Source organism: Thunnus albacares, chromosome 23, assembly GCF_914725855.1.
Source record: "Thunnus albacares chromosome 23, fThuAlb1.1, whole genome shotgun sequence".
In the NCBI taxonomy this organism is placed as follows: domain Eukaryota; kingdom Metazoa; phylum Chordata; class Actinopteri; order Scombriformes; family Scombridae; genus Thunnus; species Thunnus albacares.
In genome coordinates, this window is record NC_058128.1 from 16541827 (window position 1) to 16686005 (window position 144179).

General features: G+C 40.0%; 4 protein-coding genes, 1 long non-coding RNA gene and 1 other non-coding gene across 12 annotated transcripts; 4 read left to right on the plus strand and 2 right to left on the minus strand.

Moving 5' to 3' along the window:
• Positions 1-9192: 9192 nt before the first annotated feature.
• creld2 (cysteine-rich with EGF-like domains 2) lies at positions 9193-14705 on the minus strand. Its single transcript, XM_044344013.1, has 10 exons — positions 14306-14705; positions 14084-14166; positions 13436-13546; positions 13176-13267; positions 12896-13072; positions 12691-12789; positions 11356-11439; positions 10996-11091; positions 9877-10017; positions 9193-9565 (listed from the first exon to the last, which is right to left on the minus strand). The coding sequence occupies exons 1-10, from the start codon at positions 14450-14452 to the stop codon at positions 9507-9509; spliced, it is 1089 nt and encodes a 362-aa protein (XP_044199948.1). The 5' UTR covers positions 14453-14705; the 3' UTR covers positions 9193-9506.
• A 135-nt stretch (positions 14706-14840) lies between these two features.
• Positions 14841-18638, plus strand: alg12 (ALG12 alpha-1,6-mannosyltransferase). The gene is made up of 9 exons (XM_044344012.1): positions 14841-15112; positions 15813-15945; positions 16059-16232; positions 16348-16542; positions 16633-16736; positions 16870-17093; positions 17274-17443; positions 17785-17860; positions 17955-18638. Exons 1-9 carry the CDS (start codon positions 14954-14956, stop codon positions 18211-18213), a joined length of 1494 nt encoding a protein of 497 aa, XP_044199947.1. The 5' UTR covers positions 14841-14953; the 3' UTR covers positions 18214-18638.
• A 69-nt stretch (positions 18639-18707) lies between these two features.
• Positions 18708-28752, minus strand: zbed4 (zinc finger, BED-type containing 4). Of its 4 annotated transcripts, none has more exons than XM_044344010.1 (2): positions 28667-28752; positions 18708-23519 (listed from the first exon to the last, which is right to left on the minus strand). In XM_044344010.1, the coding sequence occupies exon 2, from the start codon at positions 23324-23326 to the stop codon at positions 19547-19549; it is 3780 nt and encodes a 1259-aa protein (XP_044199945.1). In that variant the 5' UTR covers positions 23327-23519; positions 28667-28752; the 3' UTR covers positions 18708-19546. The 4 variants fall into 4 exon arrangements, with proteins under 4 accessions (XP_044199945.1, XP_044199943.1, XP_044199944.1 ...); XM_044344008.1 differs by lacking the exon at positions 28667-28752 and adding an exon at positions 26391-26588; XM_044344009.1 differs by lacking the exon at positions 28667-28752 and adding an exon at positions 26267-26349.
• A 216-nt stretch (positions 28753-28968) lies between these two features.
• brd1a (bromodomain containing 1a) lies at positions 28969-40520 on the plus strand. Of its 3 annotated transcripts, none has more exons than XM_044344004.1 (13): positions 28969-29057; positions 30045-31464; positions 31858-32026; positions 32249-32380; positions 32510-32638; positions 33947-34259; positions 34383-34706; positions 35952-36536; positions 36953-37094; positions 37341-37474; positions 38257-38366; positions 38814-38968; positions 39830-40520. In XM_044344004.1, exons 2-13 carry the CDS (start codon positions 30062-30064, stop codon positions 40011-40013), a joined length of 3780 nt encoding a protein of 1259 aa, XP_044199939.1. In that variant the 5' UTR covers positions 28969-29057; positions 30045-30061; the 3' UTR covers positions 40014-40520. The 3 variants fall into 3 exon arrangements, with proteins under 3 accessions (XP_044199939.1, XP_044199942.1, XP_044199940.1); XM_044344007.1 differs by having other exon boundaries at positions 31858-32014; XM_044344005.1 differs by lacking the exon at positions 28969-29057 and adding an exon at positions 29112-29516.
• Positions 33559-33631, plus strand: trnak-cuu. Its single transcript has one exon. It is a non-coding gene; the product is annotated as a tRNA-Lys (tRNA).
• A 2518-nt stretch (positions 40521-43038) lies between the features above and the next one.
• On the plus strand, positions 43039-102258 carry LOC122975089. 2 transcript variants are annotated; one of them, XR_006400564.1, is made up of 6 exons: positions 43039-43149; positions 43871-44085; positions 85098-85145; positions 87212-87232; positions 88193-88322; positions 101965-102258. It is a non-coding gene; the product is annotated as an uncharacterized LOC122975089 (long non-coding RNA). The 2 variants fall into 2 exon arrangements; XR_006400565.1 differs by lacking the exon at positions 101965-102258 and adding an exon at positions 94531-94894.
• The last annotated feature ends 41921 nt before the right edge of the window (positions 102259-144179 follow it).

Consider the following 144179-nt stretch of genomic DNA (forward strand, 5'->3'; position numbering starts at 1 on the left):
CAAAAAACAAATACCACAAATTAGACCTGAGTGAGTGAAGTTATATATACATATGTAGTTATTTGCAACCCACTCATCAGCCAGTCTTCCACTTCTGCCCCCAGAACAGCATACCAGTCTGTCACAGTCTCCAGGCAGGGTTGCAGTCTCACATACATTTAAAAAAAAAAATATATATATCCCTAATGTACAGTTCCTTCCATTTTTGGACCAATGATTGAACAACATGCAGTATTTTTTTTGTAACATTATTTATTTATTTTGTTCCAACATTTATAGTATTTTTTTCCAGTTTTCTCCAAACTTGGAACGTCAAATTCCCAATGCAGCACTGTCTGTCTCTGCTAACACTCCAGCATCACTGCCACCCACCTCATTCAGATTCATCATGCACTATATGCCCCAACTATCAAGCTGGTGCAGCAACAGGGACGAGAAGTCACGTTTTTGTTCAGTTTTTCTCGATTTAGATCAGATAAGGGTTGATTTAATCAGATAAGGGGCCAGGCACTGCCAGCTGTGACTGGACTGCATCAGTGTCCACTCCATAGTCTTAAAATGTTAAACACACATTGAAATTCAACATTATATTTTGATAATCCACCAACATTTAACATTATGATCCATGTTATCATAAAGCTGCACTAAGCTGCATTATTTATATTAACAATGGATCAAACGACTATGTGTAATGTGAAAGGGGTCACTTGTAGATGCAAACCAAGGGAGAATTATTAGCTGTGATTCCCCTGAGCGTTTTAGTGTCTTTCAGCACATTGTTTTCATTTTAAAGCCTGCAGCACTTACTGTTTTGATTCAGTCTCATTGCTCTCATCAGTCCCAGTTTCAGAGCCAGCAGGAAGCATTTTGAGCTTTGATAAAAACCACTGTACACAACTTGTCAAGCACCAAATTGCAGACAGACAAAGTTAGCTAAAGATCCAGATACTCTCCACAGCAGTTGACCATGTGGCCAGAAACACAACTCCAAATGAATGTTAATGTTGCTCTGTGTCTATACATGTAGGCAATTGTAATTTTTTTTAAAGAGCTGTGATTGTAGCTTCAGTAGAAAGAATCACAATGTGTCTTCATGTTGTCATTTGTCAGTCGAATGAGAAAAAACGTACCAGACAGCAATAAATCTGTTTTTTGACAGTGTTTGAATGTGGATTTAACGGAATTAGTATGCGGCTTACTATAACCAAGTCAGTGAGGATATACACAGAATCAAACCTGTGACCCATCCAGTCTCACTAAACGCTAATCCACCCTGCCGCCTAGACTGTGTTGTCTGTCTGAGCCTGTGTATGACCTCCTCTATTCCCTGAACACCACCACCTTGTTCCCTCTCCTCCACGTCTATTTACACCCTCCAGTGTCAACACCGCCGGAGCGCCATGGCAACACACACCGCTACGAGAAGAAGCTAACACGGGGCCTCTGCATCCACCAAAGGTTTTACAACTGGTTTTAGAGAAAAGGTTGGGAAAATACTTTGAAGTTGTGTCCAACAGTGAGAGAGAAATATGCCTTTGATGTGGGGAGCCAGCTAAGTGTTTTATGTTCCTGCAGGTGTTAAAATAGGTCAACAATACAAAATATGGCCTATTCATACCAAAAAAAAAAAAAATCTGTTTTACAACCCCAGTGTGAAATAGGTCATAACTGCACCATGACTGATACTGATACATATTTTATTTCAGTTTTAAACCTTAAAAATATAAATAGACTCATGAAGAAAGTGCTGACATGGTATAGAGCCCCTGTTCGGGGTCCTAACAGGGTTTATCAAACCAGGTGTTGAACATCTGCTTGTCAGGGTAGCTGTATGACTTCACTCATTTTTTGTGAGGCTCTTGAGACACTTTGTTATGAAGACAAATCTTCTGGATGTTGGCATTAAGATTTCAAAGTTCATTGCCTTCAATCACCTCTGAATCTCCTGAGCATCAACATCTGGTTAGTTATGGTCCTACAAATGAAAGACCACAAGCTTGATCCCTACATTCAATATGTGTCTTTACAGCTGGAAGTATATTACAAATGAAATCACATTTGGCATGGTGGAGAACATGGTGGATTTATGGCAACCAAAAAGAGCTAATGCTGGCCAGTCACAACAGTTTTAATAAAAGTGAACAAAAAGAGGGAGCTGTGGTGCAGAGTCCTTGTGTCTCCCAAATAAAGGTATTGTTAGGGTTGACAGCCTACCCAGGTCTTCATTGTTGGCTGCATTTTTATTTTCTGAACAGAACAAGACAAAATAACATTAGAATCAAGCCAAATCATCTTGTGATCAACCCACAAAACAATAAGGCTCAACATCAAAATGTAAGGTTATAAAGTTTGTAACTGTGGGTGGCGAAGCCTGTTGCTGTTGATCCTCTTCTACTTCTGTGTCGAAGCAAGATTTCCAAAGAGGTCATTGGGCGATGATTCAAACGTTCATCTAAAGCCGTTTAAAACTGACAATATAGCTGAGTCACTGCCACTTCTGCTGTTGTATTTTCTTGTTTTGTGGTGTGCTTGCTTCAAACTTTTTCCAACAGTTGACAGTCATCCTGTATCCCTATTCCAACATGCACCCGCACAACTTTTAAAAAAATGTCACCATGGTGGCGCTTTCTCTCGTTCAAGTACTTGAGGATGTCATATTCTTTCCTTGAAGTCCCCCTCCACTCAAAAATGTGTTTTTTTTCTTTTTGTTCCTTCAGTTGGATGTTTGCAGAATGATGAATGTGCAGAGTTTGACACTAGAAGGTTGATGATGAAGACCTCCTCCACAAAGGGAACTTTCCCGAAAAGAAAATTACATTCCTTGATTACAGAAAACCAGTTTTTTGTTTATATGTGTAATTAACCAGGTTACCGGAGAAAGCTGATTGTAACTTTGTTACTTAATGTAAACACAGAGTGAGTGAACTGGTGTTTGCATGAAGCGCTGTGTTTGTCAGCAGTTGGAAAACATTAAGAGCCTCTAATTGTAAGGCTGTCATTTAAATCAGTGCAATACAGAAGAGAAACAATGCACAGCAGCAGCATCTTTCCTTAGCATCTGAGAAACCAGAGATTTTTAGGAAGGAGGACTGCAGCATCTCTTTAAAAAAATCCCTGTGAGATCAAAGTCACCCTGTCTGTCTCCTCTCATTCCTGATGGGTGAAAGAGATCAGAGGCCAGACGGTACAGTCACACTGTAGAGCTGCACACACACACACCCATACACACACACACACACACATACACACACGCCAGATCTCATCATACTGTCATGCAGGCACGCACACACAAGTGGATGCCTGCACGTGCAAACAGAGACACACACTCACACACACACACACACACAGACATGGGCGCTGGCTTTAAGATCAAACAAAGGTGGGTAACATCAATCCATCCTACCTGTCTGCAAAATCTGTGTGCAGCAGAGAGCGTGCCAGCTATCACCACGCCACTCCCTGTCTCATACCCCCTCCCCCTCCTCCTCTTCCTCCCTGATGAAATACACCTCTGAAAAACAATTTAGTGGAAGCATTGTTCTATAGGAGGCTGTGCTGAAACTACCATCTTATTTTGAATAAAACAAAACAGCAAAGAAATGCAAAAGTCTTTTATTTGGATATGTTCTTCTATAGAACATGTTAATAGAGAAACTAATGGTGTTGCATTCACTCCTTAATATACTTAATAGCACTTCTATGTGTATAAAGTATATTTCCAGTAAAATGTGAGCCTTTCATGGCCACATCGACTCACAGGATACCAGCTAATAAAGAAAAAGGTATCATATTTTTTCCTCCAACTTTTCATTTCTAGCACAATTAACCAATAGGGCCAAATAACATGCTGAATAATTAAAAATGTTTGGATTGGTTCTACACTATTATTGAACAGAATTGTCCCAGGTAGAATATCATTTTTACACATGAAAGAAAAACGCGAGTGTTATTGGGTGTTTTGCTAATCTATGATTTCTATGCTCCTTCAGATGGAGGCACACCTTACTGTGTTGTGAAAAAAAAGTATGATCCCATGACGTAAATAATTCAGATTTACATTATGTTTCTCTGTTTGCTACCAACAAAAATCAATTGGATATCCTGTAGACAGACATTTTCATCAATCCAAAACACAGCCAGTAAATGCAGAGTCTGCAGTACAGCTCGATTCCAGTAAAGAGAATTGCCCTAATCTTCTTTTTAAACATTAACTTTGATAGCTGGCAGCAAAAACAACAGGAGTTACACAGCAGGAACAACATACCTGCTTTTGGATATAGCTGAAATATTAAAACATAACATTTTGAATGAAAGTGCATCAAATGTGCTTAAATTTTGCTTAAATCAAAAGCATTTAAACTAGAAATATACACTGTATTTAGCTGTAACTAATAAACACTAGGAAAAACACTATTTAATATACCCTCCAACCTCATTTAATTCAATTGGCAATTCATCCAGATTAAACTTAAAGCTGCACTAGTGAATATTTTTATATTAACGATGCATCAAATGAATACATGTAAAGTGAGGGGGGCAAGGCACTTAGTGACAAACCCACAGATAATCACCCAACTCTGCAGTGCCCCTTAGTTCTACTGCTTTATAGTTTTAGGATCTTTCAGCTCATTGTTTTGGTTTTTTGGCCCGCAACTTCAGTGTTTTGGTTCACTCTCACTGTTTTATCAACTTCTTGAAGCAGGAAGTGGTTTGCAGCGAAAAAAAAAAAAAGCTCTGATAAACTGAATGTACGCTACCTATCCAGCACCAAACAACAGAGACAAAATTAGCAACTAGCTGGTGAACACAGTGGCGTATTTAGCAGCTAAGCAGCCAGAAATTAGCGGAGAGCAAAACAGCTAAAATACAAGTGTATAGGTGTATACACTTATATTTTACATGTATATAAGTATATAAGTGAATAAATTCATCAGGTGGACTCATACACAACTCTAAATGAATGCTAATGTTGCTTTCATATCTCCTTTATGTATAAATAGGTAATTGGTTGCTAACACTTATATCAAGCTGTAAAGTGATTATATGTCCATATTGTATTTAGATCTTCTTGTGCTTCCCCAAGTGGCCAAACAATCTATTAATGTAGATTTAACAATATAAACAGGTAATAATGAGCAGCTGGACCTGAAGAAACTGCATCTGTGGTGCAGTCCACCACTTGGGTTCATCTATGTTTCAGGGGTCACACAGGTTGAAAGTCAGTGTGTTTTATCTCTTTCGCACACAACACAAATTTCCAATTTCCCTTCCTAAACCTCAGGCAGGCAGCTACAGCTACACATGCAGCCCCAGCTGCTCCTCTGTCCTCCATCTAATGCTTCTACTTCCCGCCAAAGTCTGCATTCTATAAAGCATCTTGGAGCAGGAGAACTGGTCTCAGTTCATTCATTGAAGCTGCTTGCACTTCCTTCTCAGTGCTCTGAAAGGCAAAACAGATTCCCAAACAGCACCTTGAGAAGTTCTATATTTGAGCTCTAGTTGGGTTTGCTATGCAGAGTTTTCAATTTGTCAGGCTTAATCGCTTGAGGTTGAGCTTCCAGCGGGTGAAAGAAAGGCAGGCCCAACCGCATCAGAGAGGGCAGCAAGTTTAAGGAGTGCCTGACATCAGAGGCGGTGTAGGCCACTGTCAGCTGAACAAAAGCACATGGTGCCACATCTGGCTTCTAGTTTTGAAGGCAGCACATACACGTACCTCAGCACTATGATTATCTCTGTCCCACTGCCTTACAATGGAACAAAGAGGATTGTTGTCTAAGGATAGCTTTGGGAAACAGCAGCCTTGAGATTTAGCTGCTGATGAATGAGGATGAAGATGAGAATCAGAGTCACAATTTAATGCCAGGGAATAGAGGGCAAAGTGTCCTGCTAACTCAAATAAAAAAGCATTTCTAAGTGGAGGAGATTACAGTGCTAACAGCTCACTATCAGGGTACTCTCTAGCCCAGCATGCTCCTGGGTTTCCTCAATAACCCTGTCAGTGTCCTCATAGTCACCCTGCTACAGCTGGACCATGTGCTCCACAGCTGAGGTTTACTGGCAGAAGAAAACCACCACAAAGTCAAGAGAAAAGAGCATGGTGCCCCTCCAACCACAGCGCATGCACGCTCATGCGCATGCTACTCCAGTGTGTATAAACACCCGGGCAGTGGTGTGCATGTGCCAACACAAAAACACCATCTTTCTTGATGTGCATTTTGTGGAATCTGACCAGGGATTCACTACGCCGCACGAAAGGGGAGGTTAGCATGCAGCATAAACAATACTCTAATTTCAACAGCGGGCAAGCCTAGTGGTTAGAGGAGCTGTCTTAGAGAGGTTACAAGTTCAATGTGAAAGGCTATGAAAATTTTAATTTAATTTAATTTAATTTAATTTAATTTTGAATACCTACCTACCTGATCATTAAGTATCGCTCATCTAAAATGTAATTTTTATTTTGTAAGTTCTGGGTAAGGAGGTCATGCTAATTTTGCACTCACCACTGTTGTAGAGGTCAAGCAACGTCAGATTGCAACATCAAGCACCGTCATTGTGACAAGCAGTGTGAGCCTCCTAAAAACCTTCCAGATAAACTTCCAATTTACATGAATAATTTTAAACTTTTCTCTGAGACAGAATGAAAGTAAACACAGATCATAGCCACTCTAATTAGCTATTGAAGCTAAGAGGTCATGCTAACTTTGCACTTGCACCTCCAATTTCGAGATTCTGGAAATGCAAACTCCAGCAAAGCAGGTGTATCAGGGCAAGCAGCGCAAGCTTTCCAGATAAACTTCAATGCACATAACTAATTTCAAACGCTTGTCTCTGAGACAGTGAGAGTAAACACAGAAAGTAAAAGCCACCTGAATTTTCTACTATAGCTCACTGCATAGGGATCTACTTGGTCTTGTGGGGCAATTTGCCCTAGTTTCCCAAATTTCTATAACTGAGGTGACGAGTGCAAGTTAGCAAGTGAGAATGGACACAATTATGAGAATAAGACCCAGGTTGACAAATACTATAATTTTCCTTTAAGTTTTAAATCAATACCTTTATTTTAAAAGGTCAAAAAAGTCTAACCAACTCCAAGTCTGGGCAAAAAGAGTGAATGTGTGTCACAGATAGATGAAATGAAACACTCTTTTTGGAGCTCCACTTTGCGGTTTGGGCTGATAAGAGGGATGGACTATATTATCTTACTCCAGCTTGAATCACAAAATCTTTTCTTCTGCACTTGTTTGTGTGTAGCAAATAAGTAAAGCCTTTGTAAGAAGAAAAAAGCCAGGTGCAACTATTACTCATCATACCAGTTACTCACCATCAGCTTGCTGTGAAATGATCACATACCTTCCTGGTTGAGCTGTGCTATCAACGAGGTGGTGAAAGTTGAGAGTCTATCCTGTTTCCAAACAATGATGCATCATATCCAATATGTGTCACAGCTCTATTAAAGGCTAGACAAGCTAAAATCACCTAGATGGATGTCATAGCATAACAGGTACACTGACACATGTATTAGTCAGTATGCTGACACGTTTTCGCCATTTCTTTCTCTGTTTGGGTACTCATCTTGCTTATCCCTGCTCCTAAAGACAAACACTTCCTCCCCATCTTTAGTAACTGAGGATACATGAATTTTACGAGTGACTTAAGAGCGTTTTTTGTTATTTGCTGCTATGGAACTACTGCTCTGTGCAACCTCATTATATTATTGTTTTTAGAAAAATGGTTGGACATTTTAGGAAATACACTTACTTTTTACTTAAACTTACTGCTTTCTTTTCAAGAGTTAGATTACCACTCTCATATTCATACAGTACAGCCAGCAACTGGTTAGCTTAGCTTAAAGGACACAGTTAGCCTCACTCTATCCATCTACAAGCACTAACACCTAAAACTTACTAATAAATTAATGTTATATTGTTTATTTACTCCATACAGAACCTGAAATGATACAATGTGTTAATTAGTGAGCTGTAAAGCAGCTAGTCGGCAGATTTTGTTACAGTTGGACAACCTGGCTAGCTGTTTCCCCATTGCCGTCTTTGTGCTAAGCTAACATAACCAGCTGTTGGTGACAGCTTCATATTCATCACACACAATGGTATCAATATCTAACACTTAGCAAGAAAGCTAATTAGCATAGTTCTCAAAATGTTAACTATCTCTATCTCTATTTAGGTGTGGTGCTAAAGACAAAATCTGCCTTGCACTTTTGTAAAGTAATTTTGGACACATTTTCATGTTTTTTTGTCACATGGTTGATAAGAATAATTCTATATATCTCTTCCAAAAATTGCTTTATATCAGTGTAGCATTACTTCATGTACATTTGGAAATGAAACGTTTTCGATCTTTTCCTGAACCTTTCCATATAGGAGTTAACATCTAGGGGTGAAAATTGGAGGGGTAGCACTGTGTATTTGAAGGATGATGGGTGGGGTGGGGGCCTGTGGTATGATTGAATCTCTGCTGCCTCACTACCAGCTCAGACAGGTCTCAACTGGCTGTTCCTCCACCTTGGCAGGCTTGTTGAGTCAAAACAGCTGACATCATCCTGTAGGAAGCCAGGAAGCCTTTTTGCAAGGTGAGACTTGGGTTAGAAAAATATGCTTTGATCCAAACGAGGCCAGAGGAAGGTCTTTCCAAAAAGCATCCTAACACCAGAGTGATGACGGTACTTTCGGAAGACCAAGGGATGTCAGCGATAGGTGATTAGTGAAGTCTGGGCCAAGTGGCCACAGTGGATAAATGTTGTGATTGGAGATACCCAAAGAATGAAAATATAGAATATGTGCATATGAAGATGTAGAATATGATTCCATGTGCTAAAACACCAAAAAGAAAACCCAAAACAAAACCAAAAAAAACCCAAAAACAAAACATAAGATGGTAGGAGATACAATATGAAGATAAGAGGGTATTTTAAAAACAAAACTAAAACTGAGACACTGTCTGGATTTTACTACTTCAATTAAAGTAATGCACACATCACTACAGACTCAGTATGGAGCATCTGTATTTCATATGGCTAGAGTGCCACCCTGTGGTCATCTATAATCACTGCAACACAATATCTACTATGATCATCACTCCAACTTCATAATAACACCTCACTGCACTATACTTGCTCAGGAAAAAAGAAGACCATAATTGTACAAGAAAATATACACATTTGGTTGACATATGTATCTTTGACTGTATTCACTTTATTTGAAACACCTTTAATTTCCTTAAAACCATACAACAAATAAAGACAATGAGTGGTAGTTTGAGCACACCAGAGAAAAGCAACGACAGCACACTGAGAGCATAAAATGTCTCTTTTGTCCTTGAATCCATGATCCACTGGTAGAAAACACTGTCTTGACGGCTTTTGTTGGTTCTGAGTGCAGCTGGGACACTAAGTGCATGTACTCAATAATTTTAAAACAAGTGGCTTCAGATGTTCTGAAATTCCAACAGTTCTTCCTGATTTGTTCCTATTGATGCCAGTTTTTACATCAAAGTTCCCCCCGTGGACTTGTGGTTGTCTCGGATGCTTCTGGTTCCTCCTCTTTTTCTGATAACAAAGGAAGAATGAAAAAAGCAATGTTTATATATAAAAGTTTAGATATTTAGTATAGTATAATGATTAGATCAACATAAATTCACTTTCATTCTGGAATTTCAAAATCAATTTTATAGTGAAAATTATAAAATTGGTTGTAACATAAAACTTTATAGCGGATAATGTCAACACACAGTTCAAGAGACTCTAGTATCTTATCAACTACTGATAACACTGAACTTGAACAGAGCTTGCTCAGAGTTTCAGATTAAGCAGAGCATGAACAGTATGAAACCACTCCTTAAATAAACAGTGATCCTCACCTGGCTGCGGTGTTTGGACACACTCGCCATCTTGCTCCTCATAGCCGCTCGAGCAGATGCACTTGTAACTGCCTTTTGTGTTGACACACTCCTGGTGCTCCTTAGCGCATACCAACTCCTGCTGGGAACACTCATCAATATCTGGCAAAAACACATATTTGTCCTCTGTTAAAGTCATTCCAGATAGATTGCTCTCAGCTATTAAAGGACCAGTGTATAGGATTTAGTGGCATCTAGTGGTGAGGTTGCAGATTGCAACCAAATGAATACCCCTACACTTCCCCTCCCCTTCCAAGCATGTAGGAAAACCTACAGTGGCCACTACACTGGTCCTTTAAGTAGCAACACATAAAGGACTCCTATTCCTTCCTGTGACCACAAACACTAGAAAACATAATTCAGTAAGGAGAAGGAGGACCAAATAAATGGATAAAAACAACAGAAACGATTTACATTTTTCTGTTGGAAGCATGAACGTGCACATAATTAGTCAGTGTGTTATGACATAATTGTGACTTCAATGCTAAGGTGAAATAACACTGTAAACACTATGATCTTAAATAGTTGAAATCTAGAGTTAACTAGATGACAACTGTTGGCACTCATGTAAGTAATTTAATTAGTGTTCTGAAAAGGATGAAACAATAAAAGGAAGAAACATAACTAAACATGCATGACTATCATTTAATATCAAAGTGGATGGTGCTGATGTTTTGTAGTGTGTTCAGTGTTTAGTATTGTATTTATAGTGACCTATAAAATAGAAAAATAAAAACAAATTTCAGGAGAAGAATAACTTTTACATTACAAATTAAATTGCTCACAACAAAATAACATTTTCCAAACTTTTAACAAGAAAGTTTTATTCTTAAAAGCACCATTTCAGACATGCCTGTTAATGAGGTTTGTGTTTTGGTGCTAAATCTTTCAAAAAAACAATCATTATCAATCTAAAAATGTATTGTTTTCCCCATCCTGTGCAAAATAGTTTTGTACCAAGTTAGAGCACTGAATCGTTTTTTTGAAATACTGAACCTTGACTAACAAATTCCACCAGAAGGGAAACACAGCACTTATAAATGAAACCCTTCAAATTGTGAATTGTTTCATTCATCATACCTGTGCAGGTGCCCTCTGTGACCTGGTACCCGCTGGCACAAGCCTGGCAGTTATCAGGACCGGCTCCAGTGCAGCCGGAGCAAACTTTATCACAGGCTGTGAAGGACAAACACACAAAAAACTTTCTATTAGATGAATGTTACTGAAAAGTCTTTGTTGAATAATTTTTCCAGTTTGACAGCTAGACATTTGTGAAAGATCATAATGCATTTTCAGTTGATGTTCCCAATTTTGTTAGACTTTCTCAGCACAACAAGGATATATATCTTTTTTTCCACTAAAGTAAGACTTTTTAAAAACATTGGAAATGGTCCGTGTCCACAATGTTGAGCACACACCAATGGCATTATGTCCTCTTACCTTTGCAGGAGTAGGAGCCTTCCGTGTTCAGGCAATATTGATCTTCTTCACATGGGGAAGGGTCTTTGGAGCACTCATTTACATCTGTTAACACATCAGATTGATTGCAGTGAGGTAAACTGGTGCACACAGAGCATAATCTACTATAGGGCTGCAACTAATGATTATTTTCATAATTTCATTATCGATTAATCAGTTGATTATTTTCCCAATGAATCAATTAGTTATTAGTTTTAGTTACATCTATAAAATGTCAGAAGATGGTGAAACATGTGATCACCTTTTTTTAACCCAAAGATTTAAAAATTCACTGTCATGGAGGACTAAAGAAACCAGAAAATATTCACATTTGAGAAGCTGGAATTGGAGAATTAGGACATTTCTTTCTTAAAAAAAATGACTCCAAATGATTAATAAATTATAAATAGTCTGTGATTAATAGCTGACAACTAATCAAATAACTGACTAATCATTGCAGCACTAATCTACTGTACATTCTTCATGCCATTTACCACATCAGAATGAAATATACCACTATGAAATGTAGCAGTCAGAAAAGGGACCAAACATGATTTAATCACACAGTACTTAAAGTTCTTTGATATTGAGATGTGTGTGTATGTGTGTGTGGTCTCTCATAGGCTACTTCTGGGGACAAATTTCAGACTTATGACCAGTTAATTGGGGACGGCTTGTCCAATTGGGAAAAAGCTGATTTTTGGGTCAGTGGTTAAAGTTAGGGTTAGGCAAGTAGTGGTAATGGTTTGAGTTAGGGTAAGTCTCCAGGAAATGAATGTAAATCTGTGTAATGTCCTCAAAAATGACCATGGTCTGATATGCGTGTGTGTGTGTGTGTGTGTGTGTGTGTGTGTGTGTGTGTGTGTGTGTGTGTGTGTGGAGACTTGCAGGCAGAGTTATGGGTGCCACTATGATTTTCCATTAGGGTGCTACATCAAATTAAGTGCTCCATATTCAGAAGTTAACTGACAAATCATACAGTTTATTATGAAGACATTGTGAATAACTGCTCTCTGCTTCCCAAATAGCTACAAGCTAGATAGATTGGCAACCTGTGATAGCAATATACAATTACAGCTTTTTCTATGTTTTATTGAAATTGTCATTATTGTTCATTATTAAATCTTGCTGTGCTGGCATAATTATTGAGTTTTAAGTACATTCAGCTCTAAGAAGCTCTAAGACAGTGAATTGCATTGATTTCAAATGACAAAAGACTTTCTGTGATTCAAACATTTATACATTTTAGGCTACTTTTAGCTGTTACTTTCTCTGTAGCATAGTCACCACATGGAGACTTATTACTGCTCATCTTACCGACACAAGCTTCCTGGTCATCTTCCTCCCAGCCGTCCTTGCACTCATCACAGTCCTGATGGGTTGCTCCAGTGCAGGTCTTGCAGGAAGAGTGGCATTCTGTAACAGCAGATTTACTAATCATTCCTCTTCTTGTGCGTATAAAAAGATAACTGACGTGTCACAGATAAAGCTGTTTATATTCAGTTGTATTTGTGAACTGTACCTGTGCACAAGGAGAAGGTGTCGTTCCTCACTTCATTGAAGTAGCCGTCAATGCAGTCCAGGCAGAACTCCCCTTTATAACCTTGGTCACAGCTGCACTTTCCGTTGCCCCCACGACTGCCATCGCCGTCGCACATTCCATTTCCGTGACAAGGTCTTTCAGAGCCCCCAACACAGGCTTTATAAAAAATAGTCAGAAAGACAGACAAACACAATAATAGTTAAATAATTTTAGTATGTGCCAAGTGCTGCCCTCTGGTTTACTATAGAAATTTTCTCACCATTGCAGTCAGGTCCAAACGTTCCTTTGGGACAGCACACTTTGATGGTTTCAATGCAGAACCATTTATGCAAATCAGGATGTTTTGTTTTCCTGCATTGCAACAGGAAACAAAACAGGAACAGATGAGGTTTAACACATAAGATTTGTTGAAATACACAAATGACGTTGGCTAAAGATTATACTTCTCTTTATTTGCCTAATTGTACTGGCAAGGAATCACTGATTTGTGTACTTGCCACTATAAAGCTGACTACCCACCTCTTGAACCACCAAGTCTCAAAATGCTCCTCATGCTCTTCTACCATGCGGTTGCACTCAAAGCTGCTGCTGTCACACAGCCCCTCCACGATCTCCACCAGACGAATCTCACTGTAACAAGCAGCATGGGGTAAGTACACGGTGTAACAAGGACGAAAGACAAGGAAGAAACAGAAATAATTATCTGCCAAGACAAAATCTTGATGATAAAAACAAAAAAAGTGTTGCTTTGAATTTAGTCTGAGATGTGTGGAAATGCAGGAAAGCAAACCACAGTGAGATATTAACACCAGACATCTGCCAAATGCAACACTTTTGTCCACACCACCAGCCACTTGATTTGGATTTAAATGCATGTTTCTTATCTAAAAATGTGATACACTTCTTGTGCCAAGTGCAACAGACCGTAGCTCTGGGTGTGAAGCAAACACAGCTCTGATGACGAGTGTTTCGCTGTATTTGGTGACCCATCAGATTCTGTGACCTGCAGTGTTGGTGAGGTTTAGGCATGAGGAGTGAGATAGTTAGGATTAGGGTAAGAATATCAGGGCAGGTCACAGAATCTGATGGGTCACCAAATACAGGATAACACCGGCACCTGTGGCAGGGTGACCTGGAGTTTGGACAGAGCAGGATGCACAGCCTCACCTTGTCTCATATTTGGACAGTTTCCTCTCCTCCCAGGCTGTGTTGCCTCCGCCAAAGTTCTGCTTTGCTGTTCTGTCAAAGCCCTGAAATACAGACCCAGTCAATGTTTAGTGCAGGAGGAAACAAAGAGAAAATACAGACAAGAAAGGCACTTCACATTCATAATATAAGACGTCCATATCACTTCAGTAGAAGAGAGGAGGTTTAGACTTGTTCTCTGACCTTGTTGAAGTTGTCAGTGATTTGCTGGCAGGTGATACAGGCGGCTTTTAAATCCCTCTTGGCGTCGGTGGCTTGAAAAAGTAAAACAAGAGTTAAACAAGACAATAGCCGCCGCAGAAGCCGCAGCTCTGTACCGGTGGACAGCATCTCAGCCGATCAGTCCACACACGGTTTCATATCAGGACACACGCTTTCACTCGCCAACGAGCTTGCTACTAATACTACTAGCGTGCTGCTCAGCTCGGTCACATCTAAATGAGCTGCGCTTAACATTAAATATGAGTTAGCGTTATCTATGCAAAAGAGCAACAAAGTAGTATTTACATGCCGGTTGAATGAAAAAAACGATGCGTTTTTAGTTTTCCGCGTCAGCCTCTCTGTCGAATTGTGGCTTGTGATAATTGGCTCTGAGCACCTGTCAATCAAGCGTTCGTCCAATGACAAGGCGCCACGCGCGGGACAAAAACGGAAAGAGAGGTTGTGTGTAGTATTAAAAACAAATTATTTTTTAATTGAATGATAAAATTTCTCAACAACACCTTAATCCCACCAATATAAAAATAACGTTTATATTTTAGCGATATGAAAACATATTGTGTAGCTTACTTCCTGTCTTGACCGGACGTGATGACACATCTTTGAGCTGTCATGGCTGAAAAAAGGAAGGTTTTAGGGCTCCCACTGCTGTTTTTGTTCATTTCTGTGTCTCTCTTGCATTTATTCGTGTGTCCGTTCACTAAAGTTGAGGAGAGCTTTAACTTACAAGCGGCGCACGACATCCTGTATCACAGATTTGACTTTGACAAGGTAAGCAGGTCTTTTGGATGCTAACAAAAAATACTTACAACACTCACATGAACAGGTACCAGGTATGTTAAAGGTTTACAGTTTTTTTTTTAAATATATATATATATAGCTATCTGCTTTATCCTTCCTTTTTAAAAACTATATTTGTATACTTTAGGAATAAATTAATTAGTAAGAAATGAATATAAGATGCAAAACAGTTGCAAAGAGGATTAACAAAACGTTTAAGTAATTTCAGACTTAATGCAGTGCATAGCAATAAGTAAGATAAACGTAAGCATGCCTGTCATGACCATATTAGGTGAAAAAAGTAATTAAAAAAATCTCTCTAACGTTTTTTGAGTAGCCCCACATCATTTTTATTTTTTACAAAGCCTTATATTACAATATAGTTTACATTGTATACATATTATTTTTTTTTCTAAATGAAGTGGGTATTATCATTGTTATCTACACAGTACCAAAGGAACTGAGAAAACTGTTGATAAAATAATATCATGTAGAGGTCCATTTTAATAGCTGTTCTGGAGCTTTTCATCATATCACATGATCTTCATCAGTAGATGGGAGTTTGCCCAGTTGTCCTGGAAACGTAGATGTTGATATTTACCATTTTTTTTGTCTCAATAAGTCTTGTGGATGAAGTTATAGATGTGTTAGTGTTGTTGAGAGCCTGAAAAGTGCCTGTTGTGTCTTTCAGTATGACCATCATGAGTTCCCCGGCGTTGTGCCAAGAACTTTCATCGGCCCGCTGTTTCTCTCCGCACTCTGCTCCCCTGTTGTATTTCTGTCTTCTCTGCTGGATGCACCGAAATTCTACACACAGCTGATGGGTAAAACATCTCACTAAATGTCATTTTCTAACCAAGTTATATGTTAATAATCCCAAAGCTCTTTGGTTTTAAACAGTTCTAACTGATGCTGTTTCTTGATGTGTTCTGTGCAGTCAGAGCTTCCCTAGGACTTTGTGTAGTCGGTGCATTATGGCACATGCAGAGAGAGGTGAGGAGGCAGTTTGGCTCCACAGTTGCAGGGCTCTTCTGTCTGATGTGTGCTTCACAGTTTCACCTGATGTTCTACAGCACCAGGACACTCCCTAATGTGTTTGCATTGCCAATAGGTAAGATGCTCCAGTCATCATAATCTCAAGCTTTCCATCTTTCTCTTTTCCTAAATCATTTTTGGAACAAACAGAATCCACAAACGACACGATGACACTAAATTTGTCTTCCCAGTTCTCGTGGCGTTCACGTCTTGGATGGCTCAGAGATACGGGAGATTCATCAGCCTCTCTGCTTTAGTCATCATTGTGTTCCGGTCGGAGCTCTGCATCTTCCTGGGTCTCATGTTATTTATATCGCTGCTGAGCAGGAAGCTGGGACTGTTGGAATTGTTTTACTACGCTGTACCTGCTGGGATCTTGTCACTGGGTGAGTGGTGAATTCACAGTTAACAAACAGTATGCAGTATGCTCAATAAATGAGAGGTAGGTTTTAATACTTTGTCTCTGTATTTTGCAGCTCTGACTGTGGCTGTTGACTCTTTCTTTTGGAAGAAGCTTTTATGGCCTGAGGGACAGGTTTTGTGGTACAACACTATTCTCAACAAGAGTTCCAACTGGGGAATATCCTTTCATTTCATAATCACTATCACTTCATTTACCTTACCTTTTTGTGAATTTACTATAATTGAAAATCATTAAGATTTGAATATCATCTCCACCCTCCAGTTCTCCTTGACTCTCTCCTCCCCAGTAAACCTCCCCTTTCCTCTGGTATTTCTACTCTGCGGTGCCCCGAGCCCTGGGCTGCACACTGCTCTTCGTCCCCCTCGGCCTCCTTGACAGACGGATGAGGCTGCTCCTGCTCCCTACGGTGGGCTTCATCCTCATCTACTCGCTGCTGCCACACAAGGAGCTGCGCTTCATCATATACACTTTCCCCGTACTCAGTTTGGTGGCCGCCCGAGGCTGCTCTTTTATGTAAGTTGAGATATAACACACCGATGTTAACGGTGAAAAACACAGGGCAAAAAATTTACATTTTATCTGTCATCAAGTGTTAGGTGGATTCCAGCACATACCAATTTTTTCACTTTACCAGCCATATTGAAAAAGTGTGGGTGTGTAATCTTACTTTTTTTTTTCCCCCGTGCGCTTTAGTTTGTGCAACTACCAGAAATCCTGGATGTATAAACTGGGCTCTGCAGTTGTGGTTGGCCAGCTGTTGACCAACGTGCTGTACTCTAGTATTTGTCTCTATGTTTCCCACCACAACTACCCAGGAGGCCAAGGGATGCTGGAACTACACAGGCTGTTGCCATCCACAGCAGGTTATAATTACTTCTAGTTCATTTTGACTTACAGGGAGGTCACCATACATAATATCAGAAACTACTGATCCTTACAAGCTTTAAATAGAGAAAAAGTGAAATCTAAATGTAGTTAATTCCTTTGAACATGTGTACCAAACCATAATAACGATATTGATTATGCAGGAGACCTAAGAGTCCTGGCTTTTCCATTTGATTTCAGTAATCAAATAACATACTATCTATCTATCTATATCTATATCTATATCTATATATATATATATATATATATATATATATAGATAAGATTTGTTCAGAGTATACTGTACAGACATCATCACACATTGGTTTTGTCTTTTCAGATGTCTTTGTTCATATTGACACCTATGCTGCTGAAACTGGAGTATCTCGCTTCTTGGAGCAGAACAGAAACTGGAGGTAGGTGTTTTTCATGGATTTGGACTAATTCCAGTAAAATGGCAGCAGTAGTAATAGTAGCAGTTTGTTCACATTTCTTCTTCCTTTTCAACAGATATGACAAGCGAGAGGACATGAACCCCACAAATCCAGAGATCAAAATGTACTCACACCTACTAATGGAAGCTAACGTCACCAAGATACGGCTACTCCAGGACACTCATCAGCCTCTGGCTTTCATAGAAGGTTACAGCAACACTGCCTTCAATGTGTTTCACTTCCCTCCTGTCAGTGTGCGATTAGAAAGAAAAACTGTGCTGATGGAGAGAAGGACTGAATCCTGGCAACAGAAAGACCACATTCAGCAGGAGTGAGGAGTCGTGTTTTCTTATTGACCAAAGGTGACATTTAATGTGTAAAACCAGTGTTCTCACAGGTTGTAATGGGATATGGGTACATTATGGGCATATCTCCGGGTTTTACAGGAACTACACAGGAGTAATATCTGTCACATTCTACTGACATGTGCTACCCAAGCAGATAAACATGTTGGATTGAACTAATCATGTTTAAAATGTTATTCCAGTGCAGATGGTTCTCTTTTCTCATGCTAAGAAACATACTGGAGTTATTATGCATTGTATTTCATGACTAGCAAGGAAAAATGTGTTTTCTACAGACAAGGAAACTCTTGTATCTTCTACAGACAGCGTTGTATTCTTTACCTCAGGCTGTAATTTTTATGTTGTGTAGATAAGATTTTTATAGATGAATAAAGTTGAAAATGAGTGGAACCAGATTTGTTGATTGGATTTCAATGCTTCCGAGTCTACAAAATACATTTGATAGCTAAAAAAAAATCATCTGAAATGTTGCATAAGGAAAACCTTTATTTACAAATGACCACAAAGTTTGCATGGTTCCAGTCTCAATGCTAAAACATTTATCAAATTAGGTTCAGAAGTCATTTAATATAAAAATGTACAGTACATTGGTTTACTCAATAATAAACCCATAATTTAATCCCCTGGACATAAACTTAAATTGTGCTTAAGAGACAAAATTGTATAATCCAAACAAACGGCTTATTCTGAAAATACAGCAATATTATACATGATCTTATTAAAAACATTTCAGCAAGTAAAAAAAAAAAAAGAGAAAAAAAGGTCTATTTCTAAATGACAGTACCATGAGCCACAATTTCACAATGAAAATTAAATAACATTAACTTAAAACATCTTTCAGTCACAGCATTTATTTTTGGGCCATGTTTTCATTCAGAAAACAACTCTGCATCTATCTTTAATCCATAATAATCAAAAGCATCCTGACGTGATCTGCGCAAATTTAACAAAATATTTACAGCATTTTGACCTGAAGTAGTTTTGGATAAGGCACAAGGAGAGAGTAGACACGGAAAACAAAAAAAACATCGATTTACAAGCAAACACACATCACCAACCCCTACAGCTAGAAAAACCCTCCCTCCCTGATACACTTCTGACTGAGACTTTTCATCACAACAGCTCGAAAGTGTTTTAACAGTAGTACACAGAATACAATAAAACCTCCAAATCTGGCCTTTGCATTGAGAATCGATCAGTGTATAAATTGATATTTTACATTTTCCCAACAGAAAAACCCCATTTCACAGCTATGTCTCTTGGTCCTTGATAAAGGGTTTTCAAGTTAATGCTTCATTTTAAATCAGTACTGAAAATAAATCAAAGGGAGGTTGACCTTGAGGAACAGCAGACCCTCCATGTTCTCCAGTAAAGGCCTGGGCTGATTTAGGGCACAGTTGACGCTAGCTGTGCTGAACAGTGTCTCTGCTGGGACGATGCTGGGAGGGCAGCCCACATAACGGGCAGCTACTTTGGCAAGATCGGGCCACAGGAACTTTTTCAGGTTCCAATAGTCGAGGGGGTCACAGCTTTGATCAAGTATGTCTTCCTCAAGGTACTCCAGCACTGCCAGCTCTGAGGACTTTGGCTTTTCCTCATGTTTTATCTTTTGTCTGATGTCAGCCATCAGGGACCAGAGGTTGTCCTTGTTTGAGTGGGAGGTGTTGGATGACAGAGGGGCCTCATTGCAGCCGTTGGGCAGCGGAGATTTAACTGCAACTGAGGTAGAAGAGGACAAGTCCAACTCCTGGATTAGGTCTTGTTTACATCGCTCAGCTTCTTCCTCTGTGAACAATGAAGTCTTGTATCGTGGGTCCAGCATGGTGGCCCAGGTGTATTGGGGGTCATGCAGAGTTGCGGACATTCTGCTCACCATGGCTTCTTTTAGAGACTTGAGCATGTTGTCTATGCCCACAGTCTCATCAAACAGCAGGTCTATCTTTCTATTGAGGATGTGAATGAGTGGTATCACTTGTCCCAGAGTGGCAGTGCGGTTGTTCATCTCCCTGCAGGCGACTTCGAAAGGTTTCAGTGCATTGCAGACTGACAGCATCACCTCCCACTGATCGCAGCTGATCATTTCCCTGAAATTGCACTCGATCGACATCTCGTCGATGGCTTTCTTCTGCTCTACCAGCCGCTCCAGCATGAAAAAGGAGGTCCTCCATTTGGAAGGAACATCCTGGATCAGTTGGTTCTCTGGCAGCTGGTGGACCCTCTGGAGCTCAGCCAGCTTCTCCTTGGCCTTTGCCGAGCGGTGCACACGTTCACAGATCTTTCGTGCAATACTCAGAAGGTTCTGAACCATTCTCTGGCTCTTTATGGCTTCGCTAACAATGAGGTCTATAGTGTGTCCAAAACACTGCATGGTGACATGGCCATGGTCCTCCAAGGTGTTTCTGATGGTGTTGTTATCAGTTACAGTGAACCCCCTTTTCAGCCCTGATGAGGTGATCCAAGAATCCCACAGATACTCAAGCTGCTTTGGGATGTCATGCATATCGTGATCACAGTCTATTTGTGAGACACTTAGGAGAGCGGAGCAGTGAAAATCCTGACCCTGGGGTCTGACACTTGACTCGTACGTTGCCCAGTGGGCAGTAAGGGTCAGGTATTCCCTTGTCTGGCTACTGACCCAAATACTAGTCGTGAAGTGGACAACACCACCTTCAGCCTCTTTTAGGTGTGTCAGCACAACATCCTTTACCCTTTCGTACATATCTGGTATGGCAGTGCTGGTAAAATAAGAAGAAGGTGGTAGAGAATACTGAGGCTGGAGGTACTCTAGTAGTCTGTTCAGTCCAGCATTCTCCACCATAGCTGATGGCTGAAGATCCAGTGCGAGCATTTCTGCGATAAGTTTGGTGATTTTTTTGGCAACCGGGTGGTGTTCATCAAACCTCTCACGGGTCTGTTCTGTTTCATAAACGGAGGTATCCATGAGCTCCTGTTTGACATGAACTTCTGCAGACGGCACATCACCTGAGATAGTATTGTTATTTTCAAGAACATGTCCATGAAACCTCTGCATGTGCCTGAAGAGGCAGCTTGTGCCAAGGTTTGTAGTCTTTTTGCCTCTGCTAATTGTGCGGCTACAGTGCAAACAAACCACCTTTGTGGGGTCAGCAGGTGAAATGGAGAAATGGTTCCACAGTTTTGACGTCTTTTTACTGAAAACAGGCAGGGTTTGTGGCTTTTTCTCACTGGCAGGGCTTTCAGTTTCTTTGGTTGAAACTGCGTCCGTTGTGGTGAGGTTGGTGTAGGGATGAGGGGAGGATTCCTTGTCATCTGTGCTTTTTTGGTTTTTGAGGACGTCTGGGTGGCGTCTCATGAGGTGCCTCATCAGACAGCTTGTACCGAAGTCGCCCCGTTTCCCCCGACTGATGACGCATGGACAGTAACGGCACAGTGCTTTTAACTGGTCAACTGGTGACACTATGAAATGGTGCCACACCTCAGATTTCACCCGTTTCATGATCTTCTTGTTTTGCTGGAAAACTGAATGATCCTGATTGAGGCTGGGACCCTCAGAGCGATCACATGGTGAGGAAGTTAAGGGTGTATCCTCCCCTTGAGCTCCAAAGGAGAGACTGAGTGAGGTCTCCTGCCCTGAGAGAGGCATCACCTCTTCAGATTCCTCCTTTATATCCATGCTCTCCTCCATGCTTTGGGGCAATTCATCTGATATGGTTTCTGGTGAGGATGGAAGAAGGGGTGATTCTTTTTTTACTTCCAGTGGGTCCTGTAGTTGTGTGCGAGACAATAGTGAGGGCGGGTTTGTGTAGGGTGGGGGAATGTGATTGCCCTGTCCGTTTTCCTCAATGACAACCTCTTTGTGGGCCCTCCACATGTGACGAATAAGACAGCTTGTCCCAAGATCTTTTCCATTTTTCCCCCTACTGAATTCATTCATGCAATGGATACATACTGCTTTGGAATTGTCAGCAGGTGAAAGGTAGAAGTGTTTCCATACAGCTGATCTCCGACGGGAACTAGCACTTTTTGGGGTGCCGGGAAGGCGCTCAGGTCCTCCGTCTGACATGTCTTCAAGGTTGTTTTCATTGGAATGTGAGGATGTGAGCATGTTGCAAACAGTGTCAGTGTTGGCATACGGTTCGAGTTTTGGTTCAACTTTGGGTAACACTTCTTTGGATGACAGGTCTGGATCAGCTGAGGAGGTGGACGGTGAAGTGTTCTTTGAGGCAGAAGTATTAATGCTATTTGTCAAGTCTCCGTTTTTTGGTGAGTTTGGGGAAGGAGGTATCAAAGATGAGGCAAGAGCGCTAGTCAGATTGTTTGTGGATGTATCTGCTCCGTCCTGTAAGAGCACAGTGGGGTGAGCCCTTCGTACATGCCTCATTAAACAACTTGTACTGAGGTCTTTCTCATTCTTACCCCGGCTGAACTCTTTCATGCAGTATAAACAGATTGCTTTGGTACTGTCTCGTGGTGATATGCAGAAATGATTCCATGCAGGAGATTTTTTCCTCGGATTGGTGTGACTCCTCATAGATGACAAAAGGCTCTGGGTGACAGCGTCCATGGCAACATCATAAAGGGTGCTTGTGTATCCACTTAGTAAATTACTGTACTCATCACCTTCTTTAGTTACAAAAGGGCCAATTGAGCTACTAAATGCTAGCCTTTCATCATCCTGGGTTTCCTCCTCCATGCCATTTGCATCCCCACTCTCCTCTTTGATATGTTGACTTGCGTCATTACCATTTTCATACTTTTTATTCTCTGTATTTTCCTCAGTATCAGTGTTTAGGCATTTGTTTGAAAGAGCAGGAGAAGCTGGATCAGTCTCTTTTTCTATGTCTGACTCCAACTGTTTGTCACCCTGAGAAGATAAATCGATAGAATGGGGAGAGTCTTTATCCAGTGTTATTGAGGAAGAAGCAGACGACTTTGCATCCGCAGAGTCATGAGGGTTAATGCTGTAGGATTTGAAGACATAGCCATCCTGGCCCTCAATTTTCAGGCAGGTCCCTTTTGCCTCTCTTTTCTTGTTTTCTATGGAGCCATTAGGTTCACTGACCATTTCCTCACTCATGTGAGAGACCTCTTCCTCCCCGTCCATGGCAGCAGCCCAAGAGTTTCTGTAGAATAGTCAGGTCTGCGTTGTCAAATGTAATCAATTTTTTCAGGTGTAGTCATCGATACTGCAGCTCTCAAGCAGGTGTTGTTATGCGTGTGTGGCTGTCCAGGACACAAGGTGCCTGCTTGTCCCTCTCCATTTATGATTGAAATATTTTCACCTCTCCGCACACAACCTAGAGAGAAGGAGAGATAGAAGGAAGAGAAATAAAAATAGATCAAAGTGTATTCTAAAAATGAAACAAGATTACAAAACAACAGGTTATTCAGGTATTTGTCATGGGATGACATATGACTTTAAGTTCATCATGAATATCCTCACAAGTGACTTGAAAAAAAGTACAGTTTGACTCAATGCCACAATGCCAGTTGGACTTTATTTTGTTAAAGGATAATGCCTGTATTTCTTAAGTCAGGGATATATTAAATATAAACAAAAAGTAAATATGCAACTGATGAAATTGTTGTCTGTACAATTTAAAATCATGGTAGAGAAGTGAAAAATAGTGCCTGACTTAAGAAAAATACATGAATTATTCTGTAAGAAAGAACAGACACATAGTGTTGCTAAAAAAACGTGATGCAATAAAAACATTAGTTTCTTAGCAAAATGTAAGGTAAAGTGATTCTAGTATGTTTTAGTGCCATTTTAAGAGTTTTAAGCATATTTTGATGATTAGTGGAATAGTATTGTTAATCACAATTATTTTGGCCAGGATAATCATGACATGTAATTTTCATATTGTCCCATGCCTAACAGGTATCCCGCAATAAATTTAAAACTGAATGACCTGCCCTTTAAAACAAGGTTTGGTCGCAGCAATGGTATGTCGCAACTTCTGCTGTAAAACCACATTTCACAAAAACTGTCCCACAATTTACCACTGGTGTTAACCACTTTTTAAAAAACTGGTAATAAACATGGAAATGATCTGAACACAGTGTTAGTTTTGGTATCTATGAGGCTGATGTCTTATCTACAGGTGTAGATTCAGCCCGATGTTCAGGTCCTCTAGAGGAAACACTTAATGGGCCTTTGTAGGATCCATTCCCTGAATTACGACACAGCTTACATATGCATGCAACCGTCTGGTAAATGATAATCATCCATCAAGGGCAGATACGCCTCTCCAAGATTCTTCCACAGAACTGTTGCTCAATTCATTCAGCTTTCAGTATTACTCACACCCACAGACTAAATATTCTTTCTCACTGAGCTTTCTAAGGAAATATTAGTAACGTCATTTGATTATGTATAACTGCTTCATGACACAGTGGATCTATGAAAGACTGACAATAGGCTACAACTCTGCATCCAAGCTGCTTAAATCGTTGATATACTAGATTGAATCTTTGGACGTGTTTACAAGATCTGAACACTTCAGTGGTTGATATTACTGATTAACAAATCTTGGGGGAACTAATCACTGAAATCAGCTGGGGGATAGCTGGTGTTTGGTTAAAAAAAAAAAAAAAAAAGATACATAGAGATATACAGAGAGACACAGTTCCTTACAATTTTTGACACAGCTAGTCTACCATTTTTGCTATTAGGCAACATCAGGATCTTACCAGCTATGGATGCATTATCAGCACCACACAAATGAATGATCCTGTCTTCTGCATGTGTAAGGCATTAATCAATCTAACACAACACAACACTGCAATAAATTAAGGTTATAATGTTCAGTTTTTGACTGATATAAATGGGGTGGACAGAATATTACAAACACCTCTCAGTATAATGCAATACAGTTAAACAGCACCATCAAGTTTAATCAACACCTCTCTGGAAAGCAAATTGTGTGTACATACATGTGTGTAATTATGTATATATGTAAAATTCATTAAGCAAGAATTTACTTGTTGTTGTATTAGACTGCACAGCTTTTGCACTGAATCTTTGTACTGTGATTTTCCTTATAATGTAATCTTAAGTAAATATTGTTTTGCTATGACCAATATGGGCCAATAGTATCGACATAAAGTACTGCGTGCTGTATATTCAGCATAAAATAAGCGTGTGAAAATGTTGAGATAACACTCTCTCGCTACAATATTCAAATAACTTCACAATACATGAGTAAACAACCGGTAGAAGAAAAACAAACATTAACAAAAGAAACAGTACATGTAGGCTACATGCATAACACATCGGTTACAACACATTAGCATAAGTACACAAGAACCACTGACATGCAAACCAGCCAACTTGTGGGACTCTCTACATAGACTAAAAAATAATCAATCATTGACTTTAATCGAACTTTATGAATGTGGTCAATATGGCCGTTTGTAACCGTATGTATTATTAATTGATACCCTTCCTTAAGTAGGCATTAAAAAATGAAACAAGAAAAAGAAAAGACCAAAAAAGACAAGAAAAAACCAAGTACGCTATTTCCTATGTGAGAAGTGACAGCCAGTTTTTCCGGGTTTGGCTCAAGTGCTAGTCAGGAAGATGAGAGAGGACAGCAGAAAATAGCCACAACGCTGACTAGCTTTCATCTTCACTCAACACACGACTTAAAAAAAAATGACATCTACAAACCGGCTTTCAGCTTACCCGAATACAACAACGGCTACCACAGATCCTGAAACGTGTGCGACCCCCAGACTAATAAATATTTAACATTATAATAAAACGTTAGTGGCAGTTGCGCTACATCATCAGTAAACACCACGGTGGCTAACTGGGTTAGCCGCAAAGGCTAACTAATATACACACAAAAACAAATACTCAGGTATAACACGTCTATCACATGGCTTTGTGGAGCAAATATTCAAAGCATCGTAACTTATACAACTATCTTGTCAACATTATAGTGACCTGTGAGAGGCCTTAGGTAAATTTCGGACCACACCACGACTGCTAGCTGGTTAGCTGCCAGCTAGGCCACACACACAGGACATACTAGCTAACCTGGCGAGGCAGAACCCAGCCGTGGCAACACACGAACCACCCGGGATCCGAGTCAGCACAGCACTCACCACGACGTCCTGGCCGCATTAAAACCAATACAGACGAGTACATGCGCTCAGTGTACTTACGTGTAGTAGGGCGAAGTGATCACTAGGTTTTCGGCTCCTAAACAGTTAAATATGACACATTTGATTGATCCGTAGGGGGGGGTTCACTTTGTTGCTTTTGTCTGCTGGTTTGCTAGCAGTTCACGTTCGGCCGAAGCAGCTCCACACAGCGTCGGACGGAAGGAACATGTTTTAATGACGTCACACTGGGCGCAGGGTCTTCACTAGGACGGAGTATTATTTAAAGAAATTAAATTTTATTGCCTACATTTTATGTTAAGCTATTATTTTATATTATTGTATTTTTTAAAATTATTTTGTTAATGTTTTTATATAAATGTATCTTTATTATTATTATAGTTACCCAATGTCATGTTACTATGTTGGATGAACTATCCTAATAGTTCCCAAAGTGGGGTCTGGGGACCCACAGGGGTCCTTGAGGGGGTTCCAGGGGGTCCCCAACAAAAAGGGGAATAATTTATTTTCACTACAATTCCATCCATAAGTAACACAAAGACGGAATGTAAGAATATTTTGGTCATGGGTTTCATACACTTCCTGTAATAAAACAACTAAAAGCAAAGATAGATGGGGGCCTGTGGGACAAAATCTTTGTGCTAATTTGTGTCAGTTTAGGGGTCCTTGACATTAAATAGTTTGAGAACCACTGTACTACCCTATTGAGAGTGGAGTCATATCTGTTATGTTATCCGTATTTCATTAATGTTTCTGTTTTTGATCTAATGTCACATGTTGTATGTGATGATTGAAACAATAAAGAGTTGAAAAAAATGAGTATTGTTATTACATTAGGGCCACAGAGAAAAACATTCTGAAATTTTGAGAATAAAGTTGTAATTCTACTAGAGAAAACGTCATATTACAAGCATAAAGTCAAAATGTTACGATTTTGTTCCTGTAATATTACGACCAAAGAATAAAGTTTTGTGACAAAAAAAAATCATAATTTTATGAGAATAAACTGTTATTATGAGAAAAATGTAATATCCCATTTAAGGGGGAAATGTCAGAGGAGCATTCTACCACCTGCGTTAAAATAAGGAATGTGGAGCATCTTGTGAAATTATACTTTGGTAGAAATAGGTTTCACAAATAACCAAATATTTAATCTTTTGGCACACCAGCACCACATTATTATGGGTATCAGGAATTTGAAATAGAATAGAAATAGAATTACAACTTTATTCTCGTAATGACTTTTTCCTCATAGAATTACAACTTTATTCTCATAATGACTTTTTTTCTCGTGGAATTACGACTTTATTCTTGTAATATTATGACTTGACTATGACTTTTCTCTTGGAATTACATCTTTATTCTCGTAATGACTTTTTTCTTGCAGAATTACGACTTATTATCATGACTTTTTTCTCATAGACTATAACATTATTTGGTAATATTATGACTTTTCTTGTAGAATTACAACTTAATTCTTGTAATATTATGATTTTTTTGTAGAATTACGATTTTATTCTGGTGATGACTTTTTCTCGTAGAATTACAACTTTATTCTTGTAATATGACTTTTTTTCTTGTAGAATTACGACTTAATTCTCGTGATGTCAAATAAAATCCCATTTTCTCTCAGTGTGGCTGGCGAAGGGGACAATACATTTAGGGAATATGTCATACGACACTATACTTAATTGCTATTTCAAATCAGTTTTGCACGACTAATTGATTAAAATGACAGTACTGAGTCCGCTTATTACAAGTAACTTTTCACTGTAGTAATACATAATAATAATAATTCAAAAGGCCGGTTTTCAACAGTAGCTACATAACTGTGGTGGTTCTAGTTTCCATATTAACACATCGAAAATACAACTTTACTACGAAATATGTTGCATTCACGGTCAATCTAGGATTTAAAAAGCGAACATAAAATATGTACAATATGTTACTGCATTAAACCTCAAGGATAACTACTGGGCGAACTGGTCACTAGGGTGGGGCATCGCAGCTGGTTTGTTGTTGTTCTTGCTTGTATCCTGACTGTCCTCCGACTGTGGCTAGAGGAGAAATGCTGAATCAAATAACCCAGCGCATGACAGATAGACATAGCAATTTGAAAAACTCATTCATTTATTAATGATCACCCCTGTTCACCGAGCTATATGTGTCTCAGCTGACCCAGATAGTGCTGCTGCCCTGATTCGCGCTTTGTTTGGAGCTTTGTGCGTGTGCAGCCTTGTAAGGATCGACAAAAAGGCAAATGCATTGATTGTGTGACAGACAGATGGGCTTTTGTGTGAAATCTACGACTCACCAACAACATGACCTCCAGCGTCACACGTAGAGTAGTGCGTACGGGTGGGAGTTGTCTGGTGAAACGCATTGTTGTGTTGGGGGATGAGCCGTCCGTACTGCTGCTGCTGTTTGCTCCTGGTCGACTGTGGCTAGCGTGAGACTCTAGCCTATGAATGGTCCACAAAGCAAATAACTGTGTTCACTGTAGAGCCTACCATCGAAACCTAATAGGCACCAAGCAGCCATCTTTCTCTTTTTATTAGTAGCTGAAAACACCCCAGTATCGCCCGTTGGATGAGAACATTGTGTAAGGAAATAGAGCCACTTAGCAGGCCGTGTCGCCATTGCTTTGTAAGGCTGCTGGCTAGCTACCGTCTTCTTCAACTAGCAAAGCTGTTCGTGAATCCCAGGTATGTACTTTGGGTTTATTTGAATTTATTTGCTTTATATGTGACTGCAATGAGGCATTCGGTGCATTTGGTGATTGTACGTTTACAAAGCGGCGCAAGCGTTTTTAAAGATCTCTTGTTTTGTTTGACGCCATTTGCTCCGTTTAGGGGGGTGGCTAGCTCCTCTTGCTAGTTAGCTAGCTAGCTAATGTTATTGTTAGCAACTTGGCCACTTAGTGAGTTGTTAGTGAAAAGGCAATTGCATCTCTGCACCAAATGGTCAAGTGCTAAGTCCTGCGCAGTCATTTTGACTGTGCCCTGTGTGGCCGCCTCCCACCGCGTTTAAATGCCTCTCATTGATAAAACTAACGTACAGCTGGCTTGTGGCAACATTACATCTCACAACATAAACAGTCACTCTAATCGGAGGCAGTGACACCAATGAAAGCTGCACCTTTCTTTTGCTTTCTGAGTCAGCTAGTAAGTTTTAAGTTAGTACAATGCATTCAAGTCACACAATGTTAAACTTATTTTTAACTGTGTTTTGGACCAAATGTTTAAATTTGAAGAGCTTATGTATCAGTGTACAACAGGGACATCATCATAGCAATCAGTTACAATAAATGTGTCACATGCACAAATATCTGTTTTTACACAAAGACTTTATTTGTTATCTTACTTGCAGGGAACATTATATTTTGATAACCTTATTTCATGATGTTGATGGAAACTTACCTTTTGGACACAGTTTGGGTTTTGTCATGTTATATTACTGTTTGAATGGTTTGAATTGTGGATAGTGAGAGTCTGTGTCGATCATAAATAAGTGTGTTACATCATAGAACACTGTATCAGTAATTTATCCTGGTTGTTGTTTTACCTAGCCCTTATGTGACAGCCATCTCAATAAATTGGATTGGAGGTCCTCTGCTCTTGGTATAATTTACTTGACCCCAGTGAAATACATGCAGACCTCAGACTGTTTCCATCCTTTCTCTGTCTCCACAGCAACACGGAGCTTCAAGATGAAGAAGAAAGCTCGGCACCACCGGGTTGCGGTGCCGCAGAGGCCACCGTCTCCCATCAAGCCTTCCCCCAACAAGCAGATCCTGACTTATGCCCAGGCGCAGCGTATGGTGGAGCTTGATATCGATGGACGTGTCCATCGGCTCAGCATATATGACAAGTTGGAGGTGATCTCAGATGATAACCCCATGGTGCAGGAGATGATGGAGTGCACCAGCAATAAGGAGAATGCTGATAAACCACAGCAGCAGGTCCTCTTGAGGTCAGTCAGACTAAAAAACAACCAGGAGAAGAGAAACGCTGCATTGGGCATCACTGGTCATGGAGAGGGAGGTGGACATCATGCCGGTGGTAATGCTGGTCCGACTCTTCCAGACGCTAAATTTCGTACTGTGGAATATAACCTTCCAGCAGTTCCTAAGCGTCCAGCGGCCTTTTATAAATATCAGGAGAAGACTGAGGAAGAGCTGGACGAGGAAACGGAGTACGACATGGATGAGGAAGATTACGCCTGGCTTGATTTGGTCAATGAAAAACGGCGAAGTGAAGGGGTCAGTCAGATCTCTCATAACGTTTTTGAGTTTCTGGTCGACCGCTTTGAGAAAGAGTTGTACCTAGAGAGCCTGGATAAAAGCAGTGAAAAGCAAGCACCCATTGACGACGATGCTGTCTGCTGTATCTGTATGGATGGCGAGTGTCACAACAGCAACGCTATTCTATTTTGTGATATGTGCAACGTGGCTGTACACCAGGAATGTTACGGCGTGCCCTACATTCCTGAGGGCCAGTGGCTCTGCAGACATTGCCTCCAGTCACCCACCCAACCTGCTGACTGCATCCTTTGTCCCAGCAAGGGTGGAGCAGTAAAAAAGACGGAAGATGACCGCTGGGGCCACGTTGTATGCGCCCTCTGGGTCCCCGAGGTCGGCTTCTCCAACACCACCTTCATCGAACCCATCGATGGCGTCCGCCACATTCCCCCAGCCCGCTGGAAGCTCACCTGCTACTTGTGTAAAGAGAAAGGCGTCGGGGCTTGCATTCAGTGCCACAAAGCCAACTGTTACACCGCATTCCACGTCAGCTGTGCCCAAAAGGCTGGCCTCTTCATGAAGATGGAGCCGATCAAAGAGATAACAGATACGGGAGAGCCCACCTTCTCTGTGAAAAAGACAGCCTACTGTGGAGCTCACACACCTAATGGCTGCGTAAGGAGGCCACTTACAATCTATGATGATGCGAAACCCAAAAATGGACTATGTAAGAAAGTGGACAAGGGGAGAGGAGTTGGTAAAGGACAGTCAAAAGGAAAACAGAAGAAGAAGAGTAAGAGTAAGAAGCCTGAGCCTGAAGTTGAAATTGAAGATGCAACTCCTGTTACTGTGCCTACCTTTCCTGCTCACAGGTATAGTTATGAGCTATATTAAAGATGGATGGTGTAAAATATATTACTCATCTGTATTTTTAAGAATGGGTGGCTTTTTCAATTACGTTTACATTTATGCTTGATGAGTGTGTGAGGACATGTGGCCGTTGCAGGATTTGAACATGTGACACTGGTTAATGTTTGTCCTCACAAATTAAAGCCTCAGCGAACTGCTTCTGTGAATTACCGTCAGATGGCGGTTAAACTCTGTGTGTGGCTGTTGAGTTTTATTATTACTCTGTAAACCACAACCACAGGAAACCAGTATGTTCCCGTTGTCTGTTTTCTTGACTTACTTAACTGCTCAAGTAGTGACTCTTGCCAGTTATCTGGCAGTATCTTTTCTAATACCCGTCTTTCTGGCTCCCCCAGGTTACAAAATATTCTGAACCAGGTGTCAATCCAGAAGAAGAAAGCGTTTGTGGAGCTGGTCCTAAATTACTGGACTCTTAAAAGGCAATCCAGAAACGGGCTTCCCTTGATCAGACGCCTCCAGACAAGCCTGCAGTCTCAGAAGAATGCACAACCGGTTTGTTCATCAGTCAGTCAATCACAGAAGACATTGAGTCTTCTTTTTGCTTTCTACTATTGAACCAGTAGCTTGTAGCACATGAAATATGTGTCATAATGTCTCATTTTCACACATTTCATAAAGTATTTCACATTTTTATTGTTTTGCCCTGCATGCCGCTGCTGTTATATATGATCTATCCCACTCTATCCTTCCATGTATTCATTTCTGTTTCAATTCTGTCGTCTGCAGAAGCAGAATGAGGAGGAGAGCAGAGCATTAAAGGACCAGCTGAAGGAATGGCACCGGCTCCGGCATGACCTGGAGAGAGCCCGGCTGCTGCTGGAGCTAATCCGCAAGAGGGAGAAGCTGAAGAGGGAAGAGGTAGGTGGATGTTCGAGTTCTGAATATTTTACTAGAGGTGGGAGAAATTATTCAAGACAATGGCCAGATCTGCAAAATGAATGAAACTATCTGGTCTGATGATGGTTTTTCTTTTGCACCGTGTGGCAGATTAAGTTCCAGGAGAGTCTTCTAGAGATGCAGCTGACTCCCTTCAGTATTTTGCTCAGGGCCCTCTTGGACCAGCTCCTGGCTAAAGACCAGGCCAGGATCTTCGCCCAGCCGGTTGATGTCAGCGAGGTGAACTTCACTAGATTCTTGAAAACTTCTGGATTCCACATATTCACCCATACTGTTCACCTATGCAAGAATATGTCGCAATCTATCTTTTCTTTTTTTACACAACAATTTCACTTCGTAAGGGACATTTTTATGTGGGTGTGTGTATGCGTATATCTCTGTGTTTTAAGAGGTGTTCAACCCAGCTTTAAATGAGAACAATGATTGAAACTGCCATACAGTGACTTGCTGTTTTGATAAAGTTTCAAACTGGACTTGCTGGTTTATATTTAATCATGTTTACCTGTACCCTGTAGCAACACAGCGTTTTGCATTTTGCCATTGTGCTATTGTCTGGATGAAAGCCCACTAACCACAACACAGCCTGTTTTACCAGTTCTTCTGTGTTACGATTGGCTGATGATTGCTTCAGAAATTTTGAAAAAGCATACAACATAATCTAGAGTTTAAAAACCTTACAGTTGACTTAAACCCATGCAGTTATTTTTTATTTAACTCTTTTTGTGCCTTTAGCAAAGTGAAGTGTACATGGGAATCCAGGGAAAAACACAGTGTGCCCTTGTTAAATGATCATTGATTTAACCTTGGCCCTGATACACCAAACAGACTTCAAACAACTAACACACACACACACAAAGAGAATAACCACAGGCTAAGCTTTCCCTCACATCGCCCCACCTCTGTTAAAAGTTGTACTCGGAACACACCACGGAGACTGCAACCAACAGACATCCACTCACTCCGTGGCACACGTTCAGATCGCGGTGGCTCGGGTTATAAATCAACCCCCGCCCACCCCTCCCTTAGTAGTCAGTGTTGAGCAATGTGACTTCCTGCTAAACTGCACATGTAACTCGAGAGTAAGGTCCACTGGCAGATGGTGATGTCTGTAAAAAATTGAAGGGTGCTTCTTATCAGAAGCCCGGCTAGCTCAGTCGGTAGAGCATGAGACTCTTAATCTCAGGGTCGTGGGTTCGAGCCCCACGTTGGGCGCAGTTTTTGACTCTGGTTTCAATTCGATACTAGTAGATTCTTCATGTTTTGAGTTAGCTGCGCATGCATTTTTGTTGACAGTGAGACTCTTAAGTTAAGGAACTTTGTATCAATCTCAAATATAGTGTTTTTAGATGCTGTTTTACATGGAAAGGATAATATTGTCTAACACCTGCTGACAGTAATGACATTAGATGCTGCGTGTACAATATTCAAATCTGGTGAAAATGTCTGGTGATAATGCAAAATACAGTGATATATTTTTATTTTTTAATTAGTTTGAAAATAACTCGTTATATCTGCCGTCTCCTTTAGGTGCCCGACTACCTCGACCACATCAAGCACCCGATGGATTTCTCCACCATGCGGCAGCGCATCGATGCCCAGCGCTACTGCAGCTTTGAGCAGTTTGAGGCTGACTTCAACCTCATTGTCGACAACTGCATGAAATATAACTCAAAGGACACATATTTCTACCGGGCTGCCGTTCGCCTCCGAGACCAGGGCGGGGCGCTGCTTAGGAAGGCGCGGCGTGATGTGGAGAGGATCGGCTTTGACACGGAAAGCGGCATGCATCTGACAGAAGCTCCTGAAATCAAAACACCACCATCCTTTTCTTGGGAGGACGGTAAGGGCAGAAACAAAGATACATTTCTCTGTGATGCATTTGTGAAAGATGAATATCCATAAAATGTGTTGAACAAAAGCAACTTTTAATCTTTTGCTTGATTTGTTTTGATTCTTTCTTTAGTGGATCAGCTACTAGTACCAGCCAATCGGGAGCACCTGACCCTGGACAAGCAGCTGCAGCAGCTACTGGAGAAGTTCGATCTGACCTATGCCATGAAGTCCAGCCCCTCCCGCAGCAAACGCATCAAGCTGCTCAAAAAGACCATCAACGACGTGCGTAACGAAATGAGCCTAAAGAGAGTCCTACCCTCCCACCACCACCACCGCTCTTCCTCCACAACCCCCTCCACATCTGCATCTTCTTCATCAGTTCCCTACCAGCCAGAGTCGCGTAAACCTAAAGAGGAGAAACTGAAGACTAATGGACATTTCCCAGACGACGAGGGTATGTATGGATCCGTTTCAGCTTCATAAGGAAGTTGATTTTCTGTTTTTCTGCGCTCGTCACATGTCCTCGGTATCCTGGAACGCGGGTCAGAGGTCAGAGATTAACCCCCAAACCCCAACGCAAAACATAGCCTCACAGAGCTAAAAAGTCACATGCTGTTCCCCCTCCCCAGTGTGTCTGAAACATTGATGTATAATCTCCTTTTAGGTGCCTTTAGTACCACAACACATAATAATTATACTTCAAATTTTGCCATGTTGCTTGTACAGTCTACACCTCTAAACATTAACTAACTCTTATCCCCCCATAGTAGAAATAGGAGAGCCAAATGCCTCTTTATTATATCATTAACTGATAAAAACCTATACTATAAAAACATTATCAGTGCTGTTTAATGTCTTTTAAGGTCCAACAAACATTCTGTAGGTCATAAAATTCATTGCAGGTTTTGTTCAAACTGAAAATTGCTCAAGAAGCGTACCGATACCAACACACAAAACCTTACGTGAACTCTTTATCTCAAATCACAGAACCAGATAGCCACACCTTTAGGATAACACGTTGAGGTGACGTTTGAGCTTTAGCGACAGAGAAAACAGGTTATTGGTACATCCTCACAACATTCTTGTGTTCTCTCCTGGAACTAATCCCTGAACAGACCAAAGGTGCACACTTTGTGTTCACAACTGAGTGTCTGCCACTATTAGAATCACAGCTAACGTTTTTTAAACAGTCATAACACAACGGATCACGCTGTGTCACTGCGGCAGCTTTTTTTCAAGTTCAAACTTGCAGCGTGCAGAGTCACATTAAGTCTGGTGAAGATCGCATTGTAATGAGCATGTGGAAAAAAGAAAGGAAAAAGTCATTTGCTCTCATTTTTTTATTTATTAAAGTGCCTCAGTGTTATGCTAAATAGAGCCTGGTTTCAGTCATATGATAAACCTAAAAGCCACATGATCAGTTGTAGTGTCAGCACTTCTGCAGGCACAAGACCAAAGGAAAAATACATCAATATAAATAATAAAAGCTGATGCATTGCACCCAAAAAACCAAGGAAAAAACAATTGTAGCGCATAATAATCAAAAACTGTAAAAACAGCCTGTGCACCATGACGTGAATAATGTGTGTAGCACTTAGTGGTCACAGTTTAAATGATGAATGTTGGCTGTACAGTGAAAATTCCAACTGTGAATGGTTTATGAATGCTTTTTTTTTTTTTTTCTTCTCCTACCCTCCAGGAGACAAGTCTCTTCCTCCTAAATTGGAGCCTTCAGACTCCATTCCTCCTCTCATCCACTCAGACACAGACCCCGAGCCCCCCACCCTCAAACCAATCGATGCCGCCCCAGACTGCGAAGACAAGACTCACAGCAAGGGCGTCAAGTTCGATAGGGAAATACCAGACCTGCTGTCCACCACTCCACGCCTCAACGGCCACTCTCACGACAGCCTCCAGAATTCTTTGCTAGACAGAGACGTGAGCGTGGTGGCCACGTCCACTCTCGCCGAGCCCACGGGCACCGTCAACCGGCGGACTGCCGTGCTCTTCCGCAAATCGAAGGCCGCCAGTCCACACAAGCCCCCGAAGAGCGGAGAAGAGGATGTTGACAGAGCTGACAGAGAAAAGGGAGAGGGGGAGGAGGAAGATGAAGACGGCGCACAGCTGGGCTCCAAATCCTTCCTGTCAGTGGTCATACCCAGGCTGGAGACCCTACTTCACGGCAAGAAGAGGAAGCACAGCGGTGGTAGAGATAGCGAGGAAGAGGGGGGAGATGGAGAACATGAAGAGGAGGGCGAGTCCCCTGTTAAAAGACTTGACACTGGTAGGAAGTATGGAGAGAAAAACACACTGAAAAACAGGGTTTTAAAACAACATGACAGGACATTTTTAAAACTTGTCTGCACGGGTAAACGTTTCTTTGAGTCACCATATGTGAGAATTTGAACGGCATTTCTTTAAGTGCCTGATTAAATTAGTAAAACAGCATTTAGCTCCACTGCCAACCCGAGAAACTGGCAGTGTAAATATTGCAATTAGCTGCCTACAAGTCAGTGCACTCAAATCCCAAATTGCACACTTGTTTACTCTTATACATCCGTTTGCTTAAATTAGATTAAAGGTTGATTGGACAGCCTGTAGTTGTTGCAGATACATTTTGACAGGAGCGGCTAAGAAGCGACTTTTGGATCCGAATTTTTCTGACTTGAGTTTGAATTTTTTGCCCGTCTCTCTTCTCAGGCCTATCAAGCGGTTTCCTTGAAGAAGAAGAGGAGAAGGAGCTTGAAGCGCCCAGTAGAGCCAGTAGACCTGTGGAGCCACGGAGACGCTGCGCCTCCGAGTCCTCCATCTCCTCATGTAGCAGTCTGCCAGGAGGCACCAGGTAATCCACTAGATCAAAGATACATTTCTCGTGTCTTGTGACATTTATTTTTAAATTGTTTGACATTTCGTCACTGAAGCAGCAGCTGAACAGCAACAGTGAATAATAAAACACTACCTTGCTAGAATTAGGGTATGATAGGGTGTCAGTTAGTTTGTCTGTCAGGGCAATATAGCTTTTCTGTGTTTGAGTCATCATTGGCACCAGATGTTTCACTCACAAAGTTGATTCCTGTTCTGTTTCCAGCACCATTCTCAGTCTTCCAAAATGCGGGAAAGGCAAACCCGCGTTGGTCCGGAGAAACACTGTGGACGATAAGAGCGAATTAATCGCCTGCATCGAAAATGGGAATTTTGCAAAAGCTGCACGAATCGCCGCCGGTTAGTCGAGTTCTTTGCATCTTTGCATTTTGCTTGTTTGAGAATATTTTGGCTACAGACTAAATGTAAGATAATGGTTAACCTCACTGGACATTCAGTTATTAAAAACAAAGTCAACATATACATCTGTGAATTAATTTATTTATTGTAGCCTTGTAATACAATAAATTGTGTATATTCCTGAATGTCTGCAGGTTCTGTAAATGTTAAAATCTTTACAATTAAACCCTGTAACCTTCCCTGTTTTAACAGGAGAATTGAAGGCATATTTAAATCTAGCCTCAACATCAATACGGTCTTAAAAAGTTTCACTTGATAGAATGTGCAGACACTTGGTATTCATACACATAAAAAGCAGGGTTGGAAATTAACAGCAACTACCAGCCAAGTTCTTGTGACTTTTGGCTGTGACCGGCGAGTCTTTGTAACTCTGCCTGTCACACATGGCATATAACCAGTCAGCATCTGGACATTTTTCCCCTGTCTAAAATTCACATTTGGCTGGTTAAACAGGTAAAAGCAGCCGGTAAATTGTAATATCTGTCGTTCACTGCAGCTCTTGAAGGGCAAATTTAATTTCCCACCCTGATTCGCTTTATGCTCATGCACTTACTGTGCAGCATGGCCTTGCAAATGTGTCGCTCTGTGTGTGTGTGTGTGTGTGTGTGTGTGTGTGTGTGTGTGTGTGTGTGTGTGTGTGTGTGTGAGAGAGTGTGTGTGAGAGAGAGAGAGTGACTTTAAACCCACACGTAACTTGTTTGATGTCGTTCCCGCTTCCATAGAGGTTGGCAACAGCAATATTTGGATGCCCACTAGTGCTGCAACAGTTGCATTGGAACCCCTAAAGCTAGTTTGGGCCAAATGTAGCGGATACCCTTCCTACCCTGCCTTGGTGAGTGTTTGTGGGGAGACAACGTATGACAATCACTGACTAAGGTCTTTTTATTCTCTATTTAAGTGTTGTTGACATCTCTTCACATAGAAACACATTGGAACATAAATGTGATGGTTTTATCTCACAGGGGGAAGCAATAGTTTTATTACAGCTGTTCTTTTAGGAGTCAAGAGAGAGAAGAGATGGATTTAGTAGCATTTTTAATGTGTGTCCTCTAGGTGGCAGCCTTTAGCTGTTAAGAGTAATTTGACCTTAGCATGAAAGGACAAATGAGGAAAAGAATCCTAACGCCACAAGCTACATGCTGTAGCGTATGTGTATATATTTACATTAACTATATGCTCAAATGATTCCATGTGTAGACGTTTACCATGCGTTTGCATTCACGAGCTTGTATGTGTGTGTTTGTGTGTAAAACTCTCTCGCCTCCCCCGCTGTGTGTAGATCATCGACCCCCACATGCCGCGTGTGGGCTGCCAGCACAACGGGGTGTCCATCCCCATGCCCCCCATGGACGTGCTCCGCATCGGAGAACAGATGCAGTACAAAGCCGAAGAGAAACTCTACCTCGTCCTCTTCTTCGACAACAAGCGCAGCTGGTGAGTGTGGGAATGATTTAAGCCGACACAGGTGTCGACAAGGGTAAACCTGTCAAGCTGTCCGTCAGCTGATCATTATTCTGTTGTAGCTGCATAGCATAAATTCTCAAGAGACAACAAATGGCTCTCGCCTCAAGAGGCAATTGAAAGTTCCGCCTCCCATCAGCAGGAAAATGTCTCCAGTCTCTTTGACAGTGAAGATGGTGCTGTAGCCTCGGTGTCACAGTCCATATCTTGGAGTGATCATTATGGAGCCCTGAAATTAACAAAATGTACTAAAAGGATATCAGTCAGTTTTTCTGTTTTTATATCATTGTAAATCAAATAAATTTGGAGTGTGGACTGTTAGTTGAACAAAACAAGCAATTGAACCTGTAATGGTTTTTTTTTCACAATTTTTTCAACATTTTATGTTGTGGATTACCTGGTTAGTTGCATCCCTACTTTAAGCCTCTAACATTTCCAAGCAACTGCTGTAGCTTAATACTAAAGTCAGATCTTACATTGCTGTAATTATGAAAACTTAACGGATCATATTTTCAGCTGCAACAGTTTCTTGCAGTTACTTTTCATCCAAAAAAAGGCAGCTGGCAGTTGAGCTGTTTGGCAAAAACAAAGAGGTTCAAAATCTGTCGGCAAGATGGATATGTTGAGACACAGAAGTTATTTTTTCCACCTGAAATGAAAGAATAACATCAAAAAATGAGAATAAACACCAGTTTATGATAATTATCTGTAGGTCTGTTTAAAATGAAAATTCATTCATAGTGAGAAATCACAGTTTTTGCATGAAAAGAGACATGATTATTCCTGGGAAGTATTTAAACACTGTAATGTTTTGAATCTGTTCTCCCCCTTCAGGCAGTGGCTTCCTAGATCCAAGATGGTTCCCCTGGGGATGGACAAGACCATTGACAAGATCAAAATGATGGAAGGACGGACATCCAGCATTCGCAAGGCTGTCCAGATTGCCTTCAGCCGTGCCATGAACCACCTGAGCATAGTGCAGGACGAGCCAGTCAGTGACCTCAGCGACGTAGACTGAAGACACTCCCTGACTCTCTCTCCCTCACACACAGACACACAAACTTGTACCTCTCCTGTACCAAATACCTTCCTCTCCCCTCCCTCTCTCTGTCTCTGCAGGAGACTCAAATGTTTACTTGGCACCTGCTGTAACAGGTGGTGTCTCTCCTCATCCATTCCTACTCGTACACACTCCTACCATGTGCCGATGGGATACGGCTGCTGCTGAAATGAATGTGTCTATCTTACTTCTCCACCTCCAGGCTTGTAACTGTGCTTAGAGACTGCTTCCTTTGTCCCTCCATCCTCACTCCAACCACCATCATTCATCATTTCAAGGTGGAAACATTAGTGATTGATTTCCTACATATTGGTAACCTTACCAGACATGTCTCTGGTGTCAAGACATAAGATGAGAACTTCACACCAATCACATGCTCGTAGATTTTGGCTGCCACTGATACATTTTCAACTCTGTCCGTTATTTTGGCAGGTAGCCGATCACTATTTCTCTTAAAGGTTAAAAGAAAAGCAGCTACAGTTGCTGGCAAAATAGCTAAATTGGACAAAAACGTACATTTCCTGCCTACTTGAGGGCTTTTCAGTTGTACATTCAGTTGAATCAGCTGTAGCCAAAGTCTTTGTTAATGTCAAGGTCACATTTCCATACTTCAAATCATCTCCATTTACAAGTACCTTCCTTTGTATTTAAACTGTAAATAATGTGTACAGTTGCCTGACACTAACTTATTTTGTAGTTTTGACATAAATGGGTACTGTACAGGAGTTTTCTTAGTATTTATACTTGATGCATTCTTGGCACTGAGGTGTGAGTGCTATTTTGCCAGTGCTGTATATCAAAAGAGAAAAAAAAAACAGCAAAAGCCTTAGTATTAAGGAGATTAGGGCTAAAATGTCATGTTTTCTGAAAAGTATCAAAGTATTCCTTTTTTTTTCTTTTTTTTTAAGTTATTGAAGTTTATAATCGTAAGCTTCCATTTGGTATTAATCCTTTTTGTATTAAAAATAGTTTTAGTATATTTTTGTTCTTATATATTTATATGATTTGAATACACAGTTATACAGTATGTAAGTCTCTGAAGCTCATACAGGCAGTCTGATGTTGTGGACACAGGACGTATATTGTTCTCAAGAAACCAAAAATGTTGCTACCCAGAAGTTTTTGCTGATTGATTTTCTGTGTGATGTGTGAAATTGTTGCCAAAAAAGGAGGAAAAAAGTGAAAATGTATTTTATGTGATACATTTGACTGTTATTGATTTTTGCTGTAGTCGTAGGGAGATGTGCCTGCGTTAACTTATTGTAAAGTATTTGGATTACTTCATATTCAAGGAACGACGTGCAAATTGATTGTGGTAAAGTGACACATTTTGTGGTGGATACTTGCCTTCTTTTTAAGTAACCTTTTCTAACTTTTTTTTTGTAGATGTAGACTACAAAACATTTCATTTTATACTATTGCCTATTTTTTTCTGGGTAGCATTGGGTAGTTTTGGTATATTTCATTTTGTATTTAACTGTAGTAGTTTTTTTAATCAGGTCATACAAAATATTGCTGGGACTGTTTTTTTTGTAGTAAAGCAAAAAATAAAAGATATAAACACATATTCATCTCCTTTTTACAGACACACAGGTAACAGTTATAGTTTGAAAGACATGGACATTTTTTGGGCAGGGGAGTCTAATGAAATATGTGGGGAAATTAAGGGAATGGTAGGATCCAGGATTTTTTTTTTTTTTTTTTTAGCTTCATCCAGTCAAGAAAACTTGCCTTTTCTGCCCCTTTAAAATTGGACCATTTAGGAACACAAGGGACTCATTCTCTGAAGGTCACTTGAAGGATTTCAGCTCCTTCATGACTGGCAGTGGGCAAACAAAAATTCAACCAACCACTGGGCATATGGTGCTGCACCTTGATCATCTACTCAGCTGCTGATTGTCCACTGAAATGGAAAATTGTTTTCTATAGGTTGGAAGCTAATATGGGCTGCTGAGAAGGATCAACTTTTTAATGGGCTCTGACAGAATGTGCCTATATTGTGGATCAAATCTGATCTCACCAGGCTTCTGTGCACTTTACATGTGATGATTAAGGGTCAGACATGGTGCACAAACACTACAAAATATACATATAAAAAGACAAAAACACGATTTCCAGTTGAATATTTTAAAGTCTCCTATCTAGGATTTTCTGAGTTTCTAAATCAGCTCCCAACAGAAATGGTCACAAGTAAACAAACCAGGTACGATTTCATAGAGTAGGAAAAGGAGCTGTATTAAATCAATACAGTTTCCCTTCTCCAGTTGGCAAGGTAAATTTTTTTAGTGCTTTTCTGGAGCTATTTCATCACTGACTTCACAAACCTGTAGCTAGCTGGTAAAAGAAATACTCTGATCCTTTAAAGTGAAGGACACCAATCCAACAACATAAAAATAAAAGGTTTGAGAGTCTTGACATTCACACGGCCACTTACAGATGTATTATCAGTAAAATGCACTCTACTGCATCATTTTGTATACATTTATTTTTTATTTTGTGGTGAAATACTGGATAATGTTATCTCTCGAACATTATTTAAATTAAAGCATTGAGAAGTTTAGAGAGGAAATCTTTGGTAGCTAATAGCTAATACCTCAGCAACATCTGAAACCTGACAAGAAGACATATTGCTTTTTTTGTTTGTTTTAAAAGGGGTCACAAACCAAAAAGGTTGAACCATTGGTTTAATATGCAGCGCATTGTATTTTGTAAGCTTATCATATGCATTTTAAATGTAAAATCTTATCTGAAAGGTAGAAGCCTAGCTGTCAGTTAGTAGAGTAAAAAGCACAATATTTCCCTCTGAAATGAAGTGGAGAAGAAGTATGAATGGAACCTCAAAATTGTACTTAAGTGTAATACTTGAATAAATGTTCTTAATTACTTTCCACCACTGCCCAACACCCTAAAAACTGCTCAGAGATACAGTATGTTTGGTATCAGTTCCACAGAAAGAGCCCGCCATTCCCAGTCTGTCCACTGAGGGGCGCTGTGGCTCCATAAAGAATCTCCCGCCATTTTGCCAAGACGTCCGTTTACAAACCCACCTGAATGTCCACCTGCTCCTCTCAGCTGCACTCATTCCTCCTCTCAGGTGGGCATCAGTATTCAGCATATAAACCGTTTTCATCACTGTGTTGAAATGGTGAATGCACCGATTAGAGAGAATGTCAATTAATGCTAAATCAGTTTGAAGACATGGCTGCTGTTGACATGGCTGCTGGTTTGGTGCCTTTCTCTCCCCTCCAGCTTAGCTAAAAGTCTCCTAATGCCAATCACTAGCCATCTCTTCTTCTCTCCCCCCTTTTTCTTTTTTTCTTTTTGTCTCACAGAGAGTGGGCAGTCAATTCTGCTCTTAAGTGTTTTATTTGTTTATATGCTAATATTCAGATGAAAGTTAACTAATGGAGATGGAAAGGAGAGACATGTAAACAGCGCTGTGTGGGCTGGATTTGAACCTGCTCTGTCACACTAGTGGAGTTTGCTCTGCGGGTTCATTCATAAGAGTGCCTTAAAAGGCCTAAGCGAGGCACGTCTTAGATGCAAATTTGGATGAAAATATGAAATATGCATTTTACTTAAGCCAATCCAGCTTTTGTTTTTTCAAGCTGCCGACATTCAGAGTGGTATAGTAGCTTTATGGGGATTAAATGAGCAAGTAATGGCCCTGTGATATAGAAAGCCACCTTCAAGCCGCGTTGAAAGACATCTCCCATCTTTATAAACAATTGCAGCTAATGTGGTCACACACAAACACACAGCAGAGTCTGACTCCATCCCTCTCTCTTCTCTCTTTGTCTGTCTGTCTTCACCAGATACTAATTGTGTGGGGAGGTAAACACAGCAGTCAAGTGGAGAGGACGGCAAGTCAAGCGTGAATATCAATCTTCCCACATCAGTGTCATCAGATGACTTTGACTGAGTTGAGGCGGGCTCATTAGAGTGGTGGAGCAGGGTGCCACGGGCGGCAATAACATCCAGGTGGAGGGCTCTGAAGTTATGGAAGCCTGCAGAGCTCGCTAGCGAACAGGTGAGTGTGTGTGTGTGTGTGAGACAGGGCCGCGGATGTATAATGCAACCCCCCCCTGCACAGAGGTGTCACCCGGCTTTGGGGAGGAAATGTCACGTTCTCATACAGATACACTCCTCTGCATGCACAGGCAGGCAGACAAGGGGAACCGCACAAGTTCATAGCTGTGAATGTGCACGCGCATGTTCCATATTCATGCATCTGATTATTATGAACTTGTGCCACCAGCAGCAGTTCTGTGGCTCCACATCAGGAAATGACAGCCAAAATTGCCTGTGTTGCATACCGGTGTCAGACCTGGCAACTAATTCCTGATAACTTTCCCTCCACCTGCACGATTTTGATGATAAGTAGCACAAAAAAAGGTCCTTTCCGCAGATTTTCTTGGCATTTTTGACTTTTCTCGCCAGATTAATTCAGGACTGAATGACACTGAAGCATGAAGCTGCTTATTTTGTGCCTGAGCCACTGTTTTTTTTTCTCACAGCAAAGCAGAGATCTCGGGTCTTTGCATATATGTCACTTAGAAACTATGGTTATTGGATGCTGTAATACAGTAAAGCTTCTTGATAAATATGAAGTTAAAGCACGTAGACCTGAAATAATCCGTCTATTAACCAATTAGTTAAACAACAGAAAAATAATTGACAGCAATTTTGAGCATTGATTAAATGTTTCAGGCAGTTTTCAAGCAAAACTTGGCATACATAGGGGAAAATGCTACACATTGTTTGGTTTCAGCTTCTCAAATAAGAGGAATTTTCTTCGTCATCTATCATTGCAAAATGAATATCTTTGAATTTTGGACCTTTGATCCATCAAAACAAGACTTTTTAATATGTCTCCTTTGATTCTGGGAAGTTATGACATTATGGCATTTTTTCACAATTTCTTTGACTTCTCATAGACTAAATGAATAATTGATAAGTAGGGAGTAGGGCTGTAATTAATGATTATTTTCATTATGGATTTATCAGGTGATTATTTTCTTGACTAATGGATTAGTCATTTTGTCTTTAGAATGTCTGAAAATAGTGAAAAATGCCTGTTATAACTTCCCAGAATCCAAGATGACATCTTCATATGTCTAGTTTTATTTGATCAACCAGTCCAAAACTTGAAGATATACAGTTTACTATCATGTTTGACAAAGCATTAAATAATCACATATGTAAGCTGAAACCTGCCAATTTCTGTCATTTTTGCATAAAAAAAATACTTGTGATTATTTGATTATCAAAACACATGTTGATTAAATTCTTGTCGATCGAATACTCGGTTCATCGACTAATTGTTGCAGCTCTAATGGGAAGAATGATCACCAGATTAATTGATAAGGAAAATCACTGTTGCTCGCAGTGAAAGCACATCAGCTTCTTGAAATCCAATTTTTTCACTTATATTTCCTCTTAAGTAACTTTAAGGTCAGATAACATTTTATTCTGCCTCTCTGACATACAGAATACATTGGATATCAGCTTGTTCCAGCTCTTCACTGAAGCTGTATGATGTTTAAACTGAATATATTCAAACCCAAAGAGTTCATGCTTTTACGCCTGGAAATATTCTATGCGTGTCTTTGCATCATTTTATACATATTCCCCCGCAAAGTTAGCCTGACATATTTAGTATGTTTATAAACTTTGGGATCTCAGCCAGAACTTTAAGTTCTGTAGGTCTGAACAAACAACACAGGGCTGACCTCCCTGTGGGGCGAGAGGTTAAACATTCTCTACAAGCACAAAATGTCTTAAAAATGCTGCCGCTGAGAGTGGTCTTATTTGCGGCTGAAAGTTGGAGGTGTGTGAGGTGACTCGTAAAGGAAACACACTCTGAACCCTGCCCTGATCCTCCTGCATTAAACATCACGCAAACTGTCCACTTTCCATTTTGAAACACGCACAAAAATTTTATCTTCCACCACTCCCTTGCAGCTCCCTCTTCATTTTTTTTTCCTCTCTCCCCTCTCTCCTTCCCACTTTCTCTCTCTCTCTCTCTGTCTTTCTCTCTCGCTCTCTCTTTCTCTCTCTCTCTCTCTCTCTCTCTCTCTCTCTCTCTCTGTGGGTCCCTGATAGGCCCAATCTCCAGTGGCTAGGTTCAAAACACTGGGCCAGAATAGCACGGGCCCTAGGTAGATAAATATTTATGGGGTGCGTTTACTTCTTACCACAGAGGAGAAGTAGAAATAGTGTGTTTCCAAGGTGAGCAAAACAAACAACTTCAAAAGAATTTAAATGCAGTTCATGTAAATTTTTTCCCACAGTCACATGTTTCTGTGGAGATTATCGTTAGATTGTTAATGAAGGATTCAAGCCTGATGCCAGATGACCTGATTATTGTCTGTTTGCAGAAACAGAAGCCCAGAGGCATCTGTGAATGAAGCAGATAAAGTGAGTGAAAGCAAATACATGCTGTATGTTCTCAGTTGCAAGGTCCTGCCATTAAGTCATGGCTTTTGGGCACCAATCAAACCGGCAGCTACATTATTCATTGATCAGAGCGGACTGTGATCAGAAGCTGCCTCGCTAATGGTTGAGATGAAAGGGCTGCTCAGCACGTATGAAGCCAAAAAAAAAAAAAAAAAAAAAAAAAAGTGTCTATGGTCCCTTGGGGCGTCATTTATTTACTGCTAATCTGTAACAAACTATGTCGGCTTCCACCAAGCCTGCAGATTAACACCTGAGATCTAACAGCCGCCGTTCACCCTGTGCATCTCCAGTCAGTCACTCCTCAGCTCATCACATGTGCCCCCATCAAATGGCAGCGAGGCGATCGCCTAATTATCTATTAATGTCATGATTCAGCTGGCTCCGGAAATGTGGGGACGGTGGTGTGTGTGTGTGTGTGTGTGTGTGTGTGTGTGTGTGTGTGTGTGTGTGTGTGTGTTGGGAGGAGAGGGGGGGGGGGGGGGGGCAGCAGGGCTCAGAGCGCAGCCCTTTGATGTGAAAGATAATTACTTGTGTAGTTAAGATAATTAGCAAAAGTCCAGAATAAAAGTAAATAGGCTAACTGTCGCTTCCACTGTAGCCCGAATGAACTCAAGCTGCGAGCCAAACAGCATGCAATGTTCCTCTTTGCTGAAAGTTAAATTAGATTTAGGGAGTGTGATTTGGCTCAGATGTTGAATATGTTGTTTTGGATGCATGTTCTTTCCTCTCTGTTTTGGTGCAGTTTACATGTAGAAGTGTGGAAGATGTTGCACGTGTGTGTGTGTGTGTGTGTGTTTGGGTGGGGTTAAACATGGGGACCCCTTGGGGTGCTGTGAGTGTTTTTTGTGTGCACAGATGTGTGTCTCAGGCTGGAGATGTACTTGCTTTTTAACCATGCGTTCACGTAGACAACTGGCTGCATAGTGAATGCAATTGTTCACATGCTTAGCTATGTACTTTGCATGTTTTCACACCAGATAACTAAGGATGTAAATTGAATTTCCGGATTTGCACAATGTAAACAATAAACATGGCGACACTGACAAGCAAAGACTTCTTACAAGCATATTTGTCACTGTGCAGCTGCAATGACACATCGTACAGACTCAATCTATTAACTTGTCTTCAAAAAACTTTCTGCCATTTTTGTCCTACTGACCCCTGACCTTCTCACATCCCCATATTGCCCCTTACACTGCCCCTACTGTTCATGTATGTATTGCATCTTCCGGATGCATAGCGTTAATTTCTAAGGATGTGCGCAACCAACGCGACGGACGCCTGTAGTTAAACGCAAGTATATCTCCGGCCCGAGTGGCTTCATCCCGGCTCTTGCGGAAAAGAGACTCCCCCGCTGTTCTCATCACCATTCTGCCGCATTCCAAGGACACTGTTGTGATTGACGGGGCTTAATGTGTATCTTGGCAGAATTGGATTTGATCCTGGGGGCTCTGCCACAGGGCCCTATGTTAGATTTACACTTTCCATTCCCCCCCTGCGTCCCCTACCCCCCCCACACCCTCCCCTCCAGCTCCTATCTTCCCCTCTGTCGAACAAACAGGAACAGAATTACCTCTTCTGGAGCAGCTCCTGCCTGCCCCGCATGCCGCATTGTGGCGAGATCATGTGCGGATCTGTGTCGCTGAGTGATTGTGCTTGCTTGTATGTTTCCAGGGATGTAGGGGAGGATTTGTGCAAAGGAGAAAAAGAGCAGGTGTGACTGAGAAGGCTTGTTTTGATGCGTGTGTTCGTTTTGCGTATGTATTTTATGTACAGGTGTGTTTTTATGGCATATGCGCCTCTCTGTCCACGTTTGCATGCGTGTTTATACCTGAGGGTGAGAAGAGGGGGTGTGTGCGTGTGTTTGGGAGGAGGGGTGGGTGATTGTAGATGCACCTGCTACCACAGAGCTGTAATTTCCCTTGCAGAATTTAGCTGAATAATCGCACTTCCCCTGCTGGCGCCTCACGCTTCAAAGCACTGATGGGATGAAACAAAACAATGATTTGTGGCGGGCTTGTCAGAAACGCCACACCCAGCTCTGTCTAGGGTGAGCTGGTGTGGCAACTCCTGGTTTGCATAACAGGCAAAAACTTCTCCCACCCGGTATACATCAAGGCCTAATCACGTCCATAAATGGCAGCATGGTGCCTGAAATAAAACTGGGCTGAAGTGAAAGGCATTTGAACTTGTCTCCGCAGTGACATTAGCTGTCAGTGTCTACATAAAGAGCCTTTTATACAGCGCAAGCTACCATCAATCCCAAAGACATCCAGAATAAAGATACCTCGAGACTGTCGTCACTGCGATACCATTCAGATCTTTGAAAATTGTAGCATCAGCTCACCGTGCTCTGTGTTGTGAAGCTGCGAGCCTCATTCTCCTCGGCTTTTAGATAGCCGACTCTTGTCTGGCACAGATCTGTGGCAGTAACATCCTTATCGCCGGCAAAAAGCCTGCCATCCAGGTTTATCCATTTGGCTGAAGACTGACATTACTGCAATAGCGTCCCTCCTTATCTCCATCTGCTTCTGAGGTTGAGGAAGCGAATGCGGACCAAGACAGATTCCTATTTCAGCCGAGAAGCAAACAATGGCCTTCTATCTCGGTTCCATGTGGAGACACAGCTGAAGTGGCATCCTTTATCCATTCATACGTGTGCGGAGGTGCACAAACAAACACAGCGTGATGTGCTGTTTTATAATCTGCGTTTTCATCCTTAAGGTTCTGTATATAACAAGGGCTTCATAAATAATTGCTTCACCATATATTAGTTCCTCCAGGAATTCCTCATGATCTCGCAGTTGCAAAACTGAAAGCGAATTCAACCAATCACTGCGATAGTGCAGCTTGCAGTTTTTTCACCACAGTAGAGTTCTACACAGACCTAAATCTGAGAGCCAAGCCAAGCCCATATTTGCATCTTTAAGACCTAAATGACCCGACTGTTTCTGCCAAATTTGAGACCCAAACCTGACCTCACACCCAAAGCTATATTTTTGTAAAATTTATCCATTACTGAGCATTAATTTGCAAGTCTAAACGGACAGTGAGAGAGAGACAAGTTTGTTAATAAATCGCACACGTCCTTTGCCTGAAGCTTTACTCTTTACACATCAAAACACCCTGAACCTGACCCGAAACCTAATACTTTGTCAGGACCTGTCGGATTAGGGGCCAGGTAGCAGACCTCATAGGCTACATCGAAGCAGATGACCTTATTCAGAATTGCTTTTATGAGCCAAGGTCAAAAACAAAGCTTCAGTCTCTACAAAAACAAACCTTCCTTTTAACCACTGTGGCCAGGACTTTGTTGCAGAACTTGTCTGCTCAGGCACTCCTTGCCCCAAGCTGTGTATTCTTCCAGCAAAGCTTCTCGATGGACCGTTTTTTAAAGTTAAAGTGAACCATTTCTAACACCTAAAACAAACTAAAGTTGAAACAATTAGTAGATTAATTGATTTACAGAAAATAAATTGGCAACTATTTACATAAAAGATCAATTGTTGAATTCGTTTTTTAGGCAAAAATGTACAAATTTGCTGGTTTCAGCTTCTCAAATATGAATATTTGCTGTTTTCTTAGTCTTCTACAATAATAAATTAAATATATTTGCACTCACAGACATCACCTTGGACCTTTTTAATGTTTTCTGCCATTATTTAGACCAAAACATTGAGAAATTAACATATTCATCTATTTATAAAAATAATGGTGAGTTGCTGACCTAAAAGGAACCATTTGTTTTCTGGAGTTTGTTGGCAAGAAGTGCCAAGGTTACCTTATACAGGGAAAAGAAGCACTTCATCAAGCAGGGCATTTCTGAAATCTAAGACATGCTTAAATATTGGCGAAATTTGTGACAAAATAACAAAAATGGTCACAAGCTCATTAATTTTAGGCTCACAAAAGCCTCAATAAGATTCTGATGGGACAGATATGCAGTATACTGTAGGAAGCCCATCATCAGTAACTGTGGCAGTGAGGTTGTTATTTGAGGAAGGATATATGCAAACATACAGTAACTTCTCTGAGTGGTGAGAACAGCAGCAGATTCAGGAGAATGCAGCACTCAGGTTGGTGCTTGTTAAAAAATAAAGAATGTTCTGTCTAACTGGTTAGAGGAGGAATATCGGTGTACTTTCTTTCCCGCTCTCTGCTTCTTCTTCTTCTTTTTTTTTTTTTTATCACCATCCTCCTGTCAAATAAACCCACTAAGTTATCTTGCTAGATGGGGACAATAAAGTCACTGCTGTTTCTTTCCCTACAGATCAGCAGATTAAGTAAAAGTGATTCTTCCTCTCTCTCCCACCTTCTTCGGCTCTTTTATTGTGCCTTCCTCTTCAACCAATCCGTTTGCGAGGTTCAGTCTCTGTTCTCCTGTAGGGGCCTGTTAATGCCACCAGATATTTCCCTGTTGCACCTGACTACTTAAGTGTTTGTGCGCCGCTGTGTTTGTGCTCTCCCACCTGCCCACACTCCTGCTGTTAAATGATTCATGTAGAATATAAGGACCCACCAACTTTGTTACTCCGTCTCTTCCCCCTCGCTTCCTCCCTGTCTCTCCTCCTCGCTCTCACCACCTCCTCCGAGGCTATTGATTGTAGAACAAAGGGGGAGGGACTCGGGCTGACCCCCACATTACAAGTGTATGGAGTATAATTACCTGCGGTGCTCTCTCTCTCTGTCTCTCTCTGTCTCTCTCTCTCTCTCTCTCTCTCCTTGCTCCCACTCGCTGTTAAACAACAACACAGCTGAGCCGATAAGGCAAAAAGCTCAGCTAAATTAAACATGTCAGTTTTTTAATGGAGTTTATTTACTTCGGTGTGTTTACCTATTAATGTCGGCTATGATTTCATCTGCATACTGGTCCTGACTGTGTTTGTGTGTGTGTGTGTGTGTGTGTGTGTGTGTGTGTATGAGTGTGAGCAGGTTTGCCTGGAGGCTTGACCTTGCTCTGTATAATGCATTAGTAGCTGAAAGTGAGGCTCTTGTCACTTAAGCAAGGAAAGGAAACAGGACATATTTCCCAGCTAGGAAATCCATATTTGGGCATAAGGAAGGCTTCACTGGCAATATCCATCATAGCATCCTAGAAAAGCCAAGGCCACTGTGAATAGTCTTTAATGGAAATATTGATTCCTTACGAGGGGAAAAAGCAGGTGGTTTTGCATGTTATAGCTCATTAAGTAGAAATCCTCACATAAATTTAATTAAGGTTAATTAAACCACTGCAAGTACTTTGCACAAAAAAGGAATAAAAGCACCCCTGGCTGAAAGGTGTCTTTGCTTATGGATTTTTTTTTTTTTGCGTGGCTTTATAAATTGGCTGGTTTGTAAGGTGGCACAGAGGGAGGTCGTGCTGGATTAGGCATGAATGTCCAGTAGCTCAAGGATGAAGGAAATCATTCTCACTGAGTTAATGAGAAAGTCATGATCACAGCCTGCGATTTCCATTTGATTTACAAATGCATTTAAATTTCATCTGTGTAGCTTCAGATCTCTGATGCATATGAGGATTTCTGTTTGCACTATAAGATGAAGATTACTTTATGGGGCGGATAATAGCAATTTTTCTTTTTCCGATATCGGCTTTAGATCCACAAAAAGAGAATCTTTTGATTTTGTAATGCTCAGAGGTGCTAATGGTGCAGGCCACCGAACAAGGTCACCTTGAGTTGTGATTTCTCTAGTGGTTTTTTTTAGGTTTTCTTTTACTTTTTTGTAAATTTCTTACATGAGCTTCATTCTGTCTGGTTTTATTTTGACTTGAGATAAGTCAATTGAAAGTCATCTCAAATGTATTCAGTCAAAATACATTGTCAACATTTAAAAAAAAAAAAAGATAAACTATTAAAATAGGTTAATTTCTGTTATTCTAGTTCAAAAGTATGATTGTTTCTTGATTAGCTTGCTCATTTTGAGGCGATTCACTCGTCATGAAGAACGTGTCAGAACCAGCGATCAGGAGGGGAGAGAAATAGAAAGCGCACACGTGTGGGTGAGTGTGAGAGATGGAAAGTGGGTATTAGACTGAAGACGAGACGTGTGAAATGGATACTTGAGTTTATTTAGGTATCATGTAAAATTAAACTCGCCACATGGTGATAAATTTGATTGTGGCAAGCGCTGGTGGAGCTAAGGGGCCCAGCCTTAACTATGAAAAACATTATAACATATCTGATTAGAGATTTGACATGCACTTGTGGTGGACACTGAATATATATACAGTATATAGTATAAGATATGCTGTGGTCTCCACAAATAGCTTTCATGAACATGCAGCATCTCAAGAAGTTATTTGCTCAGTTCTAAATTTGTGGAAGAAAGGAAAGACTGCGCTCAGAAAAAGCTATTATATTTGTTTAAAAATTGGCTTAAATCTCTTTAAGTGGCACAATAACACTTTTAATTGATTAGAAAGTGGGAGAGACAGACTTTTAAAAAAAAAGTGTTGGAAGTTTGGAAGTGATTTCCACGAAAAATTTGTATCTAGGTGCCAGCGCTGCTACTGTGCTTTGGCACTGACGTACTTCTTCTTCTTTTTTTTTTTTTTAAGAGGAAACATGTAAATAATCAAAGGAAGTTCACCACCACCCCACAACCATTTCAGCGAGGCAGTTTCTTTGCAAAAAGACTCTTTTAGAAATGCTCTCTTTGACAGAAAGTGGCTTCTGGTGGCGTAAGGCTGCTCCGCTCTGACGTGGTTTTACGCTGCGAGGTAGAGAAGCAGAGCAGCTGTGGAAAGATCAGCCAACTCAAACACACAGACTTCAGGCCCTTTTGTCTAAAATCAATAATACAGAGACTGTCTGCCATTCCTCTTGGCAGACACTCTTCTTCATTCATATGATATTTTCTTTTTGGTTTTGGATTTTTTTTAGATAAAATTGTTGCAAACTGTTGGCAGTACGCTTTGACATCCAATCCAACAAACACGTCTGTTGTGTCGTACACTCTTGAAAATATACTGCGTGTCACTTTGTGAAACCTGTGAAACTCATCACAGCCGGAGACAGTTTTATTGTTCAGTTTTTAATTTTGCAACTGCCACTTGTAGAAAAAAAAAAAAAAAAATCTATTCAGCTTGGCTCTCCAAAGCAATCATAACAACAGAAATGTTTTTCCCCTTCTCTCTATCAGCGCTTCTCACAAACAACAGCATGGGGTTTAACACAGTAGTTAGCACATTATAACACCACACATGTCAGCGGTGATTAAATATATTCAGAAATACGGAGAGCTACATGATATTAAGACCACATTCCTGTTATTGAGCTGCATCATCCAGTTTTAACAAATTACGTCTCACTTGCCTCTGAGCTTAATTTTTTTTGTTGTTTTTCTCCCCCCTGCTTCATACTCATGCATAAAGAGGTGAGAGCATTAAAAAAAGCTTTCACATGGACATCTTGTTAGCTTTTTCATTTTGCGGAGAGATCAGGAGGCCTTCATATTTTCTTCTCTCTGTTTATAGATTTTTGTTTTGCATCCCTCAAGAAGCCGAAGATTTTAGACTCTTAATGTTGTCTAGATTGCATCCTGAAATGCTTATTCATGAATTCATTAATGCTTATTCATGGATTAACACACCGAGTATTCCCAACCCAAACAAAGGTGCACAGATTTTCTGTTTTATGCCTCGGAATCAAGTAATTATGAGTGATTTGCATCTTGTGGTATTAGCATTTTGATCTAGTCTTGGCCTGGTTGCCCCACTTAGCCTCGCTGTGGCTCCCAAGTAGGCCAGGTCAGTCCAGTTTAGGGCCAGGCTGGGCCAGGGCAGGCAGTCTGTGTGTGTGTGTGTGTGTGTGTGTGTGTGTGTGTGTTTCTACAGCCCGTGTGTCCATCCATCTGTAGTCAGATAGGGCCTGGCTCGTTTCCAGCCCTTTAGCACAACCATTACAGCACTAGCCACCAAAGCAGTGCCACATGTATGCCTCCTCAAGATACCAAGGGGAACAAACTGCGGGCGGGTATGTGTGTTTGTGTGTGGTGAAGGCGCAAGCCCAAGTGTAATAGGTTGATAAATCACCCACTAGCTGCAAATTAATGAACAGCATATGGGAGCGAGTGCAAATACGCCGCCAAACTGAAACAATTGCACCAAATTACTTTATCTTGCAAAACAAAAATCAATTAAAGCCTGATATACATGTTGGAACAGCGCTCATGTTGCAAAGCAAAACAGAACACAGGGAAAGTGCAAGCCCGTGTTTTTTTTTTGTTTTTTTTTTTCTCTGAGTGCTTATTTGCATTAGAAAGAGAGAGGAAAGTAAAAGGTCTGCTCAAGGTCAGTTTAAATGGTGAAAGGCAGAAATTTCTTTCTGACTTGTTTACCTGAAAAACAAGTTAAATCAACAAGTTGGAGTTGATAGAAATTGGCTGCCTCTCAAGAGTATGAATTCCATATTCATTATGTTTGGACGTTGTTGTAATTCTGGACCACTTTGGACCACCCCACCTTAAAAAAAAAGGTAAAATAAACAATAAAGGATTCGTAATGGTATTTCACATTTTTCAATAGAAGGGACCTTCAGTGTGACAGCAGTTCACTGCGGCTAGATAGGAAGAGACAGGCGAAGGGAGGAGGGATGGGAAAGAATAAAGTGAAAAGAGTTAGTTAGGTGGTCAAGGCGCCACCTGTGATCCACAGTAAAACTAAACCCTCTCATTCCCCATCCTCTCCTCCTTCCCTCATCCCTTTGTTTTTTAAGGTCCTCGGAGGATATTGCCACCATATTCTTTCAGTGGTAAAATGTCCCCAGGCACAAAGCTATTTCAGATGCTTTACCGGCAGGCCCAAAGTGATAGAAAAGGCGTAATTTGTTTTGACTTTGCCTCTCACACAAACCAATCTCCCAGTGTTATTTAAGTCCTCGCTCTTCTCTCGCTCTCAGCAGCATGTGACGGCAAACAACAAATCTCAGGTTGCCATGGATCTCCGCTATTTATAGGTTGTTGTGTGTCTTTGTGTATTGCGATTGTGTGTGTTCGTCGCTCACGCACCTGTGTGTGTGTGTGTTTAATTGTCGGTGCTTGTGTTTGCATATGAGCTTTTTTTTCCCCCCCTCTTGTTTGTTTCCATCATGCAGTTGAAATACTGTCACAGGCAAACTATCGCAATGCGGATTTAGTTGCAACCCATTGTTGCCAGAATAAAAAAAAAAAAAAAAGCTTTGTAACTTTGAATTAGACTTAAAAAAATGTATTCATGCTGTATTCCCAGTGCACTCATATCTGGGCTGGTATGATCCGAGGATACAGAGAGGAAGCAAGAGAGCCTAGGAATAGCGACAAGAAGCCTAAAAAACACCTGATGGTCCCGAAATAGAGAGCTTCATTATGCCAAAGCAGGGAAGGATCCAGCCCCCGCCTGTTGATAATCAATTCCCTCTGGTGACTTCTGAACTGCACTCTTCAGCCATGATGCAAGAAAAGAGGGGGTAGCTAAAAGAAGCTTTCTAAACTTGTGCAAGATGAGCTGCGTTCATAGTTTGCTTCGCATAAACAGATGTCAGATTGATAACACAATTTAGTTTGTTTTCCTCTCTTTTAACTGTACTTGACTGGCTGTGTGTCAGTTCAAGTCAGAGATGCTTTATTGTCAGGAGGTAATTTGGTGTCCTCACTAAAAACAAACAGTGAAAGAGAAAGGAAAGACATTTGATTTGATACTCACTCCCACAAAAAACTGTCTCCCTGTCACATTCATTCTCTTTTCCAGCTACCACAAACAGCTTTCATCAGTTTCCCCTGCATCGTGTAAAACAATGATTCTCAAACTTTTTTTGTCTGATGTAGCCCTATCAGATGAGCTCAAGTACACCTTCATCAACACCACCCGTCAGGCTCTACATGTGTTGTTGAGAATTTATTTTAAAATGAGTGGCATTTAACACTTAATTATGTAAAAGTGGAATGTGCATTCATGAACGTGTTGCATAGTTTTTTTATGCAACTGAACTGTCAGTGTTTGGGTTGTTTTGGTCAAGGTTGCATTCATACTATTACCACTTGGACTGGCAGAAGCTGGAAGTTTTATCAATTTATCCTCTCTTTTGAGCTAACTCTTTCAACCATTTATACATGACTTTTAGCAAACTATTTCAACCACTTATCCGTTACTTTAAGCAGACTGTTTCAACCATTTACTTTTAGCTATTTCAACCACTTATCCATTACTTGAAGCTAACCATTTCAACCGTTCAGCCAATACTTTTAGCTAATTATTTTAACCATCTATCATTACTTTTAGCTAACTATTTCAACCACTTATCCATTACTTGAAGCTAACTATTTCAACCATTTAGCTGATACTTTTAGCTAATTATTTCAACCATCTATCATTACTTTTAGCTAACTATTTCAACTATTTACTTCTAGCTAACTATTTCAACCACTTATCCATTACTTGAAGCTAACTATTTCAACCATTTAGCCAATACTTTTAGCTAATTATGTTAACTATCTATCCATTACTTTTGGGGAACTATTTCAACCATCCAGCCATTTCTTTAATCTATTTAAACCATTTATCCATTACTTTAAACTAACTATTTTTTATGCACTCTCAATAGCAACATGTGGTGTTATGTGGCACACCTGACTCAGGTAGGTGGGGTTGTATACTGTACACTCAGCTTATCATAGCTGGTAGCTACTGGTTATATTGTAAATGTACCAAAGATTAGCATCACAGCAATTTTTAATTTTTTAACTATCTGTGTGTTTGTTTTTCTCCTTAACATAATATGTATAAAAGGGGGAGGTGATTGCTATTTTGTCAAAGTACTACTCTATATTCTTTCCACGTACCCCCTGGCAACTATAGAAGTACCCCTGGTTGGGAATCACTGATGTAAAACACATACATTTTCATATTTGTGGCTGTTGCTGCTGTCCCGTTTTAACATGTATTCTGGGAAATGAGGTGCTGCAGAGGAAAAGGGAGGTGGTGCTGTACATGAAACCCATCATATATCCAGGGCTCTAATTACTTCCACGCTCCTCCCTTGTGTCTTAGATGGATTCTCAGGAGCCAGAAGTGGAGGATCAGCACTTTCCATCCCTCCTACCTACTCTATGTTCTTTTTCTCCTTTGTCACAGCAGGGCTTGTGTTATTAACCTTCTGTCTGCTCATGCAAATAGGACTCTATAGTCCTCCCTCTCTTGCTGGAAGCTCGTTTTAGACAATTGAGCTTCCTTTTGAAAATTTCCATGTCTTGTTTCCTCTTATAGATATCCTGCAGCATTCTGCAGAGGTCCAGAGCAGGAAGAGGGGCAAACAGGAGAGGAACATGAGAAAAGAGACAGATTGACTGGACACTGCAGGTCAATTACTGTCAGATTTTACTTGTGAATAAGGGGAAAAATGGAAACTAAGGTAGAAAAGTGAGGAAAAGAAGAGGGAGCTGGAAGTCTTTTTTGTGTTTTGAAATTGAGGGGCAACAGAGAAAGAACAGCAAAATGGAGAGAAAATGGACTTCATGATGAAGTGCAAAGTTGACATGGAGTGTTTCTGTGTTTGCACTTGTGTCTGTGTGTGTGCATGGTTGACTGAAAATCTACTGCTGCAAAACACAAAAGGGTCAGGGGTATACTTAGTTTTGATGGCTAGAGCCCTTCACTCCCACGACTAGTTCCCCATCCTCTTATTGCGCCACGCTCTCAGCCTTATCGTTACAGCTGCTAAGCACCTCTCAAGGTGGTTATTGTACCTCTCATCAGCACAGCGCGCCGATTGGGCAGCGGCGGCCGATACGCAAGCCAGGCAGGGACGGCAATAATCATCAGATGTGAATCAAGCGTGAACTGACATCTTTACACAGGGCCCTCCCGGCTGATAAACGGACAGCTCGCAGCTAAAGGACCTGCTAACATGCTCATTAGCTTGTCCCCCCTCCTCCCACTCCATCACCACCACTAGCTCAAACCCCACCCCTGCAATGACCAATGATGAGGGCTCGTGGTGTCGCACATAAAAAAACGTATTCATGCTCTGCTCTATAAGGGCACATAAAAATGACAGCTGCACTTTAAAGTGTTACTGTGTAGCTTGTAACAGCGGACACAATGAGATAGACAGTCGTTAAAGGCATCTAATATGGCAGTTATGGGAAGGGAAATGCTGCATAAGTAGTGTGTAAATGTGCCTGCTGATCCTCTCACCAAATGTCATTGCTATCTATCTATTTATCAATCACTCTAATCTGTTTACTGTAAAATTTGAAATGAATTGATCTGTTAGCATTTTTTGCCCCTTTGGTTATAATATGTATAGACCATACCTGTGATTTTGCATGTTTTAGCCCTTTTACTATAAATCACGTATTTAATCCAGCTGTGTAATCCATCACAGTGAACATTAAATCTTGTCTCAATTTATGACACTTCATTCAAAAAGTCACTCCAGTCTATTATTATTATTATTATTTATTGCCTTTATTATTTTTATCATGATTTTCCTGAGGTTAACACAAAATGACAATCAGAAAATGCAAAAAACAAAGGTTAAAGTCTAGACTTTGAGTCCAGTTTGAGCATATACAAGTTTGTACAATGTATTATTTCAGTTCACTAGGTAGCTGATAACTTATGAGACTTGTTTTTCTTTTTTAATACTTCCTAGATCATCTGTATGTCACAGTGTAGTATTTCTTGTTAGGCACATCAAAAAAAGAGAAAATGTCCTAGATTAAATTAATTACAAGCAACCAGTTGTAGATACTGTATGCTTTAGAGCCATAGTGTCCTTGATCCAAGAATGATCAGAACTGTTTGGGTGAGACAAGAAAAATAAGACTTGAGGGAGGAAGCATATGTGTCTATTTTTCCTTGTTGCAGGAATTCAGTACCCTCATCCACAGGGCATTACTGGCTGGTTTGATGAAGATGAAAACAAAACAAACTCACTGCATTGGTTATCTCAGTCACCAGACCTCAACCTATTTGAACACGAGTTGCTCTATTTTTGAGTGTTGTTTTCTACCATCAACAAAGCAAAACAAATAATGAAATTTCTCCCTAATCTCTTATTCTCATTCCTCATCCTTTCTCTCTCACACACACTCTATCTCACATATGCACAGGTGAGTTTGGCAGTTTTCACAGGCAAAGACAAATGTGTCACATGTCCCATCATATTGCCCTTGACTAAGACACTGAAACCTCATCTCCTCCTGCTCTCTTATCAGTCTGGATAGGAGTGTTGGCTACATTGCTGAAAAACAAAACACCAAATAATGGACTTTTTAAAGAGTGGTGCAGTATCTCAGACTCTCAAATACAGGTAGGCATTTCCCTGTCTGTACAAAGGTACACTGAAGTTGCTCTAGTGATCCAACACTCTATTAAAGGTGCAATATGTAAGAATCAGAAATTCCTTCTCATTAATGACACCAGTGGCCGTTAAGTGAACTGCAGTCAGCATCCTGTTACTCACGCGTGTGCTTGCACTTCATCATTGTGAGTGAGCAGCGGCGCCAACATTGGCCAGCTAAAACCACAATATCACTATATATTTACTACTGATTCACATTTTGGCCATTTAACTGCCTTCTTTATCAAGAGAGACTCACAAAAAATAAGCAGATCGGATCCTAATCCTCATTTTAGACATTCTAAACTCTATCACACAAGTGTTTTTGTTCATCAGAACTTAAATAGGCCTATTATTATTTGTGAGCGATAGAAGTCTTTCAACCAGTTGTGTATTTTTTCTTACAGAAGTAGATTAAATGACAAATCAAGAGAAAAAACTTCTGAGGGCTTGTATTAAGACACTTGATATTGGTGTTGCATTTCATTTAGTGGTTACTTACATCAGAAAATGAGCTGCTTGCTCTGTTAAACATGGTGCTCCTGATGTGTTGAGAAGGGAGAATTCTGACTTATCTCACCCCTGATTAATCGAATGTTTATATAGCAATCTGAAACAGAAAGTTGGCAAAACAAGAGTAAGCGGTAGCTGTACTATTGGTTTCACTAAAAACACACTTCATGGATTTCTGATTTTTAGATTTATTACTCAACAGTTAACCAACTGTTTTGTTGTCTTTCTGTTCAAGAGAATAATACAAATGATTACATGTATGTGCTTATACCTGTATATATTCAGATCAAACCATGTTATTGCAAATAGTTTTTTCAACTTTTAAGGAATAGTTTGGACATTTGGAAATGCACTTATTTGCTTTTATGCTGAGAGTTAGACAAGAAGATTGATACCAGTCTCATATCTATTCAAATATGTAAATAATTAATTAAATATTTAAATATGGCGTTCAAGTCAGGAGTCGATTAGCTTAGCTTAGCATAAAGACTGGAAACAGGTAAACCGCTAGCCTGGCTTACTCCAAAGCGATACAACCACCATGTTGTATCTTATTTGTTTAATCTGTAAATCTGTAAATTTAAAATTGATTTATTTTTCCCTGATAAGTTTTTATGATGAGCGGTTTAGCAAACAATTGCCTATTAACACACTCAGCAGACATTGAACAACATTAGCATTCATTTTGAGTTGTGTTTCTGGTCACTTGGCAAATGTTAGTCCTTTATTCACTTTCCCTCTAGCTCTGTTTTTGGTCTTCATAAAGTCTTTGTGGAACTTATCAGGCTCTTTAGTTGCTAAGTGCTCCACTATGTTAGCTGGTTGCTAATTTAGTCTGCCATTCGCTGCTGGGCAGGTAGCATACTGTGTGTTTATCAGAACTGTTCAGAGTGATTAAAACAGTTTCCTGCTGCGGCTGGAAACAAAACAAGCGAAGCTGAAACAGACTGAACCAAAACAGGAAAGTTGTGGGCTGTGAAACCAAACCAATGAGCTGAACAATTTAGAAATGCTTTGTAGTGTGGAGGAGAACTGCAGAGTCGTGTGATAATTCTCTGTGGTTTTGTTATTACGAGTGATTTCTTTTGCTTCATACACAGTGATATGATCCATTGTTAATATGAAAATATTGATTAGTGCAACTTTGAGGAAAAAAACAAGTCAAGTGATAGAGAACTGATCATATTTTTTGTCAGAGCAATAACATTTTTAAGATTGATTGACATGTGAAGGTTTTTGATGTTCGTTTTTTGTAGTTAAAATCTCGGAGTGCAACTTCTGTGGAGCGACCACCTTTTCCAGTTTGCTGCAGACACAAAAGATCTGTTTTTGTTTTGTACCAGGGAAAATTGGAAAGCCTGAAGCTACCCAAATATGAAATGCAAAATCAAATCAAACTCCCTTTGTATTTTTTTAGCAGTGAGTGAGTAGTCCTGTAATCATACTTCTGTTGTTTTCCCTGTTGTTTTTTTTTCGGACAACACCACTTAGAGGCATTTTTCTGGACGTGCGCAGGGAGACAGCTGAGTTTAGGTGGGCTTAAACATATTCATGCAGACAATAACTGTGCTTTTGTTTCTCTCTTTGCTAAAGCATTGTTGCTATGGTTTCAGCCCTGACTTGTGTTTTAAAATACATGCCAGTGAATATTGCAGCAAAGCTCTTGTGCTCGCAATTAGCCAACATATCTTGTTTTTTGTAGCCGGATCCATCATATATGGAGTGGATGATTTTTTTTCACACGGTCTGGTACTTATTGTTTACGAGACGTGCTAGTTAGGATGATCAAATTCAGGACATTGCAAACGGGAGTACACATGTGCAGAGGCAAGCAGGCACGTGTGCAACACACACACACACACACACACACACACAGACAGTGGATTACTGCTGGCCCCAGGGGCTGAATAAAAAGATGAATACACACAACTGGAGCAAAGAAAACTGAGCTCCGCTTTTTGTCCTATCACAGAGTACAGTACAGTATAGTACAGAGCACTTCCACTATAGGATCTTGTATAGTTGAGATCACAGTCTTTTCATTTAAACACCCTGAGGTGCTGTCAGCCCTGCTCCCAATGGGCGATTTGATGGGTTGTCATAGGAACATACACTGTTGAATGTCACAGCGCTGTTGAATGTAGTGTGTGCGAAAGTGGCTGTGGGAGAGACACAGGCAGAGAAAAAGCGAGAATGTTAACCACTCGAGTAACCATAGAGTAAATGAGGCACTTCATGGTTAAATATAACTTTTTTTTTTCTTTCCCTCCCTCAAAGCGATCAATATCCCATTTGTGGGTTTTAGGGCCTGTGTGTTCCCCAGGCTTTGGGCTCCTCAGTCCCACACTACATCAATAAATTACATTTGGTTTCTGTGTCCAATTGCTCGCCAAGCTTTGGAAACCATAACAGAGGATTTCTCTATTTCTTGTACTCAAACGACATTGATGCCTACTCGATGACTTCCTCTTGTTAAAATTTAATGGAAACACTTTTTTTTTCATCAGTTTTAATAGTTATCTTTGTATTTGATCTATTTAGTAATGCACCAATACACTTAAAAGGTAGGATTTCCAAGGAAGGTGGCGATTTTACAGGTTTTAATCCTTGAAATAGGATGAAAAGAAGAGCTTGCGTAATGTGTAATCACTGTTATTCACAACGTACTGTTTTCATACAGCAAAATTCTGATCTTCAGCATCAGTTTTTATGTAGTCAGTGCAGTTCAACTTACTGTAGTCAACTTACATATTCAGTTTAAAGGAATCACCAAACAGGATGACACGGCGTTACAACTTTAAAGTTACGGTAGCGGTGAACAGACCTGCTTTTATGTCCTCCCTGCAGATGCTGGCGCACACCTATTGGAGAGTATATAATATCCCTCTATGCAGCACATAAAAGCACATCTAAGCAGGTGGTAACTGTCGGTGGTGGGTGAGTCAAAGAAGCAGAACCGTTGTATCATGCAGCAAAAGCGAGAGCTGTTAAACTGCAGGAGACCGCAGTTCGCTTCCCGTTTCCAACCGCGAGTGTCACATTTCCAACTGCAAGTCAGGACAGTTTTTTAAAAACCATATCTACAATTGTCGTGGTGTTTACTGTTGCCATGACGACAAAGGTTGCCTAACTTTAAAGAAGTAGTAACCCACACCATGATTCAAGGGAATCATTTTAACCCAAACCATAATCTTTCCCTAACCCGAACCAAGTGGTTTTTGCGCCTGAATCTAAAAAGACTTTAACCACAGCGTTGTCACACCATAAAACATAATTATATTTTAACAGTGATTCGTAACGGTTTTGGAAAGTACAGACAAATGCAACCTGATCTCACAGAAATATGTGAAATGACCACAACCTCTTAACGCACCTAATCTTAACACGTTACATGCCACCACCACGTGATGTGGTCTTAAGAGGTTGTGGTCATTTTGCGTATTTTTGTGAGATCAGGTTGGTGGATGGCAGAGCAGCAGACTGAGTGGGCAACACATACTCCGTTCAGGGAAAATGAGGTTGATTGGTGGTTTACAGCAATCGTGCTGCAGAGTGGGCTAATGGACTGCGGGCCATGAGTTTCCTGCCTGAACTTTCACGGCTCATCATGGATATGTACAGTATGTGTGTGATTACCATGAACATCATCATTATCAGGGGTGTATTTGCTGTATTTCAGCTCATAGACAGCTCATCTTTTTCTGCTCATTTTTTCTCTTTTACTATAAACTACTTAATTCAGGTTCAAGAACTAGAGTGGCAGAGCTGGAGCACCACTTCCAAAACTGTCTTTACAAGTGCCTTGAAGATCACATTTTTTTAACATGTTTTCATTTCTTACCTGACAGGGACCCACATGTCGCAACCCCCCCTCTCTGTGGCTTCCCTGTCTCTCTCAATCTCAGCGGCAGCAGTCAAGATTTATCAGATATCATTTGGATCAGGCGGTGTATTTATTTCCACCGCGGCCATCGAAAGCAACCAGCCTGCCTCCTCGACACCAAACAAACACCAGCCCTCCCTGCCAAACACACCCCTATGCGTGATTACCAAAAAGATGCAGCGTCGAGCCCAGCCTATTATTTCCAATTTCTCCTGGAGAAAGTTAATCTAATGAGCGTTATCGGCAGCTAATGGGAATTATAATTAGTCAGATGCAGCAGATTATCTGTGCATAATTAGCTGTGTCTGTCAGCTCCAATTAGCATGACAGGAATTAGGAGACTTTGGAGTTTGTAGCAGAGAGGAGGAGAGGGAGAGAGGAGAGGAGGGCAAGGAGACAGAGAGAGAGGTGGGGGGGGGGAACGAAAGAGGAGGGGGTAGTGGGTGGTTGGGAGAGGCAGGTTTTTGGCTCTGAGCTCAGCCTTGTGCTGAGGAGAGGGGATGTGCATAGAAAGTAGGATGGGCACAAATGATTTTTGGCGTGCACAAAGGAACAGTGTTGATGGGTTTCAGGCAGAGAGAAGACTACAGCGAGGGCGTGAAGAGACACAGACATGTGGCAGGGTGTTCTAGCTGTTAATGTCACATTAGAGACTATTTTGATACCTCCATAGCCTCTGAGTGCCCCTGAAGAAGACACTGAACCTCTGCTAAACCACTAAAAATCCCTCAGGATGACTATGACAGCTAAACGCTGTATGTGTAAATGATGGCTTAAACACAAGGTTCAAAAAAGATGTGAGTTAAACTAAATTACACCAGTCATTTTTCACTCGCATTAAATACTTAAAAGCCGTTTTTTTTTAAATTGCTCTACAAGGGCATTGCTGTTTAGTGAGTAGTGCCAATCATGGTCCAAGTTCTGCTAGTAAAATTCACCAAAATCTACAGTGACACTGAGCAATGTGTTATTCAGTGTCTTAACTTGACAGCACCATGGTTATCTGTTCATTGAGCTGATTAAATTGCCTGCCGTTGAAAGTTTTCAGAAATACATACTTATCAATGATGAAGGCATTGTATTGTCTTAAAGGAATAGTTCAACATTTTGGGAAATAAACATATGCACTTTCTTGGCGAGACTTAGATGAGGAGATTGATACCATTCTGTTTGCGCGGTAAATATGTAGCTAGAGTCAGGAGGCAATCGGTTTAGCATAAAGACTGGAAGCAGGGGGAAACGGGTAAACTGGTTCAATTTGTACACAAATAGAAATGTAAAAATGTAGGTTTCACATGAAGATATGTTGGAAATTACTGTTCCAGCTGCTGGTCGCCAAGAAAAAGTGCCAACAACTCCCCATAAAAAAAGAAAAACACATACTGTTACCTTTCTGTTTGTTTATGGATAAATAAACCGATTTTGCAAATCTAAATTAAAACAATATTCACATGCCCTTATGAATGTTAAAAGAGTTTTCCTGTCAATAATGAGCCATGAAGAGATCCCTCCCTAAAGCGATCTTAATGTGACAGCTGAGAGTATGCTCTCTGCTGGTGCCCTTTGAGTTAACACTGTTATTCATAAATTTCATTCATTCACCCTTTATTCAGGTGTGTGCCTCATTTGATTTGGTTAACTGAATTTTGTTCCCTATTTTTTTACAGTGTAGTCACTCTATGAGAGGATGGCTAACATCCAGAAAGGGCAGGAGGAATGATTACAGATGGTAACCCTAACTTTTGCATTAAGAATGATTGAAAAAACCTGAACCTATCCTTTCACTCCTCCTCTTTCTGAAAACCTTTGTTTTGCAGATTTGTGTCCCATGTATGACAAAACAAAAACAAATGAAACAAGATCCTGACATCCTTGTGATACCACATTCCATTCACATTAAAAGAACACAAATTTGTCTGTCGCTCTCGCTTCTAAACAAACTACTTTGTAATGTTTTTAATCAGTCTCATATCACCAAGCCAGCACCACAGGAAGCCCTGTGGGAACTGTCTCAATGAACACGTACAGGAAGATACACAGGCAGCTGAATAGCTTTTGATTTAGAAAACACTGTGTTACATTTGCATAGATTATCTCTATCTGTTTGACCAGGCTGTATGTGTCAGTAAAGCACAGTCGGTAAATAGCTGCAGTCAACAGTGGGAAGCTTGGACCGTACATGACCTCACCCAACGTATGTTAAACAACGTAAACAGCGCCACACACACAGCCGAGTGCACACAAACACAGTTAAGCTAACATGCCTTGCCTATAAACAAACAGTCTTTTGCAGGCATGCTCACACAGACATGCTTGTGCACATAAAGCATGTGCAAGCACACATGCTGGAACACAGGGGAGGTGTGGGGACAATAGAAATTGACAGTGTAGAGTTAATGTGGTAAAGCCCTAAGCTTCTCTTTGCTTCAGATTATTGATCAGGCTCAGCTCATATTTACCAACGGATATACAACTGTGTGTGTGTGTGTGATGTGTATACTCACACGGTTAAATATACACACAGCACAACCAGTCAGATGCACATACAGTACACGAGCCAACACAGGCACTGTTGAAGCCACATGACTGCATACACACACACACACTTTAATACACAAACACACTAGCTTCTCCAATCACTGCTCAAGGCTACTTCCCTCCCCATCGACTCATGCTATGTCAGTGTGCTTCCTGTCGTCCCCGTCTGTGTGTGTTGATGTCTTGCTTTTTTGATAGGCGCACTGAAACTGACAGCATGATTTGTACTCCAGCACAAACATGCCTGGCAACATCAATTCCCATGGTATGGCTTGGAAATGCCGGGGAATGCCTGTGACTGTGTGTTTTACATTTTGAGTTTGAACTACAGAGCAGCACGCGGTGGGTGAGCCGCTACGAGTTCAACGTTTCACTCAAGAGCACTTTGTTTAGTGTTGATGATCACTGTCGTTTCATATATCTCCAAGTGTTCGGGATAGAATCAGGGTACTCAAATATCATATCTGTATGTCTTGCATGTAACACTTTGGTACTGTGATCAGTTTTGGAATAGTGGGTGTTTCATATTAATTTGTAGATGGTGTGTAAGGATCATTGTAGATTTTTAAAAATGAACTCTGTTGCATGAAGATAGTGACCACAGTAGTTTACAGCAGTGGTTTTATCTTATGTTCAAAGACACCTTCATTGACACCACCCATCATGTTCATTTGAGTTTATTTTAAAGTGAATGCTACATATCACTATAAAAGTGAGTGCTGTTACAGTAATTGTTTTCAGACAGTAGAATTGTCGCTGTGTAGATCGTCTTGATAAATTTTGTATTCATACTACAACATGGAGTGGCAGAAGCTGGATGTTTCAACCATTTATACAGCGTTTAGCTAACTATTTCAACCATTTAGTTTAAACTATCTATTTTAAGCATGTATCCATTACATTTGGCTAAATATTTCAACCAATGTATCCATTACATTTAACCTACTATTTCAGCTGTTTGTCCACTATGCTTAGGATCTCTACTTCCTGACAACAGTAGGCTACTACATAAGTACTCCTTGGGGCACAAGCACCCATAGTTGGGAGTCACTGGTTAACAATGGCCTCTTGCAATGAACATAGCCCAGAAAATCTCCTGATAATAGAACGTGCAGAGATTTAAGTGGAGGGAATGGAAATTAGCTGCTAATTATCCTTCAGTCCCTCTAAGTAAAATAAAAGTGTTTGCACTCTAAATGATGTTGTTTAAGAGTGTGTGTTTTTTGTATTATTGCCTTTTTTAAATCAGATTTTTACTAGTTTTTAATGTTTGCAATAAAATCCAAAATAAGGAGCCCTTATCATGTGTAATTCACCAAATTCAGAGCTTAGTGAATCTTTATTGGATGAATGAATTGGATGAATACTCCCACTTTGGTGTTTTCACATCGTATTTGATTATATTTAAAAATTGACAGATCCTGAGCTTTAAGTCCTCGGGCCTTTGTTACAGATTTTCAAAATGAGTCTCTGGGTACTCGGAGGGGGAATTTACATCACCAGTCACAATGTTTGGGCATTTTGATTGGTAGGTGGGAGAGGGCTCGCTGCAAATCGATTGGTGCCTGCAAGGGTGGGTATGGTTCAAGCTGCACTGAGCCTCCCGGAGTTGAGTGTGTGTCTTCTGGGCAAAATCTGTGGATTAAGGGAGGCCTGAACTTGAAACAGGAAAGGACAGAGCAGTCAATAACACACTGATTAATGATAATGGCATGCAAGCCAGGGGGATAATCTTTCTAAGCTCTTTTTATCTAAGGACCGATTGACTGAAAACATGGAGGACAGAAAGAAAATGCACCAATCCCCAAGCAAACCAGGGGCTTCGAAACAGGGTAAATGTTTGTTTATGTGTTCAGTTTTTATAAGCATGATTAGAAATGCATTTGCTGTCATAGCAGGAGACGGTAATGAGTCGGCACGAAGCATGATTTGGACTTTGTGCTCAAATTATTTGTGGTAAGTGTAGGTGAAAGAGAATAAACCCTGCATGGAGATTTTTCTTCTTTTTCTTTGGGGAATATCAACACAAAAACAACTGTTGCATTACTTCTTTTTGCCATTTCCACAATGAATCATATGCTCTTGGAACTGTCTGAATGTGAATAAATGCACTCATGCAGTGCTACTTTGGGTTAGCATCTATTTTGATAACCACCAATATTTTCCTCCACCAACTGTCTACATTATGCCACAATCGCATCATCCATCTGCGCATCCATCAGTGCAATTTTCTGTCACCTTGCTACAAAATATGATCATAAAGGCCTCACTTATTATAATAGCAAATTCTCTCCTCCTATTTTATCCTCCATCATCAAATACTTATTGACAGGGATGAAATGGAAATTATGGTTTATCCTGGCCTCTTCCCATCAGTCTGGCCCATCTGAGACTTGGAAGCTCTGCTCAGAAATTTAAGAGGCACTGATCCTTGTGCTCAGGCTTCATCCACTTGCCTATGGATTTGCCACAACTGCTGGATAATTTATGCACCCTCATGGACGCAATTATTCCCTATGTCCACAGTCGTGAAGAAGCGCTGGGACGCTGACAGTCTCAAGACGGATTGGATGCCGCTTCTAGTGTTTATCTGTGGAGCTTGTCATCAGTCTGTGGATTGGAGATGGATGTTCTTCTCCCGCCTTGGTGGGAGAGGCCTTCTGAGCTTTGTGAACTTACACCCCATGGGAGGTGCCACCTTCTATTCCTTCATCTCTTATTTTACCATTTCTTTATTTTCCACCCTTTTATGTGCTGTGGCTCTCATCTTACTGAGAACTGGCAGTTGGCTGCCCTCACCCCCTTCTCATCCATATGGCTCTGTTTCATCTTTCCTCTCTTCTCTCACACCTTCCTCTCTTCCTTTCCCATCCCTCTGTCCTTCTCAGTCTCGCATTCAAGGGCCAAACACCAACTCTCCTAGCCCCTATGCTTCCCGTTCGATTGGCCCAATAGTTTATTCACTTCACCCAGACACAAAAGACATCAAGCTGACTGATCAGCGGGCAGGAGCCAGGGCACGGCTGATCAATGAGGCCTTGGGCCGGGAAGAGGAGGGGGGATGGATGGAGGGAGGGAGGGAGAAGGGCCGGACAGGTAGGCTGACAGACGCACAATCAGCGGGCCAATCGATGGGAACTTTTGCTGAGCTCAGATAAGAGGGCGCAGCCCGTTCAGGACACACAACCAGATCCTTACTGACAGGAGCTTTTGTTTCCCATGCTCATGAGCTTTATGCTGCTGTAGGTGACACCTCTGCTAAAAAAATAGCAAAGGTACAATACATTAAACAGTAAGATAACATCATGATTCATTTGTTTATGCAAGCAATGGCTTTTCAAATCCTGTATTCCCTGAAACGTGTAGGAAATCTGCTAACGTGGTGTGATAAATGCCCTCTCCATAATGAAATTGTGTATGAGTGTGTGTCTGGGGGAACCATTGATTTGGGCTCTATTCATGTCTTTGTTTGTCTGTCCATCACATTAATAGCGCAGACACTATTGATTCAATATATTAGAAAATAATGGAGGGACCTGAGTGTTTGCTGTTGTCTGATTTTACCACTTTCAAATGCAAATGTACCTGTTAAGAGAATTTTTCAATTAACACATTTTTGAAATTAATCTTCCACTAGTGTCATCATTAGGGTTAGGTATTGAACCTCAAAACTTTTTTAGTACTATACTCAAAATGTGTCCATAGATGTAATAATAATAAAAGTTCAGGTATCAGTAGCAAAACTCAGGTAGCCTCTGGTATTGAGCACTACTACTTACTTCACTTCAGGGTCACTTAAAGCAAATTCTCTTTGCTTAAGGCAATTGTTCAATTTGGGAATAACACTTATTTTCGTCTTTCGGAGAATTACATAAGAAGATAGATACCACTTTCATGTCTGTGCATGAAGTGTGGAGTTAGAGCCATAAGGCAATTAGCTTAAATTAGGATAAGGACTGGAAACGGGGAAACTGTTTGCCTGACTCAGCTGCTGTTTGCTCAGAAATAGTTAGAGCACTTAACTACCTGTGGAACCACAATTTGTCACTTTTACATTCCTGTTTGTGCATTAATTAAGCAAATGAGCTACAGTGTTTTAATTTGTGAGCTTTAGAGGTGCTTGTATAGGTGGAATGAACTTTGGAGAGAGCAAGGCTAGCTGTTTCTGCTAGCTTCCAGTCTTTTTGCTAGGCTAAGCTAATCAACCCACTGGCTCTAGCTCCATACTTAAAGCAGCTATAATTATCTTTATATTAACAGTGTATGGATATGAATAGCTATATGTGAAAGGGGTGAAAAAACTGTAAAACATACATAGTTAGGAAATTAGCATTTAGAAGCCGAAGAGACAGATATTGGTGGAGACAAGATCAGAGAAAAATGAAGAGTGAATGGACTTACACTGATGCTGTGTCTGCAACAGGCAAAGGTTTGTTTACATTTTTGCCATATAATCTTTATGTTTCATTTAAAGCTCGTTTCGCTGCCCCCAAGTGGCCAAAAATCTATCCGACAATCATCTATTAATACTGCATAAGATTCAGTGGTAGATAGAGTTGCTTTACAATGGTCAACAATATGTACTGTACAGTCTAGAAAGAACATAGAGAGAAATATGGCAATAGAAAGAGAGACATATACAAAGAGGGAGCACAGAGAGAGATCAGAGCCACAGTCCATTCCCTCTACTCACTGTCCTCATAGTGTGATGGGGTCATCAGCACAATCCCAATTTTTTTTTTTTTTTTTTATCACTGGGGCTTTAACCTTCCCTTATTCTTTTCCCCTGCCACTCATGGGTGCAGACACACGTTCACACACACAAACGTACTGGGAGCTGATAGAGGAATTGTGTTTGACTGTGAGAACATTAGTCTTGTACAGTGATTTTTTTTTCTCCCAGAGACACTAGTGGAAATGGCCTGTCTGGAGCAAAACATGGAAATCAAACATGTCTTCTGTTGCAACACATCATCAGTAAAAGTATGTTTATTCAGAGAGTGCCAGGTATGACATGCCTTTATTTAGAACCATTCCTCATACTCAGCTCATGATCACATCAACCTTGAGCTGTACTCTTGTCATCCATTTCCAGACAGCATACTTGCATAAGACAAATGCATATTTGATACTCTCTTGTTTAATTTATCTGACAAAAATTGGTCGATTGCCCACCTTTCACTGTAAAGACACATATGAAGGGAATATCAGAGACAGATTCAGCTCTGCCATCCCAGCATACCTGGACGGTTTCCCAGGCAAAGCACACTTGTCCACCTCCGCTATGTAGTGAAATCTCGACACAACTTGGACAGAAAGTGGCTTCAAGCCCAGTTGGTGAAAGGCACAGTGCGTCAAGAGGCTGGCGAACTGATCGATAGTGAGCTAATTGGAAAATAGCGGCAGGAAATGTGATAATGCGGCTGTTCGCTCTGGTCTTACTCTGGCTGCACTCCCCACCCGCCTCCCCCCTCTTTTCCCACTCTCGGGGGTTGGGTCTGGTTCCTTCAATCTAGCGGTTCTCTAATAAGGCTGGAGCCACTGGTCGACCCGAATGAACATCACAGCTGCTCTAACCAAGGCGCACATAGGCGTAGGACTGCCGCTGCTTGCTTACAAGCTCATTCATTCGCGCGTACATGTGTGAGGACAGCACAGCAAGAGAAGCTGGTGAAATCCTGCTCAAGATGTCACTGCCTGCCGTTTGATGGATCAAGCTGCACCCTCCAACATGGCATGCAGACATACAGCAATAGCATACAGGCCGGAAAGCAATCAGGCTGGCGGACAGGAAAGCATAAAGACAAACAAAATAGAGAGGCGAGTGGGAAAACGGCCATGCAGAAATTGCAGACAGGAGAGCAAAACCAAAAGGCAAGGGTGAAAGAGCTCTCAGAGCAATAGAGAAGGAGATATGAGAATAACATCAAGAGGAAGAGAAATTAGAATGTAGCTGGAGGTCTAATGGCTACACAATTACATTCAAAGTCAAGGAAAGATACTTCACTTCATGAACAGAGACAAAAGGAAAAAGGAGAGGGGTCTTGAGGAGAATGACAGAAAGAACAGGAGTTCTTGGTAAGTTTTGAGTTCAGTCAGAGTTTGAGCTGTCACACAAACAGAGAGATGCTACAAACGCTGCCTGCTGGCTACAGCACCTAACAGCCACAGCTAATGTCTTTACAGTTGGTACATTGGCAGTTAATTAGAGAAAGGTGAAAATTCACTTTGCTTTTGGCCTGAGCACACTTTTAGTGCCCAGCCACACCAGGAAGTGGCACAGTGAAATTTATTTGTGCATTACAGTTTACTCCTGTACCATGACTGACTACTAATCAGTGTTTTCATCTTCATGGTGGAGTAGTTTATACTACAGCAGATCAGGGAGAAATTGGAGACACAGCAAATTATGCTTCTTCCATTTTGGACTATTCAGGTCTCTCCTTTCCCCTTTAAAGGTCAGCACTATCAAGGCTGTTTGCAGCTGGTCAACGGTACGTGTCAAAGTTGCACTTCTCAAAAGCTGTGTGCAAATGTACGTTTCCTCCATGGATATATACACTGATTAAGCCAATCCCATTTATTTTAATTGATTTTTAATCTGAAATTATGCTGTTATAAATGCTGTTGTGACATTGGAGAAGAGGTTGAATTAAATGGAAAGGAGTTAGAAGAAGGATATAACAGTACTTGGTGGAACAGAAGAGGGGCCTGTTTGGAAGCAGTCTGGGTGGGAGGGGAAAAAAAGAGGATCTCTCGTCCCATTTCAGACTCAGGGGATCTCTACATGTCACCAAAATGTGTTGTACAGCCAGACATGAGTGACAGTGATGGGCACTGTGGGCCTGGGATCCAGCGTTTTCCACTCCTCCCAATTCCCCGGGCCAGGCCTCTCTATCCATGTGACAAGATGAAGAGACATCGTGTCAGCTGAAGTGCGACAGTCTTTGTCTTACTCTAACTCACTCATATACTCACTCTTTGCCTCTTACTTCAACCTCTTAGTTGCAGTTTTCTGTACACCTTTCCTCCTCTTTTTTTATTAATTTCTTTCTCTTGACTTTCTTTGCTTCTTCCCCGTCCCCATTTCTTTCCCTTTCTCGTCTTTCTGCTTACTTCTGTCTGTCTTCTGTCTGCTCTTTGAAACCTCTCCTCCTCTCATTTTTTTTTCTCTTCCAGTGCTCTTTCTCCGTTTCTTGGAATGGCAGTTCTGGAGTGGTTTGCACAGAAATAGTGCCAGTAGTCAACACCTGCCTGGTTTCCTAGATTATGGTATGTCTCTTTGATAAGCCACCGTTTGTTTGTATCAAAGGCAGTTTTTTAGGTCACGCTTCAGAGAAATACAGGGCACCCTATGGAGCAGTGTTATCACCTTTTCTTTTCGCTGTCTACACCTTGAATTTCAGCTTTAGGTCTGGGTCATGACAGCTCTAGATGTTCTCAGATTACCCTTTTGTAGGATGTATCTGTAAAAACAAAGAGGAGGGGTATAGGACTGGTGGAGAGCATCATGACGTAATTCAAGGAGAATCAATCCTGTTTGCATCCAGGGAGAAATACTGGACATGTTATCCTGCAAGCCCTTGACTTAACATCAACAACAATTGGGGGTAGTTTTAAACACAAGGGGCTGCACAAGAAAGGACAGATTAACATGTTTACCTTGCAACAACCTACTCAAGATAATTATATGATTTATTTAGCACTATACTTTACTGGTATGCTTGGGAGGCAGCACCAAGGGTTCAATATGGTTGAAATGACTGTTGTCTGACCACGTCAAAAAGCAAAAGTCTTACCCGTTCGAATGGCCACACTGACATTCAGCCTCCTTCTGGCTACATCACACTGCCTTCTTGATCTCTTTACAAGTCTCTCTGTGTCTATTGAATGTCTTTGTAGTCGTGATGCAAGTGAATCATAGAAATGCGGTGACAGAGAGAAGATAGAGGTGATGAAGAGGGAGCACTCTTTTGGACAGTTGCTCCTTATAGGAATCCGTGGTGTTGCACAGTTGTACATGTGAAAAGTGATGTAAGTAGTTGTTTGAAGAATACAAAAAAGAGTTTTAGAGAGCAGCAAATCCTGCCTTACTTTCATATCTCTGCACACCTTGCTGCATAAAGGTGCGTGATTGTTGGATTGTCTGTTTTCAAAAATTACACAAATTATCACTGTTAAGATGACCCAACAACAGTTCTTTTTAAACAAACTGAGGTCTTGAGGCAGTAATGGCAAGCAGACCAAACTGGTGAAAAAGGTGTGAGAGAGGTAGCAGAGGGGATAATAATGACTAAAATGAACTCCATCCGAGATCATAAACTCATTCATCTACAGTGAGCTGATGAAGCAAAGGAGCACTTTTGGTTATCCTCCCTAAACTTCTAGATGGTGCATTAAATTTTCTCTTTGAACAGCAGACAGTTTGATGTATGCTGGCAAGAATGGCTCAGCCAGTGCTCTGTTTGTGTAAAATATCCCAGACTGCCTTGGCATTTCTGTGTTCTACCATGCGCCATTTATTGTTTGCTTGCAGTTTATATTTTTAAGCATACTGTATGAGATGCAGTATTAATTGCTGCTTGGTATGTTGCAGAAATCTCTGCATTTCTGCAAATACTTTATGTCAACACATACAGTATCTCTGAATCATTGGACAGCTAGACCTTTCAACATTAGTACTGGGCTTTCATGAATGCTTACCAAATTTCTGGCACATTTCACCATGTATAATGACAAATGCCATTTACAAATCTAATTTTGGTTGTGATTCATATTACTATATTTTACCTACACATACTATAAATATACAGTGCAAAGTGAAAAATATTTGATATGGTGATGATATTTGATAAGGTTTTTAAAAATGATTTACCTAGGGTCAAAAATCTTGATAAAACCCCATCATGTTTCAGAGCCCAAAATGATGTCTTCAAATTGCTTGTTTTGTCCAGCCATAAATCAAAAATCCAAAGGTATTCAATTTTACAATTATCATATAGCAGAGAAAAACAGCAATTTCTCACATTTGAGAATCTTTAACCAGCAAATGTTTGACATTTTTGCTTGAGAAATTACTTATTGTCGATACATTTTTTTCAATCAACTTAAATAAAGACTGGTCATTTCAGAAGTTAATGTATGTCCACTACATTTTATGCCAAAGTATTAGCTTGTCGACTATGTTAACATGTTTTCAATTACTAAGCATGCAACCTAAGAAAGTTCTTGACAGTTTTCCGTCAGTGAGAACTGCATTAAGCTCGGTTTCCCTTTTTCTTTTACCTTCTTTAATCACAGTGGAGCCCTTATCAAGTGGGCTGCAGCTTAAAAGCGGTCTCCCCTTTTCTTCTTTGACTATCTCAGGCTCAACAACACCATTTATTTTGCTGGGAAGACAAGCCAATCTTGTTTTGTGTGGGTGTTCCTTTCCTCAAACGCTGCCTGGCTTACCTGTATCTCCAACTTCATCAACCTCTTGATGAAACCCATACTGGCCCTTCTGCTGATAAGGTAAGCCAGGCAACGAGATATATCCATCATTCACCTACTTAACGTGCGTGCACACACACACACACACACACACACACACACACACACATGAGAGGGGGGATATGTAGAAGGAGAGGGGAGGTATACTATAACAAGATTAGGATTAGAAATGTGAATGAAATCACACCCTCTGCTGCCACCCAAGTAATCAAACGGCCTCAAACAAAAGAGTAGTTCATTTAGTGCCACTAATTCCTGCTTGGTGGCTTCACAGCATTGCAGTCTCATTATTGTATTAACCCCCACACCTCCTCCCCCATCTACACACACACACACTCACTCACTCACTCACACACACAAACACACACACATACACACACACACACACACACAAATGCACAAAACCTCATAAATTGTGTTGTGGGACTGCTGCCAAAGCGGAGCCTGGGTTCAGCTGGGTAGTTAATCATCTCCTATAGCTTGTAATTTGTGTAAACAATGTTTGTTTGCGCACCAAGAGAGCGAGGGCCCCCCTAGGCTCTAGTTAGCTGTGATGTGGCACCGTACCTGGGAATAGTAGTTCATGTGCGAAAGGGCCAAAGGTTGCAAGGTGTTCATAATTGACTCCCTGTGCCAAGTACGAGTGAAAGCATGGAAAATAACTCGCCAGCGTGGAATCGGTTGTCATGACAGTGCTCCTGGGGGGTGGAGTGGTGCGGAGCGTGAATATGAACAGAAAGATTAATTACGCTCAGGAGGAGAGGGTTGATGCTTGTGTGGGCAGGTGTATATGATGTGTGTGCGTGTGTTGTTGCATCAACTAACATTGGTCCATCTGTGGTTATGAACCGTATCAAGCAGCAGACCTTCTGACCAACATCGCCACATGAAACCCGCCAGGACCTTTGAATGATGTAATTTCTTTTGCATCTCTTGGTTGATTTCCACGGTCACTGTGTGCACAAGGTCATTTAGTTTCTGATCAATAGCTTGTATCGAGCCTACACTCCTCTCACCAACCCCTGTTTCTGAAATGGCCGTTAAATCGATGGGAACAAATGAAATTAAGCTCCTGGGCGGCTCTGAGGAGCAAATGATCTTCCTGTGATTAATAACACACTGTAAACGCATCTGTGCTGGGTATATCACATCAGAGAGTTTTTCCTTGCCTTGGCTTGTTTCCTTGGGGTAAGACTAAGAGAATAAAGCCGTGGGAATGGTGTTTATCTGAGGAAGCACCATTTGGTAGAACATTAAAAAAAAGAACAAATGGTTTTGTTTGTACAGATGTAAGTATGTTGCTTTTAGAGACTATGATTATAAAGTTTGCAGTTGAGCTCATAGGACTTGGTTTTACAATCCTGTATTGTAATCCGCAATCATTCTTTCAGTGGGGGTAGGGGGCAAACACTTCACTGGGTTCATCAGGTGGGCACTCTCTTTCCTTGGTGTTTCGCTGATAGGCCTATGCAGCAACAGCACTTCAAGAGGATCAGTTGAGTCGAGGTTTCTTCTGTCAAGGATTCAGTGCTGTTTATGCAGACTGTGAATAATAACCAAACTTCAGAAGAGTCGGTCGATTCCAGGTTTCTTCTGTCAATGATTCAGTCCTGTTTATGTGGACTGTAAATCATAACCAGCAGCAACAGAACTCCAGGAAGATCGGTTGAGTCCACATTTCTTCTGTCAATGATTCAATCCTGTTTATGTGGACTGTAAATCATAACCAGCAGCAACAGAACTCCAGGAGGATCAGTTGAGTCCAGGTTTCCTCTGTCAATGATTCAGTCCTATTTATGTGGACTGTAAATCATAACCAGCAGCAACAGAACTTCAGGAGGATCATTCGAGTCCAGATTTATTCTGTCAATGATTCAGTCCTGTTTATACGTACTGTAAATCATAACCAGCAGCAACAGAACTCCAGGAAGATTGGTCGAGTCCACGTTTCTTCTGTCAATGATTCAGTCCTGTTTATGTGGACTGTAAATCATAACCAGCAGTGGGAGTAGGGGTAGAAGCTTCAGTGGGGTCATCAGGTGGGCACCCTCCTTCCTTGGTGTTTTGTTGATAGGCCCACAACACCTGCTGAGGGCTCAACGGTGGCTTCCCAGGTGCACCCCCCTCCGCTTCTACCACTCCTGCTGGCTGATGGTCATTTTGCCACCCAGTTCTTGTCCTTTCTTTTCAGCCAGAGCCAGTTGCTGCTTCGCTTGGCAGCCTCTGTCGGTGACATCCCTCCCAACAGCCTAGTGGTTGACATCACACCACAAAACCCCTGCAGCTGACCTCCACAGGGAGCTCCTATGTTCTCCAGCCCTTTTGTTCTGCTTTAGTTGCTAGATTGGAGTACTTCAGCTTTTTGCGCCTGTGTGCTTCGCCTACTGCATCCTCTCATGACACAGTCAGTTCTATGATGAACAGGGCCTTTTGTGAGGCTGACCACAGTTTCAGATCCAGCCTGAGACTGGTTGTAATGATCTCCAGTGGGAAGGTGAGTGTCTGGTCTAGATTGACCTTTATCTTCAATCCTGTGCTGTATCCAGTAAGTTTGATTCTTTTCCTGCAGTTGACCTCTTTGGTACCTTTCCTGCTGGTACAAAGGCCATGGTGTTTGAGAAGCCAGGGGCTCAGGGAGAGAGGGCATTGTTGTTAGTCCTCCTTTCTTCCAACACTAGTTGCCAGTTGCCAGTTGCCAAAGGACCTGGTTGTGCCTCCAGGTGTAGCTTCCTTAGGTGAGGCTGGTCTTGCAGTCAGTGAGTATGTGCTGGAGGATTGCTGGTGTTTGGCAAAGGGGACATGATAGGTCTTCACCAAGCCTCTGGTTCAGATTCTTGGGACTGGGAAGAACATTGTAGATGGCTCTGATGATGAAGCTAAGTCTGCCTCCTTTCATTTTCCAAAGATCCCTCCAGGCAAGCTTCTGGTGTTCAAGATTTCCCTGTTTTGCCTGTGAGACTGCCTTTGCACATCGTTCTGCCTCCTCCTGCTGCTGTATCTCTTTTACCACCATCCCTCTCTTCTGGGCAGGTGTGCTCTGTGGGTCTACTTGTGCCTAGCCCAAAGCCGCCTCATCCATGCTGCACTTGACCCACAGTATCTCCATGCCTGAGAGCAGATTTTGCCTGCTGCACCGCCTCAGATGGGTTCCATTTTCTGCTTGCTGCCACTCTGGGCACTGCTGCCCAAATTGTGATGTCCTGAGTTTCTGTCAGGGTCATCTCCAGCCTTACCTTGGAACATATGTATTCTTCAGTTAGGCTAGTGATAGGCATTTCCAGTTTCCCGTTCCCATAAAAGAGAGCCATTTCTTGATGTATGTACTAACTATTCTCTCCATTGTCTCAATTTTGGTGATGGGAATCTCATAAATCTTCTGAGGCCACATCAGACAGGGGAGCACTCCAAACAGCAGGCACCAAAGTTTCAACTTACCTGGAGGTAGGGTCTTGTCTATGTTAGCAAGGCCTTGATGATTGCCTCCTTCATATGCTTAATCTGGTCCTTAGTCCTTAAGGCTTGCATTGTACCACCACCTTAAGCTCTTGAATGGCATCTTTGATACTGTTGGTATGAGTGTTTCATCAATGTGGAATCTCTGGTCTTTGAGCTTTCCTTTGATAATGAAGATGGTCCTGGATTTGCTGGGCTTAAGCCTCATCCATGCCCATGTTATGTTGGAATGAAGTTATTCCAGGAGTTGCTTTGTACATGCGATGGTTGTGGTCAGAGTGGTCATGTCATCCATATAGGTGCGGATGGGAGGCAGTCGTTGTCCAAACTGCAGTTGTTCTCGTCCTACCACCCATTTGGATCCTCTGACGTTCAGTTCCATAGCCATTGTAAAGGCTAGTGGGGACATGGTGCGTCTTACCATTATTCCTGTTTCCAGGGATTGCCAAGACATGGTATACTCTGATGTTGTGAGGCAAAACTGCAGATCTTGAAAATAATTTCTGACCAGTTTTGTGATGGTCACTGGAACACTGGAGATCTTAATGTTGCATTCCTCGAACTTGCCAATGTTTTAAGATCTATCCTGCATACTATCCTCTTTGACACTTGCAGTGCTCCGCTCTTTTCCTTTGTGAACAGCCTTCTCACGGCTCTGAACGGATCCTTGTAGAACGATGATCTTGCCCTCTCCTTCATAATTCTGGTTTTCTGTCCTCTGTAGTCTTGCCAGGTATTCTTTTAGGTCTGTTTGCAGTAGGTTGATTCCCCCGTCTCTATTGAACCTCCATTGCTTCCTCAAGTCCCTTCTCTCCTTGACTAGGTGCTTGATTTCTTGTTACCTTCTGGACTTGGGTGAGGTTGCCGTTTTATTCTTCCTTGGGTCTCTTGCTCCAAACCTCTCTACCCTGTATTCATAAAACAGGTTGCTCATCCTCTCCAGCTTCTTGTCTGCTATTCCTTGAAATCTTTCAAGGATCTTGCTCAGATCTGCATTGACCATTTTCCACTCTTTTTTGCTGCAGGACTTTGGCCATTTCACATGTGGCCTGTATCCTTGGATCTTCTCCATCACATGTTGTGTCTGGATTGGCTGGAGATTCTCAGATGTTGTGGATTGATATGGAATTTTCCAACTTTAGGGGTTACAAATTGGGTTACACTTGGTCTGGGCCTTGAGGTCACACTGTAATGCTAAAGCAGGAAGGGGACATAGTCTCCTCTCCTTGAGACTCCAGCTGTCTGTGATGTTTTGGGGAGAGCAGAAACCTCTCTGATAGAGGGTAAATCAGCATTGCCATGGTCACCAAGGTCGGAGGAGGCTTTCCTAGACAACACAGGTAGGTGGATGCGTAGATTCTATTGACACAGTCAGACATTCAAACCAAAACAGCTGAAGTTCCATGCAACGTGACATAAACTGTCACGGGTAAGATGCAGTTCCTTGTTTAGAAACTAGTGAACCAATTAGACTCATTTTTCATATTGTAGGCTGATAAAGACTAAAACTCAGACCTTTAGGGGCCAGAACAGAAAGAGACAGCATCAGAGCAGAACACTGGTGTTTACTGTTTTTGGTTCTGGCCAAGTGCTTCAATAAACCTTTTCAGCTTTAAGACATCAGGCTCGTGTCCACTTTTCTCCACCGAGGTGCTGACCATCGCTCCAAATATCCATAACAGTGGATGACTTACCTTCCTCTACAACCAGGATATTGCTACTTGGCGGACTGTGGGTTGTGTCCTGCCTCTGAGCTTCATTCGACTGACTTGACCCTCTCAGGAGATACTGGTTGATACGAAGTCCCAGTCTCACCTGCTTCAGGCATTTCATCCAGCCTTAGTGTATTCTTAGGCCTTGGAGAGATATTACCTTGGACCAGCCACAGCTACATGTTCAGAGCTCGTGTCTAGCAGCTGTTGTCTCTGTGCCAATTATGTGATTATTGTCATTTCCGTTCCTGTGTCTGTTACCGTTGTGTCAGCCGATGAGCCATCTTCCGCCCCTGCTCTCCCTGGCTCAGGGTTTTTTTTCTATTTAATACCAGGAGAATACCGGGAATCCTGTGACATCAGAGGACAGTTTTTGAGAGAAGGAATAACAAAGTGGCACAGGAGTTTGTCCTCTGAGGTTGGGTGTTTTATATAAAGTAGGATTAGGGGCTTAGCTAGATAACTAAAATGATTATGCTACATTTTGCTAATACTGATATTGATTTGTAAAGTAACAATTATCAGTATTATTTTGGATTATGACTGTTATCCATGTTATAGGCAGCTAATAATAAACAAGATCACTGTGAATTTCCAAAGTTGGCACTACAACAAAAGTCACATGCCCATAAACTGTGACATCTAGCTAAACCACTGAAAATCATGTGATTCATGACATTTGAAGCATTTTCTTCTACTTCTTTTTCTTTCTTAAAGTGAAATGGTGCAATCTACACTGAAGCACGATGAGGAGTAGTATTTGGATAACTCTCTGATTAGTTGCTGATACTATCAGACCCCCTGTACTGAAGTCAGTCAGCGAAGTTCAGCTGATCAATTTCAAACTTTAAACTAACTTCAACTTGAAGCAGACCGTATTGGGTAAAATATGCCCAGCTGATGAGTATCAAATTAACTGTGTGACTGCTTGTTTAGTGAGTTTTTCCAGATGTGACCTGAATATAATTGATTTAGCTGTTTACTTCAACATTGTTCCAACTTTCACACAGTTTTCACAGGGCCAGTGCTTGCTGTGCCCTCAGCAGTTGATGTATAATGATGGTAGATGTTTTATGCTAAGGCTTTTGTGTACCAACCATGAGAATTTCCTGCCAAGGCTGGATGAGGTGGAGGATAGTCGAGGTATCTTGTATTGCTTTTGAGAAAATTTGTTTTGGTTTTTGAATTCACTACCCTAAAACATTTCCTATACAAGGCATTTTTTAATGATTCCCAACCTTTCTTCATGAAGATGTGGGACTTAGGGTGTTTCTCCATAAAGCTCACTTGTATTCTTACAGCTAGGCCAGGATTTGAAAAATGTGGAAAAGAAGTACTAAGTATAAATAAGTAAAATAAGTATAAATAAAAAAGTAAGTCTGATGTTCAAAAGGCAACAGCAGTGAGTCTTACATCTGATATGTGGACATCCACTCATGTATACATACTTAGCTGTGACCTGTCATTATATGGGATAAAATTAAGAGTTTTGCACTACCTTCTTGGTAATGCAGCCATTTCCTAAAGTTCAAAAAACAATTTTCACCACTCAATCCGTGTAGTTCATGTGCTGGAATTCGCTCCATCTCCCTGTCTGTTTTTAATGTCATCATCATTATCACTTCATTAAATCAGAATGGTCTTTTTCATGTATTTTCACAAGCAATTGATTCTAGCACTGGTTGCCAAGAGAAATGGCAGGACCTGTGTTTTCGGTCCCGCAGGGGCTGAGGTCCATGGCGCCAGTGTGGCCATCCCACAACCCAATGCTTTGCTTTTTTTGCACATAGAACCTCTCTTTCTGCAGCTGCACAGATGGGTTGTACTCTTTTATTCATAAGGGCTACACTAACTTTGATCTGGCTTTGCATTTGCAGCATGTGTCAGATTGAGATGGAGGGAGAATTGGTGGGAGGGGATGAGCGGGAAGTGGGAGGTGGTCCTATTGGCCAGACACCTTAACTGCTCCCAGTGCCTCTTTTCTATGCTCCTCAGTTCCTCCGGGCCCTGTGTGCTTTCTATTATGCATGAGTGTCATAACCAGTAAAGTCAATCTCCTGGCCACAGACACAGGGTGGACATCCCCCCAGCTGTATGAGGGGGGGATTTTGTTGGATATACAAAAAGGAAACACATAGTATAGACTTTGGTTTCTTTTAACAATAGTGACAGCGCCAACTTCAAACTGGGGAATTTGAATCCCTAAATTTTCATAATTGCCCTGCTAAGCCCTGCTCCCCTTAGTTACCGTTGCTATGGCCTTTTGGAGCTTTCCAATGTAGCATGGCACGAGTGCATTTTACAATGAAAATAGTAGCAGATTTCCATTTGAAATATGTAGCAAATGTTGAAACAATGTGTTCTTAATTTCAGACAGATGTAGAGAAAAGTATGCTTTTTTTGGTTATTTTTGTCACTTAGAGATTTTTCAGCTAGCTTGCTGACTAGCTAATCAATGTTTATTTAGTGACAGTATTGCCCATAACTATGTGAGTTGGTTGAAAGTTGGTTGCTTTTAGCTGACTTCTTAATGTCTCCAACTAACTGTAATATGCATTTGATGACTACGGATGATGAGTTAAAAGGTTAAAGGCTAAAAATGGCAACAAGTAGGATCCACACACTGTTCTTTCTTTCTTTTTCTTGTATATTTTTGCTTTTGTAAATGCAAACCCCCCCCAAAAAAACAAAACACAAAACTCTCCAAACTCTTCAGATAGCAAGTATTGCTATTGCTTGCCCCATGCATAACACTTAAGCATGTGGATAAATCCAAAGCTTACAGGCCTTCTGTGCATTTAGCTATGATTGAACAATTGCTGTTTGGGGGAGGTGGTAGCAAAAATGGTCAATTGATATCAAGTTGATAAAAGAGCATGCAAAAAGAAAGCAGGGTTGTAAAAAGCCCATTATGTACTTTTTCATTTGTTTATATTTAATATCATCTTATAATAAGGCTCACCAACAGGATAGAATTTATAGTCTCATTTGCCCTTAAAATATGTTGCAGGAAGCTGTGATTCATTTAAAAATACTAATAATTGCCCTGATCATTTACAGTATATTGTGTGTTTGCCTACCTGTGCTGTGGTTGGACCTAAAGAGAGAAATGGTTTTCTTCTCTGCTTCGAGCCCAAGCCCATTTATTAAGGTGTGTTTATCATTCATAGTGACCCAGGTTAAGTGTCCTGAGAATTATATTTAAGGCTGTGGGTCCCAGTTGGCAATTAAGTACAATTCATTACAGCAGACACACAGCCCTACAGGGGAAAAGGTAACTGCCGTGGCAAAACACTGTAGCAAGCAGGGGAGAGAGAAACAGATGAGAGAGGAGTGTGAGGAGCGTGAGATTGATATAAAAAAGAAAAGCAGGAGGAATTTGTGTTGGAGGTAATGAAAGTGAGAAAAGAAGCAGTTTGTGTAGAATGGAGGTGTGTTTTGAGGAGAGGAAGAGTATTAAAACAAAAAAAACAATATTTTTGCTTGAAAGAGTTAGATCAGACAGAGAAGTGGAGCTGTATTTACCAGTCATACATAGCTTGGCTGCACCCTCACCTGATGGTGTGGTCTGTCAGTGTTGGCACTCCTCTCAGAGAGAATTTCATTCCTTTCATTTGTTGCATTTTGATGTTGAGAGTGTAAGATGTTCTGGTATTTTCTTGCCCTGCAGAATGTTGCCCCAATGCTGGCAGTCTTTTGAAGATGCAGCCCCCAGCTGGTAAGGGTGGACTGTTCAAAAAGCTTTTTTTGTTTACCATATGGAACATACCTAAAGCACTTGAAGTAACTCAATTCCTCATTTAGACCCTGAGTCATGTTTTGAGTAAGCAAACAACCTTCACACCCGGCAGTGGACTTGGCTCAAGTCAGTAGTGTTGTATTGATTGCCCTTTGCTAACACAGTATGAATGGCCTTCAACTTTATGTTTCATGTTTTTAAAGTAATAATTTGACTTTTTTATCGAGGAAATTGTCAGGGGATGCTACTCTCTATAGCAACATTATGTAATACAATTGTATAGATACTACTTGCTGACATAAACTCACACTGCCAGATTTACTGAGCATTTTGCATCTAATTTCTCATACATTGTGAGTCTGGAGTCGTGCGTGTTATTCATCAAACATGCGCAGCAGCCTGGAAGTGCACTTCCTGTCCTTTGAGGTGCACTCTGCATGTTTAGTGGTTGGAAAATGATTGAATATGTGTGGTATTCATATCGCAACAAATGCACTCATAGTTGTTACAACCCAAGTCATTACTTGTTGTAGCTGCATTTCTTTGTTTTTAATTGGGCATACATTTTATAAGGGCTAATTTTGTACCAAGTAAGCATTAATTTGCAGATGGAGTAATTACATAAACTCACCAGTCACCCCCCAAAAAATCACAAAAGTCACAAAAAAACTACAGTGATAAATTGGCCAGGCTGATACATCAGCTGATGTAGCTTATTGCAGGTACAATGTTTATCAGTGTTTATGTTTATGAAAAATGTCAAATATATTGTAGTTTGAGGTCATTCAGAAACACTAACTTCATCACAAAGTTCATCCACCAGTACATACACTGCTCACAATTCTTTAATTATCAAAAAATAATACAATGTTGTTTGTTGTAAAATGTAAAAAAAACAAAAGGACAAAAAGCAAAAAATATCAACTGATATGTTGTTATCATTATCAAACCTTCAAATATCAGTATTGGTATCAGCCTTACAAATTCATCACTGGCTGGGCTCCACTGTTGACTTTTATGTGTTATGCACTCCACAGCTATTCAAACAGTAAGTCAAAACCAGGCTGAAACGCAGTATTTCACTGCCCTTGCTGGTGGAAAGTTTCAAGCCACACCCAGCAAGTTTGGGTACATACATCACAGCAGCAAACTGAGAAGTAAAACCACAGGGAGTCGACAAAAACAAGATATTCGGGGAGTGTTAAGTTAAAATTCCTTATTACCTGGAATGGACCATTCCAACTGTCACATTATGTTTGTTGTCTGTAGTCAGCCTTCCAATCTTTGCTGTGATCTTGGATTGAGTCTTTCAGAGTAGTCCAATGGCTCCAATTGGTTCTCTGCTTGCCAATAGAACAAACAAACAAATAAAGATACAGCCAATCACTCCACCATGCATAAAAAGTGATTTTTTTCCTTGGCTAGTTGACAAAAGACATAGCTGGAGTGAAATATGTACTTTTTGATGGAACCAGTAAATACCCCCCAATCAACATGACCAAAGATTGGAAAAAAACTATTAATAGTTCCAAGATGAGACATAGTAGTTAGTCATTGACATTAGACCCTTCTATTGATTTATGGTAGCAGTATTGAATCTTTACAAATGATGTTAAATTTGGAATTGCCCTCCGTGGTACTGTAGAATCTGGCCTTGACATTAAATACCTGAGGACCTCTCGCGCCATTCCCAATTCACTCCTACATTCAACATAATGTGAACGGCATGGTGGGTGTTAGGAGGTGCTATTTATTTTACACAGAATGAAATCAATAAAATCGAGCTCCCTTTGTAAACTGAATTGCATTGAATCTGGAGCGCCTTATTGCACCAATTCCACCCGAAAGTAAACAAAACATAAAAATGAAGAAAAATCTTAATTCAATATGAGACTTGTTCGTCTATTCATCAACATTTTCTGAATTATTTGAACGCTCCATTGATCTCTTTGTAAATAGGCTTCAGTGTATTCGTAGAGCCTGTTTTGTGATGAAAAGACTTTTTGTTGTTTGTAAAACTTACTCACCCTCCCTCTTCTTTTCAGATTCTTCAAAGGCCCTTTGGGGTGAGTATGAAAAGGAAATATACTGATCACTGCATGCATTATTGTGAGACAAAATCATATCTAACCATACAGTTCATGAATACGGCACTATTCCTGAATGTCAGATTTTAAATACCTGTTTCACAAACCTACCACCCCTTCAACCTCCCCCTTCCCTCTGTTTTCTTTCTCTGCCTCACCTTCCTTCCGGCTTCTCCTTGCTATAATTATTCATCCATTCAGCTTTCTCATTGCATGCACATTGGCTAAGAGGTGCTGTAATCATTTTTTTGATGGAAGGCATTTTTCCCTGTAATCCAACAGAGTGTATGCCAGGTCTCACTCCGGGTCTTTTCATATGGAGGCAGAAGAGGCTGTGCCTCTGGAGGCTTAGCATTCTTAATCTGAATAGCTTTTTGCATTTTCTACCGTCACTGTCAACACTGCATGCCCTCTCAACAAAATGCCACACAAAGCTGACAGTGTTTGAGCTGCGTTCCAATGCTTTTTATACCTACAAGTTAATGCTGTACAAGGTTTTCTACTGAAAGTATACTGCTGATATTGTAACATTAATAAGTGACTTTACTTCTTGTCATTTAGTAATCACTCAACTAAAAATTCATTTTGAATCTTACTTTTTCTTTTGCTTGCTCTTCTTCTTTGTCCAGATTATAAGATAAACACTTTCAGAGCTGAAATTGCTGAAATAAACACAATGAGTAAACAATGCCGTAGCTGCATATTACAGTCTATACGTTGGATTTGGTTTTCGTTTGTGCAGAAACTGTCAAATCATTAATATTGCGTTCTTGCCATATACTTATTTGAAAAAGGCTTTTTAAATGGGAACATAGTGGCGGGTACGACATTAATGATATCTCCGACTGTCAGAAATGTCTCATATTTTTGTTTACCTTTTCGCAAAGTGAGGATACCTACTATTAGTTTGTGTTGTTGATGCTGCAGTTCTGTATTCAGCTCTCTAGACTCTACCTGCCTGCTCCTGCTGCTGCCGCACATCACTTCAGGAATCTGATGAACTGTACCAACCTCAGATTAACCTCCAACCCTGTCTTTCTTTTTCTGCAATCCCAGACCATCACTGGAGGTGAGTCATGCGCACACACACTTGGCACATGGGAACTAGTTTGCACACACACCTACACACACACACACTCTCTCTCTCTCACACACACACACACACACACACACACACACACACACACACACACACACACACACACACACACACACACACACACACACACACAGTGAAGTGAAGTTGCTCATTGACAGGGTTATAGAGAGGTTTAAAATCCACCTGCCCTCCACTGTCAGACAGGCCCTGCTAAGTCTGAAGTTTAATAGACTTGGAGCTCTTGGAGCAGCACCGAGGATATTTTAGGATATTCAAGTGCAAGCCCAGTTAAATCTCTCAAACAGAAATTTAATTTGAAAGTCCTTATCCATGAATCCATTTATAATAATGATATAGAAAAGAAAAGTGACTACAGTATTTATTTGTTTTTTCATTAAAGAAACATTAAACTCGCTCCTCAGTCTTTTGAGCTTTAGAATATAGAAAACTTTAATATAGAAATAATTTATTTCAATAACTATAAAAATAAATTCTCACTTATTGTACACCTCAGTGTCTTGCTTAAGGACACTTGAGCAGATAAGATGCTTGCCTTCATTGAAGCCACAACCTGGGTCTTACTATTGAAGTACAGTCCTTGTCTCTATATCCAGTACCATCCTGGTGCCTGAGTACCTTTGCAATTTCGGCAAAGTCTACTTTTAGCAAAGAAGGCTGGGAAGACTAAAGTGACTGGGTTTGATGGTGTGTAGTTGATAATGCACATATGAATACATTTTTGCACAAGTTTAAATAAGAATAAACTAAATCTTATTTAGTAAAAACAGAGATTTCTGAAATTATGAGAAACAGCCATTCGTTCTTAGTCACTACCCACATCTCCTGTGAGAATAAAGATCAGTGAAGAATCAGTGTTGGCAGAAGTGCAATCTGTGCTTTGTGTGTTAGCATAGATCATTAACTGTTTTCCCTAAGGGGATAAACATTCTTATTACTACATGCATTCATATGAATTAATTCTTTTTTGCTTCTTTGTTAAATTTAGACTCTACCAGGTTGTTTCTTGTTCCAGTGTGTCTCATTTAATACTAATGCACCATTAGTTCCCTTAGTTAGTCTAAGTAAAGCATTATTCAAGGAAACTGACGTGTTCCTTAAACTGTGCTGACTAATAAAGAGACCAAACCCCTACCAAGGCTCAAACAGCAAAGTTTTGGCTTTGGACTTTAGCTTTTGACAACTTCATTTTTATATTTTCCATTTTTTGGACAGATATCTGTTTCTAAGAGGGAATTAGTTGAAAGAGGCAGATAAAAAGGTTTCATGCCAATTTTGAAGCACTTCAACTGCAGTGTGGTGAATCAGAATTTGATTATCAACTCAGACCTTTGCCTCACTTGTTCTCATTCACTCCAAAATGCACACTCCATTCTTTACACCTCAGTGCTGTCACAGCTATATATTTACAGAAATAAACACAGAGAACCCTAATAGAGTTTGATTGATCATTGCACAGTACGTAGGTCTATTTTCGCAACAGGAATATTACATTGCAAGCCTAAGTGAACTAGCTTCATTGCAGGCTGTACTGTACTGTATGTGTCCGTGTAGCCACATGGATCTGTCTGAACTCTGCATACACTGACACAGGTTGTAGCATACAAAACTGCATGCCTGTGCATTGTTTGTTGTTTGCTTCTGTTTTGGAGCAAACCTGAGCTCTTTTGAGGCCTGACTGAGAGTGACCAGAACAGAACCAAAAGCAGAAAGCAACAAATGCATCTACTAGCAAGGTACAAGTTGTTCACGTTTTGCATTACTTTACATAAAGCCATAAGAATGTTTATCTGTGACATGCTGAAAACATCAGTGTCAAAAAACCACAAGTACAAAATTTTTTTAAAAATGACAAAGCTCAATCAATCAATCTAGCTAAGGTTAGCTAACTCTAGCTAGCATTAGCCACAAGACTGTAACCACAAAAGTCCTGAGTGTATAGAATTGCAGATAAGTGTTTTTTTATTTGTTATAAATTCTGAAAACTTGAATAAAATTCAAACTAAGTAAAACTAAATTAAACTTCAAAAAAACAACCAATTTGTATGAAAACTAATGTGCCATTGCCCTCTTCAAAATTCCGTTAGCTGACTTTAAAAGGTTTACCAAAAGCACTATAATTTTAAAACCATTTAAACCATTACAACTGACAATTTTTTTGAAAATGAATTCACTGTCATCATTTGAATTAAGTTATTGTATCATCTTATATCAAATGTAACAGTGTTTTGGAGCCAAAACATGAAACAAATGCACATAGGCCTTACTAACTTTTCATTGTGTAACTCCTTAAGATTTTAAGAAGAATACAGTTTGATGTATTTGTGTGAAATCTCTGTTTATGCACTTTATTTTCAAGGTTCACCTTTGCTGGTTTCATTCGAGCCCTGAATGAGCTTCTTTCTAGCTGTTCAGTAGTTGCAAACCAACACGTCTGCTAAGTGAATCATAAGGCAGGCCGTTTTTATTGTGCAGACGAAAACTGTCACATTGATCTTAGGGATGAGTCAATAACCTTCACACAACAAAGGTGATTCTGAATTGCTTAAACTTCAGTACTGTGAGCTGCGTGTTTGGTTTCACACATGAGGGAGGTATTTTCAGGCAATGAGTAAGCCGAGTGGACTCTCACGATTGTTGTTTTCAAAGGTAAATGTTAAAAACATTCCTCAAGGACACCTAGCAGTTGATAAACCTAGCTATCACGCAATAAACCAAGACATGAAATGAGATTAGTGCAACTTTGTAATTGTCCCCAACAATGAAATCAGGTGAGAGACTATGGATCGACCATCATCGGTCCATCCAAATGTCACACACAATATCTCGGATGCCAGTGATTGGATTTTAATAACATTTTGCTTGGGTGGAGGGGGGATGAGTGTCATTTCTTTCCTTGTGGCATTTTACAAATTACACTGATTAACCAAAGGCAGTACAACAATTGCATGATATTCACATCGACATCATGCACAATATCTCAAATGGACACACGATGATGGAATTATATGTTTCATTATGCCATTCATGCACCTTAAAACTTGCCGCAGGTGCTACTACAACATCATTTATGAAACAGTACATTAAAAAATACTGAATATATCAATGAGCAGTATATCAAACTATATATAAATCTAATGATATATTGAGTAAATTATACTAGTATTAATAAAGTAGTCCAAAGTTATATTGAATTATAAATATCAAATGAAGAAAACTAAATTATGCAGAGGGTACATAGATCATATTGAATATAGTGACAAAGAATAAACCAACGCCACGTATACAAAATAAAACTGAATGCAGAAAATCTCAGACAATTCATATATCTAACAATAGTATTAATATAATATTAACATAATAGTAGCCTATTAACAGTCCAAACCTTTGACTGGTAATGTACATAGAACAACAAATATAGTGGAACATGGAACATGGAACTATTTAACAAACAAACAAATTAACAAACCATTTATCAAACAAATTATACATATATTGAGTAATAAAATAGCAAATGTAGCTATTCAAACATTTTAAACCTGCATTAAGCAGTATTTTGATATTAATGGAATAGTTTGACATTTTGGGAAATGCACTTGTTTGCGTTCTTGCTGATACTTAAAGGAGAAGATCAATACCACTCTCATAAATGTCTGTTCAGTATGAAGTTACAGCCAGCAGCAGGCTGGCTTAGCTTAGCATAAAGACTGGAAACAGGAGGAAACAGCCAGCCTGACTCTGTCCAAAAGTAACTAAATCTTGGCACTTTTGGGAGTTTTTGTTGGTTGTCTGGCAACCTCACTGCGAAGGCTCCAGGAAGTTACTGTGCCTGGCCAAGACGTAGTCCTGGACATAACCCCTTGTAAATAGTTTGCACACAATGTATTCTACTGACTTCCTTTGACATTTCCCCTAGCCACCATGAGGTAGATATTTATGGTTGTGAGTTAAAACCCCCACAATATATTTTGGCATTTTTAAGATATTACATATTTTTCTGAGTCATATACTGACAATGTTGATTAGCCACACTGTTTGCCAAATATTTTTAAATAAATAAAATAATGAATAAATAAATAACTTAATTTTGTGCTCAACATTAAAAAATTTAATGTTGCTAAGAGAAATCGATGGTGGATTAGTGGAACGCTACAGTCATACATCATCCTCATAAAATCCCTTTGTTTTTGTGAGTGTCACATAGGCCACTGATACAGTATCAGGTGCCTGTGTTTCAAACTAAATAGGCTATTTGCTGCAGACGTGGTGCTGCAACAACGGATTAATGCTTAAAATATAAATAATGTATTTTAATGAAACACTGTCCAACCAAAATTGGCACAGAAAATAATGTTTAATGTGGTTAAAACAGGAAAGTCAGTAAATGAGTCTGTATTGATCTGTAAATGAATGTGGGTGATTGTTATAGTATCTGCTGTCCACAGCTGCTTTATACTGTATGAAAAGCTTCTCCTTCAGTTCATTAAATCCCTGCAGCATCTGAAGGAAGCAGGACTATGTTGATAAATCCGCAGCCTCTGAGAAGTGCTGCACAAGAGCACAGTACCGTTACACACGGCTGTTCACTGTTTACCTTCACCTGTTTACCATTAAATCACCTGATGACACCAGGATGCAACAGTATAACGACACACACCTCTACACACATCAGACTGGTCGGTTATAACTCGATATTCTGCTTTTTTATGAAGAAGACGTCGGGTTAGTAGGGCTCATCACAGCCTCTTTGCCAACTTTCTTTTTAGCAAACATTGCGTCTCATGTGTCATTCCTGAAACACATTGCAGTGCAAACGCAGTTGTGTAACATTAATTACTAAACTATGTGACCATTTATGAGGTGAGTTACATTAGAATTATTGCTGAACTAGCATTGGTCTGATATAATCATATAAACAACCTCACCAAATCAATTTCTTTATTTTTTTATTAAAAAATCATTATTATAGTAACTAACTAATGAGAAAAACTACTCCATCTGTCTTTGGCTGCAGATTTTTGATGATGTGTGTTCATGGGTGACCACACCCCCATTCTCTGTTTGAGAAAGATTGCTAACCAATAAACAGGAAGTAATACTGGCTGGAGTGGGGCTTCCAATACAGTAGCAGTCAAATGTTTGAGAAGGTGTGTCCAAACTTTTGACTGGTACTGTGTGTTGGCAACTATTGGATGGTTTGCCATCCAGACAGTAATGTCTGCCACAGGAAGACTTTGGTCATAACATTGGTGACCTCCTGACTTTTCATCTAGCGCCATCATCAGGTCAAAATTTTCATTTGTCTAATACTTTGTTTTATGACCAAATCCCTGCAAAACTAATGATACTCTCTCAGCTGTACTTTGTGTTTAGTGCTAATTATCAAATATTAGCATGCTTACACACTAAAATAAGATGGTGAAATGGTAAACATTATACCTGCTTAGCATCAACATGTTAGTATTGTCATTGTGAGCATGTTAGCATGCTACTGTTAGTATTTAGTTCAAAGCACCACTGTGCTCCACTAAGTACATCTTCACAGAGCTGCTAGCATGGCTGTAGACACTTACTCATGTTGGAGCAAACACACTAAAATTCCTTCTAGTTATTTTAAAATAGAAGTCTGGGCCCTTTGCCTAGCTTAATTATTTATTTAGTTGCTGACAACACAAACACTGACAAAACAGAGCATCCAGTGCCGGCTGAAATATTTAGTCAGGGTAGATGACAAATCCAGGAATAGCTGAAGACTAACCTAAGTTTAGCTCCCTGTAGAGCTCAGAGATTCTGCCCACAACTAAACTCTAGTGAGACTCGGCTCAGAGTGAGAGATGACGCAGCTAATTGTTTTCCACAAGCCTCACAAGCAGCGTCGACCAGCTCACAGGAAGGGTCCGTGACCACTCGCTGGTGTCCAGGCATGTGTTAAAAGCCTTCCCACAGTGCAACATGCCCTGGACTCATTTCACACCCTTTTCATTGTGAGGGAGCCCAGCCGTGCGTGTGTAAATTCAAGTTTGATATTTCATGGTTTGTGTGTGCATGTTCAGTCACGTTCCTCTGTCATTGTCTGTGTTTGCCTTTTTTGCCTCCATGTACAGCACCTACTGTATGTCCCTGTGTGTGCATTTTTGTGTGTGAATTTGTCTGCGTTTAGGCTTGTCATCCGTGCACGGTGGCCAAGAATAAAGGCAGCTACGCCTTTCAGCAGGATTTGTGTCGCCCAGAAGATTCCTCTTAGTGAAGAACATTTTCCACACGCCTGCTCCTCTTTCCACACTCAGTGGGAGAACATTTCGCTAATCCAATTTAGAACTCGGAAAACAGATTTCTGTCATGCTGTGCCACTCTGAAAATATACTATCTTTCTATACTAATCTTTAGCAATGCTGTGCCAGTGTATGATTCTAGAAGAAATACTTAACTTTGTTTGAAAAGTTTGATATCATTGTTCTAAAGCTGTATGCCCAACTTAAAATTTGTGAATATAATCTTTACCAGAAGTGGTAGAAATCCTTTAACCATGTGTATTTTGTGTCTTTAAGATCTCATTGCTTAAGATCATGAGTAAAGATTGACAGGCAAACCAAGCAGTTCATCATCTCAGCTTGCTCTATTTGATAAAAGGGAAAGTGGGGTCAGAGAGTACATTGAATCATTAAGAGACTTGCACAAATAACCTGCTGGGGTCAAACCACTATCACTTCAAGGCTCGTTGCGCTGTCAGGATCTACAAATGTGCTTATGTGTGTAAAGTGAACACATGAGTCAAGGTTACATAGATACATCCTGTTAACCACCTGTCCATTACATTAGAGACCAGCAGATCCATAGCAGATCCATCAGTGATAGTTCAGATATGTGTGTGTGTGTGTGTGTTTCTGTGATGGTATGGCTGTGTCAGTGTACATTTTATCTGTAAAATAAAGTAGCGTATCACAGATTGGCTGTAGGCAGAATGGAAAACAGGATCTAATCTGATCATATTGGTTTTCCTCCCTTCTAAACATAAAAGATGGCTTTATAGCTTTAGCTGGCTATAATCATTATTGTACATGGGGAGTATTTGTCTGGCATGTTCCTCTTGACACATGCTGCAGATATACAGCATGGTGTTCGTCCAGTTATATGTTGTTCCTGTTAAATATACCAGCGCTAACACTAAAACAATGTAACTATGTGGCAACATTAGTATTCCACTATAAAAATTTGGGTTTATTCATATGTTTGCAGTGAGTTCTCCTGGTCCATTATGAAAGCACATTTTCTTATCTTTCATTGTGAAATTCATTAATGGAAGAGTGGATGAATTGTGTTCTTCAGTCATTGATCACTGATTGCAAGTCTATAAGTGGAAAAAGCATTACACGGTACTTTTAGGATAGTTTTTTTTTTGGCTAGTGGAAGGCTAGGAGTTGGAGAAATAAGTTTGTGATCTGTATGACAGAAGTGAACCAAACTCATGTATTTGAAAACCCTGTGAGACCTCTGCAACTGAGGCAGGGCAGAAAATGTGGAGTGGATTTCGATGTACTGCAGGGTCTGCAGAGACTTCAACTCTCTGCCGTGTTTCCCATCAGTATAGAATTACAAAGGTCACAGTGAAAAAGCCCTTCTATTTCGAATCCTGGTTGAAGGGGTGGCACCTGTGTGCTGTATGTGCTGGCCTTCAGTAAAGCATGGGTGTGATTCTCTATATCAAACGCCCGCGTCACCTGTGAGTCACATTCTTACCTCTTGCTGTTTCATCTCATTTAAAACACTAAGCTCCTCTTTCTTTGTCTGCTCTTATACTTGAGGGCAGATTATGCAATGTGGAATTATACGCCTTGTCACTGAAGGGATCCCTCCTGGGCTACTCCTCAGACCCGTCCACTTCATTGTGCACAAAATGGATCAGAGTTCAGTAGCTACCCTTGTCTGCTACGGCTTTGAAATAATTTGCTTAGGCTCAACATAAACTTCACCTCTGAACCCTTTCACATTAGCTGGAAATCTCTGCACTTGTCCTGCAGACTGGATTTGATTCACTGTAGAAATTAGATTTATGAGTATAGAAATTCTTTATATACTGTAGATGATTTTTCCTTGGTAGCCCCAATTGTACTTAGTTAAAGAGGTACTCCAGCTATTTATTGCTATTGCTATTGCTCCTCTATAAAGTTGGCAGACTTGTGACAGATGGATTTTAAAGAAGAATGATAAAAATCAGTGTAGCAGAGGTTGAGATATCCAAACTTTTAGTCAGTACTATGTAGTAGTCAGTAGTATAACCACAGGTTACCTTTAAAATACTATTTTGCAAACTTTACAAGTGAGCAGTGTTGTGATAAGTCAGTTTTTAGCGTTGTCTGTTCATAATAAATTATCAAAAAATTGCAATCAGTTATAGTAAATGTAATGTAGCTTTATTCAACACAATATTAAGCTAATAAAACCAAATTAATCAATGCAGTCAAGTTAAACTAATTACGATAAGTGGAGGAAATCTTTAAAAATGAATGAAAACACATTTTATTGAATTGCAAGCACATGTTAATTAATTTGTTCACAGATATTAGGAAATTATCAGTGAAAATAAAGTGAATGGAGTGATAAATCAAGCACAGCCATTACACTGGAATATCAAGTATGCCCTCAATTTATTAAATCACAAACAGATAACATTTTTCTTTTTTTGTATTTGTTTGGTGATATTTTAATAAACTTGTCTGAGCTTGAAGAAGTTTTGTTGATATAGAGCAATCCCTGTTGCTCATTCAACATTTCCTTCATTCACCCATATCACATTTTTTCATTTAGTCCTATGGCGATAGCCAGCCATACATACATACGACTGCATGTACTACATAATCACAATAATTGAGCTTTATATTCATGAGGCAATAAGAAAATATAGAATGAGCTTTCACATGTTTGTCCTCCAGCACAGTCCATACAACATAACATAACCATAGACTAAAATGCTCATAAGTTGTATATAGCATAATAGTCTTATAGTTGTGCCCCTTCAGTACCATTACTCATTTTGAAATCCACATATTTTGACTATAATACGACATATATCAGGAGAAGCTGCCCAGTGATTTTTGAGCCTGAGACACTAACTGTTAATAATTTATGCTCATTAGAAATGGCACAATAGTGGGATATATAAAGAGCCAATCTTTATTCATTAAAATAGAGGTCACCCACACTAGGTGTCTTTCTTCTGTAGATTATAAATTGCTTCTCTCTCTGTCTTTCCTTCACAGTCTCTCTTCCTCCACCCACTACCTCTCAGCGTTTGAGAAAGTCGACTGAATTTAAATGGGATAAATCATAAATCTGATTAGGTGAATATTCTCTGTGATCTAGAGGGCAATATGGAAGAAAGGTGATGAATTGAAAATGATGAGGAGACTCCTTTCATTTTTATTTTATTTTATTTTTTTCTCTTTATGTCTTGCCATCCACCACCATCCACCCCCCCATCAGGAGTTTAGTTGAATAATTTACTAGCAGGGCAATAATGTGAGGTATTTCATTAGATGGAAAAGCTCTCCGGTGTCAACGGAGATGTCTCCTAATTGAGAAGCCTTTGATGAATCCCAATCAGGAGCATGACAATTTCAACGGTCTCGAGATGTATTACAGGAACCTGTAATTTTGAACAGTTGCCACAGAGGTTTCATAATGTTCCACAAACAGTCATTAACTTGTAATTAACAATTGCTCTAGGTGGACTGAAGCACACTTCCCCAACTGAAATTAAGTTGTTGATTTTGGTTTAAAAATTTAAACAAATCAGGGTGACAAATACGATTCTTCTTTAAAGGCGACTTTGAAATAATTCTTAAAGATAGGATGGCGCACACAAGACATTTTATACCCTCAGGGAAAGCAACAACAACAACAGTAATCATTTCAGTACACAGTGCATTTCCCTTCTGCTTTACTTCAAAGAAAATAATACACTCATATTAATTGTAGCAATCCTCGTCACATTAGGCTGCAGATGCATTTCATTACAGGTTGTAAGGTCAGGAGGCAGCATTGACTTAACTACGCTTGATGACTTCACATTATTCAGTCTTACGCCATTAGCTGCAAAGGTTATTAACTCAAAGTTTTAAAGCTTTATCAGAGTTTAAGGTTAATCAAAAGGAATGACATCAAGTTATTACATGAAATGGGTTCTTTGCCGGCTCTGTTGCTCTAGATATTCTGGGAGGGATCCTTAAAGTTTTTATAGAAGCACAAAAAGGTTTTACTGACTGACAAATGATTCTGTATGTTAGAGTGTACAGAAATACTGTTAGACTGTTGAAGTTGAATAGACCAACAAAAAATGTTGTATAAATGTTTTTCAGAAGTACAAGGAAGTTCTTATTTTTAAGATAATATGGAGGCCTATATCATGCCATTCAATTTGATTGGAAAACACATTGTTATTTTGCATTGAGATCCATTCAGATCTTCCATTACACAATTCATAGAATATATGCTTATCTTTTATATAGCCACCACATTTATAACTGTCAGTACAGCTGAATTTATTGATAAAAAATACACTTGTACATTTGTTTTTTATCTAACCTTGGTGACCTTCTTAGCCAGGCACATCAGATGTAGCCAAGACTCAGTAAGCATACTGAGTGAGGAATGTTTTATCATGCCAGAGACACTGCAGAGGAGAGGCCATTGATCTGTGAAACCACAGTGTCAAACCTCTGCTCTCACTGCAAGGCTGCACGTACATGGAAACTATACTAAATGGATACTAAGGGTTTAAATACCACCTCTCTCGGTATTTTGTACTATGTGCAAAAAGGTTGGGTGACCTGTGCCAACCAACCTGTGCCAGTGACGGTGGTGCATGATGATTATGTAATAAAAGCTCATCTTAGAATTCAGACTAGTAAAAAGAAAAAAGCTCTCAACTAGGCTCCGTCATTTGTCTTGGTATGAGATGATGTATGGCGTCTTAGGGGTCTGTTACGCTGCATACTTGGCATTTGTCAAATAGTTCAAGGTCGGTGTGTTGACAGGGTTGTGCCTTGTCTTTTGTCTTGTTTTGGATTTTCATGGACAGGATCTTAATGTTGGGAACAACCTCGATACTGTGAGGAAGGATTTTGATTCTGCTGTTTGGTGTTCAATCTGATGGGCCTTCAAACTCAGGGATGTATTACTCAAAAAGGCCTTCTTGGATTGTATTTCATCTTCTAACCAGTACCTGAAACAACACGCCTGCACCAATGTTTTTTAATAACACAGTTTTTGGTCTCTGGATCCAAGATAGCCATTGTGAGACAGCTGGGTCATACGAAGGACCGTAATAAAAAAGTAGAAGATGGTTTTCGCAAATTCACGCTGGACGAAAGACCGAAAAGAAGAAAAGAAAGAAGACAATTAGATCATGGATTCAGGCATGAAAGATGAGGTTTCTTCAGTCTTCCTTGTCTACAGAGCTCTGCAATCCAGGAGGAATGTAAAACTGTGCCACTCCTCTTCTATTTTGAGAGATCCCTACTGAGGTAGATCAGGCATATAGATTACCTTCCACTGGAAGTATAATGGGCATGGCCAGCTGTGAAGAAAGCCCAGGGTTGACCAAAGACCTACTGGAGGGATTTTATCTCACAGCTGGCCTGGGAACACCTGGAGATCCCACAGCTAAAGGAAGTTGCCCTGCAGAAACATGTCTGCAGTAACAGCGGCTAGCAAATGGAGATGCGAATAAATGGATTCCCTGAGGTACCCAACGATTTTCTGTCCATCTATCTATTCCCTTATGTCATCCAACACATCTTAAAGCAAGCAACACATGAGCTGCTCACATTCCAATTTCTGCCCCCCTCCCCGCTACAGCAGACAGACACACAGCCTCCATATCTCCCACAGATAGAGTATCGCAGTGACCAGCACATTTGAGCCACAAACCCCTCTATTTCTCCATTGCTCACTCTCGCTATCCCTCCATCGCCAGCTGAGCAAGGCGTCGGGATGCTATCACGCCCCAGGCAATCAGAGATACAGTCATATGTCACAAATAGGTGTCAACTCTTATTAAAGTGGGGAGGGGGTTGAAGGGAAGAGAAAACTCACTTATCAGAAAGGACATAGCTGTAACATACCCCCCTCCCTTTTCTCCATTTGCCCGGCCTGTGCTGGATATCACCTTTTTTCCTTCACAGGCCAGCGATATTTGACCAATAACACAAATGTAATACATCTCCCCTCCGCTCTCCGGCACAATCGTAGTTGATTTAATGGACCTGTTAACTGCCAGTAGAGTTTATTCAATGCTTTTTAAAGGATGGGAAGTGAGCCTGCAGGTGCAGTATTGCAAGGACATACAAGGCCTCATCTCTGCTTTCATACAGTCGCCTTGAGTATTATCAAGTTATTTGTTGGAAATTGGTATGATTGGTTGCTTTGTGTTAGTTTTGGCCTAGTTTAGCAAAGTTGCTATAGGAAAAGTTTTCGTGTCTCTTATCATCTTTTTCTATGTATTGCACCCGTCCCATCACCTCTAAGTATTTTGTATTGGGTGTTTCTCAAATCAAGTTTCAGGGTCATGTTTGTAAAAGTTTTTGTTTAATTTAAACAACAAAAGGAATGTAACATTTGGTAACAAGATAGGGATTACCTAATCTGAGGGGAGTTTTCTTAAAAACGTTTGTTTTTTACAAATTCTGTAATTAGATATAAATTGTATAAGAGCCTTTACATTAGAATAAGAATTGGTTCATTTCACAATGACGTTTGAAAATACAGTGACATCACTGTGATTTAATAATGGGATATTCAAACAGTGCCAATACATGCTTCCAATTTGCACCTACATCATGTCCTTTCATAGACATGGTATTTTATCTTTTTCATTAATTGATATATTTTAAATCAGGCACAGAAGAATGAATTGACAGAGTCACTCAAGTGGCAAATCTCCCCATTCTTGCAAATCAATGAACTCTCCACCAAAGTTAAACGATCTGACATGATTTGAGAGAATGAAATCCATATCCAGCTCTTTGTGCTGGAAATAAAGTGCTCATTTTATCCAAAAGTACACTGGAGCTGAACAAAACAACAGCCTCGAATCATACATCATACATGGTTTATGGTACGTTGACTTTGCTGATCTATGGTGCAGCCCTTTGTAGCCTGAGGTCATGGTTACATGTGTGATTACAAACACTGCTCTTGTAGCTAACATAAGAGAGTCAGCTGTATCACACTTACAGTCACTCCATACAGTGCCTCCATGTTGAAACTGTTGTCTCGGGCTTAATGTGGTGTTATGCAGCTGTTACACCCGGCCCTTAGTCGGCCCTATAAGGCGAACAACACTCCACCATTGACCCAAAGTAAAACTTTAACAACACCTTTTAAAATATCCAAACCATGGGATTTATTAACATAAAGACATACAAAACAACCAAGACTTTAAATAAAGACTATAAACAACTGTCAAAAGACAACAGCAACACTTAATAAAATCCCAGGCTGAGAGGCAGCAAGACCAGCAGTCCACAGACCAGAAGCCTCTCGCTGCAACAGCAACCTGGAGCATTTAACCACTTCCTTTCCCGGCGTTTTCCAGGTGCACCTCAGTGAGGACTAATCAGGTGTAGAAGACATGGGCGGAACAAGAGACAGAAGAGAAAAAAGGAGCAACAGCACAGGGAACACATACAGCTATATCACAGCATAAACATCTTTCAGTGCAGAAACAGTTGTGTTGGTATACAGTGAAGAAGAAATGTGTTTGCATGTTTCTGTTTGTGTGCATGTACAGTATTTCCCTTACATATTTCAAGTTGCACACCCAAATCTGTAAACTTGTCAATGAATGCATTGTGCATTATATGTTTTCTGAATGAAAAAGTCAGCGCAGAGCTGATGTAATTATGTAAAAAATGATCAATTAATAGATAGTGTACAGTGAACTCATTCTTACTGAATATAATGTCAGTTTCAACAATAGAATTATCAGATTCATTGTTCTGTTCTTGTAGTTTAATTGAATAATCGATTTTCCTCGCGTGAATGCCACAAATATGGCAAAACATACAATTGCTGTTTGACATATTAGATGTAATTGTGCCATTTAGCCCAGTTTTCTGCTCTGTCCTGCACATGTGGCAAAGAGCCCCAGCTGCGGCCAAATGCAATTCACATACACAATGTTTTTAAGTGCATTTCCGAGTAAAGGTTTAGGAAAACAGACAGGAGCGGCAACTACTCCCCTTTAAGCAAAAGACAAACTAGGGGATTCCTAAAATCAAACTATTTTTAAAACTTTTATTTAACTTCCTCATACTATCTCTCATATTTCTCTTTACCTAATAGTTGAGCAAAAAAGAATTCAACTATTTCCTCCCAATTTCCTCATTCCTTCCACCTTTCACAATCATCATTATTGCAGACCATCACCCTATTCCTTTTTCTATCTGCTCTGTGATTTTATCACTCTCACTCTTCTCCTCCATCTTCACCATCTGCCCGTTTCTCTCCTCCATGGCAGGGTAGGGGGCTCCTGGACGAAGGCTTCGTCTGGAGAGATGGAAAAAAAAAATCACTGACTGAGGACGAGTCAGCCATCAATCTTCCTCTATGCCATTCCCTTATTCACCCTCTCCTGCTCTCCTTTACTATCGCTTCCTCTGTGTCTGTTCTCTATCTCTGTCTGTCTGTCTCCCTCGTTTCCCTCTCTAATCCCATCTTCAGTCAAGGCTGGACATGTGTGATGGCCCTCCTTTCTCCTCCATGCCATCCAGCCAGACCAATATAACCCTCCACGCAGCCCTCTCCTTATTACTGCTCTGTCTAGATAGGATCTCCAGGAGGCTTCAAGCCATTGTATTTCTCTTACTGTCTGTCCTTCAGTGGCTGTCTTCATTGAATGGATCCAGTTGGGAGATGGCTTAGCTAAAGCCACAGTGGAAATCCTCAACTGATGGTTTCATAGCTTAGCTGCCACATTGGGCGTACTGTAATGTCCCTAAAGCCCTCTTTCAGACAAGACTTTCCATCGTAGCCAAGTACTAAGATGATGTTGGTTCAACTGTAAGCCAATCAACAATTAAGCTGCTTTTGAAAAACCAGGCCAAGATCCATAAAGATAAAGTTGTGGATTAGGTATAAACCTTGTTAAACACTTAAGGGTCTCAAAAAAAGGGGACTGGGTTGTGGCCTCCCATTCAGTGGCTAATGTTCATGTATGGAGCCTGGGGATCACAGAGGGGTTTTAACCTACCCTGTCAGCCTAAATTAATGAGGTAATTAAGGGCTCAGGTGGAATTAGCGGTAGACACCTTAAGTGCTCAAGCAGTAAGATAGGCAGACAGGATGTAATGCTATAGCTACTGGCATAAAAGCTGTGGTGAGGAGGAAAGGTCAAAGCAGACAACTGTTGTTCGGTAGGAATTCATTCTTGAGCATATTGAGTTGTTTCGGCGACAGTTTGTGAAATCTGGTTGGCATGCCCTCCCTGTTTGTGATGACAGAGAACTGATTTATTCAGAAAAATCACAGCAGTTTGTTTTCCACTTCAGGTCTACTGCGATAAGGGATCAGGCAAACATAAGGAGAATTTAGGAGGCCCTTTAAGGGAGTTTAATGTGATTATATTACATAGACTGCTGCAGTCATGAAATCACCCAATTTAAAGCACACATAAAAGGCTCTCCTGGAATAATACTCAGATGATGGATCCTTAATACTTGCTCTATGGCTCTGTTTGGGATTCTCTTTCCTTTGGGTTTCAGGGTTTTTCAATTTCATCACTGTCTGTTGTTGTTATTTTAATTTCAAATAAAAAAAAAAAAATACAAGAAAAGATTTGCATTGACATTAAAGTAGTAGAATCATATACAGCATTGTATCCCCACAAAAGCCACAATGTGCTTGCCCATGATATTGCTATTTTTAACACTTCACTTCCTTTTACCCTGGTCTGTTTCATGGAGAAAATGGGTGGTGTTCAAATTTTGTACAACTTTTGTGCTGATATATTTGCATGAGTGAATACCTATTTGGAAATTGGAAGGCTTTGGGGCACCCCAAGAGGTGCATAAGGGTGTTCCAGTGCAGTACTTAATTGAACTCTTGAATTTGCAAAGAGACTTTCTGATTAGAAATCTCAATCATTCAAGTAGAACAGATTTTGAGAATTGGGGCACCCTGGTTACCAAGGGACTGACCATGAATCCCAACATCTTTGGTTTGAGTCTGGCCTTGGAGCTTTGTTGCATGTCATTACCCATCTCTCTCATTTCCTGTATTCTCTCTGCTGTGAAGTATTTCATAAAGGCATAAAATGCAATCAAATTAAAAGCAAGTCAGTGTAGGAAAGTGTAGTTGAAGCCTGTCTGTGGTGTCTTTGACATGAAAAAGGTTTTCAAATCAGGCCCGTGACCAATGCAGATAATTCTACGGGGCGGAACGCAGCATAGACGAGACGTGGAGTGACGCCACATTAGTGATTGAGTCAGAGACACAGGTGGGTTTTTAACCTGTCGTTTTCTAATTCAAAACACGGCAGGGAGCTTCAAGTCGTTTTCTCAGGCAAACAAGTTAAAGCCTTATTACATTCACAGTGATCATTTTCTGTCCATCGGGCAGAGGTAATTAGGTTCCCCACTCACACTGTCTCTTCCAGAGTCAATGCTATTTCTTCAGAGAGCGCACTATATAGAGACAGTAAAATGAGTGATTATTATAGAGAATATAGCCTGTGGGTGTTCCTATCAGTGACATTCACCATCCTTGCATTCATGCAAGTGTTCATGAACGCGCCCCCAGAGACTCATCCAACGCACTCAGAAATAGACATACAGGAGAATTACATTTTTATACTGAAAAGTATGAGATACACACCAAGATGTATGACTAAAAGTACATAATTTAAGGTATAAACTGCACTAAAAGCGCAGTCACTGAAGTAATTTAAGGCAGTAAACTGATTTGGGTCTCTGCTCTGCATTGCTTCCACTGAATTGGAGGTGTTCATGAGTGGGAAGCTGTTGAGGGATCATATCCTTGCCGCAGTACTAGTGATGATTACTGCTGCTCCTGGTTGGTCTGTCAATACTCTTTGTGTCTACTCCCTCAGTGACAGTGACAGAGATTCCAAATTGATACACACAATGCAAAAGAAGAAGGAAGACAGGAAAAATAGGTAGTACTCTCATTTTCTAAAAATCGCCTTGTGATTATAGGATTGTTTATCAGTACATGTTGGTCTTTTGTGGGTACATAATTGTACTCTTTATTTATTTGTTTCTTTATTATAGACATACCTTACAGCATCTAGAACATGTACACATCCAGTGGCTACCCATCTACACTGATCCATCCAAACAAAAGCATACATAACACGGACTACATGTTACATACTACATGTAGAGAATCTGACAAAGGGAATCCATGTACAGACACACAAAAACATACATGAATAATAACTATTATATCAAGATTTCTTTTGTTTCTTTTTAAAATAGCTTTCCAAATACTGAAGATCAAAGTTCATATAAAAACAACAAGTTTCATAAACCTTCCCTATGATGTTATAATAAGCCTTGTCAAGTGTGTGAAGGAGTTTGTTCATTTCCTCGCTGCCAGTAGTTCTAGATCAGTATATATTTTATCATGTGAACTCAAACTATTTCGTCAAGTAAACAAAATTAGGGCTTTAGCAATATATCATGATACTTATACATGGATAAGCTATGAATAATATATTTCAAGAACAATGTAAGAATTACACAGGACCAAAACACATGCAAACAACTACTTCTTTGCTTCTTACAACGTCAACATAAAAATGACGTTCCACAATTCATTCATTCATCTTTTCTGGGGTATATCTATGCAGCTTTTTAAACATAGGAGACCAAAAATAGATTTGTGAGAAAGAGTACTTGTGTTTACAGCTTTCCAGCAGAGGTTGCGGTTGCTGTTGTTGTCATGATTGTCCTTACAGTGTGTCCTCTGGTGTCAGTCAATAGTTTGGTTCCTGCGGGTTTGACTCTTCTCCTCTAACACATGACAAGGGACCTGCCGTGTACTCGGTGGGACTGGCTCGCTTCCCCTCTTCTCTCTCCCTCTCTCTCCTCACTGTTTCCTCTCATCCCGGGGTTATCCACATATGACACCTGCCAGAGTGGCACTGTAGAAGGAATCTGACATTTCATTCTCACTCGCAAAGATACGACCCCCTCTCTTTTCTCACCTTCACACTTTAACCTTGAATGTTTACACTCATTCGCAACCTCTGAGTGTCCACACTCCAACCCCCAAAACACAATCCAAATGTCAGAGAGAGCTATGAAACTAGACCAGTGTGGGACCACCAAGCAGAGGCTCATTTTTTATTAGTTCAGTGCACACTACTGACGACCAACCTGAACTCACTTTTTGTCATCCATGCTTGCCCGTGTTCCAGAAATGTCCAGGATCAGGCCATGGGGCACAGGTGAATTTGTTGTAACTGACATTTTCTGCAAGAGGGTTCTTCTTCTTCCTCCTCTTCTTCTCCCTTTTTTTTCAGGCTCAGTGAACTGAGGGAAAATGACATTTAATTACAGGAGAGCAGTCACGCAGTTCGGCTAATTACGATCCCGGGAGTTCAGTCATCATATCTAATTAACTTTCACTTTCATGAAAGCTTAATGCAGCACCATAGCTAGGCGCTACATGTGCCACACTTCAGGAATATTGACAACTCTTTGGAAATTAATTTCAAATAGTTTTTTGTCTCTCTTTCACCTCATGTCTAAAGCAAAAAACAGCAGAGAGTCAGTGTTTTTCAATCCTTTATTTTACCTTTGATGCTCGTTTTATTTATAAAGGTAGGAAAGAGAATGTAGAAGATATTCAAAATTGATCTAACGCTGCATTATGCTTAAATAGAAATGAATATAATCAATCACTTGGATGGTGCTGGTAATTCATAGCCTTATTGATTGCTAAAAACACACTGCATAGTCTGATTCACATTCATTATGACACTTTCAGAGGACAATCAATTCATTATTATGCTTGCCCTTGACCACATTGTTAGTGTGCTTACTGGGGCATAATCCTCGAGGTGCATGTGTGCATTCGTTGGTGTTGTCATTTTTCATAGACGCAGTGAATTGGAGTTGAAGACTTCTGAAGCATTATGCCTGTTTGTACAGTCCTTTATTATTCCATGGTAATAAAGGACTGTGGTATGGTATATTTTTTAACCAGATATTTGTATTTATTATTACTATTATTATAACCTCTTATATTAATACTGACATGAAGTAAAATACCTACTGAAATTGCTTAATATAGTTCAAAACCGGCCCAATGCAAAACCCCCACATCGCCACACAATGTAATGCAATGTGACCTCTACTCGACGAGCCCCCTTTTGTATCCATTTGTCGTTGACCGAGTCGTACGTGCCTTGCCTCCCGCTTTATATGCTGATGTTGTTGATGGGATGTGTGCCTCTCTCTGCGACCTGAGATCGCACTAGAACAGCAACTAGAGTGCTAATTGGTGGCTTGAAATCCCCTCACTATAGCCAGAGCTCTGTAAAGGTCATCTCCACTCATAAAATGGAGTGCTCACTTGTTTTTTTTTTTATTTTTTTATTTTTATTAACAGGGCTGACAGAGTTGGCCCAGAAAATCAAAAAAAAATTGTACTATTGTGAAAAAAAAGTAAGAAAAGAAAAGGCAGAAAGGTTGGTTTTTAGTGACTTGTGTCTTGTTGCTTAAATAACCATCTACAATGGATATTTACACTTACATATATGTTTTTTGGGAGTGTTTTTTGCCTAGATTTGTTGAAAAGATCACTACCACTCTCAAAATCTGTCTGTTAAATATGAAGCAGCAACCAAGACACTGGTAACTAGTGACTGGAATCTGGGGGAAACAGCCCTGTCCTGCACATAATCCCCTGTAAAAGGAAACAAAATATAACATGTATATATTACACATATATATATATAATAATTAGTGAGCTTTTGTTGTTTGTACCTTTGGATGGAGCCTTGCTATTTTATTCTCCCTGTTTCCAGTCCAGTCTCTAGCATAGCTTCATATTTAACAGATAGCTATAAGAGAGAAATGTCTATGAATTATTCCTAACTAGCTATTCCTTTAAGCAAATAGTATCACCTGTGCTGTATTCAAACAAACACCCAGTACCTTAGAGCCACTGTATTATAATGATGACACAATATGATAAGCACATAGTTGTGATTTAGCTTTACACTTACTGGTGGCCCTCTAATTCCAGCCCCCCTCATACAGCTGGGACATGAAAAATGTTATTGGCCTGCCGTAATGCTGCAAACATCAGCGAACCCCACAAGGAGGATTAATGCCTCGTCTGGCTTTTATTATGCTGTCCTGCCGTCCTTCGCGGGCTGGCCATTCATCCTTGTAAGATGTCCATATCTGCTCTCAGTGTGGGCGAATGCGTGCGATCACGTGTGCCCGGGCGCGTTTGCATGTGTTATTGTACGTGTGAAAGTGCTTATCTGCTGCTTGTGTAAGATGTTAAAAGTTTATCCCAGAGGGGGTTAAATCACTTGTTCAGTCGCGGGCTTTCCAGGGCCATGTCTGGCTTGTCTTATCAATCTATCGACGTGGCACCTGCGCTGCCGGTTTGCGCTACGAGGCCGATGCAGTAGACGGCCCGGGCCCCACCGTGGAGGAATACTAATGGAGATGCAGATAGCTTTTGGTTTGGCCACCTCAGCAGACATTGATCCCCCTGCGGACTTCTACGACGGTGACAGAGGGACTGTCACCTCTGAATGAGAGGAGATTGGGACGTGTCCCCGCACATCTCCCTCAGTGGGGTTCAGTCACTGCCTCTGTTCTGTTTGTCTGTGTGTGTGTGTCACGCCGTCCTTCCTTCCTTTCTCTCTTTATGTCCATGCCTTTCTCCATACCCGTACCCCCTTTTCCTCTCTCCTCCCTACAGACTTTAAGTTGGAGAGTCTGTCCCATATCAGAAAGGTTGCAGGTTAAATCTCCGCAGCTGCCAGCTGTCATTTACAGACACTGAACCCTGTGAGATATTCCTGAAGATCAGACATTCACGGAGGAAACATTTTCAACTAAAAATAACTTGACTGACCTTTTTCATTTCATTAATAAAACACAGAAGGCGGGGTTCGTTTGTGCTGGCCTCACACTGGGTTCTCTCTGTGTCACTTGAGAAGCAGAGAGAGTGACAGAGAGGTTCAGAGTGTAAGTAGTTCATGATAAAGGTGTTTATAATGCACTGTTTAGTGTCTACTAGGTGTTGGGTGTGAGCGAATGTGTGTCACTGACTTAAAGGTGTGTTTCTGTCTGTAGTTTGTGTAGAGAACAATTCAGTGTGCCAAAGCAAGAGTACAGAAATATACACACTCTTTTTTTTATTTATAGAACAGTTTGCTTTGCATTTTTAGTTGAAGGAGGTAAAGATTAGAAATTGCATATTATAAAAATCAGAGCTAAAACAATTTGTTGATTATTGGGGCACTTAGGTTGGTCATCATGAGGACAACCTGTAAAACAGTCAGTGTTGCTTGTGGCTGTGGAGGGGAGTTTCCAAAGAGAAAATAACCCTGATGATGTCATCAAGGTTATGTCATCGGGGTTCTCAGTTTGAGACTTCAAATTTATATCATATACTTTCGTTGAAAACTTGCTGTTGCTGTAGGGTTTGAAAGATGTGGACATTTATTTGGCAGAAGGGGTCTAATGAAAGTTGAATGACTGTTTCATTATGGGAAATGTTGTCAATTTTGACCTTTCTTTTCACCTTTTTTTCACTAGCTTCCCAACTTTATGGACCTGCAGTACTATTATTATTATTAGTGTACCGCTTTAGCTGACTTGCAGAAAATTAATAGGCAAGTATTTTGATAGTTTATTAATCATTTAATACATTTTTGATGTGGGGATTTGCAAATTTTTCTCTATTTTATACCATTGTGAATTGAATATGTTCAGGATTTTGACTGTTGTACAAAATGTCTGGGAAATAGTGGGAATTGTATTTTTCACTTTTTTTCTGATGTTTTAGAGACAAAATGATTAATTGATTCATGGAGAAAATTAACATCAGATCAATTGATAATTACAATTATGTTTAGCCATAATAAAATTAATTTTGAATACATAAAAATTCAGATACTTTTACTGGTTGTGCAAATATCTCTAATATTGATGAAGGATGAATATTTATATATTTTGATTTGCTTTATTTATGGATCTTCAAAAACACTTGAATCCAATACAAGGGATAAGATGCATTCCATCATTGTCTCATGATGTTAAAAGATGTAAAAGACACAAAACAAAGCAACTGTATCTTAAAAAACATAAATTACATCAATGCAAACTAAATATCCACAGAAAAACATCTTAATATACAACAAAAACAGGTAACTTACAGGATTTGTATTTGCGTCACAGCCTGCAAAGCAGCTCTGGCTGAAGTGCCTTATAACTGTGCCAAATCCGGACATCCGCAACCAAATTAGTTTGAAAGAAAATGCGACAATATCTTTGAATTGCATATATACATAACATCACAAATAACCAAATATTAAGCTTGTCTTACCATTTATTAGTTATGCAGTGATGTAGTTATCTGAAAAGTAAATGGACTATCTTTTCTGTGTAAGGAAACCAAACCTTGACCTTGACAATTCAGTAAGAATTCTGGTGTCTACTTGTTCATAATTGTTGGATGTGAAGCTATTATGCAGTTAGGTTTTATTTAATGTTTGTACTCCACCAAATGAGCCAAATTTGTTCTTATTTTTTAGTGTCACATCTGCAGCTACATCCAGTAGCTTGCTGAGCACCTTTGTAAGTGGCCCAGAGGTTTTGTCTGCAGAAGTGGGGAACTGGGTGCTTAGTGTCATGGAGAAGCATGGCTCCTTCAATAGCTGTACTGGGAAGTGTGACCTTTTTCCAAACAGCAACATTGCCTCCAAGTTCACCTGTGGGGATGACAAAGCAGCTTACCTGACAACCTTTGGTACTGCGCCATTTTTCTCATCACTACTTTTGTCAAAAGTGAAATCTGCTGGTGACTACATTGTACTTTTTGACGAGAGTTTGAACCCCCCTTCAGTCAAAATAATTACATATGAACATACACTTTTGGGATGGAGACTGTGTAAGGTTTTTCAACTCTCATTTTCTTATACATGCTTATGTGCTGATGACCTCTGCAAACCTCTACACATCAACTGCAACACTGTTGGCATATTGCAGCTATCAAAGGATGGGCGAAATGTAAACTAGAAGCTGTTTGACACGCTGTCCAGGGACTTGGAAGAGGAGATTGGATGCAAACTCCTCACCATAGTTGTGGACTACATATAATGCACAATACATTTGAAGCTGGCAGCAATACAACCACTTGGGTCATTGAGCCCACTCTAAATTGTCTTTACTGGCTTTTAAGGACTCCCCAGCCAGGCATTATGATTATGTCAAAGTAACAGGTTTAATTGTTTTCCCTCTCAGGAACTGTCAACATAGATGGCTAGAAAATGTCACAGTGCTAGAGAGAGCCATTACAATATGGTCACAGATCCAGACATACTGTATGTAACTAGTGTTAATGCCTCTAAAGTACTGCATCCAAAAAACGAGCCTTTTGAGTCTGTTGAAAAGGCATGCACTGACCCCATGTTTTTGGTAAAAGCCAACATCGTGCTCTCCATTGCTCAAGAGTGCCAGCCTTTTCTAAAAAAGTATCAAACTGATAAGGCCATGCTACCTTTCCTGACAGATGATCTTTTCACTGCACTGAAACGCCTTCTCCAGAGATTTGTCACAGATGATACATTTAAGAGTGTGAAGACTCCATTGAAGCTCTTCTAAGATACTTCAAAGATTGAGCAAATCACAATGATGCCTCCCTTATCAACATAGGATTTGATGGAGAAATGCTACTTTCAGAATTGAGGGAGACAAAGAAGTTTTCTGAGTGAGATGTCCTCACAGTTAGAAAAGACAAAGAAGTTCCATGTTACAGCTGTGACAAAGCTGCTGGAGAAATGCCCCCCTGAGGTACACACAGGTGGGAAACTTAGCATGTGATCCACAGATAATAAAAGAGAAGCCAGACCTTTTGAGAAACAACTGAGGCTGTGCCTATAGATGATTTCCAGTGCTGAACAAAATCAGAGACAACAAGTATGACACAATCCTCAACCAGTTGAGGGACTTCACTGTGATCTGCAAAACCAGTGAGGATGCCTCACAGTTGCCCACGGCAGACTGGACACCTTCTTCAATGCACAGCTGGAACAAAAAGCATCCATTCAAACATCTGTGGGAAATTGTCCAAAAGCTTTTCCTGCTGTCCCATGGCCAGGCTTCTGTGGAAAGAGGGTTCTCTGTTAATAAGATCATCACTGTCACAAACATGACGGAGAGAACCTTAATTGTGCCGTGGGTGATAGTAGAAGACCTGCATCATGTGGGTGGGGTAGTTAATGTAGGGGTGACCAAAGAACTACTACAGTCTGCTGGCTGTGCAAGACAGAGATACCATGTGCACCTTGATGAGGAAAAGAAGAAGAGGGAACACACACAACAAACACAGAAACGGAAGGTAGTACAAGATGAGGTGGACCAACTCAAGATGAAGAGAAGAAAGCTTCAGACCAACATAAATGCACTTCTGACATCTGCAGATAAGCTTGCAGTTGAAGCAGAAGCCACTGACAAGATCTCTATGCTTGCAAAATCAAATGCCCTCAGGAAAGCTGCAAAAGACAACGAACAAGAGCTAATGAAATATGACAAAGACATTGAAAACATTTGAGTCTGGAAAAGTATGGACATTTGAAATGGAAAATGTATAGGAACCCTGAACTTAAGTGAAATTTCATTAATAACCTCCCACCATCATAACCATCATGACTAAACCCTGACTTGAGTCCCCTGCAGTATCTCCACACACATCTACAGCAAACTCCCCAAGTGTCATTTCCTCAATATGAGTTTTCTCTGTTTGCGTGAAATGTAATGTACCCAAAAATAAAAGCCCAAGGCCTTTTCAAATCACCTGTTGAGCAGTTTTGGCTTTAACCCCAACACCTCTCCTCTTCTCTCATCTCCAAATCCCGCTTATCAGCCACCAGTGCTGGCATCGTATTGAGAGGTGCTATATGCAAATGACTGGAAGGGAAAGGCCAGATCTAATCTTAAGGTTTATTCTAATTAAAAGTGATTTACTTTCCCCGCCATTCCCTGAGAGGGAAGCTTAATGTCCTGCTCTCAAAGGAGATGGCATCCTCTAACTCAATTAGGTAGGAGAAGATGCACTTGGGTAAAGTTTACTCTGGATGGAACTGCTTAACATGCAGCGTAGAAGCACGCAGGGAAACCTTTAGACTTATAGAAAAGGACAGACAAAAGTCAATGTTAAGGATAGCCTCGATCTTTTTCCATGTTGTGTTTGTACAGGAGAATTTGACAGCTTAATGTGTTCTTGCTCAAAGGCAAAGATAAACTCAGATTTTTATTAAAACTTCAGATCCATCTTGTTTTTTAGATTCCTGCAATCCATCAAAAACTGTGTTTTTCATTTGAATTTCAACTTTTAAGATTCTCTCTCTGAAAACTTTACAATGTATTCATGCTCACAGAATACTGAAATTAACTAAGTCTCGTCCACTTGAAACTAAACCACTTATAGATCTCGGTGCCGTCACTCAGCTGTTCAACCAAGTTTGGCCACTCAATATATGAAATTAATGACATCCATAATTGTAGTGTTTTTGCTTGTAAAACTTCCCTAAAACAGAACTTGTATTATACAGATTTTTTTCTAATTTAAAAAAGATATTTTACATTTTATTTTATCAATGTAAATCTGAGACTGAAATTGATATAGAACATTTACATATGATAGATTTTCCACTTGAATATGTTACAAGAAAATGAATTTAATCAACTTTGTGCTGTAATCCATTGTCAAACATCACCTGATATTCTGTAACCTCTTGTTCTGTCACAGATCAAAAGTTTGCTTCAGCTAATAAAATGATACAATGATGTAATACTCAAATGTTAACCTGTCTTTAAACCATCTTAAAAACATCCGCCTCTAAAAATGTTTCAATCAGGTTACAGTACAGCCAGACATTTCACTTTGACATCAGAGCTCACCTGACTGTGTGTCTCAGTGTTTGTCAAGCTGCTTCTACCAGGATTTTCTTGACAAAATGATACATGGCATTCACAAACAAACTAATCACTTGCTGTTGCTAATTTTGCATATAAATAATATCCATGTTATAAATAACCACACAGTAACAACTCAACTTCTGATGCACTCATGAAAAAGGGGAAATTATGTATACTTAGCATCTTTGGCACAAGAATTTCCTCTGGGAAGAATAAAATTAATTCAACTTACCATATCTTAAATATTAATGCTACAAAAGTTTTAGATGTCAAAGATGATAGCTGACTGCAAAGCCTCGCCCCCCTACCGTTGCTATACCTCTCAAGCTTTCCGTTCTCTACTTCATTGTGTAAGCACAAAATATTTTTCTCTGACCTCTCAGTTCTCGGTCTGTGCACTCGACATGCTTATTTATGCCCTCAACATCTTTTCAGGTGCTCTCGTCTTGTTGTACCTGTGTTCAACATACCCCCTGTAGGTGTACAGTGTTGTCACATGTTGAGACCAGAGCTCTGCCTCAGGCCACACAAACACCCACAACTGCAGACAACTGAGACAACTGCTGTGCAACATTTCTCCTGCCTTCTAATAGGCTGATCAGATGGAACAAGCGAGAAGCTCCTGTGTCATTTCCACCAACTGTTGTTTCAGTTTTCTATTCATGCTGCCTCGGCTCAACAGGTCCATGTGTGCTGCAAACTTTTTTTCAAAAAAAAAAAACCATATGCCCTCCATCTTCTGAATTCGGCATTTTTGCTTAAAATAATAATGCTTGAAGCTGTGAAAATAACACTTTTGAGCAATGAACACAAATTAGCTAACACCTCACACCTAAATTTAAACTTAAAATCAATTGACTCTTGTTAGTTATATCCAGTGAAGATAGTGTTTTTACATACTGCCAGTGCAGCATCTAGCCAACTTGAGGGTTGCCAGATCATCAGGTCAACTATCCCCCATATCTCACTATTTCATTCTTCATTAAAATCTGCCACTTTTTGCAGAGTACACACAAACCTTACAATTCTGCATTGACCTTACAGGTTAACCCGATGTGTAATTAAATGTAGATTATTAAAACACATTGGTAGGGACCTACAGTCCATAAACAAATTTATAAAATATAGATTCTTAGATTATATGAACAGGGATATACAAACAGTAAATTCAAGTATTTAAAGCATTCTAATTGGTTTGCCTGAACAGTTAATTGGAATCATAGATGCATTGTTTTCCTGGATCAGATAAATAAACTGTGGTGTTTTGGTGACTCTTAACTCTGTGACATTTCAGTCACATCCTCCTGTGGCCTTATCACTTTTTATACACTTTCAAACATGCACCAGTTACATAATTTGGAGTTTTTACGGTTTAGAAGCAACCTGCCAAATAATTATGTGGTCTAACACCTCAGTGTCCCTCCACTAAACACCTCCGCTGCAGCTGTCCATCCTCTCTCAAGCACCAACATGGAGAGATATTTAATTTCCGTCCACACTGTCATTCAAATAAATGAATTAATAACTAACAGATCTGATTCTGTCATGATCTGTAGTCATTAGCGACTGGTAGAAGTATAAAACCATCCCAATTTGGCGTCTGAGACCAGATGTTCAGTTTTCATGCATACAAATTTGAAAACAAAAGTAAAAATCACGTTGATACACAATAACTCTACATGCACAGAAGCTCAGTGTCTTGTTTGTATGCTCCCACGTGTTTGAGTGTGTATATCCAAGCGTGTGTGTGCCTTGCTAGCAGATGTTTTGGTAGCTCTTGTTACGCTCAGTTGCTCATGGAGAACATTCATGTCAGTCCTCGCCATCACATGGACAGATGACATCAGCACATTGGATGAGTGAGCATGCTCAGCGTGATCAAGCCGTGTGCTTTGTGTGTGCGTGTGTGTGACATTGTCATTGCAATGGTTAACAAACATCTCATATTTTTATGTTTTTTTATTGTAGCAATTCAAGTGTGTGTATGTTCAAATTAGCAGCTGCTAGAAAATATTTCACTAAGTATTTTCAACTCAACAGTTTTTTTAGGCTCTAACAACAAAATACATTTTTTTAACTGACCACACAGCTATTAAATTATGATGGGTTTGTAAATAAATTATATATTTTTAATTACACATTTCCTTTTATGGACAAGAGCAAAATGAAAATGATTCACCTTGTAATTAGTACTAATGCTTTCATTGAAAACATCTAAAAAATGTCTGAAAATCAAATTAAAATAGAGTAACATTAGATTTATTATATTGACAGCAGTTTAAAATTAGAAAACTATGTTCTTTGGCAATATTCAGTTTTGAAAAACAAATAAACATTATAATTAGTAATACTACCTTCACCATTAATTGACATCTTGATTGAGCTATATAAAATATTATTTATGTAAGCTGTCAGACTTTGTTTGATTTTGCATTCACATCATCTGCTCAGTAAACTCTCTAAAACTCGACTACAAAAGCAAAGACTATCTTTGAAAACATGCCACATGCTAAGAGTGATTTTTCTGCCTCTATCATCCTAGAAGAAAGCCACCTGAAAAAAGTTTGGTTCTGAAAACCACTGTGCACCCTGGAGATTTCTGGGGCCCACTTCATCTGAGTGCTAAAGATGCCTCAATTAGATTGAGTTAAATACAAACAACTTTTTCAACAAGGTATCACAAACCAAACTTAGATCTCCTTTGCTCAAAGGCAACTAAGCGCTGGAGTAATTTTGTGAGCTCGGCTCGCACACTCTCTTGTTCCAATTTCAGCGGAAAGCAGCTGAAGTCCTTTTACTTTCAGTGTTTTCTTTTTCTAACACAATCTCTGCTCTCATGTCTTCCTCGAGTACTTATGAAGTACTGAATTCTTGAGTGTCATATGAAGTACTTTAACAGACAGAACGCATACTTTGTTTTGCATCCATGAGAGGAGAAAATTATAGGCTGTTTTCTTCCATTTTCAAGCAGTTTTTTTTTCCTTTACATTAAATGTATTTGTTTTTACAGTATTAGCAGTGCACACTCAAAGTTATCATTACAGCAAACAAATCAGCATAGATAATTCAAATATTATGGAACATATTTTCAAAAAGAAGAAGATATTTAGGTAAGATGCTCGGCTCTTGATTGTCCTTCCATGATGCTCATTGCGACTGCTAATAGACGGGGTGAAATGTGCATTTCCTGTGCAGGCCCCTCATTGACACGGGCACCATTTACCGCTGTCACTCCCCCCACCACCACCACCACCACCACTTAGTGAATAAAGGTCAGGCAATCAGGCATCTGGAAGGACAGCTAATTTGTCATCCCTCGACAAACGTGTCAGCGTCCGATCTTGTCCGCAGGGCTTGATACCGCAACAAGCCGTAAAGGTTAAGAGATTCAAAGAACGCCTCCGTCCCCCCCCCTTCTCTTCCCTTCCCTTCCCTTCCCTACTCGCCCTGTCTCCATCTCAACAAGCAACATGCGACAGAGCAGAAAATTCAATTTTGGATTTGATACTGTGAGAGCTATGGGGTTTCATGGCTGTAACTCCTCAGTCTTTAGGCATGTCGTCTGCCTTGCTCAGTTAAACTCTACAGAAACCCCCTACATAGAGACGAGTCGCTGCCTTGTACATGTCATTCTCAGCGACTGCAGCATCTCACTGACTTGATAACAGGTTTTTCCCCCTTCAGTGAAATGCCAAATGGGTTGTCTCAATTCTCAATTTTAGATAAATAGCCCTCAAAGTTTTAACTAAGACCATCTTGTAATTTTTTTTAAGTCAGATCAGTAATTTTGAATCTGAATTTCAATGCAGTCATCTCAAGCAATCTGTCGAAGCACGGCTTCTGTGATTATAGAGGCATTACAAGCCATCCCTGTCGTCCCTGAATGCATCCTAATAGCCTGTTTAGTGAGGCAATCTACAGCCGCAGGTGTGTGTCCTCTTCTGATTCCCAAGAGTGTAAGTGACAGAGGGTAGGAGAGAGAGAGAGACAGAGAGGGAGAGACATGAATGAGTGACTTTGATCAGGTGAGTTCACCAGGTCTCTGTGTTTGTGTGTGTTCGGTGTTCAGTATACGATAATGGAGAGTCAGGCTGACAGCTGCTTGTCAGATACACTTAATGTATATCATTGCTTAGAATGGCTGTTAGCCCAACCACATGGGCGCACACAAGAACATAAGTTGTGTGTACAACTTTTTTGGCATTTTGCAAGCGATGTTGGTAACTAGTCTTTGGTTCTTATGCCGCGTTCATACTATGTCAGATGGATGGGAGGGATTGGAAATGTTCCCATGGTAAGGACTGGAAGTGTTCATGTCATCTGACAACTGAGGAACGTTATATGATAGCTGAGTTGGTTGTATGATGGTTTAAAATATGCTGAATTAAAAAAAAAAACATTATATCCATTAAATTTGGGTTTAATTACATTGAACAAAGGACTTTGGTTGATGTGAGGCGTAAATGTTATCTTGGTTTTCAGGCACATATGCATTATTAAGTGCCATATTGGAGTTTACAGCAAAATCCCAGATTGCCAGTCATAATTATGATTTGGAGGTTGACGTGAACAAATTTACAAGCAAGTGCAACATTACATGAACGTGACATTAGTTCCTGTGTAGCATGAAAATGGATCTGTGCTAGAACTACATTCCTGCTATTTTTTCAGTCAAGCAAGCGGCATGACTGCAGGGATGGTAATATCGGCTGGTTGGTTCATCATTTTGGTTCAGAGTGAATATCTCAGCAACTATTGGATGGAGTTTGATGATATTTCATACAAGTATTCATGTTCCCCAGAAGATTAATTGACATGAATTGACATTGATGATCCTCTGATTTTCTCATCCTGAGGTTAAAATCTCAATTTGTCCAATAGTTTACTGCCAAATACTAATCTAATGACATTACCATCAGTCTCTATTGTACTTTTAGTGCTAATTGGCAAATGTTAGCATGCTAACATTCGGTGAACATGGTATAATTACCTTCTAATTCATCTCCAAAACACATGCACATGTTTCTTTTTCAGGTGCTGAGTCCAAAATTGTAATTTTACTTTCTGCTCTAATTTGGGCTCAAAATATACTTTTTTAATGTGATGAAATGTGTTGTGAGTCCTTTGAAGACAGAAAGAAAACATTACCTTTTAAACATCAGCATGTTAGCATTGCCATTGTGAGCATGTAAGCATGTCGATGTTAGCATTTAGCTCAGAGCTGCTAGCATGTCTGTATACTTTTAGTCTTGTTACAAGAACACGTGTGTATTTGGCACCCTGGAAAACAAATATTTTTGTGGTTATCATCAAGTTTCTCTTGTACAAGTTCTCTTGTACTCTTGGATTTAATATTAGGCTATTGTTTACAAATTGTCACCTGAATCATTGTATGATGATATCATGTTATCATTGTACATATGGATTTTTTTTGTAGATTTTGTAGGTTTTTTTATCTTAACAGTTGTTAGTAAAGACAGCAAGGAAAAAGCCAGAATCGAACTGGAGACATTATAGTTGCATAGTAGAAGTGATTGTTGGTCTGAGAAGCAAGCGGTCTCTCTTGCCCTCTGTGGTCTTAGAAGCAAAAACTAACAAAACAATTTAGTCAAGTTTGATATCATGTAATGTATAATAGAGAAACAGGAGTTTATTGGTTCAGTCAGATTATTTTATATGTAATTGTCATACATTTGTCATACAGTGACATATATGAATATAGTAATATTGATTCTAACCATATCACTCAGCCCTATATAGGTGAATAAACACCGCAAACATTTCACACCTTGCCCTCTGCAGCTTATGTACTTCTTCTTCTCTAAGCTGTGTTCTTCTGTTTCTATTTCACCTTTCAGTCTTGCCTCATCTCTTCCTTGACTCTGCCTCTCACCTTCACAGCTTCCTCCAGTCTCAACCTCTCCTCCTTCTTTATGTCTCTCTCTCTCTCTCTTCTCTCGGTCTCCCCTGATTCATAGCCTGTCAGTTATAAACTGCCATCAAGCCTCAAAATGAAACCATACCACTGTATCTCAGATCGCTGCGTACACATGTCAAATGTGTATTTAGCAAGGGGATATGAGCAGAAATGTGTTTGAGCACATACCTGCCTCCCTCTCAGAAACAAACAGATAAGAGTTTGTGTATCTGTTAAAATCTATAGATAGCTGATGCACCACGGGGGGTGTCTCAGTTGCAAGTCACTGCTCTGAGCTAATGTGACTGCAGGCTCTCCAGCAAAGTAAGGGAGGCGGGGAGAGGGGGAGCTGAGCGGAGAGAGAAAAGGCGAAAAGAGAAAAGAGTGGTGAGTCGAGTAGGCGAGAGAAGGTGGATGTCATGCTGAGAAGCCATCACACTCATGTTTGAAGCCTAATCAGGCACAATCTGCTTCACTATGATGCAATGTGCAGTGCGACTTGTATATTTGGTATTTATGTAGAATTAAAGCTGTTGTATGCTCATTGCTGCATTTTATTATGCAGCACATTAAAGGCATCCAATGGAGCTGATGAAACGGTGCTCCTGGAAAATGTTTGCATCACGTGTTGTTTGAATGTGTGCACAAAGAAGGACAAACATTAGTGACAAGAGTCGCAAAGGGAGGGTGAGCATTGCCTCATATTTTCTATGTTGACTTGGCTCAAAAGCAGGAGTGAAGGTGTGACGTTTTCAGTAAAATGTCAGCATGTTGCCAGCAGAGCAGCTGATGCCACAAATTCAACGAAATGTAAGCTCAACCATATGGCAGAAAGTAGAACAAAAAAGAACACTGCAAACATTTTATGAAGCATGACATGTATTTAAACTGTCCATTAGTTGTCTAGGAAATGTACAGTGAGTGGGCTAATGGGAAATTCCATTTCTGGAATTTTCGTAACACTCAATTCAGCTAAACTTCTAATGTTTCAAATTTATTTTTACTATCAACAGAATTCTGGTTTGGTTTTGTTTTATTTTCAGAAACCCCAAAAGTGGAAACCAAAACAAAAGACTCAAATTTAGTGCAGCACGGAACCTGGACAAGCAGAAAGAAAAACTGTAAAATGAAATAAAATAAAACAACCTAGCATCTGCCTCTGCTACATTACAGACTGCAGTGAAGGTTGTGACATGCAACTTTGAGCTAACTTACATTTTATAAGGCAAACATACAAATATGTTTGCATCACAAAGTTTTTTTTTAATGTTTTATTGATGGGGGAAACAGGTCACATCTATATTTTATGTGCTTTCCATGTTTCCAACGTTTTCCCCTGGAAATATGCCCCTCAACATGAATTCAAAAAAGGACACAAGTGAAAAGACAAAGATAAGAAAATCAACAACAGTCATCATAATCATTGTCACAGTTAACACAATTACTGGGCATAATGTAGGCTTACACTGAGGACACATAGCACAAGCGGTGTTTTATACTGGCTTCTGCATACAGTACAAGTATCTACAGAATCTCTACATCACTGTCTCAAACTGGCTCAGAGTCAGCGACAAAGAAGGGAATCACATGAATGAAGTTTCCAAAATGACATTTATTGTCAACGTAAGATAAAATATTATAATAATGTTAGTCAGCTACAGGTCAGTAATGAATGCAGTGTGTGGATGAGTGAAGTGCGTGTGATGCGTGCAAACAAAACACAAAACCCTAACCCATCTGGCTGGTGGAGATCTGGGAGGAAGACAAGAGAAAGAGGTTAACAAGGAAGCCACTCAGATAGGCTGAGGCCTCACCTACCCAGGTTCTGGTAGTTTCCTGACGCCCTCTCTAACCCCGCCCACCGGCTCCTGAGCCAGGAAACCAAACCAACCTCACAAGCAGAAGGCAGAGAGAAGGACGTCACAATCACCACAACCTAATTATAATAACTTAACTAGAATTTACTAGCAGTAACGTTAAGGGTGACTACCATTAATCCTTACATAGTGTTCAGGTCAAATTTGACCCTTTTATTTTATTATTATTTATTATAACTTTCCTAAAGTGACTCAGAAAATACAAAAAATTAAATATTTCAACTCTTTAAATTTTTTTTTGCAGCTTACACATATTTTTGTACACAGACAGTGTTCCTGTTCAAAGATCAGCATTAAAAAATATTGTTGCATTCTTCACATTCAGTAACATTCATTGATATCATGATAGCTGTTTTATATAACATAGGACCAGAATATAATGAGACTGAGAATGTTTTTTCTCCATAAACAAATAAATAATACACACTCTCTGCTCTCTGAAAGCTTCATTAAGGATTACTCACCCATGTTTTCATGACTGGTAATATTTATGAACGAAAAATAGATTTGTGGTTCAGAAATTTGGTGTAGATACTAATTATGAGGAGGGACAGAATATGAACAGTATGTAACGGTTAAAGATATAACACAATTGATGAACTGTTTATATGCTGGTTTGTACATTTTACCAGTGTAGGAAATTTAAAAAAAATATTTGTCTGTCTGTCTAAACTGTCTAAAAAGTTGGGGCATTTACACATTTTTGGGGTAATTAGTGCATAAAGTTGCTGTTTTTAATGTGAAATGAGCCCAGATTAAAATGCATACAGTAATCACCACCTTGTGCCAACATGAGTAAATAAAAAGCATGCTTTTGCTGTTCCAAAGAGAAGTGTGTGTGTATGTGTATAAAATGCCATCTGTATGTGTGAGAGAAAGCAGGAGACAGTTCTAAATATTTAGGAGATGAATAAATATTTTTATTCATCTCCTAATAGCTTTCGTATATCTATAATGCATTAGTTTATAGATTATACGAAAACTTCATCACAGTCTTTCAAATGTACTAGCTTATGGTCTTTTTTTAAACATCCTCTTTAGAAACTGTAGAAGGTCTATTAAAAATATTTGAGGAAATAAAAGGCAGTGTTTCACAACTGTAAATGCAAGCTGGTGACCTTACAAACAACAACATTAACAGAATTGAATTCAAGTAACAACATTGCAAAAGTAATAGCCATTAAACAATAAACTATTCAATAAGTCAGTCACAGCAACTAGCCATACTTCATGGGCTACTTGAGTGGAATTCATATTATACATGAGTTTTACTGTCAAAGTCAGACTCTGTGTCATCTATTTCCATTGCTGCTGCTGTTGGTGCAGCGGATTTAGAGGCTGTGCTCCTTTCCCGTGCAGCTTTATTGCTGGGCGCCTTCATTTTTTCCCCACTTTTAAACTAGCGCCGCCAATAACCTGGCTACAGAGGTAGTCACAGAGCCGGATCGACATCTGTGTAAGGGACAACCGGCACGGCGGGAAAGGGAACTGATGCACAGACGGCGGTGGCATTATGCCGGCTTTGTTTGGTTCAGTGTAAAAAAGCAAAGGCGGCCTACTGACACATCTTCTTTACAGCTATAATGCAGTATCTCTGTATAAAAGAGCCAGAGTATATATATATATATATATAAATGTATATATGAGAGAGTATAAAACAGCCTCTATAAAATGGCACTGATCACCCCACCAGTCGGCAAGACATGTTGGCTGTAATATTAATGTTAGCTAGCCAAATTGCTAACACTAATGTTAGCTAACGTGCCAGACCAAAGACGTTTTAAAGTCTCTAGCGTTAGCGTTACTTACTATAAGCAAATCTATAGCTATCTAAAACTATGTTTGGGTGGGTGAACCCCGCATACAGAAGAGGAGAGTCATCTTATTCATCTCTTCAACACCAAGCCAGTCTGTTTTCCATTTTTCAATTATAAAAGCGGAAACTTTCTTTGCCGTCTTAGTTGCTGGGGTTGGCGTTAGTGATGGCTCAGGATTTGGGTTGCTTTCATCGGTAACAGTTGGAGCTTTTTTAATGAGGTACCGGTCCATCGCAGCAGCCAACTTCACTGCAGGTGCAGTATTGCATGACCTCTGCCAGGTATCGTAACAGCGGCGTAGTGTGGACGACAGCGCTGTTTGTGTGAGTGTGTGTTAGAGACGGAAATGGAAATTAAATTAATTTAATTAAAATAAAATGATGGCTTAATGTAGGATCAGGATATTAGCCCAAACTGGTAAATATAAAAAAACTTTTTTGAAATCTTGGGGGCAATTTTTGCCCCTCGATCATGGTTTTTAGGGGCATTCTGAGATTTCTTGGGGCATTTTTGTCCTTGCTTCCTGTTAATTTCCGACGCTTCTTTTTACTTTGGTCTGTTTGTAGACTGTCTGCCCATTCAAATTCTTTAATTAGTATCTCAAATGACAATGTGGTTGATATGTCATCTTTCAAGGCCAGTTCATGATTGGCTGCTGAAAGGTGGTTTTGCCCAAAAGGTTCACTTGCAGCCATCTTCCCCTCTGTGCCAGAAGACCAGGATATTGCACGACTATTGTTGCCGCTTCTTGGGTCATCCAAAATAAATTGTAGTAACCAGTTTTTCAGGCTCTTGGCAGTATGGATTCATGATTAGTTATTGGCTGTTGTCCCAAAACAATGATATCCCCTCAGTGTGGCCAAGCTTTTAGAAAACAGCCTCGTTTAGAAGCTGTGCAAGTAAGTTGAGTTGTTGGAAGGGAGCTTTAGTGACTGTGAAATGGTGACTAATTTGGGGTAAAGAAGCGTGGCCTTTGATCTTTGCATTGAATAAAACTGACTGCGCCTGCCTCGGCGCCCCTTAGGCCTCATTGTCAGCCTGCCAGAACGTCATCTTTCTCCCATCACTGAATATAAAGCTGTAGAATACATCATGCAAATAATCAGGCTGGAAACAAACACAAGCAGTGCTTCCCCCAAAGGAAGAGACAGCCATCTCTAATGAGCAGGGTAAAATTGGAATATTCATACCTCTTTCCCTCTGCAGAAACGATTGAATGATTCCCTCCTCTCACAGCCGCTCTACCCCACTTCTCTCTTCTTCTTCGAGGCTTCTGTCTCCTCCTTTCATTCACCGTTCTGTCTGTCCTTCCCTCTCACCTCCATCTCTGCTCCCACTTCTTCTTCGCTGTCTGTCTTCCTGGAATGTGGCGATAAACAGTAACATGAATAGGCAGCCTGCGATGTTGACAAAGCTGTTCACAGATTACGCCCCTGGATCAGAGTCACAAATCTGCCAGAGAGGAGACGTTTATTTGTAGGAGAATCAGTAATAAATGCAAACGGGGGGAAAAAAGATTATTAGGAAGGAGTTAGAAAGACACCCCTTCGTCAAAAAGAAAAAAATTACTTGACAAACAAGCCTGAAATATCTTCAGATTTGGACTAAAGTCAGGCATCCCACCACATACTGGATTTAGCAGTCTGAAGTGTTGTCAGAGTCTTCTGTCGTGGCTCATGGAGTCTTATCCCACTCAGACAATGGGAGGTCTAGTGAATGATATTCAAAAACGCCCACTTGCAAACAGTTTCAGTTTGTTTGGATTTGAAATCAGATGTTCAATCAGATTTACTGTATTTAAACTGAGCAGTAAACATGAACTGAACAGGAAAACAAAATAAACAGTTCAAAGTATTTTATCCTCGATTTCACGCACTAATTAATGTGGGAAAACCCTTCGTATACCAGATTATCTGACCCCCGACTGCATGTTTGCACTGTAGACAGGCTCACGCCTGGAAGTGAAATGAAGAAAAATGTGAGGTAGCGGAGGAAGATGAACAGCATGATGTACTTCAAGGCCAGGGATGGATGATGTAGGAGGAGAGGGATTTTATTTCTCTCTTGACCACCTTTTGAGAATGACCTAGAATAGGAGAAAAATTATCTCTCCTATGGTAAAAAGTTTCTCTTCTCAGTACAGAAATAAGTTTCTTCACATTTTAGGTAAAACTCAACTACCAACAAAGTCACAGCAGTTTGTTTTCTAACACATCTACATCTTTTGTTCTTTTCAATTCACACGTCTAGCCTACTAGTTTTGTATTACAAAATTAATTGAAAGCAGTCTACAACTGATAGGTGATTATATTAATTGATTAGAATTGATTGATTAGAAACTATGCTTCTCTTCGTCATATATGATAGTAAACTGAATACTTGGTGGTTTTGGGCTGTTGGTCATTTTATAACATGTCACCATGGGCTCTGGGGAAATATTTTTGGCATTTTCTCAATATTTTCTGACATTTTTATAGACAAAACTGTTAATTGATTAATTGGGAAAATAGTTGGCAGATTAATCAATACTGAAAATAATGATCTGTTGCAGCACTCTTTTTTTTTCAGATGATAAGATGAGACCACAAAAATGACACGCTGGCAAATTATTTGCAATTCAAATTAAGAGTTAATAGAAATATCATCCTCCCCTCAATCCTCCCTAACCACTTGTATTAAATAACTGAATAGCAATTTAAGAGTGCTTTTGCATGCAGAAATTGGTAAGGAGGGTGACAAATTGGACACAGATACCCTTCTTCTTGTGGGAAGTGATAACACTAAACTATCCACCAAAATCAGCAGAGGTGGCAGGGTACTTTGATAACTTGAAATATAGGAGAAGCAAAATGAAATGCTTGTTGTCATCGTGTTAAAATAATCAGGTCATTGCAGCAATCTGTGGAAACTCTAGACCAAACGTTTTAAAGACCCTTGTAAAGAAAATGGTGGAAAATGAGGAGACTGCCTCTACAACTACTTAATAGAATAAGAGCAAGGTTTTACTAAATGAGCAGATATAATTAAGGCAAAGTAAAATAAGTAATCTTATTTGAGAAAATATTTTAAATAATGCATAGTTTGCGTTCAAGTTTGCTACCTTATTGTCTTCTTCTTCACTGCCCTTTCTGGCACATCGCTATGCCTCTTTGCACGTTACCGCCACAACTGCTGATTAGTGGAATAGCGTGAAATCAGTGCCAAGAGTTTGTATCATTTTGCCCATGTGTTTGAGAAGGTGCATGTATGACCTCATGCCCTCTGATAAAAACACTGCAGCATTACAGCACTAGGCCTACTAGTGGTCAAAAACTACAGTATAGTGATCACTATATACAGCAGAACAAAGTTAGAGGTTGATAATCACAAAAGCAGCTGCCCAAACATGAATTATACTAACTTGATACTATAATATTTTCTCTAATTATTCTCCAAAATGATTTTTTAATCTGTCCCCTGTGCTTATCTGCTCATTACCCCCAATACACCCCTCTCATATGACCAATTTGTGATCACACCAATATTGTAGGTCCCGACCCACACAAGTGTTACTTACTATTGATTGCTTCTTCTTTCCAAACATTGACCTAAGAAGCTTTTTTCATGTTAAAGTAACTCATTCTGGATAAGAGAATCCGCTAAATCCCTAAAATATGAGAGTAAACCCTGAGAAGAGGCTGGAGGTGAAGTGTTTGGTAAAATTGTAATGAAATGCAAGGTGGCATTTGAAGGCAGGTGGTGTATTAAAAAGGACACATGAAGTGGAAGAAGGGCATTTGGGACAGGCAAGATGGCTGTGATAACGAGGGAACAGCAAGAGACAAGAGGGGTGTTAGTGGCGGGTCAAGTAGCCGGGAGGCTGGGGATTAAGGAGGGGCATGTTAATCAAGTTGTGTGCAAAGAAAAAAAAAATACAACCTTTGTTACTGCCATGGGAGATATCATCACTTTGCTGGTCAGTGCATTCCAGCAGTTCTTGGGAGCCTACAGTTGATGGAAAAATTAATATCTTTCCTCTTTCATGGTGTATGTCTTCCTGTGTCATTGTTGAATGACTATATCTAGAAATAAAGGTTTAATAAGCAGCTAGTCTATATGGTTTGGAGGTATTTACTGCAAACAAACCCACCAACAACCCATGTAATTCCTAAATATATAATGTAAATGTAGGCTAACAGTGGCTTAAGTTAGCAAGCTAGCTGATAAAACATGAGGATGAGAGAATTTGGTGTTAACAGGTTAATGTGTTGTATTTCTCTTCTTTTTCCAGGAGCCTGGCTATCCAGCCTGTTGCGCCAAGCTAAGTCTGTCAAGTGTATGCAGAGAGACTTAACTGATATCAACTCCCAGTAAGACATTAAACAAGCTGATCCCCCATTTGTCAAAGTAATGCATCGTTACTGGGATTAGTAAATGTAATGTAATCACTGAATTTCAAATTGTAATCCCTCAAACTACTCGTTACTGAGAAAAATGATCACATTAGCTAATGCATTACAATAATAGCACATTACTATGTAATGTGTTACTGCCCAGCACTGAAAATGAGTGTAGAAAGAAGATCTTGCTTGTTGACTTGGAATGGAGGCTAAAAGCAGATGGTTTAAAGATAGTTAAAAGAAAAAATAAAAGAAACTACTCCTATAAAACACCATTCAGCCGATGCTGGAAATATCAAATTTGATCATGAGAGAAATCATCACTTTCCTTCCCACTTGATCATTTTCTGCTCACTTTTTACTTTTGGAAAAGCCAGTGGTTTGAGCCACATATTTGTAAATTGCTGCTTGTTACTCTTGCATGAAATATGTGATCTAATCATGTAAAAATGTCCCTTTCCTGCCCAAATTAAATACAAATTCTATCCTCTAACCCATCAGTGGAATAAAACATTATGAATATGTGCACAGGCCTAATGGAAATGTTTTCCACCACGGATTTACTGGTTACTGTCATACTCTTTAGACAATTTGGGTCAAATTGTGAATTTGAAAATCTGTCTACTCTAAGTGATATAACACAGAGAATTATTTCAGCCATCTAGTCTTTGAGGTGTAGGGCTTGAACCTCAGCCCAAATCTTTGGCTTGGCATTGGGAAGCTAATGTATTTAATAACATTCAAGGGGGAGAATAGTGTTGTTGACACTGCTGTAGATGAATATGGAAATGATAAAATTATCTCTCTAGGGTTCTAGATTGTGGATTTGAATTGCAAACGGTGATTTTAATAACTATTCCATTGGCAAATCTAATGAGGTTTTTTTCCCAATGAGATCCATGTGCTTTATCAAGGATGGGTTGGATAATTTGAATGCTTTTTGGTGGCAAAAAACTGTCACTTAAATTGACGTCACTCTATGTTTGACCATAGTTAGATATGCACTGGCTTCCTGTTTCATCAGTGTTTTGGTTGCAGTCTCTCAACAGCTATCCACTGTTTAATATGTTTATTATTTGCTGATAAAATGTTGAGCAAATAAATGATGCTGTTTTACGTGCACCACATTGTCCATCAGTCCAACTGTAATCAAATTGTTAAATTATTTTCTCTGCCTCCTCAGCAGTGTTTCACACTTCAGTGATGATGACATCAATCATCTATTTCTGTCAGAACAGAGTGCGCTACTGTACATAAACATTTGAATATATTTGATTGGAGGATGTCATTGCCAGGCTGGATGCAGATGAAAACCATAATACGCTGACATTCTTCTTAACTTTGATCAAATATTTTCTTGCCTTCCTCCCACAGCACATTTTCTCTTGTTTCATTGCCTGGAGGTTACTTCTGATCAGATTTGTTTTGCATAAATGTGTAACGGCATCATTGTATCCTTGATTTCTCAGTATGAGAGAAATAATAATAATGGTGTGACTCTTATAAACAATCACTAATATGTTAAATATGTAAAACAGTTTTTTCTCTCCCTATTTAATGACTGACCCTGCAGAGCATATCTTGATCCCACATTATACATGATAATAATGTGCTAAATAGAATCGATTAACACAGTTATTTGAGGTCAATTCGTAGACACATTTGGGTAAAATATATTCATATACATTCAAGTCTGACTAGGCGTACATTATAACCCAGAGGAAGCCTGAATACATAAAGTCATCTTTCCAGAGACGGAGGATGAAAGAAAAATACTTGCATGATGTGTTATAGCAATGATCACATATCTGCCTAAACATCCAATGTAGGCCTGTACATTAACTTTTTAGAACATAGACAGATTTCTATGAATATCTAGAAGTATATTATAGATTTTTTTTCTCCTGTGACAGGTATGTTTGCCCTTGAACACTCTGATTTGTATGGTGGCCCTGAGGTGCAAAACACAACAACATTGGACAAAACACATTTACAAATAAGATAGCACAATAACAAAATTGAACACACCACAGCATTTCAGAAAACACAGCAGCATTTCTGAAATCCTATTATCAAAACTGAAAACACAATATTTCAGGTGATACAACAATTCAGAGAACAAATTAAGACAATTAAATAACATGATAGCATTTAATAAAACACGACACCAAAACAAAAGACATTTCATAAAATAGACAAGGTAGGGACAATAATTCCTGTTCATGGCTGGACTAAATACAAGTGAAATGTTTTCTATTTTGTGAATGTCTTTTCATTCTATGTTGTCGTGCTTTGCACCTCAGGGCCACCATACAAATTGGAGTGTTAAACCTTCTTTAAAAATATATAGACAACTAAAGGATAAGTAGAATAGACTGCAGGGTCTTTCTCAATAATACCATGTTTGTAGTGTATATGACCAGCTATGCATCATTTGCTGTGTTTAAGATTACTGGCTAGAGCAGCTGTTATCAGTAGCAGGATACCAGAGCTATGAGATAATATGTGGCTGTGTATTGTATTGCCTGAGCCCCTGTCATAAAAAAACATGGACGTTGTTTTTGTATCTTGTAAATTTTAATGGTACAGGCAGTTGTTACTGTGTTTCTGTAATTTGAGAAAGAAGGAAAAGGGCTTGTTTTCAGTAGGCGGATGATATAAAGAACGTATGCCAGTTCTCTCCAAGCTGGACCGGTCTCAGTGTTGAAAGTAAAAAATCCCACGCACAATGTATACTGCTACATGCAGGCAGGCAAGCACTGTGATTCACGCGCTTTAAACAGGAGGATGACCATAAGGTCAGGACAAGATCAAGAACATCTCACTGATAATTATGTGGACATTCTTGTCCACTTAATTAGCAGTAAAATGTGTTCTTTAAATACACTCAGCTTTAAATAAAACATTCAAACTAGCTTGTATAGTACAGGCGTTTCATCATCTATGTTGATGGGAAAAGTAGAATAATGAATTGTGTGGCAAAGATTGCTCTGTTATTGGTAAACCCATTCATTTCAAATGTTTTGGAGGCTAATATAACTAAGTGCATTTACTCAAATACTGTGAAGTGCAGTTTTGTGGAACTTTACTTCAGTATTTTCATTTAATGTTCCTTAATACAGTCATAGTTGCTACATTACTCTGTAATGCTAAACTCTAAACTTAAAAAAAGATGATAATTTTATAAAATGAAGCATTGCTGTAATTTCAATTTCTATAGTATATAAAGCACTTACAATTAGCTCCACCTCTAGCTATAACATGAAAATACTGCTTACACATTAACATATCAATATTAAAAATCTAATTACATATATCACAACATAAGACTTATGGGGACATTTTTCTGCGTACTTTTAAGTTTTGATATTTTTTTCTTTTTTGATTTACTTTTGTTAAATTTACTTCAGTACTTTGCTATTTTTACTAAAGTAAAGTATCTGACTACTTTTTCCACCACTGATAAAGGAAGTCAATTGTAAAGTAAATGTAAATGATTACACATAGTGCCACATAAATGTTCATTTTTCTGACTTAACATAATGGTTAGTTTAAGGTATTTAAACATCTCAATCTTACATTTTCCTCAGAAGTATTTAAATTTGATTTTTTTTTTCGTTCATATGTCTCATCATGTAATATGATGAGACATCATGCTGCTCACTCTATAAACTGTTTATACAGTATTTGCTTGATATAAGTGAAATTTGCTCATTTTTTTTTTGAAAAAAGCAGCAGCCTTGAATGTGACTTGTACTCATTAAATACCTTTAACGTCCACATAATAAATCATTAAAGCAAAGTAAATTACTTTTACAAATTACTTTTTACAGTAACTTTCCTCAACACTGGTAAACATGCAGCATCAGCGCTAATATTTCATGAATTCATCAGCATGGATCCAGTTCTAGTTGATGTAAGTGGTCCATGGTAGTGATTAGTGCAAGATTAATTTCTTGTCCTTTGGTGTGAAGCAGATCCATTTACACTGATTTAGAAAAAGGATAGCAGTAGATACTCACTACGGTCCTATTGGCAGCTAGCTAGGTAGTCATTACTAAGCTAAAGGCACCCGTGGGACAGAAAACGAGTGGATGGGTGTGAGTGCTTCTGCATGCGAGTGCGCGTGTGCGTGTGTGTATGTATGTGTGGAGAGGGTGAAGAGGTTGAGACATTGCAACGGGGTCACGCTTATAAGATGTGGGGGTCAACTGCAAAGATCAGCTGGGGTCAAGCCTGTAATGGGAGCCATTTTTCATAAGACGCATTTCTCATCATGGTCTCCGAGGTAGCGGTGAGAGTGAAGTAGTGAACTGCAGGAAATGACATTTCAATGTGTGTAACCTCTTGCCTTGCAACGTCCCCTCTTGACAGGGAATGGCAGGTCCTTCTCATCTCTCTCAAGCTTGCTCGTATATCACTCACAGCTCTTGCCCACCTCACCGTCCCGGGAGACGGAGGCCTGAGAGAGTGAGAGAAAGAGTGCTGGTGATGCGGGTGGACTGCTCTTCAATCTAGCAGCAACTCAACAATCAAGCAACACATCTATCACCATCCCTAAAAGTAATTTTGAACCGACTGACATACATACAAGTGTATTCCCGGCCTGTGATATAGATGAATTGTAGATGACAGCAACTGAGGTGGTTCTGCCTTGGACATTTAAAAGGCATATTGACTCCGTTTGTGCTGAATCAGTCCAGCACATAGACCGAGCCGGCCGGGATGAAAAAGAGAGAGAGGAGACTGTAGTGTTGTTACTCTCTGTTAAACCCAGACAATCCAGCCACTTGGTGGCACTAGCAGCCAAAATCAATGAGAGAAAACAGAGGGGAACATGTCTGGATATAAGAGATAGAGCTGTATGAATATTATGTTTCCATAACATAGCATCAGCCATGAATATTTTCAACAGCAGGCATAGGACTATGAAAATAAATCATGTGCTGTAAAGATCATGTTTAAGATGAATATTTCAGTTTTTGGGCTGCTGTGAAAGCAGTGAGGTCTGTCAGAAACACTGTGGGCAACTTGTGCATAAGATTCATGCCTACACACATGCAGTAAATAATAATAATAATCTGATAAAATCCTCTTTATGTGCCAGGGCTCCTTTCACTTTCAGCCTCCTTTTGCTGGTGACTGTATGAGGGGAGCAATTAGAAGTGAAACACTTCTGAGGACAGAGGGGAAGCTAGTTTATGATTCAGGTCATGGTTGTGCCTAAATGTCGTTGGCCAGAGTGCAGCAGGTTAATTGAAGGTGTCTTGTCATCATGGCCTGCTTTGCTGAGATAGTTCTGGTAGGAGGGGTTGACCTGCCCTAAAATCTGATTGGATAATCCAGTGCCCCCACCCCTCAAAACTCACATACCCTCCCACACACACACACTTGCATGAATTTTGCATCTATTCATACCTCCCTGCTGTGCTGCGCATTCATTATTATCATGAAGTTTAAAACACACTGAATACAGACTATGTAAAAGAAGCTGCACTGTTACATTTTTACCCACCAATAAGTCGCTTAGTTGATCATCAGAAAATTAATTGGCAACAATTTTAGTAATTGATTAATCGCTAAAGATCCCCTCCAGGCATGTTTTAAGATATAAAAAATTACTCTGCTTTGAATAATAATTTGTTTCTGACATAGATTAAAACATGATTAAAATTACATCTCTTCCCTCTCCTTAATTAAAGAAAAGCATTTTTAAAGTTTAACTGCTGGACACAAGTTGTCTCCTACTTCACGGTAGTATCAATTCTCAGTGTTTATGCTCGGAGGCTTCAAGTTTCTACATCACACTTGTGTAGGTTGCATACTGGACCATGATTGGCTCCAAATCATGCTAGTAGGCAAACACCCTAAACTCAGATGAGCACAGAGAAACTTTCAGCAGATGAATGTGAAAACAGTTTTCTAGTATCAAACTCATCATTCTGTACAGTGAAGCTCAAACATCCAACTAAAGTAAAGAGAAAAACACATGTTTGAGTGGAGGAGGACTTTTAAGTGATTTATTTAGCAAAAAACAACTAACATTTTCTGGTTCCAGGCTCTGAACTGTGAGGTTGTGCTGTTATTGTTTATGTTATTATTATTATTATTATTTTCATTGTGAATTGAATAAAAGAAAAAAAAAACTATTTTAAGACATCACCTTGGGATCTTGGGAAATTCATTTCTCACAAGTCCCTGACGTTTTATAGACTAAACAATTCATCTGTCAGCTGAAAGAAATAATGATTAAACAAATTAATAATGGAGACAATTGTTTGTTGCAGCCCTAATACAGACTAATCTATATTATTCTCAGATACTCTAAATACTAGATCTGGTTGTACAGTAGAAGTCACATTTCTCAATACAGTAGAATCTCACTTCATTTGCAAGTCAGAGGTACTCAGAGTCAATTTAAAATGACGCATTTGCTGTTTAGAACTTTGTCTACATGTACAACTATTTTCATTATCTATATGGCAAATATTTTACTGTCTGAAACACCAGGTCTGCTTTTCTACATCGAAATATCAGAAAAATACAGAAATAAGTGGGGAACAAATCTAAAAATCATTCAAAGCTGAAACATATTATTAGCAGGGTTTCTGCAGTCACTGTGTTTGCGCCTGTAATCCATTAAGGCAATCACAAATGACAGTTCTTGAGATTGAGAGCATGACAGAATTAATCTATACAGCTGTCAGTAGAACTGATATTGTAATTATTTGTATTTCGTTTCAATTTTCATACTGTCACTGTTAAGTCTGGCAAAATTTTGAACAGTGTCACCAGCGTTTGAAATGATTAGGTCTGCTTTGAGAAATCAAATATGATGATGTAACAATGATATTAGACAGAATATTTATAACACATAATTTCTTTCACTCTATTACATCTGTGAAATACTTTTTGTGGTCTCCATATTGTTACAACAAGCTCATTCTGTTCTAGCGATTAGTCTGAAGCTGTTCCTCTTTATAAATATTAATTCTCTCATCTTTCTTTGCCAAAGCCTGAGGCGTCCGGCACAGGTGTTAGTGAGAAACAGGAAGTTGCTATAATGACTGCTGTCCCCAGTGCACCCTGGGTAATAATCAGCGCTCGTTTGTCATAATAACAGGTAAATACTCAAGCACAGACGCAGTAGTCCTCACAGTAGGACATTGGCAACAGCAGCAATCCACAATCATTTTTCACTTATTTTTATTAAGTGAACAGGCATTCTGGTTGTTCTCTGTGGCTTGTTAGTGTTTACAGACACAGCAGCAGAAATATGGCAAAATGAAAAGGGCAAGTCATGGCAGCATAGCAAAAGCCAGATTCAAACTCAGGTCGAAGCACACGGGCGCTTACACGAGTCAACCATCGGGGGTCTGCATGAATTATTTATAAGGCAGTTTACAGTATTGTTTACAACCCTCCGTTTGTTGATTGCTCGTTGAGGGACAAAAAAAAAATCAATGGTGTCATATTTAGTGCATCATAATTTAATAACAGTGGAAGTAAGATATTATTGCGAAGAGAAATTTTTGTTCGGGCTCTTGCCAGCTGGTTATGAAATGTACAAAGCCAAAGCCTGAGGCAAAGTTTCTCTGTTGTGCTCGCCATCTCAGTGAAGAAACTCTGAGATAAGACAAATGGTTCAAATGACCTTTGAAAAGATCACCATCTCTCAGTTTGCCTGAGAGAGAGAAAGTAAGAGGGAGAGAAGAAAAAGAGGGGGGCTATTTCTATATAGTGAGGGATAAAAGTGGATTCCCAAACAGTGTGAGTGCGTGCCCTATTCGTCTTCCCCTTCTGAATGCTTTCTGCTCCATTTACACAAGCTAAGTTTATTTGTCTCTGTCTAGGACTCTAAGTGAAGCAGCAGCAGCAGCAGCAGCAGCAGAAGCTTGCGTTGTTTAACTGATAACTCTCATGATTTTCTTCCATTACTCCATTTTAATGAAGAGTTAAAGTTGCTGCGCACCGCAGAGGGTCTCATCTGCAGTCGCTACCCTGCACAGCTAGCTGCTAGCTCTGCAGGCCACATGGGCCTTTCATAGTGCTCATTACAGTTCAGTCCTAGGAGAGTCCGTATAGCTAGCTAGCTCTCAGCTGTACGCCCACTCCCAGAAGCCATTCATCTATGTTTGAAATTTCTGGATTGCTCCGCAGCGCGGGCAAAGACATTTTATAACAGAAGTGTCATTAAAAGTTGACAGATGTTGAAATACTTTGAAGACAGCAAAAGAGAAGGGAAAAACAGGATTGCTGAGGTGGAAGTGGCCTTTTGGATAAGTGCAGGCTTGGTTTTTTTTTTTGCTGGTTTTTGATGAAAAGTGTGCACATAGAGATTTGGAACATTCACTGCACATGTTGTATGCTTTTATATGTGTGAAAAACCACTTAGACAGACAGTGGACACAACATGAAACAGCTCAGGTCTGCTCTTCACCTCAATATATTACATACCTGGTTCTCAAACGTGCTCCTATCCTCTTATCCTTATGTCAAAAAAGTCTTTCACTGCTCTACTTATGTAATGTTTCATATCTTTCTTTTGACGTACACACAAAGGTATATTTTTCCCACAAGGTTCGAGTCAGACAGTGTTCAAATTATATTCGGTTTTATAGCCACGGGTGTTGGGTCTGTGTGTCAGTATTTCTAATACCAGACTGGATCTGAATGTATCAGAGCCAACTCAGCTTAAGCTCTGATCACGTGGTACACCATAATCATTGCAGAAGAAGATATCTTAGAAAATCAGTAAGCTTTATTTAAAAAATATACTATTAAATAATAATCATATTTTTGAATTTGATTCACAGAGAGGAAATTGTAAAAATCTATCTAGCGTCCAGAATGTTTTGCTGTTGGTGCAGGAGGTAAAAATAGTACTTTCAATTATTTGTGTCAGCTGAATAAAACATCATTTCTGGAATTAATTTCTATGACTTAACCGATCTCAGGATATTATTATTATTATTATCATTATACAGCTGCTCTTTTCCAGGCTGCTTGTTAATTGATGACCATCCTGCTGCTGCTGCTGCTGCTGCTGCTGGTGTTGGTGTTCTCTCTCTATTAGGGTCTGTTTGAGTCGACCGCATTTTGGATTGAGTCTATTTGGGTCGGGTCTCACTGTGCTCGGGTCCCTGTCGTATCGGGTGATATGATCCAACTTTTAAGACCTGTGAAGACTTCTAATTTTAAGTAGTGTGACTGCATTAATAATGCAATTTTAAAAAAAAATGTACTACCCTTATTATGGACAGCACAATAACCACTTTCTCTCGATATACAGGATGCTTATACATATATAAGCATGTCCTCCCCAACTTCTGAAACCAAACCTACACGTTGCACAAGTGTTTGAATGAAAAGAATAATTAGTTTGTAGTGCTCCCTCATATTGCTTGCTTAAAACTGAAGGTTTACTGTAGAAATTACCCCACTGATGCACTCACTGCTGGAGAAGGGCATTAGCTAAATGCTTATTTGTGTTAAATGTAGTGCCACAACGGGGTGTTTCCCGGCTCACAAAATTAAAATGTAGAACGACTCGTGTCTTCACATGATGTAACCTATTAAATTTGTTAGTGTATGTGTGTGTGGGTGTGTGTGAGTGTGTGTGTGTGTGTGTGTGTGTGAGGGGAATACAAGGAGGAGATGAAGTCCGGACAGCAGCATCACTTGTGTCCCAATTAGCGATGCAGGGCTTTGAATGGGTCTTTAACCTTAGCAGAGCTTAATCATGTAATTAACGAGAAGCAGGGGAAACTGCCTGTCTAATGCTACCCTCCTGCTAGAAATATTCCCTCCCAAACATCGTCTAGACTGCATGTTTTCGGAGACAAAGACATAATTTGTGACCTTTACGACAAGGAGAGAGTTGGCTACCTAAGGCATTAGTCTTTTATTTAGCCGGGCCCTGTTCTAAATTAACGTCTTATTGTTATTCAGCCCGTGTGTGTGTGTGTATGTGTGCCTGACTGTGTGTGGATTTGTGAAGCCATAAACATCCACTGTGTGTATCTGTGTGTTTGCATGCACTGTCGCGATAGCCCGTCCAGGGTCTCTGCTGATGCCTGATTACCTACCGCTGGCATTTAAGCAGCGGTAACAGGACCACAGTCTCTCCCACTTGGACATGCCACACATCAAGCTGGCTGAGTGGTTGTTTACAACGGCCTTGCTTTAATTGCTCATCAAATTATTGGCTTAATGATAAGACATGGGAGATTGAAAGGGACATATGGATTCGGACAGTGGCCATCAAAAGCTGCCCAACACATTGCGGTTTTGCATCCGTGGTGTCTATTAGCTAAACAAGCTGAGGCCTATTTAGCAGTAATCAGCAGAAGCACTGTGGAAGATAAAAATCAGCTGTGGGCATTATTTTCCCTTCAGCCTTCAAGAGTGACAGGCCTATTATACAGTGCATGGAATTTATGAGATGATCATCTTTGATGGCCTGGATGTCCGTCGTTCGCTGTAATGTTTTCTATGGTAATGATGCTTTCCCTCTGCCTTAGACCACAAAACCGCCATCCGCCTTGTGACTCCATCTCTCTGCTGAAAAGTGATTGTTGACGGCTCCATTAAGGGGTGAAAAAATATTTTCTTTTCCCTCCGCCTCCTCCCACCCACTCAGACGTGTTATATTCACTCGTCAAACCAAGCTTATTTATGTTGTCTTCTCCGGTGCGGGGATGCATCAGGTTTGAACTTGTCGCTTTGATGGGGACGGGGGTGATTTGAAACGACCTTGATACAACTTCTGCACATGGGGGAATGAAATGTCGCTGCGGGATCGTGCAGGGTATCAAATGGCGTGGCCCAGAACAGCGCACGCTGACTGTTGGTCATTATGGCTGCCCTACAATCAGCCCACAGATCTCGCATCCATCAGCGGCGTGAAGCCATCTCATCTGTCTAATGAAAAAACTGCCATGTTGTGCAGTAGATTTATACTAATGGATCAGTTGTATGTAATATACATTAAAATAGATTTGTTTAAGGATGCATAGTTAGAATCACTATCATGAAAGTGAGGAAAGACCATGAATGATTGAGGCTCAATATAAGCAGCTGAAATTAGCCGTGAGCCCCTTTTGATCCCAAGTTTCTCCTGCACTCTGTACATTGTTTATGCATCATCTTGCCTTTAGGTTCCCATCAGGCACAGAGCACATCGCAGACTACATGAGGCAGCTTCATTATACAGTATTTTGTCTTTAGTCACAGACATCAACTAGCACTTCTGCTAGAAAACTACCCTGTCCAAGGTTTGCTGTGTCAAAATATGCACTGGGTAAGTAATATAAACTGAAATAATAAAGGTGTTAAAACTACATTTAGACCCCTTAACACCCTTATGATTTACAGTTACATTATTATTAGATAATAATCTATAAAAACAGAGTGAAAAGAATGCTTCTAGGTAGACACATGGTCAGACTACATACATACAAGCCTTTAAATGAGATGAATTTATTCTAACATGATATGGTAAGCTGTTCCAGAGCAAATATATCACTGTAATAGTGACCCTGGGGCCTTTGGGACCCCTGGGGCTCTGGAGCAGTTGCCAATTTCGCCTGCTTGGAAATCAAACCGCCTACCTAAAACAATAAGGGTGTTGTGAGATTGTTGACCAGTAGCTTCTATTGCCTTCCTGTAACACCAAAATCTGCAATTATCACTGTCAGGAGAATACCATATTAAATGCTCCATTATGGATTCAGATAATTCTCCTTCCCCTCTAAAACCTTTGAATAATGTAAAAACGCCCCAGATATCAGGAGAACAAATACCAGTTTACCATAAATAATCATATCATCGAACATAGTATGAGTTATACCTACCTTGTTATAACCATAACAGCATCAGGGAGTTTGAACAGGGTAGTGAATGCACTAAAAGAAAAAGCTCAAAGAGCTCTAAATGCAATTAAGAGAACGTTTTATAATTGCCAAATTCCAAGTAAAATCTGGCTTAAAATATATGATAGTGTCATCCTGCCCATTGTGCTGTATGGTAGAGAAGTATGGGGTCTACTCAGTCATCATAGCTACAGAAACTTTATATGCAGAATTCTGCAGATACTCTTTACACATACCCAGAAAAAACAACAAATGCATGTGGAGCAGAATTAGGCAGATATCCACTGATAATTAACATTCAAAAGAGAGCACTCACATTTTTTAATCTCCTTAAATCCAGTCCCCTAGACATCCTCCATTCCAAAGTCCTCCAAACCCAAAAGCTGAGCTGAGAAAAGAGTCCCCTATATCAGTTGGTGCTGAGACTAACTCCCCTCTCCTCAGACACTCTGACCACTCTCACACCAACACTGCTTTCCAAACACCAATCAGAGTAAACCAAATTATAACACAATATAAAGAAACCTATCTGGAACATTGGGAAAAAGAAACTAAAAGCCAAAGTAGATGATAATGTTATCTGGCCTAAAAAGAGATGATGAATTGGCAGAATATCTCTCTACTGTCAGAGATAGAAAGCAGAGACAGATCCTAACCAAGGACAGGCTCAGTGAACACAAACTGGCAATCGAAGAAGGATGAATAGCAGAGTATGTGGTCACTGTTTGGCAGGTGAGGTTGAGACAGATGTACTTCCTCCTACAATGTAAAACATTCAGTGAAATAAGGAACATTTACTTTAACAAGTTCAACTCTGTGATTTCAGATTTCAAAGAGTTTAATGACCTCTCAAAATTAAAATTACTCCTAGGAGAAGGATGTGTCAACGTGCCACAGTCTAATTGTATTTTGATACTTTGGCAAAATTGTTCTCAAAACTTTCATGCTAATAAAACTCATTGAATTGAATTGAATTGAACTGAACTTATAGATCCATGCTTTTCACTGGACAGCAGCACAATGCTTTACACATCATTTTCTTATTATTTCTTATTCTGTTGTTTTCAACTAGATAAAATGAACTGTATTATGTAGTAAATACATTGGAGTTCACGCACTTCAGTGTTTTGAGAATCTACATATCTTTGATCAAATAAACATCACACTCTGCATGACTTCTACTTTATTGAATTCATCGTGTCAATAACTAGTGAGCACACCAGATTTACATAATACTTTACATTCAGTACAAAGAATCGCTCGTTAAAAGGAACACTCCAGTGATTCATTATTGCACATCTATAGTGTTGGGGGTCTTTCAAGAGACATAATAAAAGGAATGGTCACAATTGAAGCAGCAGAGGCCAGGATTTCCTGACTTTTAGTCCATATTATGCATCAAGATCAGCATCAAAAACACAGAATCCTACATTTTTCATAATGCAGCTTGATAGCGTCTTTGGTCAGACCCTCACTCCATGACCGTAGTTTGAAAGAGTCTGCGTTATTCTCTAAGATTTTACACCCCTAAGCATACAGTATATTTGCACCCCTCCCACACAGAAGTGAAACTACTATTTGGAAGTTGTAAAGGGAGTAGAATTCAGCCATTTCAACAGTGTGTTTGTTCATTTTTGGGATATATGTTGATATATGAGTGTTGTAACTTAGCAGCACATACCGCATTTTGACTCAAAGTCAAACTGTTTTGATTTTAATGTCACTTCAATGTTAAAAAAAAAAAATACCCAAAAGAAAACAATAAAAACATATCCCTCATCATGAACATTTATCTATTTCAAACTTGGTTTATGGCACCTTCAAACAACAGATAGAATATAAAATCTGACCTCTGAGGTTTGTATCTTTTGACACCTGTTTTTCACAGTGCGAATCATAGCAGAAATTGCTTTTGAGGGGTCCCTGATCCATTTACACTGCGTGCTGCTTTCCAAAGCCGGAAACATGATTTGTATTTGACACATGTCCTCTCTTCATCTTCTTTTATGTCTGAACAGTCTTTGTGATTTTGTTTATTTAGGGTAGATGTTGCTTTTGAGTTGGGACCCTTGGGGAGGGGGTTGGAGGGGTTGATTTAAAAGACAGCATTTTTTTTTTTTTTCAATCTTGAGCTTTCGTGCTCACTCTACACAATTTAACAAATACATATTTAATACTTTTTCCACCCATCAATTCAAAGATTTATGAAACAAAAACTAAGTCGATAAAGTGAACTTCCAAAAAACATTTCACCGCAAAACAATGATTAAAAAAACAATCGATTCTTCCAGCGAAGTTATGCCTCCCTGTTTTCTTGCAATGTGCGCAAACCCTTTGTAATCACACCAAACACCGACACACAAGAACCAGACACTATAAACACTTGAATTACAATCCAATATCCTCACTGTTTTTCTCCACTTTGGATCTTGAATATGAAGGTGTGCATTCCAATTATCATCCGTTGAAACATGAATGCCAAAGACTGAAAACAATATCCTAAAAAAAAAAAATAAAGAAAAAAGAATAATTTGTTTTCTGCAAAGTCTCTTAGCTGCACAGAATTAATTTAGACTGTATCTGAAGAAAGGATAGGGTAGGCAGAAGGGAACGATCAAATGTGCATGCTTGGTGGTGGTGAGTGTATTATGGCCTTGTCATTGGCATCCACACAAGACTTGGACTCTGACATTAAACAAACATCTCTTTTTCTCATTTGTTTGTTTCCAAGTCCTTTCAATCCATTTATCAATGCAGCCTCTGTCGTAATTTCTACCCTCAGTTATTCCGTAAATTATTCCCTAAATGGAAAACCGATTTTGTTAGTCTTCCGCATTTTTTCCTGCCTCAGTCTATGGGTGATGATAAAATCAATGATGAAGTCTATTTTCTGTCCTTGTGTCAAGCTTTTCCTCCCAAGCTGTCTTGGAGAGCAACTCTCTCCAGAATGTGAGCACAGAGATCAAGTCTTTACAGTTTTGAAATGTGTCCTCGATATCGCAAAATCACACACACAGTAGATATGTTATATAGACCATGCCTGTGTTTTGCTATGAATGTGAACTATTGTTTTGTGATTGTACTTCCATAAAGGACACAAGAATACATGTTGAGAGGGAACCTTTATCTCCCTCTTTAATACTGGCTGATTTATCCTGCCAGAGCACAAGGACGATAGCCTCCTCAGGCTGTGAATCATTCTTGCCAGCTGACTCTAATCACCAGCTAATTAATAGTTGATGTGCGGGCTTACAAAAACACGACTGCTATTAACCTGTACATGCTATTGATTTAGCCTTGCTTTAGGTGTTTCAGCTGATTCTTCTGGGGAAAGTGAATATTGGGACGAGCAGATTTTCTGATATTCTAGGAAATTAAAGTTAAGAGTGTTTGCTAACGCTCAGACAGGGTTCAAGTAGGAGAACAGAGACCTGAATAGTGATCTACTGTTGACCTGCATTTCACAGAAATGCTGCCTTTCATATTCAACATTTAATCTACTGTATATTTGACATCTGAGTTAAAGCCTGGAACAAGCATTTAAAAAACGGCAAAATTTTGCCATGATTAGTTGACTTTCTCATGCAGGGAAAAGAAATTCCACAACTTTGGTGAACTTTCACACACAAATTTGTGCTCACCAATAGCAAACCGGGTTGACCTTTGAGGGGACAGAGACCCAGTAAGTCCAAAATGGAGGAATCTATTTTAGCTCATTAGCTGCGTTGCACCATCCCACATTTGTTTCTACAAA

Bases quoted from the DNA above. Each gene is read 5' to 3' on its own strand.
- brd1a (XM_044344004.1), top strand. From the start codon at position 30,062: ATGAAGAAGAAAGCTCGGCACCACCGGGTTGCGGTGCCGCAGAGGCCA. The intron at 38,367-38,813 runs GTGAGTGTTTGT...CGCTGTGTGTAG, and splicing joins ACCCTTCCTACCCTGCCTTG to ATCATCGACCCCCACATGCC. The intron at 38,969-39,829 runs GTGAGTGTGGGA...CTCCCCCTTCAG, and splicing joins TTCGACAACAAGCGCAGCTG to GCAGTGGCTTCCTAGATCCA.
- creld2 (XM_044344013.1), bottom strand. From the start codon at position 14,452: ATGCTGTCCACCGGTACAGAGCTGCGGCTTCTGCGGCGGCTATTGTCT. The intron at 10,018-10,995 runs GTATGATGAATG...TGTTTTTGCCAG, and splicing joins CACAGAGGGCACCTGCACAG to ATATTGATGAGTGTTCCCAG. The intron at 9,566-9,876 runs GTGAGGATCACT...CTTTGTTATCAG, and splicing joins TGTCCAAACACCGCAGCCAG to AAAAAGAGGAGGAACCAGAA.
- zbed4 (XM_044344010.1), bottom strand. From the start codon at position 23,326: ATGGACGGGGAGGAAGAGGTCTCTCACATGAGTGAGGAAATGGTCAGT.
- alg12 (XM_044344012.1), top strand. From the start codon at position 14,954: ATGGCTGAAAAAAGGAAGGTTTTAGGGCTCCCACTGCTGTTTTTGTTC. The intron at 15,946-16,058 runs GTAAAACATCTC...TGTTCTGTGCAG, and splicing joins ATTCTACACACAGCTGATGG to TCAGAGCTTCCCTAGGACTT. The intron at 17,861-17,954 runs GTAGGTGTTTTT...CCTTTTCAACAG, and splicing joins GAGCAGAACAGAAACTGGAG to ATATGACAAGCGAGAGGACA.